At 39.7% G+C, this 144,179-nt stretch overlaps 1 protein-coding gene and 2 long non-coding RNA genes across 4 annotated transcripts; 2 read left to right on the top strand and 1 right to left on the bottom strand.

The window, feature by feature from the left end:
* Positions 1-7,864: 7,864 nt before the first annotated feature.
* LOC137638702 (uncharacterized) lies at positions 7,865-28,394 on the top strand. Its single transcript, XR_011044169.1, has 3 exons — positions 7,865-8,118; positions 20,396-20,472; positions 26,420-28,394. It is a non-coding gene; the product is annotated as an uncharacterized lncRNA (long non-coding RNA).
* A 25,546-nt stretch (positions 28,395-53,940) lies between these two features.
* LOC137638701 (uncharacterized) lies at positions 53,941-116,906 on the bottom strand. Its single transcript, XR_011044168.1, has 4 exons — positions 116,813-116,906; positions 75,051-75,156; positions 71,995-72,262; positions 53,941-54,711 (listed from the first exon to the last, which is right to left on the bottom strand). It is a non-coding gene; the product is annotated as an uncharacterized lncRNA (long non-coding RNA).
* LOC137638700 (uncharacterized) lies at positions 96,922-101,138 on the top strand. 2 transcript variants are annotated; one of them, XM_068371020.1, is made up of 3 exons: positions 96,922-100,395; positions 100,707-100,792; positions 100,949-101,138. In XM_068371020.1, the coding sequence occupies exon 1, from the start codon at positions 96,937-96,939 to the stop codon at positions 99,871-99,873; it is 2,937 nt and encodes a 978-aa protein (XP_068227121.1). In that variant the 5' UTR covers positions 96,922-96,936; the 3' UTR covers positions 99,874-100,395; positions 100,707-100,792; positions 100,949-101,138. The 2 variants fall into 2 exon arrangements, with proteins under 2 accessions (XP_068227121.1, XP_068227122.1); XM_068371021.1 differs by lacking the exon at positions 100,707-100,792.
* Positions 116,907-144,179: the final 27,273 nt, after the last annotated feature.

Raw genomic sequence — 144,179 nt, 5'->3', positions numbered from 1 at the left:
GGATGGTGAGGTTGAAGACACTGTAAAAAGCTATTGAACCTGAGCGTGACTCGAACGCCAGCATGGAACCAACGCCGTGGAGACCAACCTGTTTCCCCCTTAGCAGGATTTTGGTCTTTTTCAGTATTGATCTAAATAAGGAATTGGGGAAAAGGTGAGAAGAAATAACTCGTAAGGAGAGAGAGAGAGAGAGAGAGAGAGAGAGAGAGAGAGAGAGAGAGAGAGAGAGAGAGAGAGAGACTAATAGGAAAGAATAAACTTCAAGATATAATAACTGATAGCTGGATCTCTCTCTCTCTCTCTCTCTCTCTCTCTCTCTCTCTCTCTCTCTCTCTCTCTCTCTCTCCTCTCTCTCTCAGCATTGTTAGGAAGAAGGGTGTAAGAACAGTTTGGACAAAATCATAAAAATTGACATAAATACTATATATATTATCTCACAACTGGCGAAATCTAACCGAGGCCCTTTGCGTCAATACTCCCTCACATTATTATTATCATTATTACTACAAGCTAAGCTACAACCCTAGTTGGAAACGCAGGATGCTATAAGCCCAGATGACTTAAACAAGGAAAAATAGCCCAGTGAGGAAAGGATATAAGGAAAAAACTATACAAGAGAAGTAATGAATAATCAAAATAGATTTTTTGTTATTCCCTTGTTTATTCATTTATTAATATATTTACAATGTCTTTCAAGTAATTATATAAGAAATTTATGCTTTTTAGACCTATGCACACACACACACACAGGAGACAAGAAATGCATGTTATCTGGACAGTAGTAGAGGCCTAGAGGGGTCCATTTCGTCTGCTAATTCTCACGGACTTGAACACTCTCTCCCGAAAAGTATTAACATATAAAGCGAGGGTTTATTCATTCAGAATCTCTGCCATAAAACAGACTTTGTTTGACTATATATTTCCCAGTATTTATTAGCACTCCTAATGACTACTTATTTCAAAACTTTATTAAAAACCTAATTCTCACGGACATCAAGATAGCCTTGGGGACCTGATGCTTTCGCCTGTCCCTGACCTCTTTGTTGTTGGGGTATTAAAGCCAACACTCCCTGACCTCGTCCCGTCAGTTATCTTATAGCAGTGACACGTGATGGATGTATATACAATTTGTCCCCATCATTTGCAAAGGGTAAGTTTATTATTATTATTATTTTTACTTTGTGTTGTATTGTAGCGTATGTCATACTCTACATAATTCATAAGGCATTTCTTTGATTTATTTCGAATGCTTTAGATGAAGGTGAACGCTGTGATGTTCATAATAACGGGGTTGCTCTATACAATAAGAAACGCACACACACACACACGCACCTGTGAGCGTCGTTATTCCCACCCATACAAACTCCAGACATGAGTAAGGACATGTCTGAGGCCTTTGTCCTGTAGTGGACTAGAAACGACTGCATTTGTTGTATGTATATATATATATATATATATATATATATATATATATATATATATATATATATATATATATATATATATATATATGTGTGTGTGTGTGTGTGTGTGTGTGTGTGTGTGAGAGAGAGAGAGAGAGAGAGAGAGAGAGAGAGAGAGAGAGAGAGAGAGTGTGTGTTCTCGTCTCGCTTCGAACCAGAACTCTAGATGTTTGTTGTGGTGTCTGAGGGAGGATTGTGGCCAGTGCTTGGAGGGGGGGGGGGGGTTGCGGTTGGCTTAAGTGGTTATCTTTTCCTTTGTTACTGTTTTATTCGCTTATTTATTGCTCTGCTTCTTTAGGCTAATGATGCGTTTCTTAGTCCTATATGTAATTCATACCAATACTTATTTCCTACTCAAATGGATCGATGTACATCTCTCTCTCTCTCTCTCTCTCTCTCTCTCTCTCTCTCTCTCTCTCTCTCTCTCTCCTCTCTCTCTCTCACAATTCACATTCAGAAGTTAACTCATCATCTCCTCCTTCGCCTATTGACGCAAAGGGCCTCGGTTAGAATTCGTCAGTCATCTCTATCTTGAGCTTCTAATTAAATGTTCTCCATTCATCGTCTACTTCGCGCTTCATAGTCATCAGCCATGTAGGTCTGGGTCTTCTAACTCATTCTAGTGCCTTTTGGAGCCCAGTTGAAAGTTTGGTGAACTAATCTCTCTTGGGGTGTGCGAAGAGCATGTCCAAACCATCTCCATCTACCCCTCACCGTGATCTCATCCACAAATGGCATTCGATTAATCTTTCTTATAGTTATATTTCTAATGCTGCCCTGCCATTCAACTCCCAATATCCTTGTGAGGGATCTTTTCTCAAATATACTCAATCTATTGTTTCGTTGTCATACCATGACTTACATCCCTGTAGTAACATCGGTCTCACTAAACTGATATATAGTCTGATTTTTATATGTGATTTCAAGCCATTCGATTTCCAAATTTGACTTAACCTAGCCATTATCTAATTTGCTATTTTTCAATCTTTCACTAAACTTAATTCTAAAGACCCTGTATTAGAGGTCATAGTTCCTAAAATACTGACAGAAGTTAACAAAATTATAAGGATTTTTCTAAGAGATACTAACATATCTGTGCTTGCGTGATCTTTATAGAGCTTATTGTTGTTTTGATAATGATATCGGATGAGGAACCTCATACAGGAAACTGTTTGTGCAACATGATCAAAACAATATAGTGAATAATCCATTTTATATGAAAGTCAAGGATCAAATACAACTCAACGCCGTAATAAAGGTTTTATTTTGATTAAAATTAAACCATTTATAGCTCGTTAATTCTAATTTTAATCTTGAAGTAGAATATTGTTTTGATATTTGGCACCATGTGGCAATTGTTTTCGTTTAAGCACCCAGAATCTCTCTCTCTCTCTCTCTCTCCTCTCTCTCTCTCTCTCTCTCTCTCTCTCTCTCTCTCAATTATTCTTCCATCCTTTATTCATATTTCTTTTATATTTTAAGGTTCTATTGCTCTGGCATTTAGTTAAAAAACCATATTTTGGGGAAAAAAATATGAAATATATCTATAAGGTATCAAAACGTCGACAAATAAGATATTGTATATACAAAGTTTCAAATCTAAGGTAAGAAAAGAGAGAGAGAGAGAGAGAGAGAGAGAGAGAGAGAGAGAGAGAGAGAGAGAGAGAGAGAGACAGAGAGAGAGAGAGAGAGAGAGAGAGAGAGAGAGAGAGAGACCGTTGCTCGTGGCCTGGCCGGGAGTCAGCTGATTCTCTTTGCGTCCTTATTTCCTATTAGTTATAATCATTATTTTATTGTCGTTTTCCTTCCTGCGTTAATTATATTATTTCATGACACAATTGTTGATATTTCATTATTTCCTTTCGATTGGAATTATTCAAATATACTTTGAGTGTTTCTTCTTCTTCTTCTTCTTCGTAATATCCACACGCCATTAAAATTCGACATCTTTAGATAGATGGCCATTTAAACACATTGCCATAGTACTTTTACGTACTTTAAGCCTCATATACTGTAATGTACATTCTTGTGGTATCACTCCATAATGTGGAATTAGCTTCGCCATGTATTGCTTTCACAACAAATTATTATTATTGTTGTTGCTAGTCTCTGTACCAAGGTTTTCCTGTCTTGGGATAGTGTTCTCCTGCTTGAGGGTACAATTGGTCACACTATTCTTTCTTATTTCTCTTCCTCTTTTTTTTTATTTAATTTTTATAGTTTACATAGTTTATTTATTTCCTTATTTAGTTTATTTATTTCCTTATTTCCTCTCCTCACTGGGCTATTTTTCCCTGTTGGAGTCGTTGGGTTTATAGCATCCTGCTTTTCCAATTAGGGTTGTAGCTTGGGGTTTGCTGTGAGTGATCAGACGAAAATTTCCCACCATCACCAATCGCTACTGGCTAGCGTGGTATTGAAATCTGGATAAACCAAAGACTTCAATTGACATGTCTGAGGACTTTGTCCTGCAGTGGTCTATAAACCGATGCAGTTGTTTATATATATATATATATATATATATATATATATATATATATATATATATATATATATATATATATATATATCTCACCGTTCACAGACGTACATGTATGTACACAAGTAGACCCGTACACACACACACACACTCACGGCTGAGCTGCTCACAGCGGGTGGGTGACTACATCAGCTATGGATGGGGGGGGCGGGCGGGGGGGGGAATTTGTGGAAGGGTAAATCCTAGGGTAAATCCCTAGAGGAAATATAAGTATTAATCCTCCTAGGGTAAATCTGTCATCCTACTATTTTGCTTATTTGTTATTATTATTATTATTATTATTATTTCAGGCTACATATACATAAAAGATTCAGGGTACACTCGGGTACACTATTCTGTTTAATTTCTCCTCCTCTTGATTTGTCAAATTTTACATAGTTTATATGAAAAATATTTATTTCAATGCTATTACTGTTCTTAAATTATTTTATTTTTATTTGTTTCCTTTCCTCATTGGGCTATTTTCCCTGTTAGGGCACCTGGGCTTATAGCATATTGCTTTTCCAACTAGGGTTGAAGCTTAGTATTTAATTATATATATATATATATATATATATATATATATATATATATATATATATATATATATATATATATATATATATATATATATATATATGATAAATCTAGTTTTCTTTGCCCAGTGTTTCTTTCCATTATCTGATTTCAGTAATTAACATTGATGTGTTGATGGCCTGTTTTATTAGCGTTAAGTGAATATTGTTTCAACAATGCTTATAAAAGGGGAAGAGACTTCATAGAAGAGAGAGAGAGAGAGAGAGAGAGAGAGAGAGAGAGAGAGAGAGAGAGAGAGAGAGAGAGAGAGAGAGAGAGAGAGAGAGAGAGAGAGAGAGCCGCTTCTAGTTCACTGCAGAACGAAGGCCCCAGACATGTTCTTATTCCTATCTTTGATTTGCTAGTTTTCTTCCCCATGCTGACCAGCGTGGATTGGTGATGGTGGGAGATTCTCGTCTGATCGCACACATCAAACCAACCTAGTATGGGTGGCCCTAACTTTTTATTATAGAACAGCTGTGCTACTTATGGCAATACGCAAACCTTCTCACCACGTTAAGATATCTCCACCCAGAAAGTATATATATATATATATATATAGATATATATATATATATATATATATATATATATATATATATATATATATATATATATATATATATATACTATGTATGTGTGTGTATCTACACTTGTATACATGTGTGCGTACCTTGGCTAATTTTTCTTACATTGAGTAGATTCAGAAAAAAAATCAACTAGTAAAAATAAAAATTATTTGTTAACAAGTAAAATTGTTTTAATTTGGAGATATAATGAAGTCAATTGTTAAGATGACTACAGGTAATTTCAATAAATTGAAAGAAACTTCAAGAAACTTTTGTCCTGTAAGGATTCTTCATTAAAGAAACTATCGTATGAAATTTAATATTCTTAAATATAAAATATATTTTTAGAGGACAATACTACAAAATACAATCATATACAAGAATACAAATTTATTCGATCCAATTAATGCTTTATTTGACTGTAAAATTAGAAATCTTGAAGGATTTTAGTCATCTTGTTTGGTAACACAAGTGAAAAAGCATTTTCAGGAGGGTGATGGTAACGTGGCAAAAAATAAATTTGGTGTTATGGCTTACAAAACATTAATATACCATTCTATAGGCAATGTTAACTCTTGAAATTAAATATGATTATTTATCAAAGGGTATTCCATCCTAGAGGAAGCTATTTCTTGGTGAAAGCATTAAAAAAATTGCGAGATTTTCCGTTAGACTAATTTATTTAGGGAAACAAAACTCAATTGATAATGGAAGTTGTCCCATTGCATCATGCAAACTTCAGTATTAATATTAAGGATATTGCTCGTCTATGCTACTAAAAGAATTATCGATATTTATTATTCATTATAGGCTTGTAATCTCTAAAATAATAACTAAAATATGGAGAAAAAAAATAACAGTTGCAACTTTGTATATCAGAGAAGCTATTTATTGCAAAACATACACTATCTAATCATTGCAATATAAGACGACTATATTAAGAAATGAAAATACTTTTCTTCTAAGTAATAATGTATCCAGTTGCTAGGAGGAAAACTTCTTTTAAAAATTAAAATAAAAAAGATGGTAGCAACTTTTCCATCGCAGGTTATTCATCTAAATACCTATTGTCTAAGCCTTAAATGTCTTTCATATAGAATATATTTTATGTATGATAATAATACAAGATATATTTATTTCACGTAATAAAATTTTATTAGATACTATTAATGATCAGTTCGATTGTAAAATTAGAAATCCTTAAGGTGTTTGAGTATCGTATTTGGTAAAACAGACAGCTGACTATTTCTGAAACAGGCTGAACTACTTGTTTTACCAATAGAAATGTGCAAAATTCCTTCAGGATTTTTAATTTTGCAATCAAATATGACTTTGATGGTATCTAAGCAAATTTATTATCTAATATAGATATATTTTGTATTAGTTCTGCACATAGAATACATTTTATATAAAAAATTTTAAAACTTGAACAATAGCTCTTTTGATTATTAATGTGGTCAAGGTTGAAGTTGCTAGAAGTGGCTAGTAAATTTTCTATTTTAATTCCCTTCTCTGTATTTATCTTCACAATTGGATATATTACTACTCCAATTAAAAGTAATTATATTTTTTAATATACTCGTCCTATATTGCAATGATAGAATAGTCCATGTTTTGCACTAGATACCTTCTTTGGATATGTAAAGTTGCAAGATAGTATCAAATCTGTTTTCAAAAATAGTTACTTCTACTGCCAATAGGTGCCCATACCATAGCTGTGTCCATGAATTTCTTGAAATTACGAGCCTTTATTGAATAATAAATATATATAAATCATTTAATAGAATACAGGAACAGTAGTACCAAAATTAAAACTCAAATTCACATGATAGAATGGGCCAATTTATAAGATATTGTTTTCTTAATTTAGTTTTGTTTCCCTAAATTAATTCGTCTGCTAACAACAAATCTCAATTTTTATGGTTTTCATCTATAATTAGCTATCTCTAGGATGGAACATTCCTTAATCATCATCTATATTAAATCTTAAGACTTAGCATTGCCTTTAGAATGGTATATTAATGTCTTATAAGCCATAATACCAAAATCTTTTTTTGCCACGTCACCATCATCCTTGTGAAAATGCTTTTTCACTTGTGTTACCAAACAAGATTATTAAAACCCCTCCAAATGATCTAATTTTACGGTCAGATAAAACATTAATGGGATCTCATACATTTTATTTCTTATATATTATTGTATTCTGTAGTAGCCTACTAGTATTAGAAAATATATTTTTATATGAAAATGATTTAAAGCTTAGACAATAGCTTTTTTTTAATGAAGAGTCCGTGCCAGGAGAAAAGTTGTCAGATATTTCTTTTGATTTAGTCATATCAGCTTTCATCTTAACAATTGAATAAAATTGTGACTACAAATTAGTTTAATTTTACTGTTTTTAATATATATGTGCCCACAAAATAATAAACACTGTTAAATCATTTAATTAATACACGAACTATATTATGAAAAATAGAACTTAAAGTTTTCATGATACAATGGAACGATCTCTATTATTTAAATTCATTCATTTAGCTTTGGTTTCCAGAATAAATTTGTCTGCTATTATTATTAAATGTCTCGAGATTAGACTATGGGGGAGATACTCAATTTAGAATGATATAAAAGTGTAAATAATGATGAACTTTAAAATATGTTGCAGGATTCCTATAGGAGCCGTTGTAAAGATTGACTAAATGGTGTAAACTGGAACAGGACAGTCGGCCTGTCGGACTCTAGATTCTAGAGTCACTAGAGTTGACAGGTCGAAGCACTCTCAGAAAACACGTGTTCTGAAATAGCGTAGTGGTTGAACACAGATAATTGAAGTGAGAGGCTGAGTGCAGAAATGAATGAAGGTGGATGGACAATCTCAATAATTGGATGTATTTTTGGCGAAAGCCGGACGAGCAAGGCTGGTGACCCCATGGCCCATACCGGTGACTCCACACCCTAAGAGGAATCATAGCAACCAAATAGCGTGTAGTTTAAGGTTAGTTCAGAGTCAGAAATGGCTTTAAAGCAGACAGGATGAGCCTACGACGGTGTATTTAGTGTGAGTAATTCAACGTGAGCTATATGGTTGCTAACAATAGTCATCGGGTGAGCACTAGGGGTGAGAACATAAGAGAGCTAGTGAAACAGCAGAGCTAGGCAAAGGCGCCATTACAGTAATCACAGGGATGGTGTACAATGAAGGAAAACAAGCAGAAACATATTTAGGATCGAACGAAAACAGAAAGTTGCTATAAGTAAGATAGAAGAAGCTGAGTTTATCATTTCAACTCTGGTAAGAGAAACTGAAAAGACAGGTAGCTAAAGCATTGAGGAAGCTGCAACAGGAGAATCAAATCTGCGTGTTGATGAAATATCTGGGAGTATTATTTTACTGTATTACAGGGCAATGTAATCTAGGAAAAAAAACTACTTTATCTTATAGAAAAAATTACCCTCTCTGGTTACTGTATGCAAAGGTTTTTTTGGGGAGGATTGCATTGTGCATTATGCAACTAATGTGAATTGTGGACCTGCTTAGCTTGTCATGGCCGGTCAAAAAAGGAATTGGCAGCAATAGAATTGACTGACAACCGGTGTGACGGTTTGATTGATCTCCCATTCTCAGAATTCTCCTTGACATTGTATAATGGTTCTTTTCCGCCATTAGCTCGCTTCGCTCGCATGAAAATAAAATATCAAGCTCGTATGTACCGGCAAGCGGTAATATTGAGCTGCGGACGCTAACATTACAGGAAAATATAACGTTAACCTCGTATGCACTGGCAAACGGTAATGTTCACGCATGTGCAGATTATCAAGGAGAATTCTGAGACCGGGGGATCGTTCAGACCGTCACACCGGTCAAAAAAGGAATTGGCAGCAATAGAATTGACTGTTAACCGGCTTATTTTAGTGGTGTAAAATTGACAAAACCCCCGAGTTCCAACTGGGGGTCCCCCATTATTGTAGGATATATATATATATATATATATATATATATATATATATATATATATATATATATATATATATATATATATTTCTGAAACTATTAATTTGCAATGGGAACAAGTATCATTTTCGAAGAGAGCGTAATTTTTTCTATAAGAAAAAGTAGTTTTTTTTCCTAGGTTACATTGCCCTGTAATACACTACAATAATACCTTCTCTATATGTTTAATAGGAGCTGGGGCATTATAACTTGCATATCAGTCTATTAAGTAGGTTTTTCACTCAAGTCCATTGTTTACATCTGAGAGACTGAAGGGGTTTCATTCCCATGGGGGGGGGGGCTCGCCATTGGCTGTGTACAATCATCCTGCTAGCCACCAGGTTGCCCGGGTCACCAACCACCCTTTGAGATACTGTACTACTGATAGAGAGTTATTGGGTCCTTCGACTGGCCAGACGGTACTGCATTGGATCCTTCTCTCTAGTTACGGCTCCTTTTTCCCTTTGCCTGCACATACACTGAATAGTCTCTCCTATTCTTTACATATTCTCATCTCTCCTCGTACACTTAACAATGCTGAGATTACCAAACAATTCTTTGCTCAAGAGTTTAGCTACTGCTCTATAATTGTTCAATGGCTACTTTTTTCCTGGTAAGGATAGAAGGCACTTTTTAGCTATGGTTAGCTGCTCTTCTATGAGAAGGACATTCCAAAATAAAACCCATTGTTCTCTGATCTTGTGGTAAAGTTCTCTTGCTTGAGGGGACACTTAGGGACACTACTCTATCTTATTTTCTCTCCCAGTGTTTTTTTGAAGTTTTTATACTTTGTTTGTGATAAATGGTTTGGTTTTATTACTGTTCATCATCATCATCATCATCATCCCCTATGCCTAGTGACACAAAGGGCCTCGGTTAGATTTCACCAGTCATCTCGTATCTTGAGCTTTTAATTCAATACTTACCCATTCATCATCTACTTTGTGCTTCATAATCCTCAGCCATGTAGGCTTGGGTCTTCCAATTCCTCCAGTGCCTTGTGGAGCCCAGCTGAACGTTTGGTGAACTTGTCTCTCTTGGGAGTGCGATGAGCATGCCCAAACTGTTTCCATCTATTCCAAATCATGATCTCATCCACCTGTGGTACTTGAGTAGTCTCTATAGTTTCATTTCTAATCCTTTCCTGCCATTTAACTCCCAATATCCTTGTGAGGTCTTTTTTCTCAAATCTACTAAATCTATTGGAGATTGTTTCATTGTCATACCATGTGACCATTGTGTTGGCCTTAACCCTGTATAGGTATCATTATTTGACCACCTTGAGTAGGTATCGTGGGTCAACCTCGGGTAGAGAAATTCATGGAAAAATTTGTTTACAAATCAATTCGCAACCTTTTAACACTTTTACCCCCAGGCTATTGGGAACTTTCCAACCCTTAAGCCCCAGGGGTTTTTTTTCAAGCACATTTTGCAGCATATATTTTTCAAATTGCTCTAACAGCCGTAATTTTTGTCATAGAGAGGTCAGGTTGGTCTCATTCTTTTTAAAAATACCTGAAGGTTCTCATAAAGTTATCAAAAATATGCAAATAGCAGTTTTTTGCAAGGACATACCAGTACATCCATGGGGGTAAAGGGATGAGTTTTTGAAACGTACCAGTACGTCCTTTGGGGGTAAAAGGGTTAATAGCAAGAACAAATTTCAAGGAATACAGTATTTTAATCTTCAAAAAAAGTAAATAAAAGTTAAGTTCAAAATAAATATTTATTACAAATTAAAGAAATTATTATAAAAAATAAAGACTACAAAATAATTCACCTAAAATCTAAATAGGGAAATAAACTAAAACTATTCTTAGAACTTATTCAATAATAATTGAGCATCATTTGCCGAGATTCATGTTTCCTGAAATGAGAATTTTTTTTTTTTTTTTTTTGCTAGAAAAATCTATCCTCTTTTCAACATTTTTTGGTGGTAGGTAAATGACATAGTTAGTGGCTGGAATTTTTACTGGATATTGTATTATTATTGTACAACAAAAATGTGTAAAAGAATCTGCGCATGGATATTTGTTTAATGTTTTATAAAGGGGAAATTTTTTTTTTTTTTTTTTTCCCCACATAGAGCTATGCCAGGTTGTGTCGGATAGGCTCGCCAAATGGCCGCCAACCACAACCCCCTGGAAGGTCAGATCTGCTACCTGAAATGGAGAAAGAAATGTCAATATCAGCGAGTCATTTACTTATATAATTGTTCAAGGATTTGCAGAAAAATATTATGGTTGCTAGAATGAAGTTTATATATTATTTTGCAATTTAAACAAATAAAATAATCATAATTAAGTTTTCGTAAAGATACAAACTTACAAAAACAGGAGAAATTATAAGCCGTTTTATAAAAACATTCGGGGTAGAAGACATTCACAAATACTTTACAATAATCCTTTTAGTTTTATACACGCCTAAACACTACTGCACATTCGATAATTATATAAAAATTTTATATTACACAACTTGCCTTTATTAGGTATTGATGGGTCGAGCTCAACCCGAGGGTATCTCAGAAATAGCACAAGGAAAAGGGCTGGGATGAAATGCGTCCTCGCCTGACTGCTGCACACAGTGAACTGAGGTCTTGCAGGTCAATATCGCTCACAACCAGTACAGATGAAAAATTATGGCAAAAAAACTTTTTTTTTTTTTTTTTACCTCTTCGTATACGACCTACCACACCTATCCACGGTTTAGAGAGAGCTCCGTATGAACCTTAGCATAGAACATGGTCTTTCTCCTTGCTTTCACTTCAAATAAGTGCATAAGCTAACTTCATGGGCTTGTATTCCTTCTCTCGTTATGAGCATTGCAGATTGGTCTTTGTAATCTTTGGTTTCTGCTTTGTAGCAAAACTCAAAATCCATCAATCATTAATTCCAGGTTGTCGTCATTTACAGTTTCTTCACTCGGGGAAGTAACTGATGATCTGGAGGAGTTAATTTGTGTCCTGTAAGCATGCTAAAGCACTACCTTGAGATAACTCAAACTGCCAGACCTAGGTAACAGAATTTATTCTGAAGTACATGTAGAGCATACAAGGAGAGTCATCAAGAATACAATCTGCTTTTGGCTGCAGGAGACTATCAATAAAGCATTACCTTCGAGATCCTTCGGCTCATCAGGTTAAACTATGTGTGTGTCGTTGAGATCAAAGGAGTTGGTGCTACTGTAGCCTTCAAGAAAAAACTCTCGTCAGCTCAAGCTTTAGATGTAGGAGTATGGAAGCATCGGACCACCTTTTGTGAGCATTATTTGTGGGATGCACTAAGGAGCCTTTGAGTACATATTCACTGGACCTGAAATTGCTGCTCAGCAAGTCCTGTTGTGACCGTAGCTCTCCTGCAGGACAAAGTATTGTGTCCAAGATGACGGTTACAATGTAAGTCTAGGATGAGAGTGAAAGTCTGGAGCCTTTGCTCTCTCTTTTCCTCTCCCTTTGGGGCATAGCTGTTGGGATCCCATGGAACTGGATGGATGCTGATACAGGCAAACAACATTTATAGCTAACGGTTTTTCAATATTAATCTTACCCGATGATCATGTAGCTGTCAACTCCGTTGCCCGACAGAAATCTACGGTCGGGATACGCCAGCGATCGCTATACAGGTGGGGGTGTACTCACCAGCGCCATCTGTGGTCAGGTACTCAAGTACTTCTTGTCAACAAGACCTCAATTTTTCCTCTGTCGTGCCACCGGCAAGACCTACATGGATACGCTGTTGATTTTGGAGTCTTTTGTTCACGATTTGGTGAAGTATTTGCTCTGAAATTTAGCCTTCGCTGTACAGGAAGCTTTATACTTAGCTTAGCAAGCTTTTGATATTAATTTGATTCATTGGTTAACGATCTTTGCTTTACTTTGGAATTCCCCCTTGACTACTTCTAAAATTCAAGATGTCTGACCATTCCCAAGTTCCTAAATACAGGCGATGTAGTGTTAGGACTTGTAATAGGCGTCTTCCGAAGGCCTCCGTTGATCCTCACACCGTATGTTCCAATTGTAGGGGAAAATCCTGTCAATTGGAAGATCGATGTGGGGAATGTGCTGGGCTTTCGGAATTCGATTTTAATGAATTCCTCAGATATACTCGTAGGTTAGAGAAGGAGAGAGATAGGAGGAGTTCTTCTCGCTCTGTGGATTTTTCCTCTCCCCATGCCCCTCAACCTTTTCCTTCCCCTGTGGTGGTGACTCCCGAACCTGCTACGAGTGCTCAGCCTGCAATGGCTGATATGTTGCGTGCCATTCAGGCTCTCGGTGATAAAGTGGAGTCGTTGGTTAGTGACCGCAATCAGCTCTTGGCAGATGTCAAGGAGCTGAAAGCGAAGAGTGCAGTGGGAAGTGTTAGTGCTAGTGCTGTGCATAGTGTCAGTGTCAGTGTTGCGCATGAGGATACATCTGTGCGTGCCAGTCGTCCTCCCAGTCCGGGACCTCTTGCAAGCTCCCAAGCCCAGGGGAGAAGCAATGTCGAAGGACCAAAGGGTTCGGCAGGCCTTGATCGGCGCACGGATGTATCCTCAGTGGTTGCGGACGCATCTGCTAAGGATCGTCCCTTCCACTCCCAGACGAATGAGCCCTTACATTCCTCGTCTGTGGAAGAGGTTTCCAGGAGGAAACGGTGGACCAGGGTCTCACGACCGCTCAAACGTAAGGTCCCTTCCGAGCTAGTCCAACGGCCCAGGTGTAGCCACTGGGTCAGTTCGGACTCGCCACAGTCATCTGATGACTGCACACCTCCCAAGAGAGGTAGAGTGGTCCCTCAACAGGCCTCTGCTCCGTCTGTTGTTGCTCCTACCACAGTAGACCCTAAGTGGTCCATGCTGCAGACTATGCAGTCTCAGCTTGCGGCTTTTATGCAGGAGTATCATGCAGAGAAGGTTAACACCTCTCCTGTTATTCTACAACCCGCAGAGGTTGTGCGCTCTGCAGATACTGCGGCTGCCTGCTCCCACTCCCTACCTGTGAGAGCTCCTCCACCGATGCGCAGTCCTCACTGCCAGACGCATGTTCTTGCTGCACCATCTGCTAACATGCGTGAGCTGCCGCATCAGGAGTTGCCGGGTTCCAGCACTATGCGGCATTCTCCTCAGCCCATGCAGCATGCTCTGCAGACCTTTCAGCATGCTCCGCATACCATGCAGCATGAGCCGCATACCATGCAGCATGAGCCTCATACCATGCAGCATGAGCCGCATCCCATGCAGCTTGAGCCGCATACCATGCAGCATGAGCCGCATGCCTTACAGCATGCTCTGCATACCACACCGCATGCTCCTCAGCCCACCGCAGACCCTCCCACACACCGACCCTCTGCTTTTGTTGTTGCCAGCTCACAGTCTGTCCAGCAGAGGCATGATGATGGATCCGCAGGTACGCATGCACCCGTTCTGCAGGATTCAGCCGTTCAACTTGCTGCTCTGCCTTTGCCACTTACTGCTCAACTGTCGGATGAGGAGGTTTCGGAGGATGAAGCTGCTCATCTGGATGATCCTCACTCTGATGTTGAAGGACGCAAGTCTTCACCACCCTCCTTAGACTTCCGCAAAGTCCTTGCTTTGTTCAGAGAATTGTACCCTGAACCCTTTGTGTCTGCAACCCCTCGTTCTCCTCCCTCCGAGTTTGCTCTGGGCATGCAGTCTACTGCTCCTGCCTTCACCAAGCTTGTTCTCGCCAGATCATCAAGGAGAGCTTTGAGGGTTATGGGGGATTGGTTGCATTCCAAGAAGCAACTGGGAAGGACCTCTTTTGTGTTTCCTCCTCCCAAGCTGGCTTCTAAGTCGAGCGTCTGGTATGCCACGGGAGAGGAACCTGGCTTGGGGGTTCCTGCCTCTGCCCAGGCCGACTTCTCAAGTCTGGTTGACTCTCCCCGCAGGTTGGCTATGAGACGTTCGAAGATCTGCTGGTCCTTTTCAGATCTTGATCATATGATGAAGGGAGTCTTTCGTGCCTTCGAAATATTCAACTTCCTCGATTGGTGTTTGGGAGCCTTAAGCAGGAAGACTTCCCCTTCTGACAAGGACTCGGCCATGCTGATCATGTCCAGCATGGACAAGGCAATACGGGATGGGTCTGGCGAGCTTGCGGCTTCTTATGTATCAGGGGTCCTCAAGAAGAGAGAACATCTGTGCTCCTTCTTATCTGCTGGTATCACCCCTTGCCAGAAGTCAGAGTTGCTGTTTGCTCCTCTCTCCAAGTGTCTGTTTCCGGAGGAGTTAATTAAGGGGATGGCTGCCTCTCTTATCCAGAAGGATACGCATGACCTCATGGCTTCTTCTGCACGTAAGGCTAAAACCTTACCTTCCGTGCCTAGACCCGTCCGCCCCTTAGCAGTTGATACACCTGCTTCTAGGTTCATCCCGCCCTTTCGTGGCAGAACCTCCAGCAGAGGAGGTACCCGTGCAGACAGTCACCGTGGCAAGTCCAAGAAGGGTTCCAAGTCCGCAAGAGGCAAGTTTTGACTGCCTTCCTCTCCAGACAGCTGTAGGAGCCAGACTCAAGACCTTCTGGCAAGCTTGGGAGAGCAGAGGTGCAGACGCTCAGTCTGTGAAGTGGCTGAAGGAGGGATACAGAATTCCGTTCTGCCTCAATCCCCCTCTAACTACATCTCCCATCAACCTCTCTCCCAACTACAAGGAGAAGGACAAGAGGCTAGCGTTGCAACAAGAGGTGTCGCTCTTGCTACAGAAGGAGGCAGTGGTCATAGTCCGGGACCATCAATCCCCGGGCTTTTACAACCGTCTCTTCCTGGTAGCCAAGAAGACAGGAGGTTGGAGACCGGTGCTGGACGTCAGTGCGCTCAATGCTTATGTCACCAAGCAGACGTTCACGATGGAGACGACGAAGTCGGTCCTAGCAGCGGTCAGGCAGGAGGACTGGATGGTCTCGTTAGACCTGAAAGACGCATACTTTCACGTCCCCATCCATCCAGACTCCCAACCTTTCCTGAGATTCGTCTTTGGAAAGGTTGTGTACCAGTTCCAAGCCCTGTGCTTTGGCCTAAGCACGGCACCTCTTGTGTTTACGCGACTGATGAGGAATATTGCGAAATTCCTTCACTTGGCAGACATCAGAGCCTCCCTCTATTTAGACGACTGGCTTTTAAGAGCTCCCACAAGTCGTCGCTGTCTGGAGAATCTCAGATGGACTATGGATCTGACCAAGGAACTGGGCCTCCTGGTCAATTTAGAGAAGTCCCAGCTCGTCCCATCCCAGACCATCGTTTACCTGGGTATGGAGATTCAGAGTCGAGCTTTTCGGGCTTTTCCGTCTGCCCCAAGGATCAACCAAGCCCTAGAGTGCATCCTGAGCATGCTACGAAGGAACCGATGCTCAGTAAGGCAGTGGATGAGTCTAACAGGGACACTTTCATCGCTGGCCCTGTTCATCGAGTTAGGGAGACTCCACCTCCGCCCCCTTCAGTATCATCTGGCTGCTCACTGGATCAAGGACATGACGCTAGAGACGGTCTCAATTCCTGTTTCCAAAGAGATGAGGTCTACTCTAACGTGGTGGAAGAACAGCATTCTTCTCAAGGAAGGTCTTTCGTTGGCTGTTCAGACCCCCGACCACCGTCTCTTCTCGGACGCATCAGACTCGGGCTGGGGTGCGACATTGGACGGACAGGAATGCTCGGGAACATGGAATCAGGAGCAAAGGACACTTCACATCAATTGCAAGGAGTTGTTGGCGGTTCATCTGGCCTTAATGAACTTCAAGTCCCTCCAGCTAAACAAGGTGGTGGAGGTGAACTCCGACAACACCACAGCCTTGGCTTACATCTCCAAGCAGGGGGGGACTCATTCGAGGAAGTTGTTCGAGATCGCAAGGGACCTCCTCATTTGGTCAAAAGATCGAAGGCTCACGCTGGTAACGAGGTTCATTCAGGGCGATATGAATGTCATGGCAGATCGCCTCAGCCGGAAGGGTCAGGTCATCCCCACAGAGTGGACCCTTCACAAGAATGTTTGCAGCAGACTTTGGTCCCTGTGGGGTCAGCCAACCATAGATCTGTTCGCTACCTCGATGACCAAGAGGCTCCCATTGTATTGTTCTCCGATTCCAGACCCGGCAGCAGTTCACGTGGATGCCTTTCTGCTGGATTGGTCCCATCTCGACCTGTATGCATTCCCGCCGTTCAAGATTGTCAACAGGGTACTTCAGAAATTCGCCTCTCACAAAGGGACACGGCTGACGTTGGTTGCTCCCCTCTGGCCCGCGAGAGAATGGTTCACTGAGGTACTGCAATGGCTGGTCGACGTTCCCAGGACTCTCCCTCTAAGAGTGGACCTTCTGCGTCAACCTCACGTAAAGAAGGTACACCCAAGCCTCCACGCTCTTCGTCTGACTGCCTTCAGACTATCGAAAGACTCTCAAGAGCTAGAGGCTTTTCGAAGGAGGCAGCCAGAGCGATTGCCAGAGCAAGGAGGACATCCACTCTCAGAGTCTATCAATCCAAATGGGAAGTCTTCCGAAGCTGGTGCAAGGCCAATGCAGTTTCCTCAACCAGTACCACTGTAACCCAGATTGCTGACTTCCTGTTACATCTAAGGAACGTTAGATCCCTATCAGCTCCTACGATCAAGGGTTACAGGAGTATGTTGGCAGCGGTTTTCCGCCACAGAGGCTTGGATCTTTCCTCCAACAAAGATCTACAGGACATCCTTAGGTCTTTCGAGACCTCTAAGGAACGTCGGTTGTCCACTCCAGGCTGGAATCTAGACGTGGTCCTAAGGTTCCTGATGTCATCTAGATTTGAACCGCTCCAATCAGCCTCTTTCAAGGACCTCACATTAAAAACTCTTTTCCTCGTATGCCTAGCAACAGCTAAAAGAGTAAGTGAGATTCACGCCTTCAGCAGGAACATAGGTTTCACATCGGAAACGGCTACATGTTCCTTGCAGCTCGGTTTTTTGGCTAAAAACGAGCTTCCTTCACGTCCTTGGCCTAAATCGTTCGAGATCCCTAGCCTATCCAACTTGGTGGGTAACGAGCTGGAGAGAGTTCTTTGCCCAGTCAGAGCTCTTAGGTACTATCTGAAAAGGTCAAAACCCTTACGAGGACAATCAGAAGCCTTATGGTGTGCTGTTAAGAAGCCTTCGCTACCAATATCTAAGAACGCAGTTTCTTACTACATCAGGCTTCTGATTAGAGAAGCTCATTCTCATATGAAGGAAGAAGACCTTGCTTTGCTGAAGGTAAGGACACATGAAGTGAGAGCTGTGGCTACTTCAGTGGCCTTCAAACAGAACCGTTCTCTGCAGAGTGTTATGGATGCAACCTATTGGAGAAGCAAGTCAGTGTTCGCATCATTCTATCTCAAAGATGTCCAGTCTCTTTACGAGAACTGCTACACCCTGGGACCATTCGTAGCAGCGAGTGCAGTAGTAGGTGAGGGCTCAGCCACTACATTCCCATAATCCCATAACCTTTTTAACCTTTCTCTTGATTACTTTTATTGTTGTTTTTGGGTTGTACGGTCGGCTAAGAAGCCTTCCGCATCCTGGTTGATTTGGCGGGTGGTCAATTCTTTCTTGAGAAGCGCCTAGGTTAGAGGTTGTGATGAGGTCCTTTAGTATGGGTTGCAGCCCTTTATACTTCAGCACCTAAGAGTCGTTCAGCATCCTAAGAGGACCGCTACGCTCAGTAAGGAAGACGTACTTATTAAAGGCAGAGTAATGGTTCAAGTCGACTTCCTTACCAGGTACTTATTTATTTTATATTGTTATTTTGAATAACTAATAAAAATGAAATACGGGATACTTAGCTTCTTTGTTAACATGTATACTGGTCTCCACCCACCTCCCTGGGTGTGAATCAGCTACATGATCATCGGGTAAGATTAATATTGAAAAATGTTATTTTCATTAGTAAAATAAATTTTTGAATATACTTACCCGATGATCATGATTTAAAGGACCCGCCCTTCCTCCCCATAGAGAACCAGTGGACCGAGGAGAAAATTGAGGTCTTGTTGACAAGAAGTACTTGAGTACCTGACCACAGATGGCGCTGGTGAGTACACCCCCACCTGTATAGCGATCGCTGGCGTATCCCGACCGTAGATTTCTGTCGGGCAACGGAGTTGACAGCTACATGATCATCGGGTAAGTATATTCAAAAATTTATTTTACTAATGAAAATAACATTTTTCTGTTAATGTTGAAATAGAAGTGGTCATTCATTCCACCATCCTCCTTTTGAAGGGGAGGATGGATATTTACAGCCCTTACTTAACAGATTCACTAGTCTGAGACAGGGAATTTTTAGTGCAATAGTATTGGTTTCCTGGTCTTTGAACCTACGGTACATTTGATCTTGGTTCGTGAGGTGTCTAGGATGCCACGTTCCTTACATTATCTTGTCTGAGCATAGCTATCGCTGGATTTTATCCATCCAGTTAAGTAAGAGGGACTTCACCCACCTAAGTCATATTAAAGGACGAAGGTTGTTTGTACTTGTGGGGGGACAAGCTGCAAATTTCAAAACTAATTTGTATTTTCCCTTTACCTACACACACATCGAATAGTCTGCCCTATTTTTCTGTCCTCATACACCTGACAAGACTGAGATTACCAAACAATTCTTTTTCACTCAAGGGTTGACTACTGCACTGTAATTGTTCAGTGGCTACTTTCCTCGTAAGGGTAGAAGAGAAACTTTATATGGTGAGCAGCTCCTCTTCGAGAAGGAGACTCCAAAATCAAACCATTGTTCTCTAGTCTTGGTTAGTGCCATAGCCTCTGTACCATGGCCTTCCACTGTCATGGATTAGAGTTCTCTTGCTTGAGGGTGCACTCGGGCACACTATCATATGTTTATCTTCTTTCCTCACTAGGATGATTTCCTTGTTGGAGCCCTTGTAAGGGTTATAGCATCGTACTTTTCCAACTAGGGTTGTAGCTTAGCAAGTAATAATAGTAATGATACAAACCTGACTCCTCAAAGTTAACTTTCTGCCTTCACCTAAAGTCCCAGACACAGTCGAATTGAAGGTTCTTTGCACCGGCAGAAGGGCCGGGGCTCTCCCTCCACCAGCCGCTAACTACCTGCTAATGCGCTTAAATCAAATCTCATTTTAAAGAATTCAGGTTTGTATAGTTAGGAAAAATACAAATTAGTTTTAAAGAATGTGATACAGTATTAAAAGTCAAATATGTGGGTCTTGAGCATTCACACAATTGCCTTGAGAGTTCCCCTGTTATGCATTGAGTAAGATTTATTGCTAACATCACTTAAAATGCAACTAGTAATTTATTTTCTTTATTGCAGATGAGCCAAGGTCTTCCCTTATGTATACTTAGGCGATGTGTAGTGACCTGAGGCCAACTTTTGCAAAACATGTCAAGGTGAGTATTGAGAAAAGTGTATTGGATAAAATTCCAATCATGTCATGTTTGCAGAGATCCATATTTGATGTCGGTCGTCAGATACTTTGAGTCGTCAACCTTCCAGTTAAGATTTACCCTCGGAAACTTAGTCCTGCTTTTGTTCGCACCCAACTTTTCCATTTTTCAAATGTTGTCAAACTCTTAACTGCTTCTTTACTCTTCACCATTAGCGTTGTTTTGTGTTACTTTAATTTTTATTCCTCTCCTTTCCTTTCCACCATCTTCTCTTTCTCTGACTTTACCCTCTCTTCATTTTAGTAAGAGATTGCATGCTCGTCCACATTCATCCATGCATACGTTGCCACCTTAGCACGAAATTCTATCCTTTTGTATATTCTCTCCCTGGTGCTCAGCATGTAATGATGGTATAAGAAAGAAAACTACAAATTTACAACCGAAGAGTAACTGGTTTATCAGGTATGGAAGAAAAGTTTGGGAGAACGTAGATGAAAATGCGAGGGTGGTTTATGGGAATACTGTGTCAGTTTTGAAAGACTGCAAATTGAAGAAATAAGTAGAATGGCAGATGTAGTGGAGATTACCTAGATGAAAAGAGTGTCATGATGGAGTGTGTGTGGGCACATGTTGAAGATGGATGGTGGGAAGGGAGTAAGGAGGGCTTGGGAGGAACCTGTAAGGGGGAGAAGATCAAGAAGGAGGCAGAGAATTAGATGGTGAGATAAGGTGAAGGATGATCTGGAGAGAGGAGGTTTGTTAGAAGAGGATGCCTTTGATGGAAGACGTTGGAGAGTGTGCATCAGGCGACCAACCCCTTTCATGTTGGGATAACTTTGGGGTAGTAGTCGTAGTAGTAACGGGTTTAGGTGTGTCAAATTGTGGCTGCCAGTGCCTAGACATCCTAAACCAGTGTTTAACCTCTTTCAAATACGTATCCCTCTCGCGAATTAGGTCTAAAGCCCACATCGTGCTGATTCTCTTGGCATTCTGAATCATAGCCGGCATCATCGTCAGTCAATCTTTTGTTTTTTAATCAATTTAACATTCTAGTTTAGCCTAGTGAGGATCTTCGAAATAAATTTTTTTTTTTTTTTTATGAATTAGCCACTTAGTACATTCTTCCATCTTTCATGCAACATTTTCTTTCTATTCACTCCTAATGCTCACCTTTGGTAATTGTTTTCAAGAGTATGATACCTTTAGTGTCTTTTCATTGTCCCCAAAATATTTCCTACAAACATATTCATTGAACACTCATTCTCCATTCATTTTTTCATTGCAAATACCTTTCTTTGTCACTAAAACATACCATGGTACACTTGGTTGCTCATCCTTAAGAATTAGATATAAATATAAAATCCATTTCTTGTAGTCTTTCCCAGAACTGTCGCTGTCTCAGCCAAAACAAAAAGAAGCTTAATATCTGACTTGGAAAGCAAAACTTTTGCATAGTATGCCTCTGAGGAGCTTTTAAGGTTTAAAGGCCACTGAAGAGTGGCAGAGGCAAGGGACAGTGATATTGCCCCATCAAGCAGGACAATGCCCTCACTGGGCTATTTTCCCTGTTGGGGCCCCTGGGCTTATAGCATCCTGCTTTTCCAACTAGGGTTGTAGCTTAGCATTTAATAAAAATAATAATAATATATACATATGATCAACACCCAAGCTAGGACCAAGGATGGCCAGGCAATGGCTGCTGATTACTAAGCAGGTAGACTTACAGGCTCAAAAGGATGATGAGGTTGCAGATGGTACAAGTAAGTACCGAGCTTGAGCAGGACTCAAACACCAGTCCAGGAGATTGCTAGTCATATCACGGTTCACTTATCACTCCCTCAATCCATCGCAGATTTATAAATTCATGTAAATCTACACCCCGAACTCCTCTCTCTCGCAGTTTTCCGAGAGCAGATATGTTTTATGTTTTTCACATTTTAATTATTCTTTTATGTGCTGAGGAGGAATGAGGAGGGGGGGTGGGGAGATGTAGGGGTAGAGAGGGGGGATGTTGATGAGGGAGAGGTCTAATTGGTGAGGGATCTATGATTTTCTATACTGACACTCAATGAGTGAGCGAGCTAGGTTTATTCCTGGCATTCCATGCATCTTTTTTTTTTTTTTTTCTCTGGTATATTCAGCAATAATTAGGCCTTAGAAATGGTGCTAGAGGAGCATTTCACGAAGCGACACAGGTCGTGCCGGGAAATAGATTTTTCCTTCGTCAATATCCCTTTTTTGGGGCTTTAAATTAATGAAGTAAATTACAACAATACCACATATACTAGTGTAACACTTGCAATCCAGCATATTGTGCGAGCACTGAATTTTCTTCAATGAAAAATAATTTCACCACTTATTTTGTGTATAATGCAAATTCGGTTTTTCTATTGAGACTAAATCAAAATAGATTAACGTCTTTTTCTCTCTACCTCTGTATCGCAACTTCTGGTTCAGTAAGTTAGAAGAGCAAATGAGAATGAATGATGAAACAATTGTTACCAAAAGAAAGTAAACTGCCGGTTTGTAACCAATTACCTTGGTTGCTACAAATGATGTTAAGTAGAATATGACATATTACTTATAGAATTATAAGAAAGAACAATTCAATAATTTCCAAAGCTTTTTAAACAAGAATCATGAAATTGTGCATCAGCATCAGATATGAAACACCTCTAAACTTCGATATGCCATTAAAATTGACAGTAAATGAAATGAGAAAAGTAATTTTAAAAAACTACTGGTATATACTTTGATATGGTAAAATAGAAATATTCGTTCAAGTAATGATTATCTCTTAGCTTGAAAAATAATCAGTATTTTGCTTTAATCAACTGATATGGAAAGCATAGACTTAGTCTGAAAGAGCTTACAAGCATTAACATAGTCTGAAAGAGCTTACAAGCATAAACAATAGAAAAGACTTACAGTATATTTGCTGTTTTTATTTTGTAATCATCATCATCATCATCATCTACGCCTATTGACGTAAAGGGCCTCGGTTAGCTTTCACCAGTCGTCTCTATCTTGAGCTTTTAATTAAATACTTCTCCATTCATCATCTCCTATTTCACGCTTCATTGTCCTCAACCATGTAGGTCTGGATCTTCAAACTCTTCTAGGGCCTTGTGGAGCCCAACTGAACATTTGGTGAACTAATCTTTCTTTGGTAGTGGCCAAACCATCTCCATCTACCCCTCATCGTGATCTCGTCAACATATGGTACTCAAGTAATCTCTCTAATAGTTTCATTTCTAATCCTGTCCTGCCATTTAACTCCCAATATCCTTCTGTAGGCTTTGTGCTCAAATCTACTAAATATATTAGAGATTGTTTCATTCTCATGTAAATAGAGTAACACCGATCTCACTAAACTGATGTATAGTCGGATTTTTATATGCAGTTTCAGGCGATTTGATTTCCAAGTTTTACTTACTTAGCCACTGTCTGATTTGCTTTTTTTCAATCTTTCACTAAACTCTACTGTATTGGAGATCATAGTTACTAAATGCTTACAAGATTCTACCTCATAGTGAACCCTCGTTTATCGCGGTAGATAGGTTCCAGACCCGGCCGCGATAGGTGAAAATCCGCGAAGTAGGGACACCATATTTACCTATTTATTTAACATGTATATTCACACTTTAAAAACCTTCCCTTGTACGTAGTACTGTTAACAAAATACCCTTTAATGTACAGAACACTTAATGCTTGTACTACAGTACCCTAAACTAAAACAGGCACAAATATTAAAGGCGATTTTATATCATGCGTTTCCTCAACACGCCAAAAAGCACGATAAAAAATGGCAACCAATGTTTTGTTTACATTTCTCTGATCATAATGAAGAAACAAACGCATTTACTGTACACATCTGTGTATAGGTTAGTTTTTGCATCGATTATATTGATTATTCAGTACAGTATGTTGATTTTGTTATTACCAATATGTATATATATATGGTTTATGAAAAAAATCCGCGAAGTGGTGAATCCGCGATGGTCGAACCGCGAAGTAGCGAGGGTTCACTGTAATCCTTTTTCCTTCCTATGATATTTCATCTAACATTGCATACTCCATTCTCATCTGTCGTTCTTCTACTTATCTTCAGCCCAACCTCATTTGATATTTCATGCATTCTGGTAAGCAAGCATTGCAAATTCTGTAATGTTCTGCTAACAAGGACAGCCTCATCAGCATACTCTGGTCTGCTAAATTCCTATCACCAATCCAGTCCAATCCTTCTCCACCATCTATGACTGTTCTACACATCACAGAATCCATGAGGAGAATAAACAACATAGGTGACGACACATTCCCTTGGAGTACTCCGCTGTTCGCTGGAAAATCGCTTGATAAGACTCCACTAACATTAACTTTTCACTTGCTATGCTCATGAACAGACTTAATCAAATTCACATATTTAAGAGGAATTCCATAGTAACGCAGGACTCTCCACAAAATTGGCCGGTGCACACTATCAAAGGCTTTTTCAGTCCACAAACCCCATCAAAAGGGGATTTCTATATTCTACGCTTTGCTGTACAACATGTCTCAAAATGAAAATCTGGTCAGTGCAACTTCTACCTTTTCTAAATCCTGCTCGTTCATCTCTCAGCTTTTCGTCAATCTTTCTCCAGTCTCTTTAGATTAAGCATATTATATACCGGTATTTTCATGACTCATGTACAGTAAGTGTTATGCCTCTGTAATTATTGCAATCGGTCAGGTCTCTCTCTCTCTCTTTTTTTTTTCTTCACTCTACAAGAAACTGTTGAGCTTGAGCTAGGCAAGAACATTTCCAATAGTCATTCTAGAAAATTGTCCTGCCCCTTGCCTCTGCCGCTTGCAAGTGGCCTTCAAACTTTAACATGGATGAGGAAGGCATTTGTGTACCAAGTTGTAACCCTGTTAGTGTGTTATTTTCTTGTGCAGTAGAATTGGCAGAACTTCAGAAGTTCAAACTTGCAATGAATGTTTTTATGTTGACCAGAGTGACATGAATCTGTCTTCATAGTTTATATATGACAGATCTGTTTTAATGTTGTTGCTGATCTTAACACTTTATATCCATTTATCAGTACTTCTCATATAGTTTATTTCCGTTTCTTTTCCTCACAGGTATTTTTATGTGTTAGAGCCATTGGGCTTACAGCATCTTGCTTTCCAATTAAGGTTGTAGCTTAGCAAGAAATAATCATAATAATAATGATAAAAATGAAGATGATAATGAAATGACTGTACAATAATAATAATGATAATAATAATTATAGTAATATTAACCCTTTTACCCCTAAAGGACGTACTGGTACGTTTCACAAAAGCCATCCCTTTACCCCCATGGACGTACCGGTACGTCCTTGCTAAAAAATGCTAGAAAATTTGTTTTTTTTTTCATATTTTTGATAATTTTTTGAGAAACTTCAGGCATTTTCCAAGAGAATGAGGCCAACCTGACCTCTCTATGACAAAAATTAAGGCTGTTAGAGCAATTAAAAAAAAATATACTGCAAAATGTGCTGGGAAAAAAAATAACGCCCTGGGGGTTAAGGGTTGGAAATCTCCAAATAGCCTGGGGGTAAAAGGGTTAAGGCTGTACATCTCACTCCCTCTTATAGAAGTGAAAAATGGTCATGTATGTACTGCACAGTATGGCGTCAGTTTGAAAGGATGTGTAAATAGTTGTACAGTATTCATCATTGTCTTATTTTTTCTTTGAATCATCATTGCTATTTGTATGTCTTCATCTCTTTGTCGATTTACCTTTTTGTTTGAATTTTAACTATTCTCAACATTGGGTCATTCCATTTTAAACTTTTCTCAACCAATGTTTATGGCCTTGCTAGTTTCATCCATGTAAAGTAACCTGTTTGAATAATTAAACTCTTCAACTTTAAAAGCTGAAATAAGAAAGGTTGGGACAGTTTTGACAATTTTCCTTTTATTACAGATATTTTTTGATGGATGAGCACCGACAATGGAAATTCTCGAGCTTTTGGAGGACATACAAGATACTGTATATATAAAGTCGTCGCTCCTATTATTCAAGATTTAAAGTCATCACTTCTAATATTTTATAACTAATTGTTCATATTTACCATGTTTTCTAGAATGTGTTTGATTTAGAATAATTTTTAATATGAATTCAATTTAAAATCTAAGTTTTCAATGTAATTTTGGCAGATACATGTAACTGTTGTCTTTTTCTTGAATTTCATTGAAATTAATATAAAATACAATGTACTCTTAGTTAAGGTTACAATTGCCTCAAGATCTTTGATAAAAACATTGTAGATGCGGGAGTAGTACAATTTCAAATTAATCACTCAAGTAAATCTATTACAGAAAAATCTTAAGTAAACATTTCTTAATACTGTAATGCATTCTTAAAATCTTGTGTTTGTAACAAGAGAAAAAAAAGAAATAATAATTTAGCTTTGTAAAGAAATCTAGTCAAGCTAAGGGGATAATGTATTTTAAATTTGTAACTGGTGGAATTGAATGCAATATTTCAATTTTAATGTTTTGTAAGTTCTTATAGAATCATTCGATTTTTCTTCTTTTTTTATCAATATTCACTGGAAACTAATCTGTTGCATTTTCTTTATATTGTCTTTATGGGATTTATTATTCTTACAGAAATATTTGGTTTGTTCAACTTTAACATGTGAACAACAATAACCTCTGACACGATTTTAAAATATTTCAAAAAGATTTTGCTGGGATGTTTTTATTTCAGTGCTCAAAGAACATAAAATTCATTTCGTTGTTTGTGTTGTAAGTTTTGTTCTTACGCGGATACAAACTTCTGAGTCTTTTATTTGGGGTAACTAATCATGTTTTCTACAACCGGCCTATCAAAGTTTTGGTTGATTGTGTCATGCTCTGTTGCTGGATAAACATCGTATGCACAAGAAGCAAGAGGACACATGCTTACATCATCTCTTCACAACGCTGCTGGCCGCGAAGTGAAGAGGTTGTGCTCTCACTTCCCTACGATCGAGCCTTTTGCATTTATTTCCCTACTCATCTAGTGCTGTGTTCTCTTGTGTTTTCTTTCTTAATTCACAGTCATATGAGTTACTATTCATTATCTGTAAGTTATAAGTGAGTGCTTATGTCTGGTAAAACTTGGTATTCACATTCGTGCCCTGGACAGGATAGCGACTGTTGTGGCATTCTTATGAGCCGGGCAGACATAGACACACATCTTCTTTGTCTCTCTCGCCTAGACAAGAGATGTTCAAGGGAATCTCCATGTAAAAACTGTAGGTTGTGAACTTCTCCCAATGGGAATATTTTTTTTTCGTCATAGGAAGCTTAATGATATTTTTACTTTACTCTTTCTCCTCCCAACGGGATTTAGAGACTCGTGTCATTCTATGCGGCGAGAACTTCCATTCAGTTTTTCATATTGAGAAATCCCTGAAACCTTATCTTCAAAAGACACGCACATCCAGGCGAATGTCGGATTACGCACATTGTGATCTTAGGAGCCACGTCCCAGCACATCAACCAGAATGATGGAAAATGGACAGGCATGTTCAACAAGATGTTTCCGTTGGAGGGACTCCAGAGTTAAGACTACTATCCCCACTGAGTCGTGAGGCACCCGTGGTGGAAGAGGAAAGTTAGCAATTCCCATCACGTTCTCGCAAACTAGGTTTGCCTTATAACTATGGTTTCCCTAAGCATTGGTTTCCTCTCCAGAATCTTGAGAGATCTTTAGAGGCTTATGATATTATTATTACTTGCTAAGCTACAACCCTAGTTGGAAAAGCAAGAAGCTATAAGCTCAAGAGCTCAAACAGGGAAAAATAGTCCAGTGAGGAAAGGAAATAGGTAAATGAACGATATGAGAAATAATGAACAATTAGAATTAAATATTTTAAAAACAATAACATATAAACTATAAAAAGAGACTCGTGTCAGCCTGTTCAACATAAAAAAATTTGCTGCAACTTTGAACTTTTGAAGTTCTACCGATTCAACGAACTGATTAGGAAGATCCTTCCACAACCTGGTCCCAGCTGGAATAAAACTCCTAGAATACTGAGTAGTATTGAGCCTCATGTTGGAGAAGGCCTGATTATTAGAATTAACTGCATGCCTAGTATTATGAACACGATAGAACTGTCTGGGAAGATATAAATGTAAAGGATGATCAGAATTTTGTAGAATCTTATGCAAAATGGGTAATGGACTAATTGAATGTGACAGTGCCAGAGATTAATATCTAGATCAGGAATAAGAAATTTAATAGACAGTGAGTTCCTCCGACAAATTAAGATGAGAATCAGCAGCGGAAGACCAGACAGGAGAACAATACTCGAAACAAGGTAGAATGAAAGAATTAAAACTTCTTCAGAATAGATTGATCTCTGAAAATCTTAAGACTTTTTCAATAAGCAATTTTGTTTGCAATTGAAGAAGACAGACCTAATGTGTTTCTCAAGTCAATTTGCTGTAGAGAATTACACCTAAAATTCTAAGTCACAGAGTTCAAGAAACTTTATAAATGTTGCAATCTGGATGTTGAGGAGCAATTGTCCCTGACCTATAACAATCATATTTTGAGTTTTGTTAAGATTCAACTTCATGCCCCATAATTTGCACCATGCACTAATTTTAGCTAGGTCTCTATTAAGGGATTCAGCAACCCCAGATGAAATTGATGCAAAGAGAGTAGCATCATCTGCATATGCAACAAGCTTGTTTTCTAGGCCAAACCACATGTCATGTGTATATAGTGTGTAAAGCAATGGGCCAAGAACACTACCCTGAGGAATACTAGATATCACATTCCTATACTCACTATGGTGCCCATCAAGAAAAACTGTTATCTATTAATTAATAATACAATATTAATGCTAACAAACAACCCACCCACTCCCAACTGTTTGAGTTTGAAAAGAAGGGCCTCATGATTAACACGGTCAAAGGCAGCCTTAAAATCAAGGCCAATCTTATGAACTTCCTAACCACAATCAGGAGATTTCTGTACAGAATTGGAGATTGTTTATAAGACATCACATGCTCCAAGGTCTTTACGAAAACCAAATTTCAAACTAGGGAACAGATGATTACCTTCAGCAAATCTCTCAAGATGTTTTGCTAAAAAACGTTAAAAAACTTGAGATATGGGAGTTATGGAAATTGGGCTGTAATCAGCTGGACTTGAACAACCACAAACACATACATATATATAGTGGAGTAACATTAACAATTCTCCAACAAGTGATGAAAACTCCTCTTCTTGCTAACTTGCGTAAAATAACATAACTTTGGAGCTAAGAAATCTGCAATCTTTGTAAAAAGCAAAGGAAAAATACCATTTAGGTCTTCACCTCCATAAGCATCAAGGTTCATCAAGAGAGCTGTAATTTCACGAGATCAAAAAGCTAAACTAGTTAGTTTAGCCTAAGGAAAACAGGAATGAGGAAGATCAAGTTTCTTATTACTCTGCTTACTGTCAAACACCTCGGCCAAAAGGATTACCTTTTCCTGTGGACAGTGAGCAACAGAGCCATCTGGTTCAAGTAAGGGAGGAACTGTTGCATTTACACCAAAGAGTGCAGATTTAAGGGCAGTCCAGCACTTATGTTCCTGGGTTGTACCAAAAAGGCTTCTTTTATGGTTACTGTACATAGTATAAATTTGAAGCATAAATTTTGTCCAAAAGCTCTAAGCTGAGTATAGTTAATTCAAGTCAAATCTGATCTGTTACCCTTCCAAAGATGATAGGCCTTCTGCTTCTCTAAATAAGCACGTATACAATTCTCATTGAACCTTGGTTTGTCCTTCACTTGGCACCTTAGCATACGAGAAGGGATACGCTTATCAATTATTTTGACTAGATTCTCATTCAAAGGGACAACAGGATCAACAGTACTATGCAATTGTAACCAATTCAACCACCAAAGATCACTCAAAATCCCATTCCAGTCTGCTTGAGATTTCATATAAATCCCAATGAGTATAGTACATCAGGACAGGCTGCTCAGTCTTCACTACTAATGAAATCAAGGCATGATCAGATGTCCCTATTGGAGAACTGACCTTACTTGTTATAACGCCAGGGTAGTCGTTGTATACAAGGTCCAAGCAATTACCAGACCTGTGAGTAGCTTCACTTGAGATTTGCTCGCAGCCTGATTCGGAGGTAAAGTCTAAAGGTCTTGAGCTGTGTCGATTGGTAGGAGAACCAGAATTTAAACACTCCCAACGGTGATCATTGAAATTGGCAAGAAAAACAAAAGAGGCCTTTTTATCATCATCTTGTATCTTAGCCATAATGGTAAGAGGACAATCGAAGATAGAATCATCCATGTCTGGATTCTGATAGATAGAACTCATATAAAAATTGTGCCTGCCACAAACTTGTATTACCTGAATCTCATGACATCCACATTCATAGCAGAACTTATGAGAAGCAGGGTGCTCGGTCCTAATATACACTGCTATTCCCCTGTCCCTAGGAAAGGCATCCCTTTTCAAAATTATTTGCTACTCAAAACCAGTTGTAAGAAGCTCACAGATAAGTACCTCATATTAGAATCCAAAGTTTTGGAGCACCAAAGAACATCATATTGTCTCAACACAACTGTAATGTCTTGAATATTTGCATGAAGACCTCGAATATTGTAATAGAGTAGACGACATTGAAAAAATTCAAGACATACTGGTCCCAGATTTTGCTCCATATGTCTTGACAGCGTAAGAATTGATGGTAATAAAAAAAGATGCATCCTACTTACAACTTGCAAATCAAATTAACAAGACTGACGAAAACAATATGGACAGAATTAGAAAGTAATTTATCAAATCCATGGACTATAGAAAAAAAAACATTAGAAAAACTGGTTAACATAGACCCAATACACCAAGCAAGGCTAAATAACCTTCAGGATAGCCATTTCAACTGAAAGGCGGACAGTAAGGATGATCTTGAAAAGAAAAACACATAAGGAAAAGACAACCTGTTGAAAAACCTCTAGACATCCATGGCCCTTCTATTAAGGCTGCCCAACACCATTTAAAAAACAAGAAGAAAAAAAATAAGATAGTGTGCCCGAGTGTACCCTCAAGCAAGAGAACTCTTAACCCAAGACAATGGAAGACCATGGTTCTGAGGCTATGGCACTATCCAAGACTACAGAACAATGGTTTGATTTTGGAGTGTCCTACTCCTAGAAGAGCTGCTTGCCATTGCTTTAGTAACAGGTATTAGAAGTTAGAACATTACATTAATATCTAATAAGAAAAGGAGTGCAAAACTGTATCTCCTATTCTAAGAGGTATCTCTCCTGCCTCTTATTGTGACCAGCTATCACTTCAACGGTTTGCATTTAGCTTACTATTTATCTATATTATGAATATGAATATTTTTTTAAGTGGAAAGTTGGGGTAAAATGCCACTTATTTCAGAAATAATGTTAAATTGCAAAGATCTAATTTTCATTATTCCTTTATTTCTTCAGTCATATTACGAATCTGTTTCAGCAGAACATAACGACCGATTTCCTTCCTTACCGTCTGCTGGCTACCCCCCAAAATTGGGGGAAGTGCCTTTGGTATATGTATGTATGTATGTACCGTCTGCTTACGAGTCTGTCTCTTGTCATGAATGGTAAGAGGAAGAGAGTCCAAAGAAGGATGAGTTTCTAATGAATTTCTTAATAGGAACCAGTCCCGTCAGGAGCTGGGCCAAGATTCAGATCCTTCATTTATAATTATACCAGATTCGTAAACATTTGGATCCAGGTGAAGCATTAGGTTTGATGAAGATATTCATCTTATCTGTCATAGTGTTGGCAGTGGAGAACCTCTCCATGCTCAGATGACTGGGAGGTGATGTGTGATTGGTGGTGTCTTTCCGAGCCACCCAAGTGCACGCTATATGTTAGGAGTACCACTTTCAAAACGAAATAGACATACCTTGATAATCCTGATAAAGCAGTTTTCATGTAAAGAAAATTCTGAGGTTGATCGGGTCATCAAGTCTACCTACCCTTTCCGGGCAGGGGAAGGTCTATTTGCGTATGGAAACTCTTAACTCATTGCCTGTTGAACTGGATGGAGCTGTCATAACACTGGGCACATATTGTGAACGACTGAGTCATTTAACCTCTGCATTTTCTGCCTCTTAATTCGTAGCATCTAGAGGCTGTAGCTATATCAGGGTTGCCATTCCAATCAAACGCTGCTTCGATGTTGTCTATGCTGTGCTTCGCTTTGTGTCTTGTGCTTTTTCTTTGCTTTTAGTGCATTTAGGATTATGAGCATTTCTCAAGTGAATATGAGAACTTGTCCCAATCTTGGAGGAAGGTCCTTCTGGCACCTGTCATGGTAAGCAATGCTTCTTTACCTCAACTTGTGAATTTTGCATGATTTGGGATAAATCAAATAGGTGTCGGATTCCTCCTTTTTGTGTCTTCCTCTGCAGAAAGCAAGAAGCTAAAGCCTTCCTTCCGAACTTCTGGCCTTTCTCTTTCAAATCCATCCTTATTGGAGTTTACCGCAATAAAGATTTAGCTAAAATTAGTGCATGGTGCAAATTATGGGCATGAAGTTGAACCCTAACTAAACTCAAAATGATTGTAAGTAGGTCGAGGACAGTTGCTCTGTAATTGTCGTGTTTCTTTATCTGTGTATGACTTAAAATTGTATGTGCGATTCTTGATAGCAAATTTACTTTTGAGAAACACATTCGGTCTTTCTCTTCAATTGCACAAAATGTTGGTGTATTGAGAAAGTAAAGATTTTTGGTGATCAACATATTCTGAAGAAGTGTTTTTGATTCTTTCATTCTGCCTTGTTTTATTATTGATCTCCTGAGCTGCTGAATCTCATTTCTACTTACGGTCTATTTAAAAGTCTTATTTCTGGTCTAAACATTGATATCTTCCTCCGTTGTTCATTTAGTGCGTTAGCCTTTGCATGTTGCATAAAATTATTCCAAATTCTGACTATCCTTTGCAGTTAATTCTAATAGTCATACTTTCTCCATCATAAAGCTTAACACTACACAGTATTGTAGAATTTTCTTCCTAATCAACTAGTTGAACTGGTGAAATTTAAAAAGTTCAAACTTGCTGTGAATTTTTTTATTTGAAACATACTGACATAAGTCTCTTATAGTTTCTTGTAGTCTATTTCCATTCCTCACTGGGCTATTTTCCACTGTTGTAGTCCTTGGGCCCATAGCATCCTAATTTTCCAACTAGGGTTGTAGCTAAGCGAGTAATAATAGTAATAATAATGATGACCTTTGCCCTTTCAGGCCTATCTAGAAATGGAAATACTAACATAACTTTTGCTATGGTTGTCCATACTGTATATCAGTTGAAGTAGCTTCAGGCAATTTTAAACCTAATCCCAGATAATTGCAGTGTTTTGAGAGGAAGTGTACAGGGGAGCCATACCCACCATTTTCCTTGTGTTACCAGATATGGTGCCCACCTTTGGAAGGAGCAAGTGTCCTTGTGACTACCACAGAGTGGCGACTTGTTCCTGCTCTTAAAATATTTTATTTTTCCTTGTTTCCTTTTCTCACTGGGCTATTTTCCCTGTTGTTGCCCCTGGGCTTATAGCATCCTGCCTTTCCAACAAGGGTTGTAGATTAGCAAGTAATAATAATAATAACTCTAGAACCAAAAGTAGCTTATCTAGCATTGCCCTACTTCACTGCAGCCATCAGTAGGCCCTCAGTAGTGTTGATGAATGACAGCATGACTTCAGAGAAGTATTTACAAACAAGGAGAGACTGTTACGCCTCCTTTGCTGATAGTCGATGTGAATGTCATTCACCTCTCAGCCTTTTGCATCCCAGTGAAATGAGTGTGATAGGAGTAATAGACAATTGGTCAACTAGGATGATAATTGCTTCTCTTTTGTCTTTGAATTGTTGATTTCTGAGAAATCCCATCATTTGGGGTTCCTAAATTATAAATTGGTTTGCTGATTATTTGAATCTAAAATTGGCAGCAGATTATTCTCCAGTTCTGTTTCAGATGCTGGCCATCTTTCCTGGCAGGGGATGGATGTTTAAGACTTTCCCCAGTTCTGACTAATCTATCGGGTCCTAAAAAAGGTCTGAATGCTACTAGACCTCCTGGTAAGAACAACTTCAGGTGGAGTGGTACCTTAATTTTATAGATCTTATCGTGGAAGTTCCAAGGAGCTTCCAGATTGGCCAATTCTGCTGCAATAACTGCGCTTAATGAAGTTCCACTTCACTGTTTTGTAAATACTGTATCTCCACAGTTAAAGTTTACCTACCACCCCTGGAAGAGGGACTTCGAGGCTGACACTGAAGTAACTGAGATCCCTGTCACTGGTGTCATCTACAGAAAAGTGCATCATTCTAGACCACTATTCTTGATGTTTATGAGAGCATGTTTATCTTTGAGAGAAGCATCTGATGGGGTCCCTCCCGAGGCTATATATGTGGTAATGCAGCAACTGTGGCCTCAGCAAGTACCATAATGGCACCTCTTACTCTCCTCAACAAGGCTTCAGATCAAGACCTACTACTAAAGACAGTCTTCCTTTTAGCTGTAGCCTCATCAAAAAGAGTGAGCAAACTACATGACCTATCTTTTTTGTTTTCACACACTAGAGGGTGGAAAGATCTGTCATTTACTTTAGTTACAGAATTTGTAGCCAAGATCCAAAATCTTTCTATTAATGATACCAGATTTCACTCCTCTCCAGTATTGTCATTTAAGGAGGTAACTGATGATTTGCACAGTTTGTTACTTTTTCCTGTAAGGGCAGTTTACTGATACCTTAAGAGAATGCTTCCTGCCACCTGTCCTTCCATATCTTTGTTTGTTAGCACAATCAAAACAAGAAAGGCGGGTCCAAGATCACAATCTCCTTCTGGTCATGGGGATGTGATTATGAGAGTTTATATCTTTGGTAAAAGCCCATGACATTCTTGGTCTTTCCTCAACCTTAGCGTTATGCGATAACCACTTGGTAGAGGCTGTTTGGAGAGCCTTCAAACTCTCGAGTTACCTAGCCCCCACTCAGGGTTCACAATATTCATGGGCTTGCTGTGACCATAGCTTCCTGCAAGATCCAAAATCCACCTTTTTGTGTCAACTGATCTGACTTTCATCACTCGAGAAGGGACTGAATTACTACTATGCCCTGTTAGGGCAGTCTATCTCTATTTGATAAAGATTGAACCTTGTCGAACCCAGTGTCTCCAACTTATTTGTCAACGATGGGTAAAAGAAAAAGAGTAACCAAAAATACAGTTTCTCTTTGACTACAAAAGACTATTATGAAGCTTCCATCCCTTTGGAGCGCTTCTCCCAGGGCTGGTAATATCCATGGTCTTGACGCAAAGATTGTTTTCACTAAAACCACTGGATATCGTTGCTACTTATAGCAGGAACTTGGAATAGGAAAACTACCTTTCTTATTTGATAAATGGTGCATACAAGATCCTAGACACCTGCTCTCTAGGCCTTGTAGTGGTTGTTGCCCAATATTTGGTGTAGAGGCTATGCTTCAGCATTAATGTTATCATAGTGTCAACTCATCAGTTACTTATTAATACCTGATGTGTGAGCTGAATTTAAGTAACCTTTTGCCCCATCCTCTTGCGGCTGTGGTAGTATCAGTACCTCTGAATCATGGGGATACTTGTGTGGTGAAAGGGGTTTGTGTATCGCCATGATCAGCAAAACTGTACTAGTCAAGGACACCATACTAAGTTTGTTTGCTGTAAATACTTACTGTGTAGTAGGGACCTCGTACCAGAAAGTATTTGTATTTATGGTGGGGATACCTGAATGTGTTAGTCTTGTCGAATCAAGTCTGATAATTATACAGCACTCGTATGCCATTGATCATTCTGAAGGTTGGAAGGTTTCTTTCTCTTGATGTCCCACAGTTTGTGGCGAGGACAGATGACCTGTCAATTTGGGATTCTAGCAGTCGAGACGATTTGCTACTTTGTCCTGTGAGGGCGTTCAGATACTAAGTCAGAAGAATAAAACACTTCACACCTTGGCATCGGAGAATATTTCACAGCTGTGACTCATAAGCTTAAGAAAATGATCTCCAGAAACACCGTTTCCTTCTGGCTTTTAAAACTATCAGACATTCCTACCACTCTTTGGAGGTGCAAGGCGCTGGACCCTCGAGAGTGAGGGCACACAGTCCAGAGTATCTGGGTCGGTTCGCCAAGCCAGTTTTGGTCTTAAGAACTTCCCCCTCAGGATAAGTCTCCCATTCAAAGTCGATGGTTTGTTACACCTTCAAGTTGCACAGCCCTCCTCAACCACCTCGTAGGCACCTAGGCCAAAGGTCAAAGTGAAGGCTGAGCTGCCTTACCTTCCACCCAGTAAGCAGCTATGTTTACCTCGTTAAAGTTTAACAGCTGCTCAGCTGCGCTGATTGTCATGCTACTATTAAAATTGTCGGGTTTTGTATGGTTAGGGAAAATACAAATCACCTTAAATTTGCAATCTTTAGCTGCTCATCACTTTTCATTTCTACTTAGTTCTGTCTGACGTTCAACTTGTAATACTGTATTACTTGATATTTAATTGCAAGTTCCTTGATTTATATTTTTTGTAGACTTTATTGTTGCTTTTGCATATACTGTATTTCCTAATCTCACTGAAAGGCCACTATATTAAATCCCGTCTGTTGGTTTAGTATTCTAGTTTCCATTTAAATCATTCCCTCCATGCAGGGTCCTTTGCTGACGTGTCAATTTACAAGTTGGGATAATGTTGCAGATTTCTCTGCTGCCCTTTTTTACTAGGTACAGTAAGAAAGTTCTTTTGGAATTATAATGACATAGCATTATTATTTTTGGTGCTACTGTCATGAAACTTGCTTTTAAAGTTTGCTGTAAAATGCACCCATCACAATCCCACATGAAACTGGTGCCCTATTTCCCTCTACTGTCAAATTTTAACAGTTCTCACCTTTTTTCCCGATCATCTGTCACTCAAGAGATTGATAATGCATAAAGTTTCCCTCAATTTTTAATCTTAAGAGGGTATCTTGTAGAGAGAGGACCTTTCACCCTTTGCCTTATGCTTATCGGATAAGATTGTTCTGAAGGCTCTGCATAGCATCGCTTTTTTAGTCATTGCAGTTTCTATGTTTTCTTACTTTCATCATGATCCCTTTCGGGTTTTTGTGAATAGCCATCCAGTTTCTGATTTAGCCCAAGAGATGTATAGGGTTGCGTTTTCACGCTACTGATGTCTATCCTGTGTCATTTTAAGCGGCTAGTCTCTGCCTCCTTGTGCCTAAAAAAGTTGATAGACTTTGTAATCATGGAATGGGTCTTTTTTTTTTACTGTGTGGGACCAGTTCCTTAATGTTTTTTGCTTCCAATTTCCAGTTTCCTTTTGAAATTGTCTGTCATTGAATCATTTTGATTGTTACCTTGGCCAAAAGTTGCAGTACAGTACTTCAAACCTTTTTAAATGAAATGTTTAGAGAAATACAAGAATTTTTAAAACTTTTTAAGTTCTCTCCTAGTTTTGAGAAATGTGTGGATAAGTTACCATAACACAGTTACTTTTTTTTCTTTTCTGTAATTATTTACCCGAGAAATTACCAGAAATATTATTGCATAGGTTTCTCTTGTATTTCCATCCAATTTGCTGTACTACTTGAGAAAATTAGTGTCAATATGTAATCTGTCTTTGTACACTAGTTTGAGATATTATGATTTTGAGATGTTCTTTCATTTAGCTTATTCATGATTTGATAGAGAATCAATTTACATCCGTAAATCAAGTTTAGATTTTTAATAGTTCACTTGAATCATCCGCGCTGTTCAAGCGCAAACTGAAATTACCATTCAAATCTGAAGTTAGTCAATTGAAAACCTTGTTTGTACTGTATGTTTATTTTGGTTTTTTTAGGGGCAGTAGATATATATTTATATTTAACATGCTAATGTCTAAAGAAATAATTAATTGAACAAATGTAGTTTGTCAAAGCCTTTTTTTTTTTTTTTTTTTTTTTTTTTTTTTTTTTCTCGTAAATTTGCCTCCAACTCGGGGAACAAAATGACCAATGGCTGATTTAACCTTTGGTGTTTCCCAGCCACTACAAAGTTGACATCTTTTATGGTGTTTTAATTTGTATTTCAGTTTTTAAAGTTTGTCTAAAGCATAGAATTGTCTTTTCACAAATGACCAATTTAATGTCTGTCAGAGGAAATTTATGGTAAAGGTTGAATGAAATTTAGTGTACTGATTACATACGTACATTGGGCATCATAGGAAGTTTCTTGTCATAATGTTAACCATGGAAAAACTATAAATAAGTTAGGGATTGTATAGGTAAGAGATAGTCTTCAAATGTCTTTTTCACCAAATGCATAACAGATTTTTTTGCAGATTTTTTTAGCTATCTTTATTGCCCCCTTTTCTTTGTCATAGAAATATTTATGTAAAATTTCTTTAGACTAATAATGTTTGTCCACTTTTAAATGGTGCCAAATCTCTTGCCAAAGTCAAAACCGATTTTAATCAGGCTAAAATTCAGTAAAATATTTATTGTAAAATTTCTTTAGATTGATTTTGTTTATTCAATTTTAAATATTGCCAATGTCAGAAGAGATTTCTATGAAGATAAAATCCAGTGAAATATATCTGTAAAAGTTCTTAGACTAATTTTGTTTCTATTTTAATTGCCAAAACTTTTGTGTTAATAGATTTACTTAACTTTTTAGGTTAAATATCTGACACGGTAATAACTGCATTGGTTAGAAGGTATTTCAGTTGGCATTTTAATTTCAAAGTATTTACATTTTCATTACAAGAATAATTTGCATCACTGTACACTATGTATCATATATTTGAGTTTTTAGACCACATAATTTAGCAATTCTGGTCAAAGTTTTTGATGTAAAAGCATGTTTTAATTTTTATTATTTGTACAGTTGACTGGAGACATTAGTTGAAGTCCCATAAAAGTACTTATGAATCCCAAGGATTTGTATGGACTTCTTTGTGCGTCATTGACCAGATCTCTAAAGTCAATTGTGCAAAAACCATGATTTTACATCCAAAACTTTGACCATAATTGCTAAATTTGGTGGACCATTAACTCAAATGCATGAAACATAGTGTACAGTGATACAAATTATTCTTGTAATGAACTTATAAACACTTGGAAATAAAAATGCAAACCGAGATACCTTCTAACCAATGCAGTTGTTACCGTAAGTCAGTTATTTAACCAATAAAGTTAAGTATAAATCTATTAGCACTAAAGGTTTGGCAATTAAAATAGAAATGTAATATACTTATATCATGAAATTTATGTAAAATTGTACTTTGCAATGTTGTAAAAATCAACTTTGAAAGAATCTCCAATTTCTATGTATAAAAAAATTAAGGAAAACAATAAAAGAAAATTTTAGAACGAGAAACTTTTATTAACCATAAAAAATACAAGGGAAAATTATAACAAAATTAAAAAGAAAATTTTTTTTTTATTAATTTTTTTTCCCCAACATATTAGTGTCCCCCCCGAATAAGGGGCTGACCTCAGAATTGCATTTGCTGGCTCTAGCTGCTGACCAGCATACCAGGGAACCTTACATAGAAGTCAAAAGAGTCCCGTAACGTCTCCTGTGATGAGTACGGTGACATCATTTCATTCCTCTGAATGGAGAAGTTGAAATTGTACGGCAACTCCTTGTTTACTGGAAGCAGACTATCGCTGGTACATCTCCCATTTGGTTAACATTTAAGGAAATGGGTATCATTTATAACAAATGATGATTAAAGTCTAGGAATATCATGACTAGAAACTGGTGCTGCAGACAATTTTTTATCTTATTGAGATAACACTTAGAAGCAATTCAAAGTGTTTCAGTATACCACAGTACCAAAAATATCTCTGAACACAGAATTTTAAAGGAAAAATCTGAAATTTGTAACTTCATTATGTTATTAAAGTTCCATTTAGAGTTGGTTGACTTTTAAAATCATGACTATTCTAAAGCAACAAATGGAAGTAAGGTTCTTAATTTCTTGCAGTGATCTAAGAACATATTGGACATTACAGTTTCATATACCATATGAATAACTTTGCCAATCAAAGGTAATCCTGGTTAACCATACCCGGAGTGTGTAGTTCTAAAAATGAGTACAGTACTTAGATAATTTTACCATGGACTTAATAGTTAACTCTTTATAAGACACTTCACAGGCAATTCAGTTTTGTTAACATATCTTAACACTATAATATACTGCATAGTCTATAATCTAAGTCCAGTTTACAAAACTAGAACCTTCAGAAAGCTGAAATATTAGCCATAACTCTTCCACACATCTTTGAGAGCAAAACTATTTTATTAAGCAGAATATGTTAAACTGCGTAAAAGCAACATTTGTCAAAGTACAAATTAATCTTTAAACACATTTAATGTCTAGCAAATGTCTCCCTGGATTTAAGATTATTTGGATTATATCAAAGTATTTCTCTATTACTTTTCAAGCGGATATATCTCTCTAATTTGGTCAGAATAAGAACAATTTCAGGTGCTATCTTAATTAAACTTAAGTTGTTGGTAATGTAACATTTAAAACCCCCAAAGAAACTTTAAATATTAAACTTGTATCTTACGTTATAACTGACATTAAAGTATAAACTTATCAATGCCATCATTTATTAAATGCAACGAAACAAGACTAAAAAATTCCCATTTAAACCCCTTAATGTGAACGGATTATCATTAAAGTTCAGACATTTATAGTTCACTTTTATGTCTCAAGTCACCACTGAGGACAGGAGTCATCATTTCAAATACAGTCCAATATACCTGGATGAAAAAGCTTTATAGAAAGCAACAAGACCAAATACACGACCAAGGTAAAATTCGTGCGATGTTTCTCAAATGCAAAAAAAGACTCTGGAAAAGGGGATGACATCAAATGCAGGGTACTACCCCGACACCCCGGCTTCACCCCAGCCGGCTATGTGCCAGATCGGACTGACGTCGCATTCCCCTGCACCGACGAGTTAGCACAGGCAGCGCACCCTTCGAGGGGGCACTGAAAGACATGGCATTGGTACTAAGGTAAACCTTAAATACCAAAATGCATCTGCCAGTACTTTCCTTGGAGGGTGACTGCCTGACCTTTACATTAAATCTAAATGTTTTTACATAGTCAAGTTATTTCCTGCATATTCTGAACCAAAAGATAAAAATATGGTTGAAATGTGCCCTTCTAAATTGTGGTCTTTTGAGCAAATGGCTGTCTCTAATAAATGTTAGGCTTTAATTTGTCTTATAGCATGATTGCTGTCTTCATTTCAAGGGATTTCAATAACCTAGACTGTCAAAAGCAAACCCTGATGCACCAACAATTTTGAAAAACAGACTAAGTTGCTTCAACAAACAAGAATCCTTCTGATTTGAGTAAACTGTTGGAAAAGAAACCAGTTTTTTCTAGACTTGTCACAATTAGATAAACTTACGCAACAACCATAAGAAAAAACCAACAGACTAGTCGATGTGAAATAATATTGCCAGAATAATCAAGAACAGATTTCTTTTTAACATGTGCAACAAAAAGAGGCATCCTCAGCAATTTCCTCTCAAGCAAACTAAAGGAAAAATATACATGTAGCTACACTTATTTCCTCATAGGAGGCCATGTCATTCACATAAAGCAGTTGAAAAAAATGCTTAGGTTATGATACAAATACCTTTCTTAAATTGAGTATAAATGTACTAGGCTAATCCGAGCTCATTTTGCGTCAACAAAACCTAAGAAATGGTAATCAAACTGAAATTCCTGAAACAGTATCGTACTGATGTGATACCTCACAGAACATCTAAAACCTCAAGTACTTGGGAATTACTGTCAGAGCAAAAACTGAGAAAGACAATACTTGATTTGTCATAAAGGAGCTTTCTTAGAAGCAAAATAAAAAGAGAAAAGCTAAGAGGAGAACCTCATGAGAATCACTAAAGAACGACACAAGTTTATCACTTGCTAATAAGCGTGAGACCCGTGAAATTCAAATGGAAGACTAAGAAGTTTATGAAACTCATCCAGGCTATTTTCTATCTAAGAATCATTGCACTGAAATGCACTAGCTATGCTACTGGAAACTCATGAACTATACAAAATTCTATGACCACTAGATCAGCTCCTCATACAGCTGAACTAGAGTACTTTACTTTAAGGAAACAATAAGTTTCTTCCTCAAAGAAATAAAGAGAACAAGGGCATTATCAATAGATTAGGGATCAATTTCTGCTAAAGATTCCTGCACCACCCTCTTTCCTGCCGCTCGTTTTTCCTTCTTCCTTAGAGGCAACAGTCCAACAACTTCTTGAATGGGAGCTGAGCCAAAAGCAATTGCTTGGATCATTGTTAATCATTTTCCTACAATGACAATGATTAAACAATCCACACGAGACAAATAGAGATAATCACAATGTCTCCAAAACCTAACTAAACACAACACAAAATGACTTGTACTTTGGATTTAGACAATCAACGCCAAGAAAATGAAAGCACAATGGGATTCCAACACTTAAGAAATCCTGACCTCAACTGAGCAGGGACTAACATCATAGTCAACCCTAATTGTATATTACAAATCCAGATTCAAATCTAAGACTTGTAATAATAAAAAAGCAAAATTGCGATCATTTAGAGAAGGGTAAATCCTTAGACCACATCTCATAAGAAGGGACATTCCAAGTGAGTTAGCTTGCTTGCAAAAAATGCTTGTTGAACTTGGAAACAATAAGTATGTCATAGAGTGCAGAACACTACCTCCGCCAGACCTCAAAGTTCCATCTTATCACAGCTATGATCCAAAACAAAGCGCACAGTGACAAGGACAATGTTCTACACCATCTTACACTCCCAACAAGGATTGAGAAATAATTTTTTTTATGATATGCCTTCGGTGTTTAGTGAGACAAAATAATTTTTGTTCTTTCTAGAATACAAAACCTGAACTGGAACATACTGTTATAAATTCTCCACCACTGAGCATTGGTATGTACAATGGAGTTGGTGATTTCAATGTATTTCCCTCTAAAATAACATAGAGTATGAAAGTACTAAGTGCTTGAGGAGAAATTTCCTAAACTTACAATATGCCAGCTGTCAAAAGACATCAAAGTCCATCTCATTTACTAGCAAACTGCACTTATAAACAAAGTGATGAAAGATTTCAAAATCCAAAGCAATAGCAAATGACAGTTGTACACTAAGTACAGCAGAAATGCTGATGTAAATTCCTTGAACAAATAGTGTACTAGTAAAAATAAGAGTGACCAGGATACTGAAAATAGCTAGTGACACCAACAATCAAAGGACTGGACAGTGCTACACTGATTCACATCAACAAAAGGGCAGATCTAATGATATTCATAGAGAGCAATATGAAGTACAGAGGATACAAGATAATGAACCAAAGAAATAATCAACAGCCTCCTTGTGCACAAAAGTCAGCTATGACCAGAGCTATGGAACTCAAAAGAGAAATATGGATCAAAACTAATGGTATCAATAGCTGTTCATTAAAGCATTGATATAGGTATAATAATTCTATACAAGCACTATGGAACTGAATTCCTTCCTTAAAATGATTGCACAAGGAAAATGTTGCAAACCAAACGATGAAAATGACTACCGCCTCTTACTGATAGCTGAAGATGAAAGTCCACATATCTCAGAACAAGCTAATAAAACAAAATGCTGAAAGTACAGCAATCAATTGCCTTTGTGCTATGTTGCATTCTGAGTTGCACTGAAAGCAGTATTCTTTTCATCAAGATACTGAACACAACAGAATAGATAATTTCGTTGGCTTCTTTAATGGAGAAACTTCCTCCCAAGGAAATATGAAAATAATTACAAAAAGAGCAATAATAAAGAACTGTTTTCACCAAGTCTCTAAAACATTACAATCTCAGGAAAAACTGAAAGGTCTCAGGAGAATATCCTCACTATAACAAAAGTAGCCCAATATTTAGGCATGCAGCTACAGAGAGTAGTACTCAAAACAGATACCGACAGAAAGAGCAACGTACAAAGAAAAATATACGTCAAAATCAGCTATCAAATGCATCATCCAAACAAAGATCAACGAGAAACAATTGACTCAAAGCATTTGAAATGAACAATTAAAGAAGAGCTTCCAAATACCATGATACCTAGACCAAGCATCATACTCACAGAAGCTGTTTTTATTAGAGAGCAAACAGGATGCATTTAGCTTCTTATTCCATGTAGACTTATGTCATTCTTGGGAAAACTGAATCTTTTAGATCCTCAGGAAAAGATACTCAAATCAGACTTAAAATTGCAACGAGCATACGTATTCCTTAGGGAAGATAGAATGAAATCTATAATAGATTTATCAAAAGCAAGCGTCAAACCAACCTTTTGAATAAGGAAAAGTTAATCTACAAGTTTTTGTGCAAATGAAGCTAATTTTGGCCGTATTTAAATCCATCAGAAAAAATCAACATATCACACAAGACCTGAGTGGAATAGATTTTGGACAAGCACTAATTAAATTCTTCGAGCCAGGGAGAAAGTAATCTCGAAACATCCTCAGACTGGGAAAAAAATCTAGAATGAATTCAACTGCTTGAGTATAACATTGGAAAAGGATTGACAATGACAAGTATTTTTTATATCTTTCATCCAAAAAGAAAAATACAGAATATTTCTGGATCACCAAAGACAATATGGCTTCAAATGAGCTTCTGAACAGTTAAATTGATTAATAAGATTTTCCATGGCAGAACTCAGATTCAATGTGAAAATCTAAACTATAAAGTATTTCCCAAAGCTGTTATCTAAAAGATCTCAATGGAGAAATAAACTTAGCAGTCTACAACTAGAGACTTTCAGCCAATAATATAACTCTAAAATGTGTACAGTAACTTCTCCAATGTCATTCAGTACTGAGCTTTCAATGTGTCTCAGCTTAACTGAAACCTTGGATGTACTGTAGCCAATATGAAAAAGCTTCATCCGGAAAAGTCTTGTAGACTAAAAACAAAACTCAACAAAATTCCTTACATTTCAAAAAGAAAATTGTCTCAAGATCTGATAATTTTTAAAAGGAACAGCCAAATTATTCATTACTCTTCCCAACTGTATACTATCTCCTGATATGTACTGTACATTAGTTGAAGTACCATATAACATCTAAAATCTCTCAAATAAAGTAGAAATCTTAAATTTCTCAATCAAAGGCTTTTGAACAGCTTATGATGGAGATGAAATCTGTAGTCAAAACAAGATATTACTGTAGTTTTTGTAACAAAGTTGACAGATGACTTCAGCAAGTTTAAAGATTGCTCATAAATGACAGAGGCAAGAGACAGTAACAGTGCCCTTGAGACTGACAACATATACATATGGTCATCAGCCAAGGCCCCTCCACCCAAGCTAAGACCAGTGAGGGCTACCTAATTGCTGCTGATGACTCAGTAGGTAGACCTATAGGCTTCCCCCAAGCTTCAGCGGGTCTCAACCTTCGTCCGAACATTTACGATTCCTGAATATTGATACAATATTTCTATTTCATAGAAATATTCTAATCACTTTTTTTGCAATAATATGTTCATTGAAATTGGATTTCATTTTAAAATGCAAGTTTTCAAACATGAAAATCCAGGTAAAACCTATTACTGTAAGTGTGCATCACAGGATAACAAGAAAGTAATGAATATCCATCATCAAGTTTCATGCAATATTCCTAAATAAAAACTTTCAGCATCAAGCTTTCAGTTTTGACAAACTCTCTGTACAGTACATTCTTTTTTTCATAAAACAATAAGTTTTTATGATTTTCATGTACATGATTTTTTATATGAAATATGAGAAAGTAAGAGTATGAAACTAATCTTGGTTTGACACATTTAGCACTCATGAAAGTCTGTTAACCATCAACTTTCTCGCTTAGAAACCCGCTGAAATGTGTAAAGCGATTACAAAGATTTACACTAAAATAGTGTAAGAAACAATGAGATTATCTAACATGTTTCATGATAACAGTTTGAACAGTTTTCGTTCAAAAATCTTGACCTTCCAGGACTCCAAAGTCTAACTATCTACCATGTCACTTCAATCTATTTTAGAAGGTAGCCGACACAAAATAGAAACAAAAAAGGATTTTTTTCTCATCATTCCTCTTTGCCCGACGAGGCACTCAGCCGAGTTTGGTTGGTACTACTAGGGTGCCATAGCCCTGTTTTCCACCACAAATGAAGCTTCATATGCTGACTCACCTACTGCCACTACCTCAGTGGTCACCAAGAGGACCCAAGGTAGCACTACAAAAGAACAGTAGATTCTCCAAAAACACCAGTGCTTAATCAAGAAAAGCAATTGTCAATCTTAATAGCTTTGGTATAACAAAATCTACATAAAATGATAGCTTTACAGATCTAGGCTTCAAATATAAGTGTGCACTTTGACCAATACTGAAGTAGAGCCGAACAGGACCACCTAAAGCCAAAGAATATGGAAGACCAAAATAAAAAAGAAGCTATGCCTTCTGCCTGTGATTCAAGCCTAAAATTACGAATGAGAGACACATCCAAATCAAGTCCTGTTAACAAAATAGCTCAATACAGTATGTATTAATGACCACAGCATATCAAGTATGCATGACATAGTTGGCAATATATTAGGGCAATGTTCAACTCTGTAGAACACAACTAAACTTGTTCTACTAAATACCATCACTTTGGCACGAGAATCTGACAAGGCCATTAGCTCTATCTTTTGGTACAGGGAATAACAAAATATGTAAAGATTTAAATAATGATAGGTTACCGCACCATATTTGGGCCAAAAATGACGCAGCGATGTGCATGTTGCACTTCTCTTCTGTCAATGAAGTATTCAAGAAACATATCACGCATCTAATCTTGGAACATGTAAAAGGTGATGCCGGTCGTCTCTCTAAAAAGCTATTGGCATCCCAAATATAAAGAAAAATACTGAAACTCTTCCAAGTCCATCATGGGACAAGTTACAAATGAAACTAAAAAAGCCCAACAATGAATGACTGCATTCACATTCAGTGACATTTAATGATTATTAAGATGAAAAGATTTAATTACAATTTACTTTACTACTAACCTCACACAAAAGAAATCAACACTCCCAGCTTCTAAAGACTAATTAAGTTTACACTAAATTGTTCTTCTTCAAATCAAATTATTAGATATAAATTTCAAGACATAGAGATATATTCCCATATAATCTAAGATGTAATCATAAATACAGGGGCAGACAATTACCAGAAAATATCATATTTAAAATTAATAAAATTTTGGCAAATTATGCATCCAACACAGCAGAAAGTATTCTGTTTAACAAATTTTGAACTTTCAAAGCCTGTGGAAGATCTACGACTTTCTTAAGCTTTCTAAGGATTCTGTTTTTAAAAAATTGACTTATCAAGTAATACAGTTACTATAAGAATTACGTTACACAAAACTGAATGGCCTGCAAAAAATATCTGATGAAGACGAAACTTTTCACATCCAGGGTAAAATCATCTAACCACTGCAATCATGTTTGGAACAATACTCCAGGTACAGTAATCTTTTCCATCAGCTATAATGGAATTAGGAATCATTTTGAATGGCAAATCTATGTTCAATTGGAACATCAAACTGTAGTGTCCAAAGACATCTTAGGTCACTTTAAGAACTCAAAAACTTTAAATACATTTGTTCTTTAGTCATGATTCTAAAAGAAAACTGATTGGAACTTTATAACTCTGATTATTCATTAAGCTACAATGAATCAGGATTTTTCTTAAGAACTCTAGTGACAGGCTATTTTTAGTTCTGCGGCATACAGTAACTCCCTCAATAAGATGAAAAAATTATGACAGCAGTTTCATATTTCTAGACTAAAATATCAAATGTTCAAGATACCTATTTAGTAAACATTTACCAACTGGAAGATAATAACCCAGTGACACACTGCTTCCAGTAAACAAGAAGTTGTCACATAATTTCAAGCCTCACCATTGAGAATCATGTCACCAAAACTCATCACAGGAGACAGGGACTGTTGTAGCTTCTATATATGGCTTCTGGTGGCAAGGAAGCAGGGCCACTGCACTTCTGAAATCAGCCCCTGTTGATGGGCCTAAAGGCCTTTATTACAGATCTTTCGGAGTAGTATACAATCTACACCTGGAAGAGATTAAAGAATACAGTATTGTCACAAGGTTACAGAATACAATTAATGTTTCAACGTTACAAGACGGACTTCGTTTTGACATAAGTCTGGATATATGAGGAATCCTACTTATGATAATTAACTCAACACAAAAATAAGGAAAAAATACAAAAATTTAACTATTAATACATTGTTCCCTTGCCTAAATTTCAGGACAGTTATCAAGTTAAAAACATTTTAAAACTATTAAATATTGTTACTCTGTAATGCCTTCTTAATTACATAACCTGCTTTATTATCTCCTCAACTAGATACTGTCAATCCATCTAAGGTTTGACTCACGATACAGTATCTACTTGAAAACAAATTTCAATTTCTTTTGATCTCATTACCTGCATCTCACTAAAAGAACTGGGGTTAAAATCCCTTATAAACTCTCAAAAATAGATTTACCTATAATCACTTCTAACTTACAAATTATTTTGTTTATTTCTAACCACCATAATATCAATGGCTGTAAATATTTGCTCGGGAATTTCAAACTTATATGCAACCAAGCTACCCGAATAAATCCCAAAATTATTAACCTAATGTATCACTTATGCAATTAAACTTTTAAAAATAAGAATAAAAATACTTATTTTGCATGTACTAACAACTCAACCCTGCCCTTGATCTCAACTAACACAGCAAAGGTACTTCCTTAAGTGTATTCAGAAGACGCCCTTTGAAGCTGAAATATCATATCCAGACTTATGTCAAAAGAAGTTTTACAAAACTTTTCAAAAAGATAGAAGTTCTCTTTAACAGTTCTTAAAATCACAGTTAGTACACGATTTAACCTCTAACATGAACTAAGTTGTATCATACTGCAGTAGTGGCCAAGGCTATCTAATTCAAAAATATGAATTACAATTATACAGAAAATATATTCATGCTTTACAAAATAAGCGTTATCTATTAAACATTCTCGTGAAGTCCTAAGATTATTGTAAGAACATCTTCAATACTTAATCTAGTGTATATGCAAAAGAATGTTAAAGGTCATTAAAATCTAAACTTAACATTTGGAACAAGACTGAAAAATTTCCTTAAACTTTCAAGATACAAATCTATCAAATAAAATAAGAGATTAAACTCCTTTCTGTCCAAAGATAATACAAAAGTGAATTACAGTACTCTATATAATCAAGCTTAAAAATACAAAATATCTATTTTATAAACTAACTAGTGTTTCATAAATACAAACCAACTTTAAATTGATACTTTATCACTGGGTTAGACAGAAACCAAGTTGCTATTGTGTGGTACAGCAATTGGCCGACACTAAATCTCCTTGAAGAAAGGAAAGCGTACTTTCGAAGATAATTCATTAAAAGGAACTAATAGAAAGTCCCACAAAACAAAGAGATCCTGAGGAAGCGACACCAAAAGACCGCATACACACCCGCAAGGGAGCGTCAACAAAGTGGCAGAGACAAAACCCAACAAGGTTACTGAACGAACGTGCGTCGCCACCTAGAAATCCCAAACAGACAAACACAATACTCAATTTGGGAGCATGGATCTCCAAAACGCCCGACATCTTCACAAACAAAACAACACAGAGCCACGAAAAACACGTCCGAAAGCTCACGGGTGCTAACAAGGAATGATGGGAGAAGGATAGGTAGTGGTGGTGGTAGGGGAGGGCAGTAGCTGTAGTGAACGACACCTCGTAGTAACGGAGGATTTTGAGGAGGGAGAAGTCTAGGAGAAGTCTAATTGGAGAGGGATCTCTGGTAGTGGTATCACTCACCCCAGTTTTAATACCGACACCCTTTAGGGGTGAGCGAGCTGGATATATTCCTAGCATTCCACGCAACTTTTTTCTCTGGTATATTTAGCAGTATTTATACCTTAGAAATGGTGCTTTACGGAGCATTTCACTGGGCGACACAGGTTCCTCGCCCAGAAATAGATTTTTCCTTCGTCAAAATACCTTTTATGGAGCAAAACGTAAGTTCTTTCAGTGATGACATTTTTAAAAGTTAAGTAGCCCTTCTAGGCAAATTATCCAAAGGGAATAACGTCCCACTTTAAAAGTTGAATCTTAAAGGGAGCACACTTAAGTTGAAACCAAAATCATAATACTTTATCAGGCCAACTGGCAAACTGATTAGAGAATATAAGTTTGTTCAAAACAGCACTACAGAAACAATCCCATTGTTCAACACACTACTGCATACAAGGGAACATCATATTTTGAAATTACAAATCCAATAATGAAGAATTTTGTACAGCCCCTACAGATTTAGAAATATGTTCCCTTAGATAATCCTTTACATCCTACTTAGGGCAGTAGGCAATAATACATCATCATTCTGGGAAGACATACTCGGAACCACCTACACAGAAATCTCTTTTGAATTTTAAAGGATTTCTGATACTTTCCATTCATGTTCCCATTGAGCCACTGTTGATGATCTAATATTATTGCAGCCTTTCCACTATGAACTAATTGTCAAAGACCTAAATAGACCTTTGAATTCTGACTATCCTTTCCATTCAGATCTTCCCGGACAGTACCATCCGGCTCATAATACTAGGCATGCAGCTAATTCTAAAAATCAGGCCTTCTCTCATGAGGCTCAATACTTCACAATATTATAAGTTTTATTCCAGCTGTGACCAAGTTGTGGAATGATCTTCCTAATTGGGTATTTGAATTGGTAGAACTTGTAGCCAATGTTTTTATGCTAAACAAGCTGACATCTCTCTTCTTATGGTTTATTCACGAAACGATCTACTTTCATGCTGTTACTGTTCTTAAAATATGTTATTCTAATTGTTCATTACTTCACTTGTAGTATGTTTATTTTCTTTCCTTACTGGGCTATTTGTCCCTGATAGAGCCCTTGGGCTTATTGCATCCTGCTTTTCCAACTACGTTTGTAGCTTAGTTAGCAAAAATAATCATTTCTGGGTCGACCTGTGGCGGCCGGTGAAAAGGGGTCCTTCTAATACACTTTTCTGATAAAATCTTCCTTTTCCTTCGTCAAAATCCCCTAATAATATCAACTCTACAACAGCATGAGTAAAAAGTGTCAAAGTCTATACAACAGGGAGGATCTTGTCGCCTCCAGAAAGAGACTTGGCGCTGAATATAGGAGACTGCGGCAGTGTAACTCCTAAGCCCAAACTTCCTTGAATACTGCTAACAGGTCCAGATAGTTTATGTGAATGACACTCCTTATCTGACCATATCCTGAACTGGTATGACATTGGCAATTTGTGAGGTCAGATTAAAAACCAGAGAAAAAAACATTGTTACATCAATGTAAAAAAAAAAACTCTGGAAAACTGTACTCACAAATTGCCAATGTCACACAATTCCTGAGATGCATTTAAAGGTAAAGAATGTAAATACCTTTATGTGTAACATATATAAATGTTACAATAATCTATTCAAAGCTCTATAGAATTTGTCTTCTTTGATGATAACTTATTCTCTGGTTACACATTTTTCCTTTGCCTATATGTACACCAAATAGTCTGGCCTATTCTTTACACATTTTCCTTTCCTCATACAACTGCCAACACTAAGATAACCTAAAAATTCTTCACTCAATGGATTACATACTGCACTGTAATTGTTCAGTGGCTACTTTCCTCTTGGTAAGGGTAGAAGAGCTATGGTAAGAGGCTCTTCTAAGAGGACACTCCAAAATTAAACCCTTGTTCTCTGGTCTTGGGTGATGTCATAGTCATGGGTTAGAGTTCTTTTGCTTGAAGGTACACTCAGGCACAATATTCTATCTGATTTCTTATTTCCTTTACTCATGACCATTTTCCCTGTTAGAGCCTTTGGACTTATAGCAGGCTGCTTTTCCAACTAGGGTTGTAACTTAGCTAATAATAATAAATGGATAGAAAGTTTCATGTTGGAGACTCATGTATTTTTTAATAAACTTCTGAAAATAAGAATGATGTCTTAAAAACTGATACTGAAGGTCTTCTTAAATTCTATACTTCCCAGCATTTATACAGATATAGGAACCAGTTCCCAAGGAAGAATCCTCTTCTTCCTACTTACAGAAGTCAGTAAAAATGTACCGTACCGAACTTTGGGATGTTTTGGCCTTTGTTTATAATCTATCTATTTTACCTTCTCTTTGAAAGTGCAAAAATCAAATTAAAAATTAGACGTTCTGTGGCTTGTCAACATTTCAAAACACCCCTACTGTTGGAAACTGTCCATTTACGAGACTGGGGTTCAAGCCCAGCTCAAATGTGATGGTTTCTAGCAGTGTCAGTAACCTCATCACCCTCCTAGTAAGGTAAGGATGAGGGGTCTGAGGGAGCCTTTAGGCTTACCTGCTGAGTCATCAGCAGTCGTTGCCTGATCCCAGCTTGGATGGAGAGGGGGCTGGGGCACTGATCATATGTATATATGGTCAGTCTCTCGGGCAGAGTCTTGATAACCAGGGAAATGTCTCCGTCTCTTGCCTCTGCAATTCATGTGTGGCCTTTAAACATATGAGAAACCAGTTTGAAACTTACACGGCATAACTTGTAGCCAGTCAATACAGATTTGTCACCAACTACACTCAAACTGTTGAGTGCAGAGTGACTTTTTGTATCTGTAGAGTATTTGGAATCAAATCCTGACATAATTTCTAATGGATTCAAGGCATCTAGAACTGGTGAGGTACTCATAGTTTTCACCAAAAGAGACTGTAATTAATCCATTGATGATAAGTTTCCAACTAGGCATATGAACACATACTGTATATACTCCTTACAGGAGCCACATCCACAATGAAAACTACAAGGACTCTTACGAATGAATGAGATCTTGGCCACTGCTGCAGCAGTACAATATTAAACCCTACAGTAATTGTTAACAGGCAGAACACATTTACAGGATCTTAGCATACTAGGACAAGTCCTTTTCCCATCACATATGAAAGATAGAATAAGCGACACTCAAAATAAATGGAGAATCATTAGAAAAATAGTGACCTATTCAGCTACAATTATTCTCAAGCGAAATACAAACCAGATCATTTGTCTTTGGATTAAATTTATCATGATATGAAACTGCTTTGACTTCATCAAATTATTCTTTCTCAGTTAAAAATCTTTTGCTGTGACTAAAATGCAATAATGAAAACAGAAACTTTCTACGATATATCAACTGAAATTTGTTTTTAAACAATAAGGTTTCACAAAAATGTAAATATGTCCTGCTTATTAACAATATTATCGAAACACAGATGGTCCTCAGCTTTTAAAACACTTGGAAATGCGAACACAAATCCAACTGAAGTCATTAATCTGAGATATCGTATAAAAAGTTCATAATGTAATTCTGTAATATAACATTATACAATTTGATAGAGTGCGCAAAACGACATTTGCAACATGAAACGGGATTATTTGTTGACTTTTGCAGCTTAAATTCGACTTACAAACAGCTTCTTGGCACCTTTTAAGTTTATAAGATGAGGACTTATAAAATAGTATAATACTGTATGAAGAACATGATGCCAAATAATTTCTAATAAAAAGAGCAAAATATAAGGTAAATCACATTGAACTTTAGATGCTCTTTGTTAAATAAAGTAAAAAAAAAAAAAATTGCGGGTTTTAGGTCCCCCCTGAGGCTATCTATATCATTCTCCTCTGGCGACCATAAGCCAGCAGGGACTATCACTAGCCCCCTCTAACCTCTCCCCCAGGCGCCACCCTGGGGAGTACCCCCCCTTTACGACCTTACACAGTAATACTTTTTACCTGCTTTCACAAAATCTAATGTTACATGTACTGCAATATTTTTTTCATAAGTACAAACTACACTACTTTAGTTCTCTTAAGACCATTAAACGCTATGTTAAATGAAAGAGGTAAGTCCAGTACATTAATCTTAAAAAGCACAAATTGGCCCACTGGTTCAACTGGGCCACTCAGATGTGTTGCCTGAGTAAATCTACCGTAACTTCGTTGGAGTCTTCAGTGACAAGAGGGAGACAGTCTGTAAGTGGGACTCGACATCCTGAACGAAGGACTTCTGTAAAGGAAAATAAGGTTCTTTAGAAATGTTATTAGCTGTTAGCAAGTTCAGTACAGTCAACAACACACACTCAAATAGCTAACAACTTTATCATAATAAAAACTATACTTTCATTAAATGAAACAATGATTTGAAGAAAAAAAAACCACTGATGATCCTGACTAATTAAAATGTTTCATATAACCCGTTTAACTGCCACTTGGAGCATGCATTATTATAAACTTATGGGTGAAATATATTATTTCATATTTTTATAATACTGTACATTTTTTCATCAAAAAACAAATTTCTTCAGGTTAGCTTATTTTACGGAAGCATAAACCTCTCATCACTGTAACATAATCATAGTATCATAGTAGTACAAACTTAAACTACAATCTATAACCTACTGTATTAGTCTCATAGGGTATTAATCATATAATAAATAAATCTAATAAATAAAATGTAAGTAGTTATTAGTTAAGTATATTTGGTAACACACACACACACACACACACACACACACACACACACACACACTCTCTCTCTCTCTCTCTCTCTCTCTCTCTCTCTCTCTCTCTCTCTCTCTCTCTCTCTCAAAATTTAGTTTGACTCGGAAATGAGAAATCCGCTGAAAAAGAAATCAAGAAAACAAAATAAGATGAAAATGGTACTAAAGCTGATTAGATGAAATTTCAATCTTTTCAAATTTTGTGATACAAGAAATCTAAGAATTTTTAATCAGACAACAATTACGGTATTATAATAATTACATTCACAGTTATTATTGGATTTCATTTCAATAATCAATTTGGGCTAATTACACAGAAAATTTGGCTTTAAGAGGAATCCGACGCAAAATTTAATTTGCGAAAGTGTATTTGCGGCAACGTCATTGCGACACTTTTTCAACTTTAGCATAATTGCGTTAAGTGTCGATGAAATGGCCGTTAAGTCATCAATGCAATACACAATGGCAAAACTGGTGACGGATGTACCCAGGACTGAGTATGACTACTTATTTTGAGGACTTAAGGTTGAAATCATCTTGCTTGAATTGTGTATCAAGTATTGCGCAGAGGAAAATTCATAATATCTACAGTGAACCCTCGTTTATCGCGGTAGATAGGTTCCAGACCCGGCCGCGATAGGTGAAAATCCGCGAAGTAGTGACACCATATTTACCTATTTATTTAACATGTATATTCAGACTTTTAAAACCTTCCCTTGTACGTAGTACTGTTAACAAACTACCCTTTAATGTACAGAACACTTAATGCATGTACTAACGTACCCTAAACTAAAACAGGCACAAATATTAAAGACGATTTTATATCATGCGTTTCCTAAACACGCCAAAAAGCACGATAAAAAATGGCAACCAATGTTTTGTTTACGTTTATCTCTGATTATAATGAAGAAACAAACGCATTTACACATCTGTGTATAGGTTAGTTTTTGCATGATTATATTGATTATTCAGTACAGTATGTTGATTTGGTTATTACTAATGTTTTACTTAATTTTTCTTAGGACTTCCAAATGAAATTTTTTTCTTTATGACGTCGCCTGAAACGACGGCGTCATAAAGTATGCTCAGTAAACAAACTAAGGAATTTAACCGCATGATGAAAGTGATAAATAATGATATTACAGTAAAAGCTTTTATAAAATATGTTATTACAAATATTATTTACCGTATCTATATAAAATTATACATACGTAGCAAAGCAGGAAAACAATCTACGAGAGAGAGAGAGAGAGAGAGAGAGAGAGAGAGAGAGAGAGAGAGAGAGAGAGAGAGAGAGAGAGAGAGAGATTGTTTTACATACGTAAATGTAAATTTTAAACAAAAAAAAAATAGCCCCATTTCATATAAAATTGATTACAAATATTTTACTTTATCATATTACAGTAGTCTGTATAATACTGTAAAGTTCAGTACAGTATGTTGTTGTTAAAGTCGTGGCGAGGAAATTCTCACGAAACAAAAACAAGCCATTCAACTACAACAGCTGATTCATTCTCTCTCTCTCTCTCTCTCTCTCTCTCTCTCTCTCTCTCTCTCTCTCTCTCTCTCTCTCTCTCTCTCTCTCTCTCTCTCTCGTGTTATACAATACTTACATTTAGATGAAGAAACTAAAATTAGTTTTCTTAGTGTCAATTAAATACGAAACGAAATAATTAGGCCGAGTCTACTGTACATCCATTTCAATCATAGCTAAAAATACGGCATCCGATTTCATCAGCAAACCACTATTTTTTGGGAAATATCATTCTATTCTAGAAAATTGCCACTCTTTAAATAGTTAATTGCACATTAAGAAAGCGTGTACTTTTGTTTTTAAATTTCGGGTGTGTTTTAAAAATCGAGTATTGTTGACTTCATTTTTTTTTTACTTTTGGCTGTGATTAGATCAGCTGTCATCTAGCTGCCGCTCTTGAGTGTGTACGAATACACTAACAAAGTATCATTTATACCATTCCTTAGCTTATTCAAACCGTCTACAGTATACAGTTGATATTACATAAGCACCAATGTGTTATAACCTATCAAATTTTTTTGTTTATTACATTTAAACCCCCCTCTATCTCTCTCTCTCTCTCTCTCTCTCTCTCTCTCTCTCTCTACCTCTCTCTCTCTCTCTCTCTCTCTCTACCTATCTACCTCTCTCTCTCTCTCTCTCTACCTCTCTCTCTCTCTCTCTCTACCTCTCTCTCTCTCTCTCTCTCTACCTCTCTCTCTCTACCTCTCTCTCTACCTCTCTCTCAGGGCTACTTTTCACTACCTCCCATTCCTTACCTCTCTCTATCTCTCTAACAAATGATATCTTTGTTGCTCCTCAAAGTTTCATTTACATTGAAAATCAATCATGATTAAATTTTACTTACTTTCTCCAATCTCGCACCATCGGTCACATCGCGGTATTTTCGATATTTCCGGAAAATCCGCGATATATGTATATACATGGGTTATGAAAAAAATCCGCGAAGTGGTGAATCCGCGATGGTCGAACCGCGAAGTAGCGAGGGTTCACTGTATTGTATATCAGTATCAATTAGGGAAGATAAACTACAAATCTCAAAAGTAATTTGTATTTTTCCTAGCTATACAGTGATACCTCGGTACTCGACCATAATCCGTTCGAGATCCGTGTTCGACCTCCGATTTGTTCGAGTACCGAATTTTTTTTCCCCATAAGAAATAATGGTATATATTCTATTCCGTTCCCAAGCACTCGAACAGGCCCAAAATATTAATAAAACGTGTACCTAAACAACAATAATTATCTAAATGTGTATGAAATTGGTCAGAAAATCCTATAAAACAATTTTAAACCATTTACTGTACTAAAATAAAACAATTTTAAACCATTTTCTGTACTGTAGTGAACATACCTTTGAGCAGCGGTTCGATGGCATACAGGGATGGATGTGGAGAGGATGGAAGGGGGAGGTTACTGCTTGGAAGGAGAGTCCCCTTCCATGATGTGGCGGGGTAGTTCTCCTTCAGGAGTTGTTTCTCTCTCCAATGAAAGGGTGGGCAGATCTATTTCAGGGGTTTCTTCTCTTCTTTGTCTCTTCTTTGGAGGAGAAACAGGCTTTGATGTAGCAGCTTTCTTTTCTTTTGTGAAAAACTGGTCTATTGTTAATTGTTTCTTCCTCCTCTGCAGTATTCTTCGAAAATGATACATGACACTATCATTAAACATATGCACTGCCCGGTTTGCTACTGCAATTTCTGGGTGGTATTTTTCAGCAAAAGCCTGCACATCTGCCCACTTGGAACAAATTTCATTGATGAGAGAACTTGGAACATCCTCCCTTACCTCATCCTCTTCTGAAGATTCCTGCTCCACAATCAGATCCTGCTGCTGTTGTTGTTGCAGGTGCAACAATTCCTCCACAGTCAACTCGGTAGAATGGCTTTCTACAAGCTCATCAATATCATCCTTGTCGACCTCAAGCCCCAAACTCCTGCCCATGACAACAATTTCCTCAACGACATCAGTGTCATCAGAAATTACAGGGGTAGCAGTGCTTGGACCCGCCTCTGGTTGGAAACCTTCAAACTCCCTCTCTGTGACACATGATGGCCACAGCTTACGCCAGGCAGAGTTCAATGTCCTATAGGTCACACCTCGCCAAGCTTGGTCAATCATGTTAACAGAGTTGAGGATGCTGAAGTGTTCCTTCCAGAATTCCTTTAGGGTCAACTTCGTGTCACTGGTCACTTCAAAACACTTTCTGAAAAGGGCCTTGGTATAGAGTTTTTTGAAGTTTGAAATGACCTGTTGGTCCATGGGCTGGAGTATGGGAGTAGTATTGGGGGGCAAGAATTTGATTTTGATAAAGCTGTATTCTTCTTTCAAGTCATCCTCGAGACCTGGAGGATGTGCAGGAGCATTGTCCATAACCAGAAGACATTTCATTGGCAAGCTCTTTTCAATGAGGTAAGCCTTAACCTGGGGGGCAAACACTTCGTTTATCCACTCAGTAAAGAATTGTCTTGTGACCCAAGATTTAGTGTTCGAGCGCCACATAACTGGTAGTGCACTTTTACAAATATTATTTCGTTTGAACACCCGGGGGTTGTCCGAGTGGTACACTAACAAGGGTTTGATCTTGCAATCGCCACTTGCATTTGCACACAGCAACAATGTTAGCCTATCTTTCATTGGCTTGTGACCTGGCATCTTCGTCTCGTCCTTGGTAATGTACGTATTGGCTGGCATTTTCTTCCAAAATAACCCAGTCTCATCACAATTAAAGACTTGTTGTGCGATCAAATTTTGTTCATTTATGTACCGATCGAATTCCCCCACGTATTTATCGGCTGCAATTTGATCCGAACTAGCTGCCTCCCCATGCCTAGTAACACGATGAATACCTGTTCTATTACGAAACTTTTCAAACCAACCCCTGCTCGCTTTAAATGTAAATGAATCACTTTCACTGGTACTCGGACTTTTCTTCACTAATTCTTCATAGATATGCAACGCTTTTTCACAAATGAACGCTTCACTAACACTTTCCCCGGCCAACTGTTTTTCTTTAATAAATATTAAAAGCAACTTTTCCATCTCCTCAATCACTTGTGGCCTTTGCTTAGTTACCGCCGTAACTCCCGTTGCAACATTCGCCTTCTTAATCATTTCTTTATGCTTTAAAAACGTAGAAATGGTCGACTTCGCCATTCCGTATTCTACCGCTAAATCGGACACTCGTACACCATTCTCATATTTCGCTATAATTTCCTTCTTCAACTCGATCGTTGTTCGCACTGTTTTCCTCTTCTCCTTCCCCTTAACACTCATTACTTTCTTGGGACTCATTATGAAAGCTAAAAAAGCAATTAAAAGCACTGAAAATCACTAAATCACAACGAATGCTGATCGCGCGTTGTCTGAGTGACGCTCTCGAGAGAACTGATGCTTCCCGAACAAGCGAGAGTGGCCGAGATGGCGCGATCATCACAAAGCCCATGCGGTCGTCACGTGTTCGGCTGGTCGAGTACCGAATTTTTGGTCGAGCACCGCAGCAAAAATTTCTCGAAAATTTTGGTCGAACTCCGAATTGTTCGAGTATAGAGTCGTTCGACTACCGAGGTATTACAAATATGAGTCAATTTAATAGGGAGTCTTCCTTAGGTGGGAGGAATTCCCAATGGCAGGAAAAGGCCGTCTGTTTGACCCTCGGCCCAGAAAGGTCATGCCTGGCTCTGATACGAGGTAGGGGCATACCTAAATACTCAAGTTATGTTATCCCTGCTCAGCAAAGAAAGTAATATGCTTTGAAACAGACAATCACATGTATTATAAAATCGTAGCTATATTCTATAAGGTTTGATTCAAAGAAATGTCCTTACCTGCTTGAGTGTCTACCAGTGCTAATACTCCCAAGCCCATGAGAGTTAGGATGGGGCAAAAGGTTACTTACATTTGGCATTAAGTACTAATAAGTTACAGATGAGTTGACACTAGGATAATTGTGCTGCAGAAGCACAGTTTCTACATTGACTATTGGACAGCCACTACAGGGCCTATAGTACAGGTGTCCTGGGTCTTGTAGGCGCCGGGTGGTTCTTGTGGAAAGCAATGTTTGTGACACGACCACGGATGTCATGAACCCTGGAAGAGGCCCTGGAAGACGCTTCTCCCAAAGGGTTTAAAAACCTCACGATAGTCTCTAGCAGTCAAAGAGAAATGGTACTTTCTGTTACTCTTTTCTCCTTTCATCCAATCTTGACAAATAAATTAGAGACACCGGAAACACAAAGTATAGACTTTATCAAACAGAGACTCACTGCCCAAACAGGGCATAGTAATAAATCCACTACATCATCAGTCTCCTCCTCGAGTGATGAAAGATAGAGTCAAATCACTTGTCACAAAAAGGTGGATTTTAGGTTTTACAGGAAGCTATGGTTGTGGCTAGTCCATGAATATTGTGAGCCGTTGGAGTTGCCACAGTAATCATGTCTCTAAAGGATTTGAAAGCTCTATTAATAGCCTCTCTATCAGTATCTACGGAGTGGTTATTGCCAAATGCTAAGGATGTGGCAACAACACGAAAGTTATGGGCTTTGGTAGGGGCCCCATTCGATGCTTCTCCTTAAGATATAAGCCCTCATAACCACTTCTCAAAACCAGAAAGGGATTTTGATCTCAGACCCTCCCTTCTTGTTTGAATTGTGCTAACAAACATGATAGTAAAGGTCAGGCAGTAGGAAACAGTCCTCTTAAGATATAAGCAAACTGCCCTAATGGGACAAAGTAAGAAACAATCCGGATCATCAGTTATACCTCCTTTAATGCTGATATTGTAAAAGTCAAATCTGATATTATTAACCCTTTTACCCCCAAAGGACGTACTGGTACGTTTCACAAAAGCCATCCCTTTACCCCCATGGACGTACCGGTACGTCCTTGCAAAAAAAGCTATAAAAATTTATTTTTTCATATTTTTGATAATTTTTTGAGAAAATTCGGGCATTTTCCAAGAGAATGGGACCAACCTGACCTCTCTATGACAAAAATTAAAGCTGTTAGAGCAATTTTAAAAAAATATACTGCAAAATGTGCTGGGAAAAAAATAACCCCCTGGGGGTTAAGGGTTGGAAATTTCCAAATAGCCTGGGGGTAAAAGGGTTAATAGTAGCATTTTGGATCTTAGCTGTAAATTTTGTAATGAAAGTAAATGACAGAACTTTCCACCCACTGGAGCGTGAAAAAAGATAAGATAGGTTATGTAGTTTGCTCGCTCTTTGATGAAACTAGAGCTAAATGGAAGACTGCCGGTAAGAAGCCACCGATTACACAACACCTCCCGGTCATCTGAGCACAGGGAGGATTTCCAAAGGTGACAATATGGCAGAAAAGACTTGCACTTTTGTAAAATATAATGCTTCACCTGGACACAAATACTGACAAATCTGCTATAATCATAAATGATGAAGGATCTGGATCCAAGTGTAGATCCTGACGGGATTGGTTCCTATTAAGAAATTCACTTGAAGCTCTTTCCCTTCTCTGGAATCTCTTCCTGTTCCCTGAAGACTGACTTGCAAGCAGAGGATATTGAAGAAATGTCGTGTTACATTCTGTTAACGTAAATTCGTAATATGACTGTGAAGAAAGAAACAGTTTAACATATTTCTTAACCTAAGAATGATGAAAATTAGATCCTTGCAATTTAACATTATTTCTGAAATAACTGGATTTTTCCCAGACCCTCCACTCGAAAATTAATTATATTCGCGATATGAATAAAGAGAAAGATCTAATCCCTGTTGTTTAACTGATACCTAGTCATGATAAGTCAGGAGATACTGTTTTGCACTCACTTAAATAATATCAATATAATGTTCTAAGCTGTTAAAAAGCGAAGATTCGTTGTTATATTCTGACGGTTTTAACGATGAATATCTGGAGAATCTAAAATCATGAAAATTTTCCCTATATTACGTTCCTGGATGCATTGCAAAAAAACATAACTTAATGTTAGATCGACGTTTGACACAAGAACGTGTGAAGTTAGTGGTACGTTCAGCTACTATTCCAACGTTCAGGTGGTTCGCGTATATTGAGACGCATGGTACGTTCCAGTGGATTTTTTAGCAGATGCTTCTCCGATACCCTGTGGAAGAACGCATGGGGGGACTATTTGTGGAACTGTGAATATAGCGATACTCTATTACAATTACTAGGCCTATAATACATAATTTGTTGATTTTTCCTACAAGATACGTATTTCTTTCTTAGGAGAGGATAAAACTGTGGAACCCCTTGGGGTAACAGAAACGGTTGTGAATATATCTTTCACTAACTCCTTCTCAAAAGAAAAGTACCTGTATGAAAATATCTGTAACATAGGCTTAAAAATTGATGCAGTGTACTATTTGGTATATATTATTGTGTAGCATGTGGACAGGCAAATCTTCCTAGTCAGGGAAGTCTCCCTGATCTCCTTTATCTGAAATAAATAGCTGACCACAGGAACTTAGCACACACGGTATTTGCATGTGACGAAACAGACTCGTATACATTTAAAAAGAGCTAGCAGAAGAGAGCAACGCTTCCTTTCTATTCAAGGTTGAAAAGCTGTATAAAATAAAATAAAAGAAATATCATATTTGATAAATATGTTATTTTTATAATAAAATAAATTTTTGAATATACTTACCCGGTGATTATATAAGCTGCAACTCTGTTGCTCGACAGAAAACTCTACGTTAAAAATCCGCCAGCGATCGCTATGCAGGTAGGGGGTGTACTTCAACAGCGCCATCTGTCGTGCAGGTACTCAGTACTCAATGTAAACAAAGAACTCAATTTTCTCCTCGGTCCACTGCGTCTCTATTGGGGAGGAAGGGAGGGTCCTTTAATATATAATCACCGGGTAAGTATATTCAAAAATTTATTTTATTATAAAAATAACATTTTTCAATATTTAACTTAGCCGGTGATTATATAAGCTGATTCACACCCAGGGGGGTGGGTAGAGACCAGCAATAAATGTTTACATTATTATGAGCTAAGGATTTTTTATTTCATTTTAGCAGTTATCAAAATAACAAACTTAAAATAAATAAGTACCTGGTAAGGAAGTCGACTTGAACAATTACTCTGCCTTTTTAAGTACGTCTTCCTTACGGAGCCTCGCGATCCTCTTAGGATGCTGAGCGACCCCTAGGAGCTGAAGTATCAAGGGTTGCAACCCATACAACAGGACCTCATCAAAACCTCTAATCTAGGCGCTTCTCAAGAAATGACTTTGACCACCCGCCAAATCAAGTAGGATGCGAAAGGCTTCTTAGCCTTCCGGACAACCCAAAAACAATAATAAAACATTTCAAGAGAAAGATTAAAAAGGTTATGGAATTAGGGAATTGTAGTGGTTGAGCCCTCACCCACTACTGCACTCGTTGCTACGAATGGTCCCAGAGTGTAGCAGTTCTCGTAAAGAGACTGGACATTCTTAAGATAAAAAGACGCGAACACTGACTTGCTTTTCCAATAGGTTGCGTCGATTATACTTTGCAGAGATCTATTTTGTTTAAAGGCCACGGAAGTTGCGACAGCTCTAACTTCGTGTGTCCTTACCTTCAGCAAAGCTTGGTCTTCCTCATTCAGATGGGAATGAGCTTCTCGTATTAACAGTCTGATAAAATAGGATAAAGCATTCTTTGACATAGGCAAAGATGGTTTCTTAACTGAACACCATAAAGCTTCAGACGGGCCTCGTAAAGGTTTAGTTCGTTTTAAATAGAACTTAAGAGCTCTTACAGGTCATAAGACTCTTTCTAGTTCATTTCCAACCATACGATAAGTTTGGAACATCGAACGATATTGGCCAAGGCCGAGAAGGCAGCTCGTTTTTGGCTAGAAAACCAATTTGTAGAACATGTAGCCGTTTCGGATGAGAATCCGATGTTCTTGCTGAAGGCATGAATCTCACCGACTCTTTTAGCTGTGGCTAAGCATACCAGGAAAAGAGTCTTTAAGGTGAGATCTTTCAGGGAGGCTGATTGTAGCGGTTCGAACCTGTCTGACATAAGGAATCTTAGTACCACGTCTAAATTCCAACCAGGTGTAACCAAACGACGCTCCTTCGTGGTCTCAAAAGACTTAAGGAGGTCCTGTAGATCTTTATTGTTGGAAAGATCTAAGCCTCTGTGACGGAAGACTGATGCCAACATGCTTCTGTAACCCTTGATAGTGGGAGCTGAAAGAGATCGTTCTTTCCTCAGATATAAGAGGAAGTCAGCTATTTGAGTTACAGAGGTACTGGTCGAGGATACGGATACTGACTTGCACCAGTTTCGGAAGATTTCCCACTTCGATTGGTAGACTCTAAGGGTGGATGTTCTCCTTGCTCTAGCAATCGCTCTGGCTGCCTCCTTCGAAAAGCCTCTAGCTCTCGAGAGTCTTTCGATAGTCTGAAGGCAGTCAGACGAAGAGCGTGGAGGCCTTGGTGTACCTTCTTTACGTGTGGCTGACGTAGAAGGTCCACCCTTAGGGGAAGTGTTCTGGGAACGTCTACTAGCCATCGAAGTACCTCGGTGAACCATTCTCTCGCGGGCCAGAGGGAAGCAACTAGCGTCAACCTTGTCCCTTCGTGAGAGGCGAACTTCTGCAGTACCTTGTTGACAATCTTGAACGGAGGGAATGCATATAGATCTAGATGTGACCAATCTAGGAGAAAGGCATCTATATGAACTGCTGCTGGGTCCGGGATTGGTGAGCAAAATATTGGGAGCCTCTTGGTCATCGAGGTTGCGAAGAGATCTATGATTGGCTGGCCCCAGGTGGCCCAAAGTCTCTTGCATACATCCTTGTGGAGGGTCCATTCTGTTGGAATTATTTGTCCCTTCCGACTGAGACAATCTGCCATGACATTCAAGTTGCCTTGGATGAACCTCGTTACTAGTGATATGTCTAGACCTTTTGACCAGGTGAGGAGGTCCCTTGCGATCTCGTACAACGTCAGAGAGTAGGTCCCTCCTTGCTTGGAGATGTACGCCAAAGCAGTGGTGTTGTCCGAGTCCACCTCCACCACTTTGCCTCGAAGGAGAGACCTGAAGCTTTTCCAGGCCAGACGTACTGCCAGTAGCTCCTTGCAGTTGAAATGCATTGTCCTTTGACTTGAGTTCCATATTCCCGAGCATTCCCGACCGTCTAATGTCGCACCCCAGCCTACGTCCGATGCGTCCGAGAAGAGAACGTGGTTGGGAGTCTGAACAGTCAGGGGAAGACCCTCTCTTAGGTTGATATAGTCCTTTCACCAAGTCAGACAAGACTTTATCTTTTCGGAAACCGGGATCGAGACCGCTTCTAGCGTCTTGTCCTTTTTACAGTGAAAAGCTAGATGGTATAGAAGAGGACGGAGGTGTAGTCTTCCTAGTGACACAAATTGATCCACGGATGACAGCGTCCCTACCAGACTCATCCACAACCTGACTGAGCAGCGTTCCTTCTTCAGCATCTTCTGGATTGATAGCAGGGCTGGGGGCTGATCGTCTTGTTCAGCAACGTCCTCATCAGAGGGTTCCTCATCCGAAACTGATGAGGAAACGGCAACGGAGTGGGCAACGTCTGACTCGCTGAATCCGGTCGCACTGGTGGATGCGTGACGGAGCCGGACGCAATATCATGGAACTGCTGCACAGTCTGTGAACTGTCAACAACCATAGGTGCGCGAGGAAGCACAGCGTCAACCCGAAACTGTCTAGACCGTCTGGGTTGTGCAGTCAACACCCTACCGGGTTGCTGAGGTTGACGCACTGCGTCACAACAAGTCACCTCTGCTGGTTGTTGAACGTCCTGAACGTCAACAACCACCTCCGAGCGTCGCTTAACGTCAACGTGCGGCTGGCAACCCACACTGGGTCGCATCGGTGGAGGAACCACCTCAACTGGCAGACGCGAGTAGGTTACCTCAGCGTCAACAGGGCGCACAACCGACCGGTTGGAAGGTTGTTGGCCAGAAGGTTCTTCTCCGCATTTAAGTCCTCTATCAAGGACGCAAGCTTGGACTGCATGTCTTGCAGCAAAGCCCATTTAGGGTCTACGGGAGCAGGTGTGGCAACAGACGGGGTTAGCGACTGAGGCGCAACCGTTTACCATCCCTGAAAGCCTTGTTATGCGTGACATAATAGTACAGCAAAACTTCAAAGGCTCGACAACAGCCGAGAAGTTGACCTATAAACAACTTGGAGCGTCTCCTGGCTAGGCGCCAGGGAGAGTCTACCAGAATTGAGAAGTCTATCTGGGCAGAGGCATGAACTCCCAAGCCGAGAACTTCTCTCGTGTCATATCAGACTCTCGCTCTATAAACCAGTTTAAAAGAAGGGAAAGCAAAGGCTGTATCCCCCAAACTCCTCCTGGTGAAAAACCAGTCGCCTAGCCAACGTAACCCTCTCTAGGAGAGCGAGAGAGCACTAGCTTAAAAACAACGGCTTCGAAGTAGCTAGGCCTAGTGTAAGCTCTGACGTTTAGGCGAACGAGGAGCAGCAGTTACAAGATCCGGACGAAGATCCTTAAAAAAATCATCATGATTTAATTAAAGTCCATAGGAGGCTAAGCAGCTTAAGGCTCCTCTCCATCTGACAGAGTCCTCAAGGGAATATCAGTAGGAGGGAGAACAGCAACTTCCTCATCTACAGGAACCTTGTCCGATAAAAGCTGAGTCTCTCACTGGTGCATTAGTAGCGGACCAGAACGCAACGTCATGTAACTGCTTGACAGTCTGTGAACTGTCAACAACTGAACTGTCAACCACAACAGGTGCGTGAGGACGTACAGCGTCCACTCGAGACTGCTTTGACTGCCTAGACTGAGCAGTCAAAACAACTCTAGAATGCGGAGGTTGACGCACAGCGTCAAAACAAGTCAACTCCGATTGTTAGTGAACGTCTAGAACGTCAACAGGAGCATCAGCCAGTGGCCTAACGTCCAAATGCAGCTGAAAAACCACACGAGACCGCATCGAGTGTGGTTCTAAACAACCTGACTGACGTGACTAAGCTACGCCAACGTCAACAGTAAGCACAAAGGAACGTTAGGTTGGCTGAAAGCCAGGATATCGATGAGATAAACGGCTAGACTCAACTGACTAATCGGCAGAATAGTCTTCCATAAGGGAGGCAAGCATATACTGCATGTTTTGCCATACAACCCCTTAAGGATCAACGGAAATGGTTGTGGTAATAGACGAGGGTAACGTCTGTGACCGCAACACTTTGCCTACAAAAAAAGACTTTCGGAGTCTGTGTTACGCTTTTGTTAGGCGGCGAGCAGTTATCCGATGACTGCATAGGGTCAGAGCTGTCCTAATGGCTGTAACCAGGACGCTGGACCTGTCCTGAAAGGACTGACTTTCGCTTAAGGGCTTTGAAACCTTGTGACAGGTTTCTTATGCAAAAAGCCTACGGATGGCGAGGAGAAACAACGTCTCTCTCGTCTTATGGTAGGGGAGATCTTGGTAAGAAACACCCGATACCATAGAGGGAAAACGTCTGTTCGTTGGTCAAGGCCTCTCGAACCCATAAGTCTTTTGACATTACTTCTCCCCTGGGCTTGGGAGCTTGCAAAAGGTCCCGGACTAGGTGAACGACAGGCACGAACAGACGAACCCTCGGACGCAACACTGTAACACTTTGCGCCTCGGACGCAACACTGTAACACTTTGCGCATATCACTTTATCACTTCGATTTTCTGTTTTGCACTTATTTCTACCTGAAACACGCAATTCTACCCTTCATTAAAAGGTAGTAATTGCGAAATTAGTCGTATAATGCAAGCTCATAATACCAGCAAAAAACAGAAAAACATATTTTAAGATAAAAAGAAAAATCAGTGGCTGGGAAAGAGACTAAACACTAGTTCATATAACTACGTTTTCAATCTCTCACCGCACATAGCCTGGGGACGAGAATAAAAACCTAAAAACGTTTTATCCTTCCTCCCCGTACAGAGACTAGGGACGAGAGTAACACGAGAACAACGTTACCCGCTTGAACGGAACGTTTTCTCTCCTCTCTCTCCCTCCGTCTCTATCTCTCTCTCTCTTTCTCTCTTGATTTTGCACCTAAGAGAAGAGCCCAATTATATATCGTCAAAAAAACATGTTATTTGACTAAAGGAAAAAACTGAAAGGTTTTTCAAATAAAAAGTTCCTTTAAATTAGAATTTAAAACATTAAAGCTAAGAAAGAATGAACAAAACGTCAGAATCGATTTACTCTTACTGCAAAGTGAAACCGTGATACACTCTCTCTCTATCGTAACGATAGAGCGCATGTTGAACGTCCTGAACGTCAACAACTGCGTAGCATAAAAAACTAAACGTTAGTTCATCTTTGAAAACAGTACGAAGACTATCAAAGAAATTCTTTCATAAAATATTACATTTAAAAAGTTTTAAATTCTTTAAAAGCTAATTACGATATAAAGGGCTCAACGTTGATTAACTTCGGTTCCAAGTTAGGACCGCCTACTATCAGGAAAGGTCGCATATAAACAAAACATTAAAATTTATTTTTATATGTTTATAATAAATGGAAAGTTAATCGAAGAGGCCTAATAAAGGCGGAGAGATATAAAATATATAGATCTATAACGTGATAAGATAATTACTAAAAGCCTAAACACACTTCCGTCTAAGGGAAGGGTCGGCCATTTAAAAGTGAAAGAAAGTCCATACTCTCTTTGTCACCATAATTAAATCTATCCAAAACGAGTTCAAGTTTTGAGATGAAGATAAAACACCTGCATAGCGAAAGCTCAAAACTAGAATAGTGTACTTCACCAAATACAGTAGTTGTGAAAACAAATCCAGTTAGCAACAGCGAATTAGTAGGTCTTGCCGGTAGCCCGACAGAGAGAAAATTGAGTTCTTTGTTTACATTGAGTACTGAGTACCTGCACGACAGATGGCGCTGTTGAAGTACACCCCCTACCTGCATAGCGATCGCTGGCGGATTTTTAACGTAGAGTTTTCTGTCGAGCAACAGAGTTGCAGCTTATATAATCACCGGCTAAGTTAAATATTGAAAAATTATATATACATAAAGGCTGGAAGACAAATCCTTCCAGATTTTTTCTTCTATGTTTACATATCTTCCCAGTTGAGAGGCAGCCATTTTATGCACCTCGCAAGTGGAATTTACATTACACCTTTTTCTCTACCTACATAATTGATTGTGATCAAGCTCTATATGGGTGACCTTCCAGAGAATCCCAAATTATCATAAATACTGATTTAGCACTCGTTAGAAAGTCCCGATCTTGGAACAAAGCAAACAAATATCCAATTGCTACAGTGCAACCATACATTGTAGCCATAGCCACCAGTTTTCTTCTATACGGTTTCATATAGAATTCAAGTATTTCCTTGATAGTTGGAACTGCTGATCGGCTAGAAAAATATTAAGTCATCGTTTCCTCCTGAAAATACAGACCTCAACCCCCAATCACAGACACAAAGCCACCATAACAGGCCCCCACCCCCAACCAAACATAAATTATCACTGGTTTATATTGTTTACAATGCGTTCGTGATAACATGATATTACACAGACAACCTTTAACCAAGCCGGTGTGTCAATCCCTAGAGTGGATTGTTCAGGTAAGGATAAAAAATCAACAGTTGAATAAGAAAGTGAATACATTTTTGAACACTAATACATTTGCCTCCAGTGCAAGTACTGTAGATCGGTGTCAAATACATACCTGAACCCTAAGACTGGAAGATTAAGGCAAATGCAGTAGTTTTCTTAAGGCAATGCAGAGACCAAGAATAGACACTGGTGATCTGTGGTAATAATTAAGGGCAGATCAAGGCATAGGTGGCACAAAGGGGAGAAGATAATGGAAGAGGAATTGGAAATGAAAGAAACACATACAAAAGGAAATAAGAGCAATCAAAGATTTCAGTCTTCCACCAATGAAAGTTGCCAATATTTTACTTGAGTCTACGGACATTCCCTCGCACTTTTCAAATGCTGACTGTACAGTAGATAGTTCAATAATGATCCAGAATTGTGATCTTGATCCGTGTCACCTCCAAATTTTCATGGTTACTTATGATACAAAATACAGTTAACTCCCCATTAACATGAGTTCTATTAACCCAATTTCGAAGTTACAGGAGTCCAAATTTATTGAGATATATTCTGTTAGCACGAAATGTCCGATGTTACGCAAGTTGAATTTCCAGCTTAAGAGCAAGAGCGAGAGAGAGGTTAATAATAATTTATTTAAGTTTACAAACAAATAAATTTTAGTTTTTGATGTAGTAACAAAAAAAGTAATCTAATTTTACAAATAAATCTACATCCATACTTCTAAATGTAGATGTTTACAATTTAGCATGTTTACAGTACATCACGATTCTTTACTTGTGAATCTGGTTTGTTCTAAGATAGTATAAAATGGAAAAATTTTGTAACATTGAATAACAAATTAAGTTATAAAAATTATATTGCGATAGTATAAAATAAACTTAATTGTTACATTTACCAATATTTATATTCAATATCTTTGTTTACATCGCCTATGTAGAAGGATGTGGATCAAGAGCGTCAACAGCTGATACGTCTGTTGTTGTTGATGAGAGAGGGAGAGAGAGAGAGAGAGAGAGAGAGAGAGAGAGAGAGAGAGAGAGAGAGAGAGAGAGAAACAGTGGTAAGGAGAGTGATGTACATGGGTAATAACTTATTTTACTATAAAATAAATACAAGTAGAGTAAGAATGTGTGTTTTTATTGTTTCTGTGACCTTCAAATACATCAATGTGTTTGTTTCAAGTTTCATAGTAACAAAATCCCAAAATAGACAGACTGCCAATGTCCAGGAACGTAACATCCCCTATTACCATTATTTCTTTTCGAGAAATTATGTTCCTTTAACACGACATCTCCATGAACATAACACTCGTGTTAACGGGGAGTTAACTGTATCTATCCATTGTTAAAATTTGGTGAAAATCCAATGTGCCAATTTCTTTTGACATAATTTTTAAAATTGTGAAAAAATTCAATTTCGTATCTAGGATCTTGATCTGGTACTGCATCATCTCCAATAATTAATGGAGTTGTCAATGGTCTAAGATCTATCTGCGGTGAAAAATCTGTCAAAATCCATAGAGTAGTTTTGATGTAGTCTTCTCCACTGACACACAGTCAAATAAATAAACTGACTTGATTTTATAACCTCCTCAAATAACAAGGGTTTGTATTCGCATAGGAACAAACTGATAACAATACAGTATCATAATTCCAGTTATATCAGTGCCTTACCGTCACATGCTCTGTATCCAGATGGCAAAAAGACTTGGGTACATGCTAACATCGCCTATGCCTCATTCTTCGTTTCCTTCTGCTCTTAGAGTATTTGCATCTTGTCAATTTTTCATATAGAAAACCACAGCCATCAGATCACAAGTGCAAGGGAGGGGTTAAGGGGCAGCTCAACCCCAGGTCTATGAGGTCCAAAATTCAGGTCTCAAGTTGGAGCCGGACGGAATTCTATTTCTATCCTTCCTACATTCAATTTCAACTGATCAACCTGGAATAAAATATCAGATTAGGGGCATTTCAATCTCTTGCCAACTCAAAGGGTAATACAAAAGTCTTACTAATTAATCAACATCTACGAAATCTATTAACTGTTCTATTTGATGTTCTACAAAATATCTGCTGCTGTCCTGCACAGTTCAAGATAAATGAAGGTAAAGTAATCTTTCTCCAAAATTCAAATTATATTACAAAAAACTATTTGATGACAACCCTCACTAAGTTCTACTTGAGACTAACACATCTGTATTATATAAATCACTTAAATATCTGATTGATTTTTACATGTGGGTTGTCTCAAGTTTTTTTTATCTATAAATACTAAAACCCTACAATTGGATACAACTTGTGCCAGGCAATGGTTGCTGATGATTCAGTAGGTAAACCTATAGGCTACCGAAATCTCCAATCCTTGGCTCACAAGGATGGTGAAGTTGCAGACACTACAAGAAACTATCGAGCTTGAGCAATTCTCGAACCCCAGTCCAACAGATAGTCAAGCAGGGGTGTTTCCAGTAAACTACTTCAACCTAAAATGCTACCTTTAGAATCCTCATAAGAAAACAATTAAAATTGAAATGGTATGTCAAGAGGGAAGGCAAAAGAGATAAGTAACTGCTATTATTCTGAGATTGTCATACAGATCATAATCTAACACAAGCGTGAGAGCCTTCAATTAAAAGTTCATCTTTGCGAATATGGCCCTGATTACTTTCTTGAATATTCACTATTATTATTACTATTATTATTATCACTTGCTAAACTACAAAACTAGTTAGAAACTCAGGGTGTTATAAGGCCAAGGGGTCCACGGTGAAAATAGCCCGGTAAGGAAACAAAGACACAGATAGAATAGTGTCCCTGAGTGTACCCTAAGACAGAGAACTCTCACCCCAGACAGAGGAACACCATGCTACAGAGGCTATGGCAATACCCAAGAGAAGGAAACATCATTTTGATTTTGGAATGTCCTTCTCCCAGAACAGCTGCTTACCATAGCAAAAGAGTCTCTTCTACCCTTACCATGAAGAAAGTAGACAATGAACAATTACAGTGCAGAAGTTAACCCCTTGAGTGAAGAATTTTTCAGCTATCATAGTGTTGTCAGGTGTATGAGGAAAGAGGAAAATGTGTAAAGAATAGGCCAGACTATTAGGTGTATGTGTAGGCAAAGAAAAAATGAGCCATAACTAGAAAGGGATCCAGGGAAAGTACCCTATAACTCTCTGGCGGTAGTATCTCACCAAACCGTGTTTTAGCATTGTCAGAATTTTCTCATTCTTGAATTGGTGAAATCACTTGAGCAAACTTTTCCAAAGAAAATATCTTTCCTAATTACGTTATGTCATCAAGTGTATTAAACTAAACTAAGATCAAAGATTAAGACTTTTGAGATATTTCACTCATTCACCTAATAAAGTAAAATTATTACATAATCTTAGAGTAAAAGAACTTCGGGAGTTCTGCAGCGAATGTTTTTATGTTGAACAGACTGATATAGGTCTCTCATAGTTTATGTATGACAGATCTATTTTAGCACTGATGCTGACCATAAGGTATTTTATATTGATCGTTAATTATTTCTCATGTAGTTTATTCATTTCCTTTCCTCAACTGGCGATTTATTCCTGTAGGAGCCATTGGGCTTGTAGCATCCTGCTTTTCCAACTAGGGTTTTAGCTTAACTAATCAGAATAACAATAATAATCATATTTCAAACAACCTCTGAAGACAAATTAACCAACATGATAAAGGCAGTAGAAATATTCTCAATATTTCCAGATTCCAAAGATGAAACTTAACAGCCTTTAAGTAAAAACTCCTCCCTTGTGATAAAATGTATATGTATCCATTAACATTGCCTTCCACATTTTATGCCAACTTTTAGCTTTGTTTCCTTTGCCAGGGTGGTAATAAAATAACCTGCATTTATTCAACTGTTTGTCTGTCTGTTAGCAGGTATACGGCAAAACTTCTTTCGGGATTCTCACCAACTTTAACAACGGATAATTATTAAGCTCCAGGAGAACCCATTAGCTTATGGAGGTGATCCAGATCAAGATAGCGACTCTAGTCATTATTGTTAATAATATACGTTAAAATCATTCACGGTCAACATAAGAACAAGGGAGAGCTCGGTCCGTAGACTCGAGTCAAATTGACTCTCTTCATTGATGGAGGTCTGAAATGTCTGACTGCTCTTTCTACTACTTGTTTCGAATGCATCTAGAATGTTTGACATCTAAAACCTTACAGCAAAGTTCAAAACAAAACTAACCAGTTGAGGAACAAAATACCAGGCTTAAAATATAGGTCTCTCAACCTACAAACTAAATTGGCTTCAAGAAGCGTGTTTGTTAGTTGAATTTTGTTACATTTTGACCTAGGGTAGGCTTAACCTGAACCCTATGACCATAATTTCCAGCTACAGAAGTCAACAAATATTCAGGTTTTATATGAAATAAATATCATGTTATTACAAATGCCAATTTGCTTACTGTATTAAATGATATAGTATTGATTGATTTCAGTATTTCTTTACCCTATCTTTTTTATTTTCAGTTGGATTTGTGTTTGTATCTCCAAATGTATGTAAGTTGAGAACCTTCTGTGCAGCACTTCCAAAGATCACTAGACCGCTCTATGGTGTCCCACACACCTTACAATGCATAATCAGTGTACGATGAAACAATGGTTTTACGGCATCACATTCTAAAATATTTCATCAATTAAAACCTTTTAATCAAAGTAAAATAATTCTAGTTAGTCCAATGACTTACCTTTACATGCTCCAAATGCATGCCAAACAGACTTGAGTCATTGCCGATGGACGACATGATGTTCTTTATCTCGATCTCGTTCAATTTGTGTTGAAAGATGATCCGCCTGAAATGAAACAAAGTATTGGGAGAAAAATTCAATTGTTTGACTTCTCAAAAAGGAATATCAGAATAATGCTTCTCAACAAGGTATTAAAAATCCTTTTACTTTTCAATGAACGTCAAAAGACCTTGAGCAAAATTTCCCAAAATACATCTAGTTATTACTTTCAGAATACAATCATTGCCTGATTAACACATTTGCTGTCCAATGTCAATTCAATAAATATCATTTATACTATAAAGGTTTAACTAAATATGACAAATTTGGAAGTAATTTGTATTTTTCCTAGCAATACAAACATGGAGCTCTTTACTATCAAGTATTATTTAGGTGAAGAAGAAACCAGCCGGTAAGCTTTTTTGGCAGGGTGTAACTACCCACCGCTAGTTAGCGAGGAAGGGAGCGGGGTAGGTTAACCCTCCCGCTCACACCAGCACTAGCGACTAACCCTCACTTTTGTAATTGAGGCAGGACTTTCAGGGGGTTGGTGCTGGCACATCAGTACAGTATGTGTAAAGAGATCCAGGTTTGTATAGCTAGAAAAAAATATACATTTATTCCAAATTTGTCACTTGTTCCTGTGCAATATACAAACCTTCCACTCTTTACTGTGGAGACTCACCTAAAGTGAGTGGAAGTCTCAAAACAACTAGCAGTCAACTGTCCGCGATGGCCTGTGTTTAGTGATATCTTGAGGGATCGTGCACCATGTTATCCTTGTAGGATAACGGCCTGGGCAATCATTGCTGGAGAATAATCTGTTGGAACATATATCGTAGCTATTTGAGCCATGCCCTCTACTAATGAATATTTCTTCCCGTCTCCCCCTGACAGGAGAACGGAGACTTAACACATATATACATGCATATGTGGTTGTCCTAAGAGCGTAACAATCACCCACAGAAGAACGAGGCCAGCTGTGCCAAGTTCCCCAAATGCTGCACACAAAGAGAGGGCAAGATGAAGTAGGAAGTGGTCAGTTACTGCCGCATTCATCCTAGACTTACTTCAAAGGTAACCTACGCCCTTGAATCTCTGATACTTGTCCCACAAGGGAACTGAGGTGTTTAGATTACGTTATGAGCAGCCACCACAGGACCTATTGAGAATGTGTCTAGGCTCCTGTAGGTTATGTCTTGTAGGTAGCGGGATGTGAACGCTGTTTGACGTTTCCACCTGCCTGCTTGAAGTACCTTCTGAACAGAAGAATTCTTTCTGAATGCCAGAGAAATATTTACTCCCCGACAGCATAGGCATGAGGACATCTACCTGACGTCAAGGCGTCTGTGGCCCATGCCCTTTTCTAATACTCGTCTAATCCAAGAGGCAATCGAGTTCTTCGCAATTCTCCTCTTGGTCTTCCGTGCTAACGAACAGCTTGTTGATTTGGGGTCAAGTTCTTATTATCCTTACGAGATACAGTATAACCTCATCATCTTTACGGGACATAGTAACACTTGATCATTATCATCTGTTACCGATCAGACTCCAAATCCGAAAGGGCTCAAATCTAGGATTCACTAAAGACGGATTTTGAGACTTTGCAACAAACTCAGGGACGAAACCAAATGTGACCTGCCACCCATCCCCTTGAATGGGTGATGTCATATGTAGACCATGTAGCTCACTGACTCTACCTGCAGAGGTAAAAAGAAAACCGTCATGAAGGCTGTCATTATCCAATGCTTGACGTAGAGGTTCATAAGGGGCTCCTTTCTGTAAACGTAAGACCCTGACAATATTCAAGGAGGTGGTCTAATTTTCGACTGAGGACCTGAACGCTCGAAGTTCCATATGAGGAGTGAAAAATGTTATTTTCATTAGTAAAATAAATTTTTGAATATACTTACCCGATAATCATGTAGCTGTCAACTCCGTTGCCCGACAGAATTCTACGGGAGGGATACGCCAGCTATCACTATACTAGAAGGGGGTGTACTCACAAGCGCCACCTGTGGCCAGGTACTACAGTACTTGTTGTTGACGCCACCTCACTTTTTCCTCGGTCCACTGGTTCTCTATGGGGAGGAAGGGTGGGTCAATTAAATCATGATTATCGGGTAAGTATATTCAAAAATTTATTTTACTAATGAAAATAACATTTTTCAATATTAAACTTACCCGATAATCATGTAGCTGATTCACACCCAGGGGGGTGGGTGAAAAACCAGTGTACAAGACTAAAGGATAGCTAAGTATCCCGTATTTCATATAATCAGTTATCCACAATAACAATGAAATAATAAGTACCTGGTAAGGAAGTCGACTTGAACCGTTACTCTGCCTTTAATAAGATCGTCTTCCTTACTGAGCGCAGCGTTCCTCTTGGAAGGCTGAATCAACTCAAAGGTGCTAAAGTATACAGGGCTGCAACCCATACTAAAGGACCTCATCACAACCTTTAACCTCGGCGCTTCTCAAGAAAGAATTGACCACCCGCCAAATCAACAAGGATGTGGAAGGCTTCTTAGCCGACCGTACAACCCATAAAAAGTATTCAAGAGAAAGGTTAAAAGGTTATGGGATTATGGGAATGTAGTGGCTGAGCCCTCGCCTACTACTGCATTCGTTGCTACGAATGGTCCCAGGGTGTAGCAGTACTCGTAAAGAGACTGGACATCTTTGAGATAGAATGATGCGAACACTGACTTGCTTCTCCAATAGGTTGCATCCATAACACTCTGCAGAGAATGGCTCTGTTTGAAGGCCACTGAAGTAGCCACAGCTCCCACTTCATGTGTCCTTACCTTCAGCAAAGCAAGGTCTTCTTCCTTCAGATGAGAATGTGTTTCTCTAATCAGAAGCCTGAATAGTAAGAAACTGAGTTCTTAGAACTTGGAAAAGAAGGTTTCTTGATAGCACACTATAAGGCTTCTGATTGTCCTTGTAAAGGTTAAGACCTTTTTAGATAGTACCTAAGAGCTCTAACTGGGCAAAGTACTCTCTCCAGTTCATTCCCCACCAAGTTGGACAGGCTTGGGATCTCGAACGACTTAGGCCAAGGACGTGAAGGAAGCTCGTTTAGCAAAAACCGAGCTGCAAGGAACATGTAGCCGTTTCAGATGTGAAAACAATGATCCTGCTGAAGGCGTGGATCTCACTTACTCTTTTAGCTGTTGTCAAGCACACGAGGAAAAGAGTTTTTAATGTGAGGTCCTAAAAAGAGGCTGATTGGAGAGGTTCAAATCTTGATGACATAAGGAACCTTAGGACCACGTCTAGATTCCAGCCTGGAGTGGACAACCGACGTTCCTTTGAGGTCTCAAAAGACCTAGGGAGGTCCTGTAGATCTTTGTTGGTGGAAAGATCCAAGCCTCTGTGGCGGAAAACCGCTGCCAACATACTTCTGTAACCCTTGATCGTAGGAGCTGAAAGGGATCTTACTTTCCTTAGATATAACAGGAAGTCAGCAATCTGGGTTACAGTGGTACTGGTTGAGGAAACTGCATTGGTCTTGTACCAGCTACGGAAGACTTCCCCTTGAGACTGATAGATTCTGAGAGTGGATGTTCTCCTTGCTTTGGCAATCGCTCTGGCTGCCTCCTTCGAAAAGCCCCTAGCTCTTGAGAGTCTTTCGAAAGTCTGAAGGCAGTCAGACGAAGAGCGTGGAGGATTGGGTGTACCTTCTTTACGTGAGGTAGACTTAGAAGGTTCACTCCTAGAGGAAGAGTCCTGGGAATGTCGACCAGCCATTGCAGTACCTCTAAGAACCATTCTCTCGCGGGCCAGAGCGGAGCCAACCAACGTCAGCCGTGTCCCTTTGCGAGAGGAGAACTTCTGAAGTACCCTGTTGACAATCTTGAACGGCGGGAATGCATACAGGTCGAGATGGAACCAATCCAGCAGAAAAGCATCCACGTGAACTGCTGCTGGGTCTGGAATCGGAGAACAATACAACAGGAGTCTCTAGGTTATCGAGGTAGCGAACAGATCTATGGTTGGCTGACCCCACAGGGCCCAAAGTCTGCTGCAAACATTCTTGAGAAGGGTCCACTCTGTGGGGATGACCTGACCCTTCCGGCTGAGGTGATCTGCCATGACATTCATACCGCCCTGAATGAACCTCGTTACCAGCGTGAGCTTTCGATCTTTAGACCAGATGAGGAGGTCCCTTGCGATCTAGAACAACTTCCACGAAAGAGTCCCTCCCTGCTTGAAGATGTAAGCCAGGGCTGTGGTGTTGTCAGAGTCCACCTCCACCACTTTGTTAAGCTGGAGGGACTTGAAGTTTATCAAGGCCAGAATAACCGCCAACAACTCCTTGCAATTGATGTGAAGTGTCCTTTGCTCCTGATTCCATGTTCCCGAGCATTCTTGTCCGTCCAAAGTCGCACCCCAGCCCGTGTCTGATGCGTCCGAGAGGAGACGGCGGTCGTGTTTCTGAACAGCCAAAGGTAGACTTCCTTGAGAAGAAAGCTGTTCTTACACCACGCGAGAGAAGACCTCCTCTCTTCGGAAACAGGAACTGAGACCGTCTCTAGCGTCATGTCCTTTATCCAGTGAGCAGCTAGATGATACTGAAGGGGGGGGAGGTGGAGTCTCCCTAACACGATGAACAGGGCCAGCGATGAAAGTGTCCCTGTTAGACTCATCCACTACCTGACTGAGCATCGGTTCCTTCTCAGCATGCTCTGGATGCATTCTAGGGCTTGGAAGATCCTTGGGGCCGACGGAAAAGCCCGAAAAGCTCGACTCTGAAGATCCATACCCAAGGAGACAATGGTCTGGGATGGGACGAGCTGAGACTCCTCAAAATTGACCAGGAGGCCCAGTTCCTTGGTCAGATCCATAGTCCATTTGAGAATCTCCAGACAGCGACGACTTGTGGGAGCTCTTAAAAGCCAGTCGTCTGACGGAGCCGGACACAAGATCATGGTACTGCTGCACAGTCTGTGAACTGTCAACCATGGGGAAGCGAGGAAGTACAGTGACAACCCGAAGCTGTCTAGACTGTCTGGGTCGTACAGACAACTCCTTATCGGGTTGCTGAGGTTGCCGCACTGCGTCACAACAAGTCACTTCTGCTGGTTGTTGAACGTCTTCCCAGTGACACATTGACTCCGTAAACAAAAAATCCTCTAACAAGGACTAAGCTTGGACTGCATGTCTTGCAACACAGCTCAAGGTCTATGGGAGCAGGTGTGGTAACAGACGGGATTAGCGACTGAAGTGGAACCATTACCTTCCCTGGAAGCATGTTATGCTTAAATAAAAGTCCATAGGAGGCTACGCAGCTAAAGGCTCCTCTCCAAATGACAGAGTCCTCAAGGGAATATCAGAAGGAGGGAGAAAAGCACTTTCTCATCTACAGGGACCATATCCGAGAAAAGCTAAGTTCTCTCAGTGAGGGTTTCACTGGTGCAAAAGCAGCAGACTAGAAGGCAACGTTATGAAACTGCTTGACAGTCTAGTGAGTTGGCAACAACCAAAGATGTGTGACTGAGAAGCATGCGGTAAGGTATGCAGAGCATGTTGTATGCAGAGCATGCTGTATGCAGAGCATGCTGTATGCAGAGCATGCTGTATGTAGAGCATGCTGTAAGGTAAGCAGAGCGTGTTGCATGGCGTGTAACATTTCTCAGAAATTCCATGACCAGTGCTAGAGTGAGTAATATCGCATTACCGTTCATTGAAAGTGCACGTGCCGAGGGAATTGATTTAGACTGTTTTGTTGATGAATTTGATAGTCGGCATGATAATCGTAGAATTAAGCTACACTAAATGTACTATAATCTACTTCACCTCAGGAAAGGGAAACTCGCCCTGTTGGCAACACTGCATTACTTCATGCATGCTTGCATGGGGTTTAATATCAACATAAAATTACCTTACATTCATAACTCATGATTCATTTTTGTTTAGAAGATATTTTTGCCATATTTTGCGATTTGTTAAAAATATATTGCAAGGAATACATATATATTTTTATATAAGTAATACAAATAACCTCCATTATCATAATGTTTGTGTAGGCATACATGTATATGATTACAAATGCAAGTTATGAAAGTAATGAGGTGTTATTATTGTCATTTGTTATTCCCAAGTTGAATGGGAAGAAGCTCAAGTTGAGGAAAAAATGGCAGATGCATGCGTTGAGGTGGCTGACTCATAGCATGAGGTTGCTGCCTTAAGAGTTGCGCTTGCTGTAAGGGTTGCGGATGCGCAGTAGCAGGTTCCTGAGGAACGAGTTAAGGTTCCTGAGGTGTGAGCTGCGAGAGTTGAGGTAGCGGCTGCGCAGAACGCAGTTCTTGTCTCGCGAGTTGAGGTTCCTGAGGTGCTAGCCTAAGGTGGTCGCTGCAGCGAGTGCTGAGGTGGCTGCCTCATTGATGGAAGAGGTTGTCGTACCTCAAGAGATTGTTGCCTCGCTGGTGGAACCGCAAGCGGAAGCGGAGGAAGTAAGGCATAAGACTCCTGCTCCCATTGCTGAGGTTGCCTTAAGGAAGGTTAAGGTTGCTGCACAACGCTGGTAACTGGCAACTCAGAACGCGGTAAGGTAGCCTGAGGAACCTCAACTTTGTACGCCTGGCAGACTGGACTGCGGAGGCGGAGCTCTCGCAGGAGGAGGCGGAGGTTGCTGCACACCGCTGGTAACCTCAGCCTGAAACTCACGCATTAAGACCGCAAGCTGCGACTGCATGGACTGCAGCAAAGTCGTCTTGGGATCAACAGACGATAAGGTCTGTTAAGGCAAAGCCTTAATAGAAGATGAGGTCTGTAGAGGCATCGCCTTACCTCTCTTAGGAGGTGTGCAGTCACCTGATGACTGAGGAGAGTCAGAGCTAACCCAATGACTGCATCCGGGTTGTTGAACTCTAACTTCGTACGTCTGGCATAGGTCTGGACTTTACGTTTAAGAGGTCTTGAGACCTGAGACCAGCGTTTTCTCCCCGAAATTTCTTCTGCAGACGAGCAAAATAAGGGCTCAATCGTCTGCGGGTGGGAGTGACGGTCTCTGTAAGACACGCCCACAACCACCGAGGATACTTCTGTGCGCCGATCAAGGCCTGCCGAACCCTTTTGCCCTTCGACATTGCTTCTCCCCTGGGCTTGGGAGCTTGCAAGAGGTCCCGGACTGGGAGGACGACTGGCACGCACAGAAGTACCCTCACGCACAACACTGACACACTTTGCGCTAATCACTTATCACTTTTGATTTTCTTTTTGCACTTATTTCACTGAACTCGAAACTTTAAGTGGTTTGTACCTGAAACACGCAATTCTATCCTTTCTCAAAAGTTAGTAATTGCGAAAACAGAATTACAATGTAACAGAAAAATCTAATGAAAGATAAATAATTCAGTGGCTGGAAAGAGACTAAACACTAGATCAAATAAACTACGTTTAAAATCTCTCACCGCATAAAGCTTGAGAACAAGAAAAAACTCTAGAAACGTTTACCTTCTTCCCCTAAAGAGACTAGGGAGAAGAGCAAAAACGATAACAACGTTACTCGCTTGAACGAAACGTTTATCCTCCTCTTTCTCCCTCCGTCTCTATCTCTCTCTCTCTCTCTTGACTTAGAACCTGAGAGAAGAGCCCAATCATATATATCGTTAAAACATATTATTGTTAAAGGAAAAACTGAAATATTTCCCAATTTATTAGAATTAAAACCATTAAGTTAAGAAAGAATGAACAAAACGCTAGACACGGTTACTCTTACTGCAACGTGACACCGTGAAAATTCTCTCTCTATCGTGACGATAGAGCGCAAGTTGAACGTTCTGAACGTCAACAACTGCAGAGACAAAACAAAACGTTAGTTCAACTTTGAAAACAGTACGAGACTATCAAAGAAATTCTTTCAAAAACATTAAAATAGCAAAATATGTTAACAGGTAAAACCGAAATGACGGGCTCAATGTTAATTAACTTCGGTACCAAGAAAAGACCGCCTACTATTAGGAAAGGTCGAATATAAACAAATATAAAAATTAATTTTAATAAGTTTATAATAAAAGGAAGTTAATCGAAGAGGCCTATAAAAGGCGGAGAGATATAAAATAAATCTATAACTTTTGTTAAGCAAAATTAAGAAAGAGAGTCTATACTCTCTTAGACACCAACACTTCCGTCTAAGGGAAGGGTCGGCCATTTAAAGGTGAAAGAGAGTTCATACTCTCTTCGTCACCATAATTAATCAAATTAATTCCAAAAGCTAACTAAGCTAATATAGAAGTTTCCAGTATAGCGAATAGCTGCAAATTTTAGAGAAATACTTCACCAAACCGTGAACAATACTCCAAAATCATAAGCGTATCCAAGAACGTCTTGCCGGAAGCACGACAGAGGAAAAAGTGAGGTGGCGTCAACAACAAGTACTGTAGTACCTGGCCACAGGTGGCGCTTGTGAGTACACCCCCTTCTAGTATAGTGATAGCTGGCGTATCCCTCCCGTAGAATTCTGTCGGGCAACGGAGTTGACAGCTACATGATTATCGGGTAAGTTTAATATTGAAAATTCCAAATTCCGTGGAGGAGGAAATGTTAACTCGATTCAGTTCGAAGGCAATATTCAAGGCTGAATTAAAGCCTTTCACCACTGACACTGAGTGGAGTTTTTCCTTCCTGAGGTACAGTAAAAACTCTGCTACTCCCGGAATACAGGCACTGAGTGGAGAGACACTCCATCCACGACACCCACCACAAAAGACGGACCACTTTGCCTGATACAGCGCAGACTATGACTCCCGGAGGTATCTTGCTATGCACCTAGCAACTGGCTTCGAAAAGCCTCTCTTGCAAGTAGTTGCTGGATACTCTCCAGATGTGAAGACGAAGCGATGGTATGGCTTGGTGGAAAATCTTCATCTATGGTTGTCTGAGTAGCTCAGAAAGTGGAGGGAACTCTCTTGGTGCCTCTGTGAGCAGATGCAGAAAGTCCAGAAACCATTCTTCACGTTACCACAGCGGAGCTATGAGGGTCTTTGCTGGATTTTGCGATGCCCTTCCCTGTTCAATAGCCTCCTTATTAGACAGAAGGAGGGGAACGCATAGATGTCCATCTTGTCCCACGTGTGTTGAAAAGCATCCTGCCCGAACCCTTACGGTACTGATGAGCAGTACACCAGAAGTTCCTGACGTCACAGACAGGTCAATTGTCCATTCAAAGCCAACTCTCTGAGTTCTCCTGTTCAGATTGTCCGCCAGCACGTTCTCCTTGCCCTGGATGAAGCAGGATGTTAAGATAACCAAATTTTCTTCCGTCCACCTAAGGATTTTCATAGCTAGCAGGCATAGGTTTTATGAAAAGGTCTCTCCTTATTTGTGTAGTGGGAAAATACTGTAGTGTTGACGCTCATCAGCACTACGTAATGCCCTGAAAGGAGCTGATTAAAGTACTTGAGGGTCAGGTGGGCTGCCCTCATTTCAAGGAGGTTATGTGGCACCACCATTCGGATTCGGACAAAGTTTGGATGCTGTCAGCTGTAACAGATGACCACCCCTCCAAGTTCTTTTAATGCATCTGTGAAGAACAACAAATCCAGGGGAGGAGAGAGATCTGCTCTTCTGAGGAGGTTGGTGTCTGACACCCACAAACTCAGGTCTCTCTTCTGTTCGGGTCCCACCGGTATTAGGGTATTTGGTGGGTTTCTGTGTTGAGACCTGAATGGCATCAGCTGTCACCATAGAAACCGTATGTGGAGACAGCCATTGGGCACTAATTTCTCGAGGGATGTTAGATGCCCCAGCCGTTTTGCCACTGGTATTAGCAATTTGCCTCTCGAGAGAAAGATCTGCCGGTACTTGATCCCCTGACAGAAGGACCTTGCCTAGTGTGGTCTTGACCAAAGATTGAACGGTCTGAGGATGGTTAGTCTGTGAAGGGTAAGCTACCAACCATTCCTCTTCACAAGGGCAAGCATTGGTAAGTCGAAGGCTGAAAAAGTGCGCTGGTTTGCGCACCTCTTTTAGTGCGTCCTGCTGGAAGTGTGTGTTTGTGAGGTGAGAGCTGGAAAAGCAAGTCTTTCTCGGTTCTTACAGGTAAGAACAATATCCAGGGATTGTGCCTATTGTCCCCTCCTAAGGGTTAGCAAGTTCCACTGAGTGGAACAAGCAAACTTGAACCTCAAGCGAAAAGTCAATTCTCCCTGGTTCCTCTAAAGATTGTGTAGCAAATAACATCTCAAGTTGATGTCAAGGCTATGAAGGAGGGGAGAATCTTGCTCCAGCTGCCACCAATCCAATGGGAGTTGGCCAAGTAAGTATGTTATAATCAATAAATCAGGGTAGCCAGTACTCCTTAGAGGAAGATGTTATTACAGCGAATCTCCTTAGTGATCGCTTTTGGGCAAAAGACCAGTCGGTAACGACCGATCGCACACAACTATTTCCGAAAGGTAAAATTAGACGTACAGTATCTCCAATCTATTGTTAGACAGGTAATGTATGCATAAGTCCATCTACGGTCCACAGACCAGGGAGGAACATGAACATACAAGCATAGCCCGAATTATTATTGTGTCCAGAACTCAATTGGAGAACGTTGATAAACATTCGTAACCGAGACCTCCTCTTTCCACTGAATGACAAAAAAGTTTGTATTTCTTTGTCTCCGATCGGAAAAACTGGTATAAGTTTCGAAGGTTACCTTTCAGGAAATAGATCCCTCATGTGAATGAAGTTTCTAGTCTCAGTATTTTTTAAAACTAAGACCTCCGATCATAAGTTATGAAGGAAGTGCCTGGGATGAAGGGAGACTGCATATCCAGTATGCCTGGTTATGGAAGGGAAGAAGAATAATGTATAGCCTGGTTCGCCGTATAGCCATCAACACTAATGATTTATTAGAACAGAGTTCTAATTGTAAGATGGTCTATACAGTAGTCCTCGTCAGAAAAAAGATTGCTTGCCTGCATATGCGTATGTCTGTCTGCGGTCGCGCATGCATAACCTCTTTTTCTCCGGGTAAACGCTTGACAACGAGTCTGGGCCCGCTTGCAGGATAATGTATTTGCGACGAATCACAGCATCATTGCCCAAGGGATTTGATCGTCGACTAGCTGTAGTATTTTTAAAATGTGAGCGCATGCACCCACAAAAACAAAACATACAGCTAGTGAAATGATCATACCTCCGTTGGTTTGCCTACCCTCCTTGTGGACGGGGCTTGTTAACGTTCATAAACGTAATGAGAATCTGAAAAAGTTTGTCTAGCCGACTTGTGGGCAGGGCTTGCTATCGTTCATAAACATAATGAAACGCTGACGTTTGTTTGTCACCTTGTGGGCGTAGCTTGCTATCGCTCCTAAACGTAAGCAAAAGCTAACGCTTTTCCCATGGGACTAAAGGTTTGAAATAATAACCTTGTAAGGGTATATATCACAAGCTCGTTGTGCTAGTGCTTCAAAGAGCTCTCCATTTTGTTGGGCAACAAAGCCCAAGAAAACTCTGTGTCTAACGAGAACTCGTTAAGTCCAGGGGCACATTGACGCATGCGGCTGATTCAAGCCACCGGTAGTAAACCGTATTTGTGGCAATAACCCTGAGGTTTTGTCTTGGTGAGAACGCATGCGCCACAGGAGTTTGTTTCAGCCTTTTATAGAATTTTAACGAACCCCAGTAGTTGTGTAAAACTTCTCAAGGACGAGACTTACCCATGCAGAAGCGAAGTTTTGCATGAAGGGTTTGTTGTCCCAGAATACCAAGAACACAAACACAAGGCAGGTTTGTATAGGCTTACCAGGGAACTCTGATGATCGTCCACAAACACTGGCAAGCGCTCGTGAATGCCAGCAAGAATCAATGAACGCCATCTAATACTAGAAAACGTTGGCGAGTGTCCGCAAAGCGCTGGCAAGTGCTCACGAACAACAGTGAGAATCAGTGAAAGAGAATTAGAAACAGCCAGCATAGAATCTCCTTTACGGCTAGACCCAGTAGCGTACGCTACTCTAGCGCTGGCAAGGAGGGTTTCACAAACTCGCCATTTGTACTAGGGCGAGGTGAGGGTCTCGCAAACCTGCCATGGGTGTTAAGGCGAGGCAAGAGTCTCATACGAGTCGAGGGTCTCGCAAAACCTTGCCTCTTCTCCTAGTACTCCTACCATACAAAAAGGGGGTGGTGAGTAGCCTTATGTCATCCCTCAGAAGGGAACAAAAAGGCTATGCTAAACTTCAAGACCAGCTGTTTCTTCCTCGTTAGACTTAGAAACTATGAGGTGCAGGTCCCGCAAAGCTTAGCCTCACAAATCTCTAAGAGCTTTGCTTTGGCCAAAGGTACAATGTGGCAATAACCCTGAATTTAAGGCCTACGAGACTCGTTGATGGGAGAGGAGGCGGCTGCAAGCAGTCGGCAGTTGTCACCATCTGCAGTAAAGATCCCAGAGAGAAAATGCACCAAGACTCGGCGGTGAGTAGGAATTGTAAGCAATCACCTAACTCATTCGTCAATAAGCGCTAGGACGGGGCATGGACGAATCCAAGTTCCACCGGAGGAATCCCCCAAAGACAGAAACCCCACAGGTGAAGGAAGTCTCTCCCTCGGATAGGAAAGGTGACCAGCCCCTGTTGCCGCTGTTTGCAATTCTTCCTGAAAATGGGGAAATTGGATGGTGGCTGGTGGAGGAAAATTGCTCAACAGCTGGTGAAGGTTAGCAACAAGCAGTAGGGGTAGAGGCCAAAGGCCTCTTGCTACCTTCCTTGCACGGGATCCCGTGTAAGGAAGGCAGCTCAAAAGAAAGGGGCATTTTATTAAGCATTAGGCAGGTTGCTTTTAACCATAACCGGTTAAAAAGGTTTGATGGGAGAGAAAGACCCTGTCTTTACTCTACCGAGCTGAAATAAAAAGTGACGTTTAGTCGCTAATGCTGGCGTGAGCAGAATGGCTAACTTACCCCGCTCCCACTCACTAACTAGCGGTGGGTAGTTACACCCTGACAAAAAAGCTTATCAGCTGGTTTCAGCTTCGCCGAAGTAATACGCCACAGTAAAGAGCAGAAGGTTTTTATTTTGCACAGGAACAAATACATAGGCTATTACTTCAAAATTTCTTTACTTGACCCTACAAGAATACTGTACAAACCATTCTCCTTTAAATAGGAGTCTCAATCTTAAGTAGGAGGTAGTGGTCTCTAGAACCAGACTGCACGATTCCTTTCTTCCCCAGGTATGTCATCCTTCATGGTGCCATATGGAAGCAAGGAAGACAATTTCAGTAATCTCCTAATAGAGACATAGAGATTTAGACTCTATCAGGTACTTGGCTAGAAGTGATTTAAAGAAAAGTCAGTCAAGTACAGTACTAGATCACGGAACAGTTATTTTTCTATAAGGTAACAATGTCAAAAAGTGTCAGTCCAGACCACCAAAATTAACCTTACTGGGAAGATTCAGGCAGAATAGAAGGAACAACAAAAAATATGACAGCTGAATCGGCCAAAAATGTCCCTACGAAACATTAAACATCAGTTGTCAGTCACTCGTGCCCTTCAAAACTATAGGAGCATGCTGGTGAGCGCAATATCGGGTGGGTTGCATGAAATCAGTCACCAGGTGATGATTAACTGTGTTCGCAATTGAGAATATGCAATGGAACATTTTGATGATTGTACGAGCGCTAAGAGCACTCCATGGAGGTGAGGTATTCCCGTTCCTGATCATGCATGGATGAGACGAAAGAGCAGCTGATTTGTGATCATGGTCCTTATCATGCATGTGTGTGGGAACTGATCTAAACCGATGATTGAACCCCTAACCATGAGCATGCGAGAGATAATCTTGTCATTCAATCAAGTGTATTACCGAATCAGTATCTAGTTCTGATCACTTGTACTCATAAAAAGTAAAGTATCGCCGCTCTTACGAGCGAGGAGACAACCCATAGTTCCTGATCGAGTGTACACATTGGAACATCTTCCGAGGCCCCATGAGTCACAAGGAGACCCATGATTATGTTCCTGGTAGCATGGATGCATGGAAACTGATTCTTCGGAACCAAGAGCCACAACACATCTATCGCAAGGAGACAAAGGATCGTATTCCTGATAGTGATTACACAAGAGAAAGTACGAACAAGGAGAATGATCGTTGGTTCCTCTCACCCCGAATCCTCCATCAAACGGAAACAATAAAACCTTACTAAAAATCATCTTCCTGCCCTTCAATACCGAAGTATCTTTAGGAAGATAGACAGCAATGTTCTTCAAGTGTCCAGGAAAAGGGCTGGATGCAGTTCCCCTCATCCTGACAAACAGTGTGCGGATGCTCGGGCTGGTACGAAAACCAAGCATCGGTAGCAAGACCGTAAGCCCCTGACTTGTGTACCATGATACCTTATCAGTTTGGATTACTTCTTGGTATCACACAAACTCTTTCTCTCTCTTACATATGTCATGGATAAAGGGGGGTAGAAAGGCTGATCCCTTCTTACAGTGTGCATGCTCAGTCCAAAAGTAGACCGAGCACTGGTAAAGCAAGGGTGTAAAATCCTATACCATATAACGAAACACCTTCCCAATCTGGTTAGGTTCTTGGTACCGCAAAATCCCTCTCATGTGTGAGCAGTCGGAGTCTCCTGCGAGCCCTCTGTCAATCTCTTTTCCTGGTCTTTTCAATGATATCTTCTTCTTAGAAATAGCAGTGTATAAACAATCTAATGAAGATGAGGCAGAGTAGGAGGAATAGCAAACAATTCTTTTTACAAGCCTTGTTTGAGGTTGAGGCCTGCAGGAGTCGGAAAGACACCACAGGGGAATCTTCTGAAGGCCTAGCAGTGGCAAAAAACCACAGCCAATGAAGCAGCAGGGATGCCAAAAGAAAACCAACTTTTTTAGGTTCAGGTTGTCACCGTACAACCACACATAGCGAGGGGATGACTGTGAACAGCCAAGATCCACGAGACACAAGGCACAAGAAGGATTAAATTAATGACAGATTTGCACATTAAACCTGTCACACATTTGCGGCTTTACCCTGCACAAGTGCATATTCTTGTAATTTTAATTTATCCAGATTTACCTGAACATAGAATGTCTACCCACTTAAGCATTTATTCTTGAAAAAAAAAACAAAAAATTAAAACAGGCAAAATTTGAGAGGCAGCAAGAATGACAAATTTGTAGGTAATTTGTATTTTTCCTAACTAAACAAACCTTAGCTATTTAATATGGGTAATTACTTTCGGCGTAGCTGAAATGACGAGCCATTAGAATTTCAACGAGGGTTTACTACCCCACTGCTAGTTAGCGGGGGGTAGGGAGGGTAGCTTGCTCCCCCCCCCCTCCCGTCACACACACCTGTGATTGAGCTCCTTTTGCTTAGAAGTAGAACTTCAAGGGGGATAGGGCTGGCAGGCAAGTTTAATTAAATACCTAAGGTTTGTATAGTTAGGAAAAATACAAATTACCTACGAATTTGCCATTTGTTCTGTAACTGAAATACAAACCACACAATTTAATATGGGTGACTCACTCCTTAGAAAGGATGGTAAGTCCCGGCCAGTACCGGCGTTTGGCTTTGCCCAGGGACTCCGTACCTGAGTGTGTCAGTACTCGATAATAAGGAGTCCCTGCACCTCGCTAGAATCTTGCTGTGCAAGTGCTGCGGCCTATATAAGCTGTGTGTGAAGGTATGTGTGACACGTCCTAGGAAGTTGACCTGAAGTTCTTTAGATGGAAACTTTAGGCTAGGACTCTCCCAATACCACCTCGTCAGGGTATGGGTACGTGACAGTATTAACTTAATACTAGGAACACAAGGAAGCATGGTTTACCTGCAATGGTTTGAGGTCAGCTGTGCAGAGAACCCAGGATGCTGCTTTCCCCAAGAGAGGGGAAGATGAAGAAAAGAATAAGGGCCAGACAAACCTTTTCATTCATACAAACTAAGAACGGGAAACAATGCCCTCAACCTTCTGCTACTTGTCCATTAAGGAGCCTGAGGTTTTAAACCAGCTGTTGTGCAGCCACCACAGGGCCGATAGAGAACGTATCGAGTCTCCTGTGTGTCACGTCTTGCAGGTAGTGGGCTGTGAATGTCGTCTGACTCTTCCACACCCCAGCTTGTAGAACCTGCGTCACTGAATAGTTCTTCTTGAAGGCCAGGGACGTAGCCACGCCCCTAACATCATGTGCTCTAGGGCGACGTGACAGAGGAGGGTCAGGATTCAGGGACAGCCGGATTACCCTACGAATCCATGCCGAGATGGTATTCTTGGTGACCCTCCTCTTTGTTTTCCCAGTGCTCACAAACAACTGCAGCCGTTCTCTTGAGATATAGCCTCAGAGTCCTTACTGGGCACAGTAGAAGATGGTCTGGGTCATCTGTTACAGAACGAAGACTCGAAATCCGGAAAGAGTTGAACCGAGGGTCCGGCACTCCCGGATTCTGAGTCTTAGCAACAAACTCAGGGACGAATCTGAACGTTACCTCCCCCCTCCCCTTGAATGGGCGATGTCATACGAGAGACCATGAAGTTCGCTGACTCACTTGGCCGACGCCAAAGCTAGCAGGAACACCGTCTTCCAAGTAAGGTAGCGATCTGAAGCCTGGCGTAATGGTTCGTAGGGAAGTCTCTTAAGAGACCTGAGAACTCGAACCACGTTCCATGGAGGAGGTCTCACTTCCGACTGAGGGCAGGTAAGTTCATAACTTCGTATGAGTAGGGAAAGTTCCAGCGAGGAAGAAATGTCCACTCCTTTGAGCCTGAAGGCTAGACTTAAGGCTGAGCGATAGCCTTTCACTGCCGAGACTGAAAGGTGCATTTCTTCCCGCAAATACACAAAGAACTCCGCTATTGCTGGAATAGTGACATCGAGTGGAGAGATACCCCTTCCACGACACCAACCACAGAAGACTCGCCACTTTGCCTGGTAGACCCCTGCGGATGACCTTCGCAGGTGTCCCTACATCCTGTTCGCAACTTGTTGTGAAAATCCTCTCTTAGTGAGGAGATGCTGGATAGTCTCCAGGCGTGAAGTCGAAGCGAAGCTACAGCTTTGTGAAAGATGTTGGCGTGTGGTTGTTTGAGTAGCTCGTGTTGTGGAGGGAGTTCCCTCGGGAGCTCCGTTAGGAGTTGCAGAAGGTCCGGAAACCATTCTGCGTGATGCCATAGCGGAGCTATTGGGTCATCGAGAGATTGACCGATATTCTGGTCTTGTTGAGCACCCTCCTCATCAGACAGAACGGGGGAAAAGCGTATACAGTACATCGATATTGTCCCACCGTTGTTGGAATGCATCTTGCCAGAGACCCTTGGGATCCGGGACTGGGGAGCAGTACAGCGGAAGTTTAAGTTTGAAGTTCAGCGCTGTAGCGAACAGATCCACAGTCGGGGAACCCCACAAAGTCAGGACTTTGTTGGCTACTTGACGATCCAAAGACCATTCTGTACTCACTATCTGTGTCGCTCTGCTCAGACTGTCGGCGAGTGGACTTCGGTCCATCTCAGTATCTCTACTGCGAGATGGGATAGCTGTTCTGAAAAGGTACCTCCCTGCTTGTTGATAGAAGCCACTACCGTGGTGTTGTCGCTCATTACCACCACAGAGTGGCCCGCCAGGTATTGTTGGAACTGTTGAAGGGCCAGGAATACGGCCTTCATCTCTAGCAGGTTTATGTGGAGGTACTTTCCTGATTCTGACCACAGGCCTGAGGTCCTGTGGTTCTGTTGAAAAATAACACTTAAGTTATTTTTTTGTTTTCTCTCTCTTTATAATATGGTAATTTGGTAAGTTTGCAAATGATTGTTTTTATTTCAACATGCATTTTTAGTATTTAAATAATTTTTGTTAACATGAAATGATGACAATTCCTTAATAACCTGTTAAAACTTAAGATGGTTTGGGTCGTTGAAGAGACTTGCTGCTCGTTATAAATTTCTTACAGAAAGGAGAAGTGGACGGCTTTTCATGAAAATATAGTTAGTTCTTAGCCATCTTCACCAGTGACAACGTTGTATTTGCTGGCCTCTTTATCGTCATGGTGAAAAATTAAGTGATTTGTACCATGGATCCGCAGCTTACGTTGCCTTCTTCTTGGAAGCCTCATCAAGAGCCAACACAGAAATTGTGATTTGTTTCATTTACGAACAGCATACACGGACTGTATGGGTTGTGAGGTACGTCATCATTTTAAAGGTCATTTAAAATTTGTGATTTATAATTCATAGTTCATTTGATAATGAAAGTCCCTTGCTTTGCTTTTTAGCCCCCACAAATAAAAATACCCTTGGATAATATTCATATCATTTACAATTTTCATGGAATTGCCATATTATAATTTCCCAGTCATAATTGAGAGATTCATTTATCTTCAGTTACTTTGAGCTGGTTAGATAAATTAAATTTTGTATCATATTTTGGTGTTCTCTAATTTTTGCCACTTTTACGTTAATTAGTAGTTTATTTACATTAGTTTTTTACTACTTAGGTGGTTATTCGTTCGGCCTTACTGTCAATTTGGCTCGTTGTATACTAGTGATATACTTAATACGCAAAGTGGACCATTGCCTTTAGGTAATTATTATTTGATAATGTTAAGTGAAATCCGTTATTGATACAATATATATATTTGAATGGCATTCCTGTGTTTAAGTAATTTATTAAGTTATTTCGATAGTTTAAATTACCATTTGTAGTGTAATTGATATTTGTTATTTCATATTTATCTAGGGGTTCTTGAAAATGGTAATTGGAAGTTGGAGATGCTTGACCATCGCTTTGACCTCCATTTAAGGCGATCATCTTCGACAGCAGCAACAACAGCATTGGTTTTAATTTGAACAGCAATAAATGAAACCATTTTTATTATATATTCAATTTCTTCGTTGTTTAATTGAAGTTTTCAAAGTTCATAATTTTATGAAGGTTTCATTAAAATAAGATAATTATGCTTTGTATTAATTTTCCAATTACGTTGTAAAGTTTTTCAAGATGGCGCCCAACGTGGGGCTTAAGTAAGGTGCTGTTTTTGCTGTCTGGTTAGCTTCCGGGTTGGGGTTTTGTTTGTTTGCGGGTCCATGGTCTAAGTTTTAAATTTTATTGAAATGAGTGTAGAATTAAAGACTCGTAAATATATTCGTGGCCAAGTAACGCGGTTGTTTAATGAACATGATAAATTCATGCGTATGAATAAAACTGAGTTGAAGGCTGTTCAAATCAAATTGGTATCGTACAGTGATCAGTTGAACAGTCTTAATACTGTAATCCATAAGTCTTTGTATGGAGACGGGACAAATGAAGAGGAGTTCTTATTAGAATTGCAGTCTTGTGATGATTACTCAGATAAATTAAATACCTGTTTTGCTGTTTTACAATTGATGGATTCTAAGCCTGAGGCCAAGGATTCTGAAACCGCAAGAAGTCTCTTAAAGAGTCCTGTAGTTCCACTTCCGGTTTACGCTAGCACCGAAAGTGAAAATGTTGAAAAATTTCTTGTCGAGTTTGAATCGGCTATTGCCACATATTCGTACACTGAGAGAGATAAACTATTACTTCTCAAGCAACAGGTATCAGGCAGAGCCTCAATTTTACTCGAGAATCTTGAAATTTCAAAGCAGACCTATACTGATGCTAAGAAATTGCTTAAAGAAGCACTGGCTTCTCGTTCGCTTCAGAAATTCAATGTAATTAAGCAATTAAATGAAATGAAGCTTGAGTACGGCACTGATCCTTTTTCCTATATTGGAAAAATTACTAATGTAACTGAAACTTTTTCTACATTGGAAATCAAAGTAGATGATATTTTGCAGTATTTCATCTGGCAAGGCATGAATGACTCCTTTAAAGCTCAGCTAATAAATGTGACTAATCATGTACGTCCATCACTTGAGGAGATAAAGGAAAATTTCTTTGAAGCATCTGAACGTTATATGGACGTCACAAGGAAGTTTAATGAAAGGAGGAGACAAGGAGGAAAATCTTCTACATCACTTGCAGTTAATGTTAAATATGAGGATAATGAAACTAATAGAATTAGTACTGCTGACACCGCTTCTCCGAGGAAAAGGTGCACTCTTTGCCAGGAAAACCATGCAACACATAAGTGTGTAAAATATAAAGAACCTGAGCATAAGCTGAGACGCTTAGAAGAACTTAATGGTTGCAAGAAATGTGCTAACATTGGACATACCACTGACAAATGCAAGTTTAAATTCTTTAAGAAATGCTATTTTTGTAAGGGTTGGCATTTTTCATTTTTGTGTGATCATCAAGGTGAAAAATCTCATGATGAAAAACTACAAATGAATGCGAGAGGTAGCAAGGAAGTAAAAGCAGGTAATTCAAAACACAGGGAAACCTCAAATGATGTAATGATTATAACTAAGGCTTTGCATACCACTGATGGCGCCTCTGTTTTGCCAACTTTTACCTGTGAAATGTTGAATGGAGCCCTTGTTAGAGGTTTGAAGGACTGTGGCTGTCAGACCAGTTTTGTAACTGAAAAACTTGCAAGTGATAATAGGTTGAAAGTGTTAGAAGATAATGTCTCTTTAACAGTCAATGCTTTTAATTCAAGTAAGAAGTATAAATCCAAGATAGTTGAATTAAAGTGCAACTTTAATGATAAGGCATGTGTAATACATGCATTGTGTGTACCAAGCATAGATATAAATTTGTCATTGCCAGGAATTTCAGAAGTGGCCAGGGCCTTTGCCAAAAAAGGCTTCAAATTAGCTGATAAATATTTGACTGATGGTAGTGATAAAATAAAGGATATTGACTTGATACTCGGTACAAATGATGCCCATTGTTTATTAGATTTTTCAGTAAAATTTGGCAATGATCACCCATCTGTTTATTTGGGATCAGCTGCAGGAGTGATGTTAATGGGTAATGTCAAGATTATGCAACAGAATCTACCTTATCTTTCAAAGGATTTTTCTTGTTCTTGGTGTTCGGAGCACTCTCGCTCGGTTGCCGATTATGAGGAAACATGTGAGTTAAATGGAAACAAATCCCCTGTATTTGATGGCATAGATGAATGCTGCAAGTATATTGGATTTGGAAGTTCTATGGGTGAGCCAAGTGGCTTAAGTTTGGAATGCGAGGTGGAGGTTCAAGCTAACTTCGCTATTTTAAATGAAAAAGGTATGATTGAAGAATCAGAGCTGAGACGTGCAACTGAGGAGATGCTGCGATCTGTGTATGAGAAATCTATTTATGAACCAGACCCTGAAGATGGAAACTTTATGTCAGATTGTAATGCAAATTTGATTAAGTTTACCCTTGATAACGCAAGAAGAAACGAGGAAGGAAGGCTAGAGATACCTCTTCTATGGAATGAAAAGAGCTGTCATTTGCTTGGACGGAATTTCAACCTTGCAAAGGCTGTATTGAGGTCCAACACGAGAAAATTACAAAGGAACAAGGCAAATTTGGAACTTATGAATGAAAATTTTAAAGAACAAGCAAAACTTGGGATAATTGAAAGAGTACCAAATCTAGAAAGGTACATGGATGAGCATCCTGAGTGCAGTTTTTTAGCACACATGGGAGTTTTTAGACTAGATCGGGAAACAACAAAATGCAGAGTTGTTTTCCTGTCCAATGTTTGTGAACCTAGCAGGTCCAGTGTGATGACGGTCAATCATAATCAGGCTATGTATGCTGGCCCATCACTCAATCAAAAGATAACGTCTGCAATGCTTCATTTGAGATTTGGATCTAAATTACTCATCTTCGATATTAAGAAAGCATTCAATCAAATAGCACTCAGTGAGCTTGATCAGCAGAAGTTACTCTTTTTGTGGTATAAGAATGTTAAGAAAGGGGATTTCTCTATAGTCGCCTACAAAAATGTTCGTCTTCCTTTTGGACTTCGATGCAGTCCTACAACTTTGATGTTTGCTCTTTTCAAAATTTTAGTACTGGATAGCAAGAATGATAATCCTAGACTAAGAAATGCAAAATGGATAATGTATCAGCTCTTATATATGGATAATGGTGGATTTACTTGTGAATCATCTGAAACCTTGAATTGGATATATGAGATTTTACAGGGTATTTTTGGTCCTTACAAATTTGAACTACAGCAGATGTTTTCTAATGATTCTACACTACAAGATAAAATTGATGGAGAAAATATGCAATCGGATGTAGGATGCAAGAAATCTGAGATGGAGGTGAAATTACTTGGGATGATCTGGAATCGAGGGAGTGATACAATTTCAACCAGGAAATTGTGCCTTGATGAAAAGGCTAATACAAAGAGGGAAATTTTGCGATCCATTGCATCTAATTATGATGTTTTCAACATAAATGGTCCTCTTCTTAACAGAGCTAGACTTTTTATGCAGGACTTGCAATGTGAGAGGACGCTTGGATGGGATACACAACTTAGAGACTTTCAACAAAAGGAATGGAAAAATATTGCAAACCAAGTAAATTCTGCTCCTGTTTTTGAGCTTCAGAGATGTGTTGGTGAAAGGACAGATGAATATAAACTTGAGGCTTATGTTGATGCTAGCAAAAGAGTTTATGGAGTTGTTGTATATTTATGCAATATAAGAAGTGGGGAAAGAAGCTTTGTATTAGCGAAAAACAGACTCATTGGATCCAAATTGCATGAAAAGTCCATTCCTTCACTCGAATTACAGGCTATATGTTTGGGTACAGAGGTTTTGTTGGATACCTATAATGAACTGAGTGGCACACAGTGCCTGGTGCCCATCAAAATAGTTGACTTGGGGCTATTCTCAGATAGTTTTGTTGCCCTGTCGTGGCTTAAGTCATTTTCTCATAGGTTTGATAAAATGCAGAAAAGGTCAGTGTTCGTAATGAACAAACTGAATCATATAATAAAGCTATGTGAGGGGAGAAGTGTTGGATTCTCCTTCGTGAGTGGAATGGACAACCCAGCCGACAAAATTACACGATGTCTGTCATTCAAAAGCTTAATGAAGTCTAATTACCATAAGGGTCCCAATATACGTGATCTCGATCAAGCTAGTAGAAGTGACATTTTAGGTTTCAAGGTACCAATGGTCGAGAATTTAGAAACCATTGAGGCATATGGTGCATCAACCAGTATAAAAGAAAGCCAAACTGTAAAACTAGAGCACTTAATACCTCTAGATAGATATTCAAATATGAATAAGTTGATATCTATACATGCGAAAGTTCTGGAATGCTGGGATCGATGGAAAGGGTTTATAAACAAGTCACATGGCTTTGATAAGAAGGACCTCCGCTCTAAGGCTTTGACTCAAATCATCTCTAGGGATCAACAAATAAATTTTCCAGATGTTATTGACTATTTAAGTAGTAACTCTAAAACCAAGATGGCTATGCCTAATTTGATATCACAGTTGAATTTGTATCCAGACACTCATAATATAATAAGAGTGAATTGTAAATTTAATGAGAAGCGCAGTGTAACCAACCAAACTTATCCTATTCTTTTATCAAGAGAGAGTACTCTAACAAAACTTATTATATTGGGTGAACATTTGCTTTTGAAACATGCTGGTTGCTATGCCCTTTTGACAGAATTACGTAGGAAATTCTGGATACCAAAATTCTTCTCAACAGTTAAAAGGATTCTGAAGGAATGTGTTGTATGCCGGAGATATAACCAAAGACCTGTCAAACTTAATCAATCAGCCTATAGGGAATTTAGATCGAGTCCATCTGATAAACCTTTTGGTAATGTATACCTTGATTATTGTGGTCCATTTTATGTGAGACAAGGGAAAGATAAAGTCAAGGTTTGGATCCTTGTTATTTCATGCATGTTCACACGAGCAGTTAATCTTAAGATCTGTATGGATATGACAGTTGAAGAGTTTTTGCGTGCTTTGTCACTGCATTCTTTTGAATATGGAGTCCCTCAGTTTATAGTAAGTGATTTGGGTACGCAAATAGTGGCAGGAGCCAATATTGTTCAGGATTTCCTGAAGGATGCCGAGACTGTTCAGTATTTAACTGATAATAATGTTGAGAAAGTCCATTTTCAACAGTACTATAAGGGCTGCAGTCAGCTTGGAGGATTGGTTGAGAGCGTAGTCAAAATGACCAAGCATATGATACGGAAGTCAATCAGAAATAATGTCATTGAATTTAGGGATTTTGAATATCTTGTTTGTCATGCTGTACATTTGATCAATAGAAGGCCGATTGCATTTAAAGAAGCATTAAGAGATTGTTCTAATAATGTACCAACCCCTATAACGCCAGAGGAACTTATTCATGGATATTCATTGGTCTCTTTGAATATTATTCCCGCATTACAAGCTGACCCTGATTCTGATGAGGATTTTCAGGTTGCCTTTGATGTTGTACATAAAATTAAAACATCTTATGAGAAGCTGAAACAAATTAGAACTAACTTGCTGGAAATCTATCATCGGGAATTCATGAACACTTTAATTAAACAAGCTACTGATAAGAAGGATAGATATGCTCCTGTAAACCATAAACAAATCAGTATCGGCGATATTGTGCTGATTAAGGATGATGGATATAAACCTGTTAATTATCCTATGGGAATTGTCAAAGAAGTTTTCAAGAATATCAACGGAGAGGTAACTGCTGCGAAAGTTCTGAAGGGTAAAACCAATGAAATAACTAAAAGGCATATTACTACTTTAATACCACTCTTGAGGAAGGAGTCTGATGAGGATGCTGTAGGATCAGATGATGAGGATGATGATGATGCTGTAGCATCGAAAGAAGAGATTCCAGGCATGGACGTTTCTAGGAAACGTCCACAGAGAAAAGCTGCTGAGATATCACGGCAAAAATTCAAAACCATTTTAAACGATGATATTTCAGACTAATTATATTTTTTTTCTTTATTTGATCAAATTTACATAATTCTTATGTAGAATTTGATTTCTTCCCCGGGAGTGTTGAAAAATAACACTTAAGTTATTTTTTTGTTTTCTCTCTCTTTATAATATGGTAATTTGGTAAGTTTGCAAATGATTGTTTTTATTTCAACATGCATTTTTAGTATTTAAATAATTTTTGTTAACATAAAATGATGACAATTCCTTAATAACCTGTTAAAACTTAAGATGGTTTGGGTCGTTGAAGAGACTTGCTGCTCGTTATAAATTTCTTACAGAAAGGAGAAGTGGACGGCTTTTCATGAAAATATAGTTAGTTCTTAGCCATCTTCACCAGTGACAACGTTGTATTTGCTGGCCTCTTTATCGTCATGGTGAAAAATTAAGTGATTTGTACCATGGATCCGCAGCTTACGTTGCCTTCTTCTTGGAAGCCTCATCAAGAGCCAACACAGAAATTGTGATTTGTTTCATTTACGAACAGCATACACGGACTGTATGGGTTGTGAGGTACGTCATCATTTTAAAGGTCATTTAAAATTTGTGATTTATAATTCATAGTTCATTTGATAATGAAAGTCCCTTGCTTTGCTTTTTAGCCCCCACAAATAAAAATACCCTTGGATAATATTCATATCATTTACAATTTTCATGGAATTGCCATATTATAATTTCCCAGTCATAATTGAGAGATTCATTTATCTTCAGTTACTTTGAGCTGGTTAGATAAATTAAATTTTGTATCATATTTTGGTGTTCTCTAATTTTTGCCACTTTTACGTTAATTAGTAGTTTATTTACATTAGTTTTTTACTACTTAGGTGGTTATTCGTTCGGCCTTACTGTCAATTTGGCTCGTTGTATACTAGTGATATACTTAATACGCAAAGTGGACCATTGCCTTTAGGTAATTATTATTTGATAATGTTAAGTGAAATCCGTTATTGATACAATATATATATTTGAATGGCATTCCTGTGTTTAAGTAATTTATTAAGTTATTTCGATAGTTTAAATTACCATTTGTAGTGTAATTGATATTTGTTATTTCATATTTATCTAGGGGTTCTTGAAAATGGTAATTGGAAGTTGGAGATGCTTGACCATCGCTTTGACCTCCATTTAAGGCGATCATCTTCGACAGCAGCAACAACAGCATTGGTTTTAATTTGAACAGCAATAAATGAAACCATTTTTATTATATATTCAATTTCTTCGTTGTTTAATTGAAGTTTTCAAAGTTCATAATTTTATGAAGGTTTCATTAAAATAAGATAATTATGCTTTGTATTAATTTTCCAATTACGTTGTAAAGTTTTTCAAGATGGCGCCCAACGTGGGGCTTAAGTAAGGTGCTGTTTTTGCTGTCTGCCGTCTCCATGCTGAACGGGCTCTGCTTGACAAACCTGTTCAGGGCTGAGAGGTCGATGACTGGTTTCCAGCCTCCATACGCCTTCTTTACAAGAAAGAGTCGACTGAAGAAGCTTGGGGACCCGTCGACAACCTCTTGGAGAGCGTCCTTCTTCAACATGGTCTCGACTTCCGCTCGAAGGGCTTGCCCCTTGCCGATCCCATGGCAAGGGAGCTCAATGACACTGGATCTGCTGTCAAGGGAGGTAGAGATGTCGTGAACGGGATGCGATATCCCTGACTGATTACTGAAATCGTCCAGGGGTCAGCCCCAGGTTGCTGCCACCTTGTCGCGCAACTTTGTAGGCATCCCCCCCACTGGTGGATATGCAGGGGGACTGCCAATCCTAGCGTTTGCGGCCACGGCCGCTCCCTCTAGGATTTTTCCTCCCTTAGAGGACTTTTTGCCCTTCTTGTCCTTGACAGGAAAGGGCTTAGACACTTTTGTCTTCGCTACAGCTGCCTTCTTCTTACTCTTGACAGGACGTGGTTGCTGGGTAGCTGGAGGTTTGTAGGGCCTCGATGTTAGGGCCCTATGGAGAAGGGAATCCTGGTTGGACTTCCTCCACCTCTCAGCAGCCTGCTCCATGTCCTTAAGCTCAAACAAATTCTTACCGAGGATGGAAAAATGTCTGAGCCTGCAAACGTCAGTACTGGGGACCTTTTGATGGAATCTCTCAGCCACTGCGTCCCGTCGTTTCAAGAGTGTTAGCCCACAAGTTCGAGACTTGGTGGGCTAGCAAAAAGGTCTCCAAGGCCTTCCTGGTACTTTCCTTGGACAGGTCCTCAGACAGCACCAGGATGCCCAGAGACCCTAGCCAGATGGCCAGCCACGAAGTAGCCTGCATGGCACACTTCGCTACCTTCTCCTGGCTCAGGATCTTCGTTGCCGAATACGAGACCTGCCGGTTGGAGAGTCTCTCTACAGGGACTCCCCCGGTAAGCTCTTCCAGAGAATGGTGCAAAGGAAGAGCTAAGCAAGTCTCCTCCAAGATCTCAAAGTACCTCCTCTGATGGACGCGAGGAGGCGGGAGGAGCTTGTAACCAGTGCTGGATCGGCTGGAGGAAGCTAGCTCAGAGAGCTAGCCTTCGACCTTGTCTCTGGCACTCTTAACCCCCTGTGACCAGGGCAAAGCCGCACTGGCCCTCGAGGGCTTCTGAGTACCATAGACTCGGTCCAAGACCGTGTCCTTGCCCTCACGAGGAGGAATCTCTGGATCCGGAAACCCATTGAGATTCCTCATGAGGGTCAGAACTTGCCAGAACGCATGTTCTGACTCCTGTAGCTCTCCTCCTGAAGGGCTGGCAGCAAAGTCTCCTGTCCCCAGAGGCTCTTCCTAGGGGGACTCGCGGACATTCTCTGAGGGCTTGGCTGGCTCCTGTCTAATCTTTGATGAAGACTTAGGCAAAGTCTTCGAGTCCTTCGGCTCACTCCTGGGAAGGATACAGGACTCCAGCAGTGATGGTGGAAGACTCTTCTCGGGGAGAGGTGGGGTTTCCCCCATTGGTGCGATGGGGGAGTGACCCGCCTCACCTGACTCCCCAGAGGACGGGAAATCCTCGTCCGCAGGAGAGGGAGAGAAAGTCTGGGGGGGAGAGGGAGCCTTCCTCAAGGACTTCCAAGGCGGCAGTTTCGCCCTTGGAGAAGTTATCAGGGAAGGAACTCCTCTCTTCCTCTTCAGGGGAGATGAAGCTGCCACTGTTTTGTGACCCAGTTCAGAGAATACAGGCTTAAAAGCCAGCACAAGAGCTCTGACGATGGTACCAAACCAGGGCTGCTGACTGACAGTCGCACTGTCAGTCACTCCCTCTGGAGGGAAGGGGATCGTTCAATCCCTAGGAGGAGTGACCAAACGAGGGTTCGCCTGCAAAGATGCTGAAACAGAAGAAGAAGAGTCCTTGGACCTATCCGGAAACCTCCCCTCCTCCGACGAGCGCGCTGTTCTGCGCTTGCGGGGTGGGGAACGAGACGATGGTGACCTGGCCGCGCGATGTCCTGTGGCCTCACATGTGGGATCGCGCATATGATCACTCTGAGGATCGCGCTGGTGGTCGCGCGATGGGCCCTGCCCTGGGTCGTACGCAGGAGAATGTTCACGCGCATGCGAGTGTGCGCGAGGGCGCGCGGGCGAGCGATGGCGCGTGGAGGCCTGAACAGGCGATGGCGAGGGCGCGCGGGCGAGCGATGGCGCGCGGGCGAGCGATGGCGCGCGGGCGAGCGATGGCGCGCGGGCGAGCGATGGCGCGCGGGCGAGCGAGCGATGGCGCGCGGGCGAGCGATGGCGCGCGGGCGAGCGATGGCGCGTGGAGGCCTGAACAGGCGATGACAGGTGGCGTGCAGGAGGCTGGATGAGCGCTCGCGCGCGCACGGGCACGCAGGATCTTGCCGAAGGGCCCGTGAGGGCAAAAATGTTGGGCGCGCGCGCAGGAGAAATATCTCTAGCACGTGGGCGCGTGGTGTGTGTTTCTGGCTGAAGCAGTGGGCGAGGCCGCGCTTGCGCAGCCTTGGAGACTGTGCGCGATGGCGCACAGGTGAGCGCTGGCGAGCAGGAGTAACTGGAACTACGCCCAGATCCGGAGATCGTGGGCGTGCCTGGCGCGCAGGAGATCGTGGGCGCGCATCAGGATGCGGGTGCACAGAAGTGCGCTGTTGGTTTGGAGAGTGCTGAAGTCCTGGTGAGCGCCTGTGCGCTAACTCAGGAGACTCCAGGACTGTGCGCTAGCGCGCAGTTGTGGGCTGGCGCACTATGACAGCAGTTGTGCGCGTGTGCGCAGTCGCGCGTTGAGGCATTGGAGAGTGCTGGAGGTCCGATGAGCACCTGTGCGCTATCTCTGGAAACTCCTTTGTGTGCTGACGCGCAGGAGAGCGCTGTTGCGCTAAAACAGGAACCAGTGGAGCGCGCTTGCGCGCAGGTGAGCACTTGCGCGCTATTGCAGGAACTATTGCAGGGGCGCGCTAGCGAGCAGGTGGTCATGGGCGCGCAGGTGGTCGTGGGCGCGCAGGGGAACCCTGGAGCGTAATAGCAGGATCAACGGCAAGTGCGCGCACATCCGCAGGTGAGCGCTGGCGCATTAAGACAGGAACTTCTGCTGCAGGTCGTTGGCGCACAGGGAGTACCTGGTGCTTAAGGGACAGAGACACAATCTTGTGCTCAAGTCCCTTATACCCCGAAGGGACCGTCGCCCGTTTAATAACAGGGTGTGATGGCGCCCACAGCGCATCGGCAGCCAGGAACGGCGACGGCAGGTCGGCAGGTCAGCAGGTCTGGAGGGTGGAAGGTCAGCATGTCCTGTGTAAGGACGACCTTCCACCGATGGAGATCGCGAACGATCTCCGAAGAGGTCCAAGGAGGTAGCTGGCAGGATCGGTGAACGACGACGAGGATCTTCTGCGGAGGACTGCGAAGATGACGAGCCAAAGAGGCGCCTCCTAACACCCTTGTGAGGTGAAGGAAGACCTCTACGGCGAAGGGGAAGGCGAGCTTTCCGCCTTATACACCCTTTGAGGCCGTAGGGTCAGTAAGCTGACCATCAGCAGTCCTCCGAAGAGGAGTCTCTATGAGTGAACTCCCCTGAGGGAGAGAATCACCAGCAGGAGAGACCGTAGGACTTAGTTCCTCCCTCGAAGGATGTTCGGAGGGGGAAACTAAGCCTTCAGCTACCACAGCAACCTCAGGAGCAGAGGTTTGAGATAACACATCAGAAGCCTCTGTCACAACAACGTCGACGATAGACAGAGGATCAACCTCTGCTACCGTCGGCGATTGTTTGACAGCTACTCCCAACTTGATTATGTCAAACAGAGCTTCCTTGGAGGGCGAACCCTGTAGCCCCAAAGAAGCCCAAAGCTATAATAAATCATTGTTATTAACAGTCAAAGAAATATTCTCCTCGGGGGAGGAGGAGGAGTTGCCTCGCTATGGGAGGCAACTCCCTCTCCCAAACCCCGAGATCGGGCAACAGAACTACGGTCTACGCTACCACTCGACGGTTTCTCGGAAGAAACCGATCGAGTGGGAGCTTCGGAGGAGGTTTGGGCCACGGAAGAAGAGCCCTTAGGATTTTCTCCTTTCAAAGAAACCTTCGAAGGAGAAATATCCCGCCTGGACTTCTTCTTCCGGCGCCGAGAAAACCTCTCCCACTGGGAGGTAGACCACTCCCTACACTCACCACACTTTATTTTTATCACACCGCTGGCCCCTACAATAAGGACATAGGGAGTGAGGGTCCGTATCGACCGCCAACACATACATGCCACAAGAGCGGTCGGGTAATCCAGGACACTTTCGCATAGCAGAGGCCAACTTCACGCACACCTATCAAAGGAAAAGCAAAAAGCATTAAATGGCTGTCAAAGAAGGCGAGGGTGAAAGCAGACACGTCTGACTACCACCCGAGCCGAGAGCAAAGTGAGCTCAAGCACAGGTGTGTGTGAGGGGGGAGGGGGGGTAGCAAGCTACCCTCCCTACTCCCCGCTAACTCGCGGTGGCGTAGTAAACCCTCGTTGAAATTCTAATGGCTCGTCATTTCAGCTACGCCGAAAGTAATAACCCATATTAAATAACGTGGTTTGTATGTCAGTTACGGAATAAATTACTGTATAAGTTTCACAATTCTAAAAGTTACAACTGAAAAACCATGTTCTCAAATTGAATCAAACATAAGGTTATGACCTAACCCAACCTGAACTCGTATCTTTACTCACTACAGTCTGAGTTCCCAGTGCAACGCTCCTTCAGACCTCCTGGTCCTTACCTTACCCTAAGACAAATCGCAACACTGTGTTTACTTCCCAACAAGCCTCCCATTTTGAAAAATTTTTTCAGACATATCAAAATGACAAATTCGAAGATAATTTGTATTTTTCCTAACCATACAAACCTTAGCTATTTACAAAGGGTATTACTTTTAGCGCAGCTGAAATGACGAGCCAATAGTTTTTAACGAGGGTTAATTACCCCCGCGCTAGTTAGCGGGGGGTGGGGAAGGGTAGCTTGCTACCTCTCCCCCCTCCACACACCGGTGACTTGCTTCACTTCACTTAGAGGTAGGACTTGACTTGGGGGTCAGGGATGGCGGGCACATATGTGTAAATAGCTAAGGTTTGTATGGTTAGGAAAAATACAAATTATCTTCGAATTTGTCATTTGTTCCGTAACCGAAATACAAACCACGCTATTTACAAAGGGTGACTTACCCCTTAGGAAGGGTGGAAAGTCCCCAGCCTTACTGACTTCGGCTTGCCCGGGGGCTCGATCCCTCAGTGAGCAGCACTAGAGAGAGGGAGCCCCTGTACCTCACAGGTTCCTAGCATCGCTAGGAACGAGTGGCCTACATAAGTAGTGTGAGGAGGAGAGTGTGACTCGTCCTATGAAGTTGACCTTGAGACCTTCAGATAGGAATTCTAGGATAGGACGTTCCCCATACCACCTCGTCAGGGTATGGGAGACGCAACAGTATTAAGCTTAATACTAGGAGCACAAAGAAGCATGGGTTACCTGCAGAGGTCGAGGTCAGCTATGCGAGGACCAGGATGCTGCTTCCCCAAGAGAGGGGAGAATGAAGAAAGAAGTAAGGGTCAGACATACTCTTTCATTCACACAGACTAAGACCGGGTAACAACGCCTCAACCTACTGCTACTTGTCCAAAAAGGAGCCTGAGGTTAGACCAGCTGTTGTGCAGCCACCACAGGGCCGATAGAGAACGTATCGAGGCTCCTGTGGGTCACGTCTTGCAGGTAGTGGGCTGTGAAGGTCGTTTGACGCTTCCAGACCCCAGCTTGAAGTACCTGCGTCACAGAGAAGTTTCTCTTGAAGGCCAGGGATGTAGCAATACCCCTGACATCGTGGGCCCGAGGGCGACGTGACGGAGGAGGGTCAGGATTCAGGGCATGGTGGATAACCCTTCGAATCCAAGCAGAGATGGTGTTCCTGGTGACCCTCCTCTTTGTCCTGCCTGTGCTCACAAACAAAGCTCGCACATGAGGACGGACTGCAGCCGTTCTCTTCAAGTAGTACCTCAGACACCTCACTGGGCATAGTAGCAGCTGGTCTGGGTCGTTTGTTACAGAACGGAGACTCGCGATCCTGAAAGAGTCGAACCGAGGATCCGGCACTCCAGGATTCTGAGTCTTGGCCACAAACTCAGGGACGAACCTGAACGTTACCTCCCCCCATCCCCTTGAATGGGCGATGTCGTACGAGAGACCATGAAGGTCACTAACTCGCTTGGCCGAGGCCAAGGCGAGTAGGAAAGCCGTCTTCCAAGACAGGTGGCGATCGGAGGCCTGGCGTAATGGCTCGAAGGGAGGTCTCTTGAGAGACCTGAGGACTCGAACCACGTTCCAAGGAGGGGGTCTCACTTCCGACTGGGGGCAGGTAAGCTCATAGCTACGTATGAGTAAAGAGAGTTCTAGCGATGAAGAAATATCCACGCCCTTCAATCTGAAGGCCAAGCTTAAGGCTGAGCGATAGCCTTTCACTGCCGAGACAGAAAGGCGCATTTCTTCTCGCAGATACACAAGGAAGTCCACTATTGCTGGAATAGTGGCATCGAGTGGAGAGATACCCCTTCCACGACACCAACCACAAAAGACTCTCCACTTCGCTTGGTAGACTCCCTCAGAGGACCTTCGCAGGTGCCGAGACATTCTCTCCGCAACCTGTTGCGAAAAGCCTCTCTCCGCGAGGAGACGCTGGATAGTCTCCAGGCGTGAAGCCGAAGCGAGGCTACGGCCCTGTGAGGGACACCGGAGTGGGGTTGTCTGAGAAGCTCGTGTCGTGGAGGAAGCTCCCTTGGGAGTTCCGTCAGGAGTTGCAGAAGGTCCGGAAACCATTCCGCGTGATGCCATAGCGGGGCTACTAGTCATGGAACAGTTGACCGATAGTCTGGTCCTGTTGAGCACCCTTCTCATCAGACAGAATGGTGGGAAGGCGTACACGTCGATGTTGTCCCACCGTTGCTGGAAAGCATCTTGCCAGAGTGCCTTGGGGTCCGGGACTGGTGAGCAGTACAGGGGCAGCTTGAAGTTCAAGGCTGTCGCGAACAAGTCCACCGTCGGGGAACCCCACAAAGTCAGGACTTTGTTGGCTATCTGAGGATCCAAAGACCACTCGGTACTCACTATCTGCGAAGCCCTGCTCAGACTGTCGGCGAGCACATTCCTCTTGCCAGGAATGAAGCGAGCTGATAGTGTTATCGAGTGGGTTTCGGTCCACCTCAGAGTCTCTACTGCAAGATGGGATAGCTGTTGCGAAAAAGTGCCTCCCTGCTTGTTGATATAAGCCACTACCGTGGTGTTGTCGCTCATCACCACCACGGAGTGACCCGCCAGGAACCGTTGGAACTGTTGAAGGGCCAGAAAGACGGCCTTCAATTCTAGCAGGTTGACGTGTAGGCACTTTTCTGATTCTGACCAAAGGCCTGAGGCCCTCTGGTTCAGAACGTGCGCCCCCCACCCTTCTTTTGACGCGTCCGAAAACAGAGTCAATTCCGGGGGGAGGACGAGAAGACTCACTCCCTTCCGCAGGTTCTCGTCGGCCAGCCACCACCGCAAGTCCTTCTGTTCCAGAGACCCCATTGGGATCAGAGTGTCCGGGGAATCGGATCCTTGATTCCACCGGGACTTGAGCCGCCATTGAAGGGATCTCATCCTGAGGCGGCTGTTTGGAACCAGACGGGCCAGGGAGGATAGGTGGCCTAAGAGACGCAACCACGATTGGGCGGGGAGTTCTTTTCGCCTGAGGAAAGGTTCCGCCACCCTCCTCAGCCTTGCTATCCGGTCGTCTGATGGAAAGGCTTTGTGGAGATTGGTGTCTATTAGCATGCCTAGATAAACCAGTCGTTGGGACGGCTGCAGAGAGGACTTCTCGAGGTTTACCACGATCCCCAGATCCTGGCAAAGATCTAGAAGCCTGTCTCGGTGCCGAAGAAGGGTCGACTCCGAGTCTGCTAGGATCAGCCAATCGTCTAGGTAACGAAGGAGACGAATGCCGTTCCTGTGCGCCCAAGTCGAAATCAGGGTGAACACTCTGGTGAACACCTGAGGAGCTGTGGAGAGACTGAAACACAGCACCTTGAACTGGTAGATCTTGTTGTCTAGGCAGAATCTCAGGTACTTCCTGGAAGACGGATGGATTGGGATCTGGAAGTACGCATCCTTTAGATCCAGTGTACACATGAAGTCTTGTGGTCTCACCGCAAGTCTGACCGTGTCTGCTGTCTCCATGCTGAACCGGGTTTGTTTGACAAACCTGTTCAGAGCCGAGAGATCGATGACGGGTCTCCAGCCTCCAGTAGCCTTCTTTACAAGAAAGAGTCGACTGAAGAAGCCTGGAGAGCCGTCCACGACCTCCTGGAGAGCACCCTTCTCGAACATGGTCTCGACTTCGGCCTGAAGGGCCAGCCCCTTTGCCGATCCCATGGCATAGGAGCTCAACGACACTGGATTCGCTGTCAGGGGAGGTTGAGATGACGTGAACGGGACGCGATAACCTTGGCCGATCACTGAGACCGTCCAAGCATCGGCCCCGTGATGTTGCCACTGCGGACGCAACGCTGAAGGCATCCCCCCACAGGTGGACACGCAGGGGGACTGCCACCCCTAGGGCTTGCGGCCGCGGCCGCCACCCCTAGAAGTCTTGCATCCCCTGGAGGACTTACCGCCCCTCTTGACCTTGGCTGGAAAGGGCTGGGGCTTAGACACCACTTTCTTAGCTGCCGGTGCCTGTTTGGGAGCCTTACGAGGCTGTTGCTGCTGTTGTGGCAGGGCTGGAGGCTTATAGGGCCGAGTTGTAAGGGCCCTGTGGAGGAGGGAGTCCGTGCTGGATTTCCTCCACCTCTCAGCCGTTCGCTCCAAGTCTTGAGGCTCAAACAGGCTCTCCCCCAGGAGGGAGGCATGTCGGAGCCTACACACATCTACGGCGGGGACCTTCGGATGGAATCTCTCGGACACAGCATCGCGACGCTTCAACACCGAGTTGGCCCACAGGGTGGTAACCTGGTGCGCCAAAAACTCGATGGAGCGGGTGCCCGAGAGCAAGAAGGTCTCTAGGGCCTTCCTATTGGTCTCCTTGGACAAGTCCTCCGATCGCAATAGGATGCCCAGAGATCCTAACCAGAAGTCCAGCCACGAAGTGGCCTGCATGGCACACTTAGCGACCTTCTCGTGGTTAAGGATCTCTGCCGCCGAGAACGACACCTGCCGGGCAGAGAGTTTCTCCAAGGGAACTCCCTTCGCCAGCTCCTCCACAGAGTGATGGAGAGGAAGAGCGAGGTTGTGCTCACCCAGGATCTCGAAATACCTCCTCTGCTGAAGGCGAGGAGGAGGGATGAGTTTGTTCCCGGCAGTGGAACGACTGGAGGAGGCAAGAAGTGCGAGCTGAGCATTGGCCCTAGCTCTGGCACTCTTCAGCCCCCGAGACCAGGGCAGAGCTGCACTGGTCTTAGGGGCCTTCCGAACGTCAAACACTTCATCCAGAATCGTGTCTTTGCCTTCACGGGGGGGGATGACTGGATCCGTAAGACTGTTAAGTTGCCTTATCAGGCTTAGGACCTGCCAGAAGGCATGTTCGGACTCTTGCTGTTCTCCTCCCTGCGGGCTGGCAGCTAAGTCTCCTGCCCCAGGAATCTCTTCCTGGGGTGATACGTGGACATTCCCCTGGGTAGTCGTGGGTTCCTGACGAATCCTTGCAGAGGATTTAGGGATGGTCTTGGAATCCTTGGGTTCCCTCCTGGGAGGGATACAGGATCCCAACAACGAGGTTCGAGGGGCCCCTTCCTCACGAGACGATTCTCCTGCCTGAAGCGAAGTCTCCCCTCCTGGTGCCGAGGGGAAGACTACCGCCCCACTGGACTCACCTGAGGACGGAAAGGCCTCGTCCACGGGAGAAGGAGAGAGTACTCGTGCAGGAGAGGGGACCCTCGAGACCGACCTCTTGGGAACCAACTTCGCCCTGGGGGAAGTCACCACGAAGTCCACTCCTCTCTTTCCCTTCAGCGTAGGAGAGACAGCCGCTGGTTTGTTACCCTGGCCGGCGAGTGCTGGTTTCATAACCCTCACTAACGCCCGTGCCAGCGGACCAAACCAAGTCTGCTGCTCCAAGGACACAGAGTCCGAAATCCTCGCTAAGGTGAAAGGGATCGGGCGATCCTTTGGAGTGGACACGACGGTACCTGCCTGAAAAGAAGGTGGGGAAGAATGCTGTACTGACCTGTCTTCGTCCTGCACTACCAACCTGTGCTTGGATGGAGGTGATCCCGAGTGCCGTCTAGGAGCACGCGTCCCTGCTGCTACCACCGGCTGTGGAATTCGCCGCGAACTATGGTCGCGCAAAGGTGGATGATCGCGCGGGCGCACAGGCGAGTGGTCAAGCGGGCGCGCAGGCGAGCGGTCGCGCGGGCGCGCAGGCGAGCGGTCGCGCGGGCGCGCAGGCGAGCGGTCGCGCGGGCGCGCAGGCGAGCGGTCGCGCGGGCGCGCAGGCGAGCGGTCGCGCAGGCGAGCGGTCGCGCAGGCGAGCGGTCGCGCAGGCGAGCGGTCGCGCGGGCGCGCAGGCGAGCGGTCGCGCGGGCGCGCAGGCGAGCGGTCGCGCGGGCGCGCAGGCGAGCGGTCGCGCGGGCGCGCAGGCGAGCGGTCGCGCGGGCGCGCAGGCGAGCGGTCGCGCGGGCGCGCAGGCGAGCGGTCGCGCGGGCGCGCAGGCGAGCAGTCGCGCGGGCGCGCAGGCGAGCAGTCGCGCGGGCGCGCAGGCGAGTGGGCGTGAGGGTGGGCAGGTAAATGAACACGTGTCCGAGGCGACGAACGCAAGCGATGGCGCGACGGCGAGGGATCGTGCTGCCGCGTAGGTGAAGAAGATCGCTGGCGATGTAGATCCACAGGCGATCGATGACGAGCTGTGGTATGTCGACGCACTGATGTGCGATGGTGAGCAGCATGCGCAGGTGAATGACCGCGTATTGGTAAGCGATGGCGAGCAGCATGTGTAGGTGAATGATCGCGTGATAAGGTGCGATGGTGATCAGCATCCGCAAGAGGGCAATCGTTCAGGGTTGTGCGATGAGGAGCAGCATGCGTAAGCGGGCGATCGTGCAGGGTTGTGTGATGGCGAGCAGCATGCGCAGGTGAATGATCGCGTGAAAGGGTGCGATGGTGATCAGCATCCGCAGGAGGGCGATCGTTCAGGGTTGTGCGATGAGGAGCAGCATGCGTAAGCGGGCGATCGTGCAGGGTTGTGCAATGGCGAGCAGCATGCGCAGGTGAATGATCGCGTGAAAGGGTGCGATGGTGATCAGCATCCGCAGGAGGGCGATCGTTCAGGGTTGTGCGATGAGGAGCAGCATGCGTAAGCGGGCGATCGTGCAGGGTTGTGCGATGGCGAGCAGCATGCACAGGTGAATGATCGCGTGAAAGGGTGCGATGGTGATCAGCATCCGCAGGAGGGCGATCGTTCAGGGTTGTGCGATGAGGAGCAGCATGCGTAAGCGGGCGATCGTGCAGGGTTGTGCGATGGCGAGCAGCATGTGTAGGTGATCGCTGGCGAGCTGGTGATCGCTGGCGAGCAGAAGGTCGACGCGTGTCCTGTGAGAGGACAGGTGGTGCGGCGCGTTCACGAGCAGGAACGGGAAGATCGCTGGCGCGTTGTCGAACATGTGTTTCTGACACACGCGCAGCACGATGTTGCGTAGCCACAGGGCCAGGTGGATGGTGAGCAGGGAGTTCAGCAGGAACTAAAGGGTGGTCAGAGACCGCAGGGCGATGGTCCTCAAATGAGCGCTGACGCTCAGAAGAGAGCTGACGAGCAGGAGAGCGCTGGCGAGGGGGGCGAACATCAGGAGAGAGCCGACGAGCAGGTGAGCGTCGGCGAGCAGGAGATCGTCGACGAGCAGGAGATCGCTGGCGAGCAGGAGATCGCTGGCGAGCAGGAGATCGCTGGCGAGCAGGTGAGCGCTGGCGAGCAAGTGAGATCTGGCGAGCAGGAGAGCGCTGGCGAGCAGGAGAGCACTTGTGCGCTAGCCCTGCTTGCGTAAGGGAAGAATCCCTTAGCCCCGAAGGGACCGTTGCCCGTCGGGTGACGAGTTCTCCAGAAGGCGAAGATCCGGCAGGAGATGGTGAGCGGTCTGCAGAGAGGTTCAAGGAGGGCGGAGCCGTCGGTTGAGGCTGACGAGGAGAGTCCCCCCCGGAGGACGAAGACCCAAAAAGGCACCTCTTAGTCCCCCTGTAAGGGGAAGGGAGGCCCTTGCGGCGTAGAGGGCGGGGAGCCTTACGGCGGAGGCGGCCTCGGGGGAGATCGTCGGGACCATCGGTCCTCCGAAGGGGAGTCTCCGTCAAAACACTTCCCTCAGAAGGAAGCTGGGCAGCAGTCGAGACTGAAGGACTCACTTCCCCCTTCGAAAGATGCACGGAAGGAGGAGGAGAGCCTTGAGCACCATCACCAGCAACAGCACCTGCGTCGGAAGGCCCAGCCACTTCGGAGGCCTCTGTCACCACGACGTCGACAATAGACAGAGGGTCTACCTCCGCTACCACCGGCGACTGTTTAACAGCGGCCCCCAACGAGACAAGGTCAATAAGAGCGACCCTGGAGGGCAAGCCCTTAAGCCCCAGAGACAACCAAATCTGTAAAAGATCATCACTGGATAAGGCATTATTATCAATAACCTCCCCCGGAGGAGGAGGGGGAACCGCCTCGCTATGGGAGGCGACGCCCTCTCCCCCCACCGAAGGTAGGGTAACAGAACAAGGGCCTGCGCTCCCACTCGGACGACTCTCCTTAGGAGGCGGACGAGGGGGAGCTTCGGAGGAGGTTTGGGCGGCGGAAGAAGAGTCCCGAGAACCTTCCTCCTTCAAGGCTAACCCCGGAGGAGAACGGTCTCTCTTGGACTTCTTCTTACGCCGACGGCCAAACCTCTCCCACTGGGAGGCAGACCACTCCCTGCACTCACGGCACATGTTATCCTGGTCGCACCGTCGGCCCCGACATTGAGGGCAGAGGGTGTGAGGATCCGTAATAACGTCCGACATGAAAGTCCCACAAGGACGGCCGGCAACTCCAGGGCATGTACGCATAATAAATAAAAGAAAATAACTGAAGGTCAACTTCCAACCAATCACACAAGCTGAAAAGAAAAAGCAGAAAATTAAAGGCTGTCACGAAGGCGATGAGCAGACACGTCTGATCACCCCCGAGCCAAAAGTGAAGTGGAGCAAGTCACCGGTGTGTGGAGGGGGGAGGGGTAGCAAGCTACCCTTCCCCACCCCCCGCTAACTAGCGCGGGGGTAATTAACCCTCGTTAAAAACTATTGGCTCGTCATTTCAGCTGCGCTAAAAGTAATACCCTTTGTAAATAGCGTGGTTTGTATTTCGGTTACGGAACAAAGTACATTTTTCAGTTGGCTAATGACATCAAGACTTCAAATCACCTATAATAAACACAGCAATAACACTTCTCATGTAGTTCGTTGGGACAGGAGTAAACTTTCAGTAGATAAGTAGGTAAGGATATGGCTCCTACATTAGGTTGGATGGTGTTCTTGTGTTAGTTTCCCTTTTAAAATATGGTTTTTCAGTCATACCTTTCGGAATCTTAAAACTCGTTCTTTACAGCATAAACTTCTTTAATATACCTATTTATATATGAAGTAACTGAGGCTGAGGCCCTTTATTTGATGGAATAAGTCCTTGATATGAAGTTCTTTTTGGGGGGGTTAACACCCTGTAGCCTTTTAACCAACATTTTACTATAGACCCCACCTTTTCCTCTTTTAATTTCAAAATTCAAATAATTTCCCTTTGACCTTTTACAATTGCATTTCAGGTTGAGCCTAGTCTGCTGTCTACATCGTAATATCAGCTTTCCTATGTGGTTTTCCCTGGATTAGGTTTTAACTTTATCTTATGTTGGTTTACGATTCGTTTAGCATTTTTTACTAGCTTACATGATATGTAAATCAAATAGAATATCAATTAATATTTTTTACTAGATATTTTGATTAATACAAAAGGTAAGTGTGAATAAGTCAAGCATTAGTCAATTGGGAACATACATACAGTATATGCATATACATACTGTATACATATATATATATATACATATATATATATATATATATATATATATATATATATATATATATATATATATATATATATATATATATATATATATACTGTATATTATAAATATATTTTTTCCAAAGGGTTATCTTGTGTTTAATATGCATTCCTGACCATTAATATTGCTGCAAATCACTAGTTTTTTGGTATATGTACCGGCAAGCGGTTTCATGAGGAAACAAAATAGTTTTTTTTAAATAAGGGAGGGGGATATGAATATGCACATACAGTACTATTTTAAAATGCTTTATATGCTTTAAACTATGTTTTATCCGTTGTGACGGAACAGTAATATCCCGCCCAACGTCTTTAAAATTGGTTCCAGTGTCGGACTGGATTGAAATATAATTTTCAAAATGTCCATACCTTTGACAGTGAAAGCAGGTTATCATGTGATACCTATTACGCATTCCATATGTGCCCCATCGCAACATAACTTTGTCACCATTATCATGTATAGCCACTTGTATTTCCGCATCCTTTCAGCATGAAAGTGGCAAGCCCCGCCCCCCCCCCCCCCATGCTTTTCTTCTCTACATTCTGTATCGGATCCAAATGACGAATCTTATGAATCAAAGCATTAACTGCATTGTCTTCATCACTGAGTGCAATGCAAATCATTATTTGGTTTTATTATAGATCATTCCAATATTAATTGCCAAAACATAAGACATTGATGATTCTCTTTTCCCCAAGAGTGAAGCAAGTGCAACGTGGATCAAAATCATTGGATTTCTTAAAGAAAAAAAAATATCCCCGTTCTTAGATGGTCTAATGGGTTTTTGGTTAACTTGCTGTTGCAATGAAGGTCAAATTTAGTGAAAGCACATTATTTACTACAGGAAAAACTAATTTTTCTGTTTAAGATGTTGTCCCATCGGTAACTAGGAGCCTTTGTATATCAGCAGCCAGATCCTCATGTATTAATTAAAATTGGACATCAACTAACCTAAACTTTACCCCCTAACCTAACCTATAAGCCGTGTTCTTACCTACTTACATAACGGGGGGCAACTCCCCTTACACTGCCGTATTCTAAGTTAGACAATAATACATAAAGGTGGCCGCTATAGTACATACACCCCGGCTACAGCATATCTAGAATGTCAGTTTTGCTTCCAGCTATTGTTAAATGATGAGTAACAAATGCTCTGTCAATTCTTGTTAGAAGATATGCATAGGCCTACATGTTAAATGGCGCGTCCTATGGGTTTGCTATACTAAAAGCCATAGAAAAAAACACTAAAAATACGAGCACTCAAGTTCACTCATTTGCAAGTGAAGTGAAGCAACACCAATAGATCACCAATAATCTTGGGCAGAAATGGATAAAAAAATATAACCAATTAGAAAATATATGGTCCATGTACTGTATTTGCATAGAATATAAAGTACCGTATATAATTACCGCTTAGTCTAAATCAAAGTGTGTAGATAAGTTTAGAGTAAGTAGTTGACAATACTGTTGTGCCATACTGAAGCGAGCTAGACATCAGGTTCAGAACTTCAGCCCTGGGGTGAGGCATAACCTTTACAACGGCACCTCCAAAGTTTATCTTCTTGTACTGCTTTGTCTTTTCTTCCACATCAGGTTTAATACTTCTTTTTTTCTTTTCTATATTTGTTTCACTAAATAAAAATAATCCTACTATCTTCTTTAAGTCTTCCTCGTATAGTTGTTTTAGCTCAATCACTTCATTCCTTTCTTTTCTATATTCCTGGCAAAATAACAAAAAATGTATCAAATCTTCCTCCTCATTTTCACAAAAATTACAGTTCATATCCCCCTCATTATGTCTATTTACAATATTTAGTTTTAACGTATTAGTTCTTGCTCTAAAAAATATCACTGAAGCAAATTTATTGTCATAAATTAACTCTTCTTTAATTTCTTTCTTCCACGTTCTATATATTTCTAAGCTCATTTTACTTTCTATTTCTTCTTTCCACTTTTCAGTATCCCACTTTCTGGTTTCCGATTTTATTTCTGCCTTGTTCATTCTTCTTATTTGTCTTATGCCTAAACTTAATTCTTCCAAATACTTTGCAGGTTGTTTCCACCATCTTCCTTCTTTTTCTTGAATATCCTGGATAATTATTTTCAGTATTTCCTTCATCCATTCAGGGTACGATTTAAGTACTGCAGCTTCCCATCCATCACCCTTGCTTTCATAGAAGATGCACCTATCTCCCCTCTTAGAGTAGTATTAGCTGTGCTTTTAGTGGCCCCTAAATCTTCCTGTATACCCCATTCTCTATTCTTTGTAGTTTCTCTATTTCAGTTTCTGTTAGATTTATAATACTCGTTCCATACAAAATAGATGGTAAAGTAATACTTTTCCAGAACGTTTTTCCTATCATTACTTTATTTCAACTTTTCTCTATAACTGAATATGTTAGATTAGCTAATTTTTGTGCCCTTTCTATCATTACCCTTTTCTGAGTTTTAAATATATTCCTCTTATTATCTAGCTTTATTCCTAAGTATGTTAAACTTTCTACTACTTTGATTCCCTCTATGTTATCTGGCTTTTCTTTCATATTGTAAATCATAGTTTTACTCTTTTCTTTATTAATTTCTAACCAACATTTATTACCAGTTTCTACTAATATCTGGATGTTACGCTTTGCATTATATATATCTGCAAAAAAATAATGATTCTATCTTTATTAATTGATTTCTGAAACCGTTTCCTTCCTCTTCTATTTACTTCATGACAATATACGTAATCAGTTTAAAAAGTGAAGTTGATCCTGTGCAACCCTGTTTAATTCCACTCGTAACCTCCGTTTCTTGTTCTATACCTTCTCCTAAGTCAATACCAGTAGTATCTTCTTGATAAATATTTGCAATTGCATTGATGATTTTGGTGTTAATTCTTTATTCTTTTAAAACTTCTATTAGTACCTCCCTTTATACAAAGTCAAATGCTTTACTAAAGTCTATCGCAGTTACTATTAGGGGTTTCTTGTTACTATAGCTCTCTTCCACACAATACTGTAATATAAAGATATTGTCCTCTATCCTGCCTCCACCTGTAAATCCTGCTTGACATTCATTGTCTTCTTCATTCATTCTTATGTGGTCTTCTATTTCCTCTTTCACCATCATCATGAATATTTTATAAGAAATATTTAATAGAGCTATTGGTCTTAGGTCTTTTTCCATTGGCCTTCTTTTCTTTTCAACCATCTTTGTTCTTGACTTCTTCCACATATTTGGTTTTTCTTTTTCGTTCAACTCATTTTGATAACATTTCCGTAAGGTTTCAAGACATATTTTGCTTTTTCCTAGTGCCTTATATAGCTCGGGTTTTAGGCCATCTGGTCCTGCCGCTTTTTTTTTGCCTTTAGTTTTCCCAGGCAATTCTTTACTTTTTCTATGGTGATTTTTGGATTTTCTATTGGTTTTATTTTCCTTTTTGTTACCATTACAAGGTCATAGTGTTCCCTAAGTATGTCCGAAATATTATATCCATCTATTCGTGTGATGTCTTCCTGATGCGCTATTTCATTTTCATATTCTATCCGTTTTCCTTCATTCCAAACCGAGTCTATTTTATTTTCATGCTTATTCTATCAATATTTCCCAGTTTTTCATTTTTATCAATTTTTATTTCTTCTGTTATCTTTTTTTCAAATATAGTAATTTTCTTCTTTATCATTTCTTCCACTTCCCTCTTCTTTTGATCATATCTCTCTTATAATACCTTTTATACTTCGATATTGGATTCATTTCTTTACTTTTTTTTTTAAATCCTTCCTTTCCTTTATGCCTTTTCTTATTTCATCGTTCATCCAGGGTTGCTCATGTACCTTTTCTTCATTAAGAACTTTCCTTTTGTATATTCCTTCCAATTTTTCTTCAACGAAGCTTTCTTCTTCTTGCTTCTTGTCCTATGATTCCTCTTCGCTATCTTTCAAATTCCAAATCTTAGCTTTCTTCTACTCTTTCTTACATATCTCTGCATATTCATATATATTAAACTTTTATAATACATATATTATATCTTCATATAAGAATTTCTGCATTTCAAAATCCTATTTAGAGCACTTATTGCCAATTTAGTGTTTTTATCCCATTCAAATATTTGCATTTTATGTCTTGCTCCTCTGTTTATTGTTTTGCAATTTCTTAAGTGGCACTTTTGGTAGATTGTGATAAATGAAGTGACAAATGAGTTACAATACTTAATCATGGCAGTAAGATAGTTTATCACAAGTATCTTTACATAATGATCATAAAGGTACATCTCTAAGAAAGCATTTATTCTCTTGCTTGAGGGTACACTCGGGCACACTACTCTATTTTATTTCTCTTCCTCTTGTTTTGTTAAAGTTTTTACAGTTTATATCGGAGATATTTATTTTATTGTTGTTACTCTTCTTAAAATATTCTATTTTCCTTTTTTCCTTTCCTCACTGGGCTATTTTCTCTGTTGGAGCCTCCGGGCTTATAGCATCCTGCTTTTCCAACTAGGGTTGTAGTTTAGATAATAATAATAATAATAATAATAATAATAATAATAATAATAATAATAATAATAATAATAATATTGAACGACAAGTTACAGTCTCCAAGGGTTACCCTGATGTTGATAGTTTTCTGTCTCTCTCTCTCTCTCTCTCTCTCTCTCTCTCTCTCTCTCTCTCTCTCTCTCTCTCTCTCTCTCTCATAAAGGTCGCGTATGGATTGCAATCAATATAGTGGGATGGGCATCGAGTCAGAAACCGGCCACTTACTTAAATGGTTAGGGTTTATCTAGATATGCCATATGAGGTCTCTCAAGTGCACAGCACAAACACAGTCATTTGTATCTGGCCAACTCAATAGGTTCTTGACCTTTACCAGCGACTTACCGGCAGCTTGATATAAGAAATCACCATCCTCTCAGTTCTATTATATATATATATATATATATATATATATATATATATATATATATATATATATATATATATATATATATATACATATATATATATATATATATATATATATATATATATATATATATGTATACATATATACACATACAGTATATATATACATATATATATATATATATATATATATATATATACTGTATATATATATTACTAGTTATGCTAAACCTTAGTAGGAAAAGCAGTTCTTTCATATATAAGCTACGAAAACTTTAAAATACAAGAGGAGTGCCCGAGTAACGAGTGTGTCTACATGCATATATATATATATATATATATATATATATATATATATATATATATATATATATATATATATATATATATAAGAATGCGTCCCTAGAGATTTAAAAAGAACCCCGGAAAGGAAGAAAAGACGATGGATGGGTGAGCTAAGAAACTTTGCGAGTGTAGATTGGCATAGAACGAGCTTGAAATAGACGGGAGTGGAAGGATATGTCTGAGGCCTTTGCCCTGAATTAAACTAGTCACGGCTGATGATGTATATGTATATATATATATATATATATATATATATATATATATATATATATATATATATATATATATATATATATATATATATACATATATATATATATGTGTGTGTGTGTGTGTGTGTGTGTGTGTGTGTGTGTATTCTTTATGTGTGTGTATTTGGTTAAACGGTTCTTTAAATCCCTGAAAAATATCCTAAAATTGGCGTGCGTTGTCTGTTTGAAATATTTAAGCTTTACCTGTTTTTAATAATAATAATAATAATAATAATAATAATAATAATAATAATAATAATAATATAGCAAATACTTGTCTTATTTGAATTATCTTGGTGTCAATTCATGCATTGTTCATTATGTAAAATCCAAAATTTTAATCGTGAACTCGCTGGTTTTCGTGTAATGCCTTAGCAGCTAAAAACCTTTATACAAATGTAGAAGGATGCATTATCAACGTTTTTTTCGATTCTACTAACGTTTATGTATTCCACGTAAAACGCCAAAGGTAACAAGCTAATTTAAACTCTATTTGTCATTCCATTGTCATGTTAATTATTTCTATGCCAATATCAACCTCACCGACAAAAATTGTCACTCTTTTGTGACCACTTGGGGCGACTCTAATTACCAGTATTGCCTGAGGCGTCTAACTGTAAAGAAATAAGTTAGATTGCTGTCTTCGTATCAACGCTTCTTCAGCTCTTGTCATATTGGTGTCCTACGGAGTGCCACGAACATCCAGCCTTTGCAGTCCACTTCACCGCTCGTTCTGTCACTCCCTCGATGACTGCCACCAACCCCAACTCATCTGTCTAAGCTGCCATAGTGAGGCTCTCCACAGGGCCCTCACCCTCCGTCAGCAGAGACGCTTTCTTGGACAGCGGCCCCCCCCCCCCCCCCACCCTCACCAAGAACTCCATAGGCAGTGAAGTTTTTTTTTTTTTTTTTTTTTTTTTTTGCTAAATACATCATTACCTGCTACAATGCACAGCTGTCAGACGTCTCCTTAGCATCCCGTGAAGCGTGCTGGAATTAATGAAGCCAACTGTACAGTTGCTTTCATTAACTACCTATCTATTTCATACCATGCCCTCCTGCCAAGTACCAACGCCTTTAACCACCAACAGCCACTTGATGACGACCCTCCCCCTTAGTTGTGCTATTAACACTCCAGATTCGGAGCTGCTGCTAAGAAATGTGCTACCGGATGTCAATGTTAATAGAGCGTGTAAGTAGGTAATTGCCTGTGGAGGTGGCCTCCCCACTAACTAATCTCTTCTTTTTGTATAATTCAGGAACTAGTGTTCGCTTCCTAGTAGATACTATTGCATGTCTTTCCTTTCTGATCCCATCATTTCAAGATACCTAGTGGCTGACAATGTCGTTTTATATATTTTTTTTTTGGGGGGGGTGGGGTGGGGGGGGGGAGTACCGATGTAATACCCCTAGTTACTGGCGTTACACTGCCTCTTATCGGTGTAACTTTTTTTTTTTTTTTTTTTTTTTTTTGCCCATTTTCACCTGGTCAACATCGCACATTTTGAGGCCAGACAGATGTAGTGTAATGTAATATAATGTTTATATATTGTATATTTAACGCCACTACATTACACCAGTCCAAAATACTGAAAATTCGTAAGAAGTAAATTTCCATGATTAAAAGGGTAACACCATTACTTGAAGAAACAGCCAAAAAAAAATCGGTTGAAGAAGCATTGAAATGAATCATGTTTCAGATATATAGTTTCGATTCCCATTGCCAGCTTTACAATAGCTAAAGCGACGATGAGTCAAAGCTTCCGAAGAAAGCTGAATTGGGAGCAGCAGACTCATCGGTCTATGTATGACTAAGTCAAGATGGGGTATGAGATGTTGCTGTTCTTAAAACAATTAATTTATTTCCTTGTTTCCTTTCCTCACTGGGCTGTTTTTCCTGTTGGAGCCCCTTGGCTTATAGCATCCTGCTTTTCCAACTAGGGTTGCAGCTTAGCAAATAATAATAATAATAATAATAATAATAATAATAATAATAATAATAATAATAATGAGAAGGGCATGGGTGAATCACAAAGAAACTATCGACATTTCAAGAGAGGGTAAACGTGAGAAATGAGCCCTAAGATGTCATGAACAATGACGCAAATTCACCAGAATTTCCTGAATAATTACGAGTAAAGTAAGATGGATCACATAGTATCGGATATCGTATATAGGCGGTTGTGTTTGATGTAATGAGAGTTCCAGAATATGTTTCTCGAGAGGAAAAATAATGGTTGAGGATATCAGAGCAGTCATTCCTTCGTAATATTCATCATTATTATTATTAGCTAAGCTACAACCCCAGTTGGAAAAGCAAGATGCTATAAGCTCAAGGGCTCCAACAGAGAAAAGTAGCCCAGTGAGGAAAGGAAACGAGGAAAAAGAAAATATTTTAAGAACAACGACACCAACAAAATAAATATTTCCTATATAAACTTTAACAAAACAAGAGGAAAAAAATAAGATAGAATAGTGTGCCCGATTGTACCCTCAAGCAAGAGAACTCTAACCCAAAACAGTGGAAGACCATGGTACAGAGGCTATGGCACTTCCCGAAACTAGAGAAAATTGGTTTGATTTTGGAGTGTCCTAGAAGAGCTACTTACCAAAGCTACAGAGTCTAAATACTACCGCTCTGATGAGACAACAGTGACAGATATATGCAAGTCCTTTACGATGCCAAACTGAATCGCAGATAAGATACTAGCAGTGATAAAATACCATTGCGTCTGCAGAGATAAGCTTGGATCATAAGCATAAGAAGGAATAAGTATCCATCCATAAAAGTCTCCAAAAACTGTTAACTAATTCTTTGTAAAATTGTCTTTTTTTTTTAAGATGAAAATTAAGATCCAGAATCAAGATATTCAAGCTTTTATCCGTCAAAAATTTTGGGTTTTTAATCTATTATTATTATTATTATTATTATTATTATTATTAATGAGGCTCTTTGGGCTAATAGGTAGTAGGTTGGCCAAGGCACCAACCGCCCGTTGAAATACTACCGCTAGGGAGTTAGGGGGTCCTTTGACTGGCCAGACAGTACTACATTGGATCCTTCTCTCTGGTTATGGTTCTTTTTCTTTGCCTACTCATATGCCGAATAGTCTGGCCTATTCTTCTGTCCTCATACGCCTGACAACACTGAGATTACTAAATAATTCTTCTTCGCTCAATGGGTTAACTACTGCACTGTATTTGTTCAGTGGCTACTTTCTTCTTGGTAAGAGTAGAAGAGACTCTTTAGCTATGGTAAGCAGCTCTTCTAGAAGGACACTCCAAAATCAAACCATTGTTCTCTAGTCTTGGGTAGTGCCATAGCCTCTGTACCATGGTCTTCCACTGTCTTGGGTTAGAGTTCTCTTGCTTGAGGGTACACTCAGGCACACTATTCTATCTAATTTATCTCCCTCTTGTTTTGTTAAAGTTTTTATAGTTTATATAGGAAATAATTATTTTAATGTTGTTTCTCCTCTTAAAATATTTTATTTTTCCTTGTTACCTTTCCTCACTGGGCTATTCCACTTGTTGGGGCCCCTGGGCTTATAGCATTCTGCTTTTCCAACTAGGGTTGTAGCTTAGCAAATAATAATAATAATAATAATAATAGGTGTAGGAGATGATGTTGATTATTATTATTATTAATAGCTACTCCACTGCTACTCCATTTTCTAAAACCTGGGCAGGCGCCGTTGCAAAGGAAATGCCTCGCCCCTGAATCTGAACCTGCATCTGAGTGCCTCTTAATAATTTCTGTTGAAGGTTCCAATTTTTTTCATAATTGTCTTGGAAAACAGATTCAAAACAAATTACTTTTTCATGGTATCCCCAACCAAAACATTAAAAAATAAAAGAAAATATATGAATATACTACTGTTAATAACCCCAAAAACATAGTCTTATATATAGTCAAGATTTCCACATTATTATTTCCAAGCATTCAATTCTTCTGAATAAATTCGAATTTCCAATCTAGGTACTATTCTTTGAAGCACTTGAATTTGCGTTTAGATGTCTTGCCACACCAAACTATCCGGCCCATTGATTTGAAACACAATGGTCAACTACTCTCCCTGTTCCTTAGGTAACTATCGATTTGGCGAAAGAACTTGTCACTTCTTGAAAGTTACTCAACTACTGACCTCTTAACTAATAATTATATCAATACATTGATGATTTCTTTCATTTCATTTATGCAGTGATAGTGATGTAACATTATTTCATCTAATTTCTTTATCTCTGTCAATCTTTGTTCCAGTACTACCAGTTTGGGGTTACGAGTTAACGTATTATATATTTCAGACTATCTTTCTTAGTACGGAGTATAGGACTCACATTTCAATTATCAACCTTTATATTCTTTTTTAGTATAGAAAAGAAAAAATCTCCCTTGAGGTCCTAACCTATTGCTCTTTGCATTCTTAAATGCGGCATGGGACTAGAGGCCGTTCTTTCTTAGGCCCATATATAGGTCAAGGATATGATAAATTGTCTATGCTTTCCCACAGCCTCAAGAGTTATCTTGCTTGAGGGTACACTCTGACACGCTGTTCAATATTATTTCTCTTCCTCTTGTTTTTTTTTTTTTTTTTTTTTTAAGTTTTATAGATTTTTATGAAATATGTAATAAGATGTTGTTACTGTTCTTAAAACATTTTTGATTGTTTATTACCTCTTGTATAGTTTACTTTCTTGTTTCGTTTCCTCACTGGGCTAGTTTTCTCTCTCTGAGCCCTTGGAATTATAGTATCTTGCTTTTCCACCCAGGGTTTTAGCTTAGACTGTAATAATAATAATAAAAACAGGACCTACAAGATCGTTTTGTTACATACACTGTTAGGTATTTCGTATTTGTCAAACCGACATTATCAAAGTCGTTATGCAACAGTCTTCAGTTTCTTTTTGAAATCCCTTGGACTATCTTAACCACATTTAATACCAGAAGCCTCTGTAAGTAAGATAAATTCTACGATTACTTGTAGCTAAGGGGGAAAAAAAATACTGGAGCCTTAACATGAATTCGAGTTACTGTAATGTAAATGTTACTGCATATATTATTATCATTATTACTTGCTAAGCTACAACCCTAGTTGGAAAAGCAGGATGCTATAATCCAAGAGGCTCCAAAAGGGAAAATAGCCCAGTGAGGAAAGGAAACAAGGAAAAATAAAATATTTTAAGAACAGTAACATTAAGATAAATATTTCCTATATAGACTATAAAACTTTAACGAATCAATAGTGTGCCCGAGTGCACCCTCATGCAAGAGAACTCAGTTGTTATTGCCATTATTATCATTATTATACTTCCCCCTTGTCCAAATGCAATATGGGGCCATGTCAAAAACTGGTCGACAGATATTGATGGAGCCTGCGTGAGATAATGTATCTTTGAGAGAAATCGGCTCATATTTGATCACTCACTGGTCATAAGGGTAATTGTCTCACTAAAAGAAATAATGCTTCATAGCCGGCTGTTTATTTGCGTTGAAAATATTATTTAATGTTTCGTCATATATCACAGAAAATAGAAATGCGTTGGGGTATTTGAATAAGTCGTAATCTAGGCTTACCGGAAATCATTTAATGAGTGGCGGTATTTGGGTCTATTTTGATTGCTCACATTATTATTATTATTATTATTATTATTATTATTATTATTATTATTGTTGTTGTTGTTGTTGTTGGTTATATTCCTTTTCTTGGTTTATTCAGCCCACACGAAAGTAGTTTTTACTTCCATATCTTTTATGAAGATGACGTTATTCCCTATTTTGTTTCTTAACCATAACCTCCTTTATTTCTTGAGGTTCTGAAAGACGTTTCTTGATTTTTCATAGTCAGTCATTTTTTTCCACATTAATTCCTTACACTGTCAAGTCTTTAATCTTTCGGGAGGCTGATTGTTAGCACTCATTTTTATCATTATCTTATTATAGATCGACATTAGAATCAGGAAAACATTTTCTTTTATTAATCTTTTCCTGTATCTATTACAAATGCACTTTTTCACTTTAATAACAGATTTCTATTATATAAGATTTATATTTTTCAGCATTCTGGTTACCTGTGATGGTACAGGTGTTTAAAGATTTAAATGCCAATCATGAATGGCAGAAGCAAGGGACAGTGACAATTCCATAGACCATATATTCATATGATAAGCAACCAAGCTAGGACCAGGAAGAGCAGCCAGGCATTGGCTGCTGATGACTCAGCAGGTGAATCTGTAGGCTCCCCAATATCCCGTATCCTTAGCTCACAAGGATGCAGACACTACAAGAAACTATCGAGTTTGACCGAGACTCGGTCTAGCCAAGGTCCTATCATTAAAGGACCTTGGGTCTAGCGAAACGCCAGGGAGGGATGTTTCGAATAGACTTCCACAATACAATAGACTATGGATCTTCTTAGGGATAATTCATTGTAGCGAAACGTGAAACTAAATTGCGCTCAGTAACTCATATATACACTGCAACTATATTTACAAGCAAGCCGGTTTAAGAAGATAACGGGCTTGGCTTGTTGATTTGAGGAAAAACAAACCAAAGTTAGACCCAGTAACCTTTCGTTATGCTGAAAGGTATCTGAGGAAGTGCAAGATGAAAAGATAAGAATCTAACACTGAAAGGTAAAATTATACGATTTTTATTGGCCATAATAAAACGCTCATAATTCTACCGAAACTACACACACACACACACACACACACACACACACACACACACACACACACATATATATATATATATATATATATATATATATATATATATATATATATATATATATATATATATATATATATATCAGAAGTTTTACGATTTCAATTGACCTCAAAATATATAACTCATTTGGTTCTGAAAGTACTGTTTCATAATGTTTGCAAGTAGCTACCTACACATTCTCTTTCTTTATAAACATGCATTAAATTTCCATTGTGGGGGATTCTGACCGGTTACGTTTGACATTACTGAATTTTCGCAAGTTTTCCTGGTCAGCATTTTTGGCAGGGTTCGGAGATTTGAATGCCCCGCCTTCTCGCAAGGTCTCGTTATCTCTCGCTCCGGGCGAGACTGGATGGAGTCAATACACAACGCCAGACCATTTGGAAAATTCAGTATTTTCCATCTCTAATCTGGAATGACATTGCTTGTTATCCTATTCGGTTTATTCTGATATTCATACAGGATAACTTGCTATGGGATTTTAGGATGAATGAATTTCAAGTGCTGGAAAATAAATAGGAGCCTTAATGCCGTTTATGGCAATAAGGAGACCTGGAGGGAGAGAGAGAGCGAGAGCGACTCCCGCGGTCCGCCGACAAGCGGACGGAGCATCTCAGTCAGATTGTTAACGCTGGTGAGAGTGGATGTGTGCACATTGTCTTACGTCACATTTAAATGATAACTCTGTGATTATTAGTGATTCTACAAACGTTTATATCTCAGTAGTTTATAAGGTGATAGTGGAAACAAACTCGCGGCCATGCCCGTCGAAAATGACGTAACACTCCAGAATGGACAGGACACAGGCGGCGGCGGAGGAGGAGGAGGAGGAGGTGGTAGTGGCGACGATGGAACCGTCGTTGTTCCCCCGGATAACAACGTCGTCGTGGATCAAGCTCCTCAGCCCGAACCGCAGCAGGAGGAACCTGCTCCTCCGAACTCCATCGTCAACGGAACGCATCCTAAAGCACCACTGCCGACCGACGATCAGACAGCGCAGGATTCGCCCAAAGACGTCAAAAAGGTGAGTTGTCCGGGATAGGAGTAAAAGCGGCGAAGTTCATCACTGGAGGACGTTAAGGTTAATTGGCCATTTGTGTTTTCAAGGTGGGCGCAAGGTGGTTGTTGTTGGTTGCATCCCTTTGGCAGCAGCTGTTGGGGGGTGTTGGTGGACTGGTTGCCGCCTCTTGGGCTGCCAGGGGAGAGAGATAGAGAGGGTCCTTAAGTGCTCCTTTTTTTCTTTAGCGCTGTGTCTTACTTTCCTCTGCCGTTGATGTCTTGTTGAAGTCTCCTCTTACCGTCCCTTTCGTGTTAAACATCTTTTGGGGCGTTTTAAAAGATGTCAGGTTATTATTTATGCTGGTTATCTTAACTTGAGTTTCTAAAGCAAGCTTTGGTCATACTATATAGGCTTGGTCCATTTTAATGATTACTTCTCATATAGTTTATTTCCTTTCCTCAATGTGCTATTTTCCCTTGTTGGAGCCCTTGGGTTGTAGCTTGGCTAGTAGTAATAACAATGTGAAAATGGAAGAATTGTACATACGATAAAGCTAAACCTTACAAGGTGCAGTAATCTTCATACACTATTATAAATATCTTGGAAACCGTGTAATGAAATATGCTCTATACTACAAATGGCGGTCAATCATACTCCTAATAAAAAGCAATCGGTCATGAGACGATAAAGATTTATATTTTATTCATATTTGTCTATAAAGTATAAAATCTATAAAGTCTATAAAGTATAATGCAACAATGTCTTGCTCATGATTCAAGATTATTTTGAAATGTCTACCAAAATTGTTTTGTGCGCAAATTAATATGAAATAGTTTTTTTTTTTTATGAAAGATGTGTAAATTGCAGAACATTCGGGTAAGTGTCTGGGCACCGGTATATTTTTTATTTTCACTGTAACTAAACAAGAACTCATATTTAATACGCAGCTAAACTTTTATTTTGTATTATCCGGTATTTTTCTTATTCATTGCTGGTTTGGCAGTTTCCATGTGTATTATATATATATATATATATATATATATATATATATATATATATATATATGTATATACTATATATATATATATATATATATATATATATATATATATATATATATATGTATATACTATATATATATATATATATATATATATATATATGTATATACTATATATATATATATATATATATATATATATATATATATATATATATATATATATATAATTATCCATGTATGCAGCAATCGTCCTTTTTATTGTGGGAAGACTGCATTATCTTATTCTAGGTTCTCATGACCTCTATGTCTTTAACGAGGGACTACCAGCTTATTTCTTTGCATTAGTATTCTAAACTTAACAATATAATGTAATCTACGGTTGAAATAAGTGTTCATGATCATTGTATTTGGAATTTGTATTCATACAGAATTTTATTAATCATATTTTAGCTCGAGTATATATTTTATTCCAAGCCAATTTCAGCTTGTCTTTGGCCAGATCATCATACATTTAGGATAGAGTCGAAAAGTTTTATGTTAAGTTGTTTGTTTAGGTTAGTCATTCAAATAGACCTTGAGGAGGATATATAGGGAACTCGGTACATGAATAGGCCATTACTTATCATGTATATTTATTTCATTATTTCCTTTCCTCACCGAACTATTTTCCCTGTTGGAGCCCTTGGGCTTATAGCATCCTGCTTTTCCAAGTAGGGTTGTAGTTTCAGCAAGTAATAATAATGATACTATTACTATTATTATTATTATTATTATTATTATTATTATGACTTGCTAAGTTACAACCCTAGTTGGACAAGCAGGATGTTATAAGCCTAAGGGCTCCTGCAACCTGCTTCGAAGTTCGAACTACAGTATGTGATATAGATGGATTCCTTGTTGGGACACACCAGTCTTCAATTTTGGTCCTCAAGGAATCCATCTATATCGCATACTGTAGTTCGAACTTCGAAGCAGGCTCCTGCAATCTGCTTCGAAGTTCGAACTACAGTATGTGATATAGATAGATTCCTTGAGGAGCAAAATTGAAGACTGGTGTGTCCCAAGAAGGTCAGAGGATCGTGGCATGCCCATCCCTACCCATCTCCCAAGTGCACCTGATTTAGATCAGTCCTACAGTAAGGGGGATTGGTGTCTTTGGTTAATGGCCAGCTTGTCTCTGCTTTCCTCCAGGGTATCCTTGTTCGCTCTGGATGTTTTAAATGCGTACCCAGTCATTCAGTGACGATTTTTTTTATGTTGATACTAGTGTGCCGTTTGAATAGGTTGCCAGTTTGTATAGATATGTGTGGCCCGTTTGAAGGAAAGTAGTGTGTATTATCATTATTATTATTATTACTATCCAAGCTACAACCCTAATTGGAAAAGCAAGATGCTATAAGCCCATGGGGTCCAATAGGGAAAAATAGCCCAGTGAGGAAAGGAAATAAGGAAATAAATAACTGAAGAGAACAAGTTAACAATAAATCATTCTAAAAAAAATAATGTCAAAAGAGATATGTCATATATAAACTATTAACAACGTCAAAAACAAATATGTCATATATAAACTAAAAAGACTCATGTCCGCCTGGTCAACAAAAAAGCATTTGCTCCAATAGTGAAATGTAATATAAGATATTTATATCGTTGAAGGGGTTATTTACTTAAAATTTGATTTGTAGTTACTACTTTTTCTTCTCGTGTTTTTTTTTTTTTATCAATCTTATTTGTGTTTGAATAATCTAATCGTAATGTTGAGTGTTGCTCTTTCTATAATGGAATTCTTAGATAAGAGCGTTGTTAAAAGTATCTTTAACCGATTGATACTTTAAAAAAAATCAATACGAATATCTTGAATCTGCTTATAAGTTACTGAGTATTTGTGGTTATTGTTCTTATTTTGATTTATCTACGGCTAGCCATCCATTTACTCAATCATGCTATTAATAATTTAGTACGATGCTTGATGATGTCCTATATTTAAACCTCTGTTACAGGCTACCTTTCTCTGAATACGTCAGTGTCACCTCAATTATAAATTTCTGCAACGAAAGCTTGCGATCTGGTTACATGCAGTGTAGGAGACTATTTTCCTGTTGGTGTTGTTTTTAGGTTTGGCTAATGATCTACATGTTATTTTCTCTTATCTATTTAATCCATCAAGTTATTCCACCGTGACTTCGGTGATATTACTGTACATCTTACTCTGAATTCCGTGGGCTACTTAGCCTAATCACTGGGTTTCTTGCACAGTGACTCCCTTATTACATTCCAAGGTTACAGTTGTGTGTGTGTGTGTGAGAGAGAGAGAGAGAGAGAGAGAGAGAGAGAGAAAGAGAGAGAGAGAGAGAGAGAGAGAGAGAGAGAGAGAGAGAGAGAGAGAGAGAGAGAGAGAGAGTTATTTGTGACTTTATGGACAGTCTTCCCATCCGCCATAATGTTGTTACTTATCTTAAAATATTTTATTTCAATTGTTTCAATTACTTCACTTGCAGTTTCCTTATATCCTTTCCTCACTATTTTTTCCCGTTAGAGCCCTCGGACTTATAGCATTCTGCTTTTCCAAATAAGGTTGTAGCTTAGCAAATAATAGTAATAATAATGATAATAATAATCCAAGCTACACACTTGGTTTTACTCTTCTTTCTTGTTAAGGTTTAGGTCGGCCAGTCCCCGATGATTATTAAACATATTTAGTTGCATATTTACTCTTCAGCATGGTTACAAAATGTTACTCTTAATTAGTAATATTCATGATTGACAGTTGTTAAATTTAACCTCAAGTTTGACGGAATAGTAACCAATCTATAGACTCCCAACGTCCACTATTAGTAGCGTATTTTAAAACCATAGTTTTTGGGATATTTTTTCGTCTCAAGAGTACGACTTTTACGTGGTATAATTTTATATAAAAAGGTGGTTTGGGAGATTATGTGGTGGGAGTGGTGCCGGTGGTGTAATGCAAACAACGGAAAAAGTTTCTGGAAGATGTTGCAACTTTCGCTCCCTTGAGGCAGCTTCTGCTTTTATAACTGACCCGATGAGCTCTGATTTTGGTGGAGTGTACCACAAACAGCTTTATTCTTATTACTTTGGTGTGTTGCTTACGACAGGGCCTGGATCTTTAATTCTAAGGGTGACGTTCGATGTCCCGTGTCATTTTTCTAAGTTACAATTTATTTTCCTTATTAATGGTATCTTTTTTTTCGCTTGCTTCCCTCAAAATGTCGCTTTCGTACCTTGTCTCTGATTTGACACAAATTGGTTATATAGTTTCATATAAATCAGTCGCGTGTTTTCTTTAGATATATTAAAAAATTAAACTTCGATTTTCTTAAACAGCAGACAAATATGCTTTATGACATTTGAATCAACTACTTAACATTTTATCAAACAGCAGTTGAAAAAATCCATTGACTCATTCAAATCCTACTAAATTGGTTTGCAGGATGATTTTCCTTTTCTCTTGGTTATAGGTTATAATTATGTTGTTTGTTGCATATCAGAGACATTACAGAAAATAATTAAATTTACTTTGATTTGCTTCAAAATTTTTTTAGATGTCTGGTGAGTTCATTTGTACTTAAGTTGCTAAATTATAGTGTAGCCAATCTCTGCAGCTCATAGAAGAAATGGGTGAATTAAACGAACCCCCAATTAGTTGTCTTCATATGCTAAATAAAATCTGGGGTGATGATGGCAGTTTTCTGGTTGCAATAATGTTATATTATTAATATACATCTTGCTTTCTCTTCCGTTCTAAACGTGAGTTTAGTTCAAAGGCTATGAACCAGACCTGCGTCATGTACCGAGTAACCAAACAGATGGTTTAGAGAGATGTGTCATAGGTGATGCGCTATACACAGGAACTCGCCATGCAGTAAGGTTGTGATAGGGTGCACATCCTCAGAACTAGGTTTGTGTTCAGCTGTATAAATGCCTCACTTGCCATGCAACTTTAGTTATAATCTGTGGTGTCCATCATTTAACCGATGTCGGAATGCTGGGCAGGTTTCATATTATAAAAAGTCACGGCCATTTTCCATTCTAGAACTTTTAATTGTTTCGGTAAAAATATCTTTGTTCACGCCACTCTAGGTTATATAGGCCTAAGCCATTCTAGGTTATATAGGCCTAAGCCATTCTAGGTCATGTAGGCCTAAGCCATTCTAGGTCACGTAGACCTAAACCATTCTAGGTCATATGGGCATAAGCCACCCTAGGTCATATGGGCATAAGCCACTGTAGGTCATGTAGGCCTAAGCCATTCTAGGTCATGTAGGCCTAAGACTTTCATTCTAGGTCATATAGGCCTGCTAAGCTACTTAGACCGCCGTTAGTAAATGTCTGATTATGCAGTAGAGGTTAGTTATAATCCTCCTCCAAAATGCTCGGCGGGTTTCATTAGGCTTACGGTTGATTGGTGTTACAATCTCAGCTTTTTTTTAAGTTTAAGAATTGTTATGGGTTTGTTGATCTATTTGGATTTGCTTTATGGTCTATTTATAGATAGAAAATAGTTTTTTCAGTCGGTTCAGTTTTCGTAATCCAGTAATTCAAAATAAGTTGGGATTTTATAGATTTTAAAGCTTAAGAAAATTTAGATGATGATACAGCTAGTTAATTTTGGATTAATTTGTTGGTTATTATGTCAAGAAAGTATCTGCCAAAGTAGCATATATAATATATTGTTTTTAGATAGACGTTTTATTGAATGAAGTTTGTTGCCAGGATAGAATAGGTACGAGAGAGCCTTTTGAGGAATAATCGTAACTGACGGACAGATTTTGGTCTAAAATTAATGTTATTTGGATGTTGTTAAGAAAAGAGTACACCCCTCTTTTATCATCAAATAACTTATTAATAGGTACCAATGCCAGGCCCTTACCGACAATTCAGGGAATTATAGTTTTTCCTTCATTGTGCTCTTCTGTCTGTTCTAGAATGTTCGCCAGTGGCTCTGTCGAGCTTACATTGTCATCTCGATTTCTGGGTGGCTGACGATATTTTGGTCGAATTTTGACCAGTTTCTTTGACGCCTCTTTAATTATGGAACTGTCTTCTACATGATTGAAAGGCCTTCGACCTAACTCCAGTAGGACATCGTTCATAGATATTTATAAAGGTAAATTGTTTGTTTGGTTGTCGTACCAGCTTGTCATCGATTTATTATAGGCTGACTTGTGTAACTGAATTGAAACTATCAATCCGTGGGCATTAAGTTCTCTCCTAGCTCTCTGCACGATAGCTTTGATTAGTGTCCACACTTTTATGGTCTTTTATTGAGATAAGTTAGTAGGGTCGTAGGTCTACCTGCTACATTATCAGCAGCCACTGTTAGGTGTTCCCTGTTATTCATTGCTATCTTGCTCACAATCTTGTCCTTACCCAAACTCCATTTACGTCATCTATCCACCAGTCTGCGTTTTGGGTTTTCAGAATTCTACGAACGTTTTGCAAAGCTATTATCTGTTCTTTTATAGTTAGATAGAACCACCTCATAATATTCAGGACAATTCTTTTTCTTGTGTTAGTTTTTTTACCATTTCTTCTACGTATCCTCACAATGTTTATTCTTCCTGCAACACATAAACAACCGTGAACAGGTTATTCTAATGGTATGTTTTTTTTATTCTTTGCATTTAACACCCAAGCTTCACTTTCCTCAGGGACAGCAAACTATAAAATAGCTTAACTTTTCTCATGGACAGCATGCTAAAAGAAATAGCTTCACTTTCCTCAGGGACAGCAAACTATAAAATAGCTTAACTTTTCTCATGGACAGCATGCTAAAAGAAATAGCTTCACTTTTCTCAGGGACAGCAAACTATAAAATAGCTTAACTTTTCTTATGAACAGCAGGCTAAAAGAAATAGCTTCACTTTCCTGAGGGACATCATACTAAAAAATAGCTTAACTTTTCTTAGGGGTAGCATTCTTAAAAATAGCTTCACTTTCCTCAGGAACAGCAAGCTAAAAAATAGCTTAACTTTTCTTATGGGACAGCATGCTAAAAAAATAGCTTCACTTTCCTCAGGGACAGCAAGCTAATAAATAGCTTAACTTTTCATAGGGGTAGCTTTCTTGAAAATAGTTTCACTTCTCTCAAGAAAAACCCCCCACATTTAATTATAATCAAATTCTAGTTATGTGCAAATGCCCATTTATATTATTTTCTCTTAGCTATTCTGTGACTCTCCTCTATGCCGGATTTGACCATCTCTTATTTACTCCCAAAATACTTGTGTTACGCAATTTTACCCCTTCCCATTCTCCCACGGTGCACATTAACATTAATTGCTCCATTTGTCGTCTGGTTTCCAATTTGCAATTATAACTATTACTCATGCTCAGATTTGCTCAAGACTTTCTCTTCTTACAAAACACTTGCAAACTTTTTATTAGTCTGCAGTTCCTATTCGTTGTTTCGATCAACACATTATTATCTGTAAACATCAACTGGGCTATCATGTATTTCGTTTAAACTAATTTCACAGCTGCATCCATTGCCTTTATATATATATATATATATATATATATATATATATATATATATATATATATATGTATGTATGTATGTATGTATACATATATACATATTTACATATACATATACTGTATATATGTATATATACTATATATAAATAATATACGTGCTTTACTGTCACATATTAATGTATGTGTGTATTTGACAGCTTTTCCTCGAATTCAGATATTAAACCTCAAAAGCCTTTTTTATGATTTAATTAAATATTTCTTTCAAGATAACTTACGCCCTCTTCGATGACGTAATGTTTATGTCACTGCCATTTTGTATCTCTCAGAATACATACGGTAGGTTGGAATACACACACAAAGACATGTTACTTCATTACTACACAGTACTCTAGAAGTTTTATTCCATCTGTGACCAAGTTGAATCGGTAGAACTTCAAAAGTTCAAACTTGCAGCAAATGCTTTTGTGTTCTGGCTGACATAAGTATTTTTATAGTTGTATATAGTTGTTCATGTTACTGTTTTTGAAATATTTTATTAATTGCTCATTATTTCTCATATCGTCTATTTATTTCCTTATTTCCTTTCCTCACTGGGCTATTTTCCCTGTTGTAGCCCTTGGGCTTATAGTATCTTGCTTTTCCAACTGGGGTTGTAGCTTAGTTAGTAATAATAATAATAATAATAATATAATATGACGGTAGGTAGGCGGTATTTTTTTATCTTCACTCCTTGCATGATACGCCGTGTTCTGATGAGCGAGGAGTAGGGAGAAGGTGGGCACGCTAGGTGCAGGTAGAATGAATTAAGGTCATGCTTGCCTTCGTGTTTGTTGATCAAACCCTCATCGCTTGCAGTGCTTCGTTTACTGTCTGACCGCAATGCATTTTTCGTGAGTTCAGCTGGGCTTCACAAGGCGCTAGAAGAGTTGGAAGACCCGGATCTACATGGCTGAGGACTATGAAGCGTGAAGTAGGAGATGATGAATGGAGAAGTATTGAGTTAAAAGCTCAAGATAGAGACGACTGGCGAAATCTAACCGAGGCCCTTGGCGTCAATAGGCGTAGGGGGAGATGATGAATGTAGAGAGTTGATTACACTTGATTAATTGTTTCTTTGATATATAATTTATTGGGTAGTGTTAAATTACTTAACTTATTTGAAATATTTAAACAATTCGTTACCTGCCATAGTTCATACTTTCTTTTTAAGAGAGGTCAATCATTCTCTCTCTCTCTCTCTCTCTCTCTCTCTCTCTCTCTCTCTCTCTCTCTCTCTCTCTCTCTCTCTCTCTCTCTCTCTCTCTCTCTCATGTATGGCCTTATTTAATTAATTGTTTTTATTTATCTGCTTTACATTGGATTAATAGTCGGACAAAAATAATAGTTCTACAATGTGTTATTCTTTATGAAGGCGTTCATGTTAGTTTCAAATTGGCAGCTAATGTTTTTATGATATGCGTTGTGGAATGTTATACAGAACCGAATTCTGAACTGAATAAGCATGAAGTTTGTGTGTGTGTGTGTGTTTGGCGGGAGGGGGGGGGGGGGTTTAATGTTTGAAGGAATATTGTTCTGCTATGCATGCCGGTGGTCTTGTCTAGTACAATACTTTCAACGGAAGTCGGTACAGAATTGTATGATATAAGTTATGTATAATTTCGTATTCGGGGTTTTTTTTTTTATTCATTATGAGAAATAGGAATTGGTGAAAATATATTCACGTTGTTCCTTCGGTTTCTGTATGTATGTTTATGTACATTGAAATGCACAATTTTTCGTGTATGCGTGGTGAATAACCCACAATTTATGAAAAAGGAAATTTATTGAGCTTTCGAGGTAACCATCTCCCTTCATCTTTTTGTTATCTTTTTGGTCTCTTCGAAAGCTCAGTAAATTTTATTTTTCATAAATTGTGGGTTATCTTATTTATGTTACCATGTATTTATGTGTGCTGTAATAAATAAAGATAAAAAACAAAAACTCTTCCCTCCACGTTCCGACATTTTCCCGGAGTGGTCAGATTTCTACTTTGATTGCAAGTAAACATGATTGCTTTAATTGTGAGTTTGGTTTATTCCAGTATGTACTGCTTGTTAGTCGAAATTCTCTACATGGGTAACTTTAAACTTGGGATAGCGATTGAGGCAATGTAATTATATGCACTGGTAAATTTGTCATCCTTTCTGTACCATGGTCTTTCACTATCTTGGAGTAGAGTTCTCATGCTTGAGGGTACACTCGGGCACACCATTCTATGTGGTTCCTCTTCCTCTTGGTTTTTTTTTTTATAGTTTATCTGTGAAAGATTGTTCTTAAGATATTTTATTTCAGTAGTTAATTACTTCTCGTGTAGTTTCCTTATTTCCTTTTTTTCACTGGGCCATTTTTTCCTGTTAGAGCCCTTGGGCTTATAGCATCTTCCTTTTCCAAGTAGGGTTGTAGCTTAGCAAGTAATAATAATAATAATAATAATAATAATGCTTTTATGTATAGGAACCAGGGTGTCACGCTCAATTTTTCTCTGCCAATTAAGTCGTTCATTAGTAAAATGCGTTCTAGATTAACATGCTAACGAGGCTGTCAAATCACATGCTTATCTTTATGTGCTTGTTTCTTAAAGGATATTGCAATGGGGAGGTTTTAAAGTCCCCCCGTAAGTACCTTGTAGCTTTAATCCTGCTTTTATACTTAGGGAAAGGGATCTTTTTATGGAGTGTTCTGCCGTGCCAATCCTCCTGGGACTCAGATTATGGGTATGAGGCAAGTATAAAAGGTGCCGATGTGGTTTGAGGGGGGGGGGGGTTGAAATCGATAAGTGATAGAGGTTCTCTCTGGAATGTGATTAGTTTTGTTGTAAAAATTATTATGAATTTCCAAAATAACTTGACGATTTAGGAATAGCAGTGTATTCCAGTTAAATTATGTAAAACATTTTAAGTGAAATGCTTGTGTAACATTTTAAGTGAAATGCTTGTGTAACATTTTAAGTGAAATGCTTGTGTAACATTTTAAGTGAAATGTTTGTGTAAAATTTTAAGTGAAATGTTTGTGTAACATTTTAAGTGAAATGTTTGTGTGACATTTTAAGTGAAATATTTGTGTTACATTTTAAGTGAAATGTTTGTGTGACATTTTAAGTGAAATGTTTGTGTAACATTTAAAGTGAAATGTTTGTGTGCGTATTTTATAAATGGGATTGGCGTAATTTAGTAATTTTTCAAGATTACCTACTATTATTTTTAAATAGGCGCTTGAAATTTAATTTTCTTCATAGTAAAACGCTAAAATATTATTTACATTATTTTAAATTGTGTTAAGGATTTGTTGCAAATTATTTTTTCTACGTTTGGCTGCCTCACATTCCTGTACTGGAATTATATAATTCTTATTATAGAGTTACCGGTTTGCACAGTGTCTTGGATCATCTTTCCCGGTCTTGTAAAAGTTGTTATTATTATTATTATTATTATTATTATTATTATTATTATTATTATTATTATTATTATCCAAGCTACAACCCTAGTTGGAAAAGCAAGATGCTATAAGCCCAAGGGCTCCAATAGGGAAAAATAGCCCAGTGAGGAAAGGGAATAAGGAAATAAATAAATGATGAGAATAAATCAAATTAACAATATATCATTCTAAAAACAATAACAGCGTCAAAACAGATATGTCCTATATAAACTATTAACAACGCCAAAAACAGATATGTCATATATAAACTATAAAAAGACTCATGTCAGCCTGGTCAACATAAAAACATTAGTTGGGATGTGCAGCTCTCGATTTGCGGTCTTGCGTTGTAAATCAGGCTACGATTCGTTTGTTTTATTTATTCTTGAGATTATATTTGTGTCTCATAGTTAGAAATTTGACTGTTATTCTACAAATGCATTTCGTGACTAAACTAGAGGGGCACTCACTAGAGCACAAACCTCCGCTGCGGCAGCTTATTTCTCGACCCTCTGCTTGACCTTAACCTTTGACCTTAACATGTATTAATTGGCGTGGATTTTTATACACTCAAATATGAACAAAGTTTGAAATATCTGTGACAACGATATCCAAACTTATGGTTGATTACGTGAATTGGACATTTTTCTTGACCGTGATCGTAACCTTTGACCTTGACCTTCCAAAATTTAATTTTAACCAGCTTTTTACATAATAGTTAATCCATGCAAGTTTCATTACTCTACGATTAAAATTTTGGCCATGAAGCTGATCACAAACAAACTCGCAAACAGGGGGTAAAACATAACCTCCTTCCAACTTCGTTGGATGAGGTAATTATATATATATATATATATATATATATATATATATATATATATATATATATATATATATATATATATATATATGTATGTATGTATGTATGTATGTATTTGAAAAAAACAAATGTAAATTGTAATCGAAACTATTGAAAATTTTCCCTATATATTTGTGTATGATGATAAACAGTTTTAGCATACTGTTCTTTTACAAATACTTGGGATAACTAAATTATAATTTTTGAAGAAAACACAAACGTAAATTAGAATTGATAAGCCTTTTGAAACTTCAATAGATTTTGTGTATAATAGTAAAACCTTTTAATATACTATTCTTTAACCAATACATTTCATGATTAGATTGGATTTCTTTTAAAAATACACTTGATAAGTAAATTATATTTCTTTTACAAAAACTTTTGATAACTGAATTATATTTCTTTTGTAAAAACAATTTTATCAAATGTATTTTCAAAAGAAATAAAATTTAGTTATCAAAAGTTTTTGTAAAAGAAATATAATTTACTTATCAATTGTATTAGTAAAAGAAATCCAATCTAATCATGAAATGTATTGGTTAAAGAACAGTATATTAAAACGTTTTACTATTATACACAAAATCAAAAGTATATTTCTTTTACAAAAAGATTTGTTAAATAGATTATATTTCTCTTACAAATACATTTGATAACTAAATTATATTTCTCTTACAAATACACAGGATAACTAAATTATGTTTCTTTTACAAATACACTTGATAACTAAATTATATTTCTTTTACAAATACTTTTGATAACTAAATTATATTTCTTTTACAAAAACCTTTGACAACTAAATTATATTTCTTTTTCAAATACATTTGCTAACTAAATTATATTTCTTTTACAAATACACTTGATAACTAAATTATATTTCTTTTACAAAAACCTTTGACAACTAAATTATATTTTTTTCAAATATATTTGATAACTAAATTATATTTCTTTTACAAATACACTTGATAACTAAATTATATTTCTTTTACAAAAACCTTTGATAACTGAGTTATATTTTTTTTTAAATACATTTGATAAGTAAAGTATATTTCCTTTACAAAAAGATTTCTTAAATAAATTATTTTTCTTTTACAAATACATTTGATAACTAAATTATGTTTATTTTATAAAAACTATTTGATAACTAGATTATATTTCTTTTTTCAAATACATTTGATAACTAAATTATTTATCTTTTACAACTATATTTGATATCTAAATTATATTTTTTTACAAATACATTTGAAAACTAATCTATATTTCTTTAACAATTACAAATACATTTGATAACTGAATTTTCTTTCTTTTAAAAATACATTTGATGACTAAATTATATTTCTTTAGCAAATCCATTTGATAACTTAAATATTTCTTTTACAAATACGTTTAATAACTAAACTGTATTTCTTTTACAATTACATTTGGTAACTAAATTATATTTCTTTTACAAATATATTTGATAACTACATTATATTTGTTTTACAAAAACATTTGATAACTTAATGATATTTCTTTTACAAATACATTTGATAACTGAATTATATTTGTTTTACAAATACATTTGATAACTAGATTATATTTGTTTTACTAAAACATTTGATAACTAGATTATATTTGTTTTACTAAAACATTTGATAACTAGATTATATTTGTTTTACTAAAACATTTGATAACTAGATTATATTTGTTTTACTAAAACATTTGATAACTAGATTATATTTGTTTTACTAAAACATTTGATAACTAGATTATATTTGTTTTACTAAAACATTTGATAACTAGATTATATTTGTTTTACTAAAACATTTGATAACTAGATTATATTTGTTTTACTAAAACATTTGATAACTAGATTATATTTGTTTTACTAAAACATTTGATAACTAGATTATATTTGTTTTACTAAAACATTTGATAACTAGATTATATTTGTTTTACTAAAACATTTGATAACTAGATTATATTTGTTTTACTAAAACATTTGATAACTAAATTATATGTGTTTTACAAAAACATTTAAGAAATACATTTGATAACTGAATTATGTTTGTTTTACAAAAACATTTGATAAATTAATTATATTTCTTTAAGAAATACATTTGATAACTGAATTATGTTTGTTTTACAAAAACATTTGATAAATTAATTATATTTCTTTAAGAAATACATTTGATAACTAAATTATATTTGTTTGAAGAAAACACAAACGTAAATTGAAATGGAAAGTAGAAAGTTCTCCCTACAAAGCGTTTCTTATGACTTATAATCTCACCCCCTGGGGGGTTTCCCAGCTGACTGGAGGATTTCTCTGTGGGCCTCGGTGGTGGTACGGAGACTTGTGACGGGTCCTTCTGAATGGGAAGGGCGTTTACTGTCTGGGGACGCTGATTCACCTAATAGGCTCGAATTGACCCCTGGGAGGATGGTAGGAGGGGGTTGGAAGTTAGAGAAGTCTCCATGCATCCCACAATGGAGATGGTTGTTCCCATTTACTTCTATTGTTTCCTTACGTAATCGCATTTATCTGATTGTGCAACGCTTGCATATGCCGATGTTGGTAAATTATTATTATTATTATTATTATTATTATTATTATTATTATTATTATTTCGTGGTAGGAGACCCTCTTTTAGGCAGGTTGAGTTAAAAGTAATGGCTGCATCGGCAGAGTAGTTTTTACTATTTTGTACTAAAAGTTTTACTTGTATTTTGAGAGAATATACTTGAAAAGTCTTCCCGATTTTGTCATTCACCCGACTGATGAATTTTTCAAGTCTGCTGGCTGATTGCAGCGCTCTAGAGAAGAGAATTATCCGGAAAATAGAAAAATTGGATAAGAAAATAAACTCTGCCGATGCAGCCATTACTATTATTATTATTATTTTTATTATTAGCTAAGCTACAACCCTAGTTTGAAAAGCAGGATGCTATAAACCTAAGATCTACAACAGGGAAAAGTAGCCCGGGGAGGAAGGGAAGTAAGGAAATAAATCGACTACATGGGAAGTAATGAACGATATAACTACAGTAACAACATTAAAATAGATCTTTCATAAATGCACTATAAAAAGAGACTTATGTTAGCCTGTTCAAAATAAAAGCATTTGTTGCAAATTTGAATTTTTTTCCTCTCTTTATGTATTGATTGAACTAGCTTTTTGTTTGTTTACCTCGCATTGTTTGATCTTTAATTTATTTTAGAGAGAAGAATGTATCAAATGTTTAAAATCCTAAGTAGGTAGACGACAACGATGAAGCAAAACGTTTTATTCAATGTTAGGTAAGTACCTGAACTGTGAATGGCATAAGACATTTTGATGCACTACATCCTTGTTGGTGAATCTGTTCTGTAGTGGATTATTACAGTAATTTTTTAGATTTTACTTTAATTTTACTCGACCGAGCATCTGAGTTAACACATTATACGGAGATATACAATTTCACATACAAAGTATTATCAAAGTCCTCAAAGTTGGAAAGAGTCTACTATCTCATATCCTCTCTGGCTGTAGCTTCTTCCTATTCATTGTAATCTTCCTAGCTTTTATCATACCTTCCTTCCCCTGCGTCCTTTTCCGTTTCACCGATCAGGACACGGACGTATAATTGGTAGTCAGAAATTTGTGTTACGGAATGTCACCAGGTTTAAGGAATCCCAAGAGGACAGGTCGATAGGTCTTTAAATAAATGATTCTCCGAGATGAACGTGTGACCATCAGGGTGAAAATTGAGGCTTAACTTGAAGGCTATTATTA

The sequence above is a fragment of the Palaemon carinicauda genome, chromosome 3 (genome assembly GCF_036898095.1).
Source record: "Palaemon carinicauda isolate YSFRI2023 chromosome 3, ASM3689809v2, whole genome shotgun sequence".
NCBI classification, from domain to species: domain Eukaryota; kingdom Metazoa; phylum Arthropoda; class Malacostraca; order Decapoda; family Palaemonidae; genus Palaemon; species Palaemon carinicauda.
The sequence above is the reverse complement of the archived record's forward strand: the minus strand, read 5'-3'. Positions and strand labels throughout refer to the sequence as shown.

Coding starts and splice junctions, on each gene's coding strand:
- LOC137638700 (XM_068371021.1), top strand. CDS start 96,937: ATGTTTGCTCTTTTCAAAATTTTAGTACTGGATAGCAAGAATGATAAT.